The sequence below is a fragment of the Leguminivora glycinivorella genome, chromosome 11 (assembly GCF_023078275.1).
Source record: "Leguminivora glycinivorella isolate SPB_JAAS2020 chromosome 11, LegGlyc_1.1, whole genome shotgun sequence".
NCBI lineage: Eukaryota > Metazoa > Arthropoda > Insecta > Lepidoptera > Tortricidae > Leguminivora > Leguminivora glycinivorella.
In genome coordinates, this window is record NC_062981.1 from 1,146,845 (window position 1) to 1,291,023 (window position 144,179).

The 144,179-nt window shown below is 38.8% G+C and overlaps 7 protein-coding genes and 1 pseudogene across 7 annotated transcripts in view; 3 read left to right on the top strand and 5 right to left on the bottom strand.

Annotated features, from left to right (window-relative positions):
- The window catches only part of LOC125230813, a 7,088-nt gene extending 6,256 nt beyond the window's left edge, over positions 1-832 (top strand). Inside the window, exon 2 of the mRNA XM_048136039.1 lies at positions 1-832. This exon is cut by the window's left edge and continues 857 nt beyond it. The gene's annotated coding sequence lies outside the window, so the exon portion shown is untranslated.
- A 15,920-nt stretch (positions 833-16,752) lies between these two features.
- On the bottom strand, positions 16,753-19,481 carry LOC125231433. Its single transcript, XM_048136888.1, has 2 exons — positions 16,958-19,481; positions 16,753-16,902 (listed from the first exon to the last, which is right to left on the bottom strand). The coding sequence occupies exons 1-2, from the start codon at positions 19,423-19,425 to the stop codon at positions 16,878-16,880; spliced, it is 2,493 nt and encodes an 830-aa protein (XP_047992845.1). The 5' UTR covers positions 19,426-19,481; the 3' UTR covers positions 16,753-16,877.
- A 10-nt stretch (positions 19,482-19,491) lies between these two features.
- On the bottom strand, positions 19,492-20,218 carry LOC125231434. The gene is made up of 2 exons (XM_048136889.1): positions 19,644-20,218; positions 19,492-19,566 (listed from the first exon to the last, which is right to left on the bottom strand). The coding sequence occupies exons 1-2, from the start codon at positions 20,089-20,091 to the stop codon at positions 19,517-19,519; spliced, it is 498 nt and encodes a 165-aa protein (XP_047992846.1). The 5' UTR covers positions 20,092-20,218; the 3' UTR covers positions 19,492-19,516.
- On the bottom strand, positions 20,091-21,106 carry LOC125231289. Its single transcript, XM_048136729.1, has 3 exons — positions 21,041-21,106; positions 20,188-20,920; positions 20,091-20,108 (listed from the first exon to the last, which is right to left on the bottom strand). The coding sequence occupies exons 2-3, from the start codon at positions 20,845-20,847 to the stop codon at positions 20,091-20,093; spliced, it is 678 nt and encodes a 225-aa protein (XP_047992686.1). The 5' UTR covers positions 20,848-20,920; positions 21,041-21,106.
- A 7,575-nt stretch (positions 21,107-28,681) lies between these two features.
- On the bottom strand, positions 28,682-34,678 carry LOC125231037 (brachyurin-like). Its single transcript, XM_048136377.1, has 5 exons — positions 34,457-34,678; positions 33,561-33,828; positions 33,228-33,317; positions 32,423-32,607; positions 28,682-28,821 (listed from the first exon to the last, which is right to left on the bottom strand). Exons 1-5 carry the CDS (start codon positions 34,661-34,663, stop codon positions 28,717-28,719), a joined length of 855 nt encoding a protein of 284 aa, XP_047992334.1. The 5' UTR covers positions 34,664-34,678; the 3' UTR covers positions 28,682-28,716.
- Positions 34,679-36,935: 2,257 nt separating this feature from the next.
- LOC125231290 lies at positions 36,936-47,804 on the bottom strand (annotated as a pseudogene).
- A 2,656-nt stretch (positions 47,805-50,460) lies between these two features.
- Positions 50,461-55,442, top strand: LOC125231028 (chymotrypsin-1-like). The gene is made up of 5 exons (XM_048136369.1): positions 50,461-50,664; positions 51,920-52,187; positions 53,500-53,589; positions 54,129-54,310; positions 55,237-55,442. The coding sequence occupies exons 1-5, from the start codon at positions 50,476-50,478 to the stop codon at positions 55,336-55,338; spliced, it is 831 nt and encodes a 276-aa protein (XP_047992326.1). The 5' UTR covers positions 50,461-50,475; the 3' UTR covers positions 55,339-55,442.
- An 80,777-nt stretch (positions 55,443-136,219) lies between these two features.
- Positions 136,220-137,948, top strand: LOC125231292. The gene is made up of 2 exons (XM_048136731.1): positions 136,220-136,694; positions 137,689-137,948. The coding sequence occupies exons 1-2, from the start codon at positions 136,403-136,405 to the stop codon at positions 137,946-137,948; spliced, it is 552 nt and encodes a 183-aa protein (XP_047992688.1). The 5' UTR covers positions 136,220-136,402.
- The last annotated feature ends 6,231 nt before the right edge of the window (positions 137,949-144,179 follow it).

Here is a 144,179-nt window from a genome sequence, read left to right on the forward strand (position 1 = left end):
CCGGTATAAGGAGCGCCAAATTTCATCTTAAAAGAGTTTTGGGTAACACCCATCTCACCTTTGAAGAAATTGCATCCCTTTTTTGCCAAGTGGAGGCAATATTAAACAGTAGGCCTCTCTGTCCACTCTCTCCCTCCCCCTTAGACTTTACACCCCTTACTCCCGGGCACTTTCTCATTTTTAGGCCGCTCACGTCGCTGCCGGGCCCGCCGCTCGACGACCGCAACCCGCACCGCCTGGACCGCTACCTGAGGCTGGAGCAGCTACGGCAACACTTCTGGAAGCGCTGGTCGGCCGAGTACGTGTCTCTACAACAGCAACGCTACAAATGGCGCGAGAGGCAACGTGACCTACAACTGGGAGAAGTAGTACTCATCAAGGAGGAGGGCTTACCGCCGTTGCTCTGGCGCATGGGCAGAGTCGTCAAACTATACCACGGGAAGGATGGCGTACCTCGCGTGGCAGACATCAATACCGCTAGAGGGGTGATCAAGCGTGCGCTGAACAGAATATGCCCGCTCTCGTCACAACAAGAATCCTGAAAGAGAGTCTTTCAGCGCCCCGGAGTATGTTAACGCCCTGACTGGCAACACAGACAGGATAGCCAACCTCCGGTCACCCCGCTGATCCAATGAGCAGCGGCCAGAGCCTCGACCTGCCGGACCAATAGGAATGAAGACTGAAGCGCCGCGGTTTTCCCCCGTCGCGACACTATAAAAGCACGGTGCGCGTCACCAGCGTCCCCTTTTTTTACTAATCGAAAACTCTCTCTGTCGCGTGTCCTAGACAAAAACCTGTAATTTAAAATCCATTAAAAGAAATGGTAATATTTTATACTGTTTTATTTAAACAATTGAGTTCAGGCTCAAACACATAGTAGTACAATTTACAAACAACATACACATACTTAAAGGAGTCCGTCAAGGCTGTGTATTATCCCCGTCACTTTTTAACTTGTACTCAGAATACGCATTCAAAGAGGCATTCGATGGAGCAGAGGAAGGTATAAAAGTCAATGGCAGAATTATTAACAATCTAAGATTTGCCGATGATACACCCATACAACCATTTCAGTCGCAAAATCTTCAAATCAGTAACTAACTGTCAAATGTGACATAACGCGTGGTAACGTCGTGCAAACAATGCGACCGTATTGATACAATAACAAAATGTAGTCGTTGTGTGCACTCGTTACGGTAACAAAATGTGTACGAATTTGTGGCTGTCAATGTCACTGTCAGAATGACTTTTAACGACACTTTATTAGTCGACGTTTGCACACATAACGGTAACAACATGTGGACGAATTTGTGGCTGTCATTGTCACTGTCAGAACGGTTTCTGACAGTGACATTGACAGAATTTGTACACACATGTGTAGGTCTGATTACCGAACTGCTCCTAAACCACTGAATCCGCAAATGATAATCTGAAATACGAAGGTTTCTCAAACTGTCTTGTGAAGTTGTGGACTGGTTGCTTTGAATCATTTAAATATGAGCGAATTAAATAATAATAAACGACGACGACCATTTAAGCACTCTTCGACATTTTATAGAAATGTGGGAAAGTTAAGAAAAGTGCAGAATGATAATACAAATAGATAAGCACTTTATAGTTACTTAATGTATTAAATATATAATTTTTAATTCTTATTGATAAAAATGAAGTGTAGTGTTGCTTTACACAATAAAAGTAGGAATCAAATGAAATAGAGTATTTACTGTGATATTAATAGAATTTCTGTTGCGCAATGATAGTTTTTTTCAGTACAGATGCTGCTTTTTTTAACGCAGTAGTGCGAGCAAATCAAGCAATGATTCATTTCTTGTCTGGTCGAAACTCTTAGCTTAGATTTAGGTACTGAAAATCGTCGTACGATACACGTGCGAAAAGGACATTCACAACTCGTGTCGATTTAAAACACTCCCTTCGTTCGTGTATTAATTTATCGCTACTCGTATCGATTTTCCTCTTTTCCGCACTCGTATCTACAAGTATTTTGTTTGGGTTACAAAAAACACATTATTTACTCTACTACGTTTTATTTATGTCTCTTTAACATTACAAATTTGTAGACACTTATCTATACAAAAATCTTGACAAAAGAAGTACAGATCGCTGAAATTAATGTTGATAGTAATATTAATGACGACTACTTCAACAAGTGTCAATTGTGAAATGCCGCAAAATACTAGTTGCTCTATAGAAGACCATAATAATATGATCCCCGATCCTTTACAACCCAGCAGCTCGGTACGCACGTTACAATTTCTTTTTTATCTTCTTTAGTGAGGGCAACTGAGTACGATGGCATATTTAATTGTTTATAAAGTTTGAGGATACCTGGAAAAAATTAATACAAGAAGCCATTTTGAAAATATAATAAATATTCACTGCTTTTGGTCACGCGTGTACGCTGCGACCATTTTGCGACCGTTTGTCGACCGTTTGGTGACCGTTTGGCGACTGTTTTTTACATGGAATATTACCGTCTTAATCCATATTTTAACAACTTTATTGGTTTTCTAGGCATTATTTTTATTATTTCAGTATAGTATATGCACCGGAGCACTAAAACTTCACCAATCAATATACATAACACGCAAACACCGAGTAGTCAATAATATTATTACTGGTTAAACTGAGGTAAATTGATGGCGCGTTGATAAATTTAGACTTATTTTATGAAATCACTCGAGCAATTTAATTGGCCATGGTAATTAGCCCACATTATAATATTACAAATGCAAACAATATTTATCTTTAACAAATTCTTACGCCATTACATTTTAATGTCAAATGATTTTATTTCTTTTTTACTTTGACGTCTCTGACAGTCGCCATTTGAAAAGAATGAAATGAACGAATGATTTTGGGAAAGTAGTCGCCAAACGGTAACAATGTGTGCACGCGTAGTGCACACTTCTGTCACTTCTGTGACCATTTGTGCCTGTTACCAATCGTCCCCATTTGGGTCGCCGCGACTAAACGTCGACCGTACTGCGACTAAGCATTGAGACCCGAAGACCTGTGTGTACACAAAATAGGAGGATTTGCGTAGGAACGGCGACCGATTATGGTTATATGGGCAGCCATTTTGGCAAACAGCTCAAGAGATCTGCAAATACTAATCAATAAACTAAGTACCTCGCTAAAGAGCCTAGGATTGAAAATGAATGTTAAGAAGACAAAGTACATGGTAGTTTCGAAATTTCCTGATAGAGTAAGGGCCTGGCCACATGGGCGCGTTGCGGCGACGCACCGCAAAAATTCTGCGTTGCGTTGCCGCGCCGCCAGTTTTTGCGGCAGGAAATCTGCGGCGCGGCACCGCGACGCAAGAACTCGCGGTGCGTCGACGCACCGCAAAAACTCGCGGCGCGGCACCGCAACGCAGAATTTTTGCGGCGCGTCGCCGCGCCGCCAAAGCTGGCGGTGCGTCGCCGCGCCTCGATAACTATACACAGTGCAGAACTTCACGATCAGTCTTTATCCAGACATGGATCCCATTACGCGCATTCTGCTCTTGCTCGTATTACGGAGGCGCTTAAAAAAAAGGAGACGAAAAGAAGATGCTGGGTCAACCCATATATATATAAAATGAATAATGACGGAACTCAACATTAAATAAATGTCATATACAAATCATTTTGAAACTCATTTTGAAAGGAAATATGCGGCATTAAAAAGACAAGTGAAGTGAAGTTCAAAGAATATTTCAGAATGACAATAGCAAGTTTCGAAGAACTGGTCTTTAAAATCTCACCTCGAATAAAAAAACATTATATATTTAGAAAACCTGTCGGACCTCTGGAGATGCTGAGATTAACTAAATATGCCGAATACCGAATATTCGGCCCATCTCTAATGTGGACAAAGGACGAAAGGACAGCCTTATACACAGCAGGCAGGCAATTATGGTCGCGCGATAAATGATAAAAATATCAGGCCGTCCCTGTATCGCACTATTTGTAAGTGCGATAGGGACTAGGGACGGCCCGATGTTTTATCATTTATCGCGCGACCATGATTGCCCTGCAACCAGGGGCGGCTCACTCCGCGATCCTTTCACCGCGCTACAAGTACATGCCGGCGGCCGCGAGTTCGCGGCCCACTCACTGGCGACGACCTTCGCGCGGCGCAATAGAATTCAATGTCGTCTGCACGCGTGCGGTCCGTTTGTTAATGTAGGTAAGAATTTAGAATGGCGGCGTTTTGTGATCATCAAAGGAGTGAGCCTTCTGTACTTGTACTATTATATATTCTGTGCTGCAACTTCTTATTGCTATCGGTGTCGAGTACTTATCCAAGTTAGGTATCTATTTTAAATATGACGGTGTAATTATTGTGTGCAGTACAGTACCTACAAAAAAAATGGTACAGAAATTAAAAACAATTACAGTACGCTGAACCAAAATAATAATATTACTTACAATACTATATATCATATCATTTTCCTCAGAGCATTTTTCCTGTCTTTGTGTATACTACCTACGGTAGGCAACCCTACCGCTCAATGTGGCATTTGCACGATACAGCAACGAGCCCTCGGCGGCCGGCCGTGTCGCAGTTGTTAGCTAAGCTACCCTTGTGTGCGTGCGTGATGACACGATGCGCTGGTTGTTCTTTTAGGTATTTAAGTACTTTTAGGTGTTTAAGTACTTTTAGGTAGTTAAGACGCTACAGGAGCGAAAATGGAAAGGAAAGGGAGCCCTTTCAATTTGGGAATTTTAGTTAAATATACTAGTGTTATTAACTAGATTTATCGAAAAAAATTGTCCATTCAGAACAACTCAGTTAAAAGATATTGCGAAAAAATTCTTTGAAATCGAGGTTCCGCTCTCGACTGTTTCCTCCTTCAAAACTTAATGAATCGTAAGTGCGTTTTCACATTATCCGATCCGATATCGGATGTAGGACCGATATCCCATACATTACAGGCGCCATCTTGTATTTTTTCCATTGAAATCCTTATGACATCCGATATCGGATCGGATAATGTGAAAACGGCCTAACGGAATTTAATTACTAACAAAAATAATTGATTAGTCTATAATTTGGATGTTTAGATTATTGCAATACATTAAGACGCTACGGGAGCGAAAATGCTAAAATGGAAAGGAATTTTCAATTTGGGAATTTTAGTTAAATATACTAGTTTTATTAACTGGATTTATCGAAAAAAAAATTTCCATTAAGAACAACTCAGTTAAAAGATATTGCGAAAAAATCTTTGAAATCGAGGTTCCGCTCTCTTTTCCTCCTTCAAAACTTATTTAAACGGAACGAAATTTGAGAATCTGAATAATTTAAAATGAAATAATCTGTGTCGGACCGTTTAGATTTTTTGGACAATTGTTAGATTGTTACCGATCTTGAGTATCCCTTTTTGGAGCCATATTGAAAAATGCCGTTTTTAGAAATTTTTGATTGGATCTAGCATTTTTTAAAATAAGAATAGCAAAAAATATCAAAACGGTCCGACTCAGAAAAAAAAAATCTGTGTCGAAAAAATCATTGCTCTATCTTCAAAAACCAAGGAGGAAATAGTCGAGAGCGTTTGTATGGAGAACTGACCTGTATCGTATCGTCTTAAGAAATCTGATTTCAAAGGTTTAGGTAGGAAATCTAATCATCAATATTATTATAATATTGTATCAATATTATTTATTATAAGGTTGTCTGGGAGAGATCGCTCTTTAGCGATAAGACCGCCTGTTGTCTACCATAGTTAATTAAAATTATGTGATGTAATCTTGTTATATTGGTGAACAATAAAGAATATTTGTATTGTATTGTATTGTATTATTGCTGCAATGTAATAGTTATTTGTTTTACAAGGGGGCAAAGTTGTTGTTTAACCGGACGTGCCAATATTGATACCCGAGCAAGCGAAATATTCCAGTATTGAACCGCGAGCGTAGCGAGTGGTTCAAAAAGTGGAATCTTGAGCGTGGCGAGGGTTTCAAGGCACGAAGGTTAAACAAACTTTGCCGCCGAGTGAAACACAAAATTTTTCACCACATCAACAGGAACAAAATACTGACTATAAAACATCAAACTAAATCAAATCTATCAATCTAATCAATATTTATGATTCAAAATCATCATGTACACGTTAATTATACCAGCCGGCTCAAGACATCAAGTTAAAATTTGTATTAAATGACTTTGCACTCTTGTGGATAAAATGCAATTTTGCTATCTGTTTTCGAATAGCAAAGTAAGCCTTTACCAGTTGGTGTGGTGAAAAATTATTTTTTTCTTTTTTCTCCGTGTTTTCTAGCGCGCTTATTTTTAGGAAGTGGCTTTCATGGTTTGTTTAAGGTACACACCGACATGTAGTAAACATTTTTTAGTTTTTCGTAAGTTAGTCGTTAACGGTGGTCTACAGCTAAAATTGATCTACGACAGAAATGATCTGTACATATTAAAGTAAGTAGGGAAGAAAACCTCCATGCTGAAGTGTATTTGTGCATGCCACGTCTGGTCTGTCGCATGCATGGTGAGACAACTTGGACGCCTTTATGAGTGACTGCATGGCCGGAAAAATAACACCAGCAGGCCTAGCACATGATGGCCGCGGGAGTATGTCGCCGCGAGATAGACTACCCGTCCTTATGTCATTAATACAATTAGACAAAGACGTGTCATCTATCTCGCGGCGACATACTCCCGCGGCCATCATGTGCTAGGCCTACTGAGGGAGTTGAGGAAATTAAGGGGAGAGGCCTTTGCCCAGCAGTAGGGCACTATAACGGGCTAATTAAAAAAAATCTGTACCAGTTTAATTTTAATCTATTTTTAAGAAAATTTCCTACTAAAATGTAGATTCTAGCGAAAAAACGTACCTAGGTTTTTCCAGTTGAACATTATTTTTAGCTGCAAGCCACTATTTACGATTTAGCTGATTTAAATAAAACTTGCCTACTAAATTATCCATTTGCATATTGATCGTAGTGAAAACACGTACGAAAACGACGTACGTTTTTTTGTTTTACTTTTTTAAAGGCACAGGTCACACGTTTTTCATCAAATTTATATCGTACCGTTTTAGTTTTTTGGCTAATTGTTACCAATCTTGAGTATCACTGTTTTTGCGCCATAATGAAAAAGGCAGTTTTTGGAAATTTTTGATTGACTCGAGCGTCTTTAAAAATAAAAATATCAAAACGTTCCAACACAGATAAGATTAATAATTAATAACAATCTGACTGGGAACAAATCAAATTATTTTATTGAATATTTTTTTGATTGGTTATTTAATAACCTAACAATAAAATTAAAATTTTGAAAAAACTCCCGACCGCGACATGTGGACCGATTTTCATGAAACATGGCTAAGAACACTCCCGACTAACTCAGCTTTCAGACAAAAAAACTAAATTTAAATCGGTTCATCCGTTCGGGAACTACGATGCCACAGACACACACACACACACACAGACAGACAAACAGACAAATAGACAGACAGACACGTCAAACTTATAACACCCCTTCGTTTTTGCGTCGGGGGTTAAAAATAGTCTTTCGCTATATCGTAATGCTGCAAATGGATTCATATAGGAGGTGCAAGCACTAATTGTTGCCTTGGGCCTTGTCGTTTTTTCTTTCGTGTATGATGTCTATTTCAATTTATAGAATAATCTGTGTTGAAAAAATCAGTCTACCTTCAAAAACCAGGGAGCAAATAGTCGAGAGCGTTGGTATGGAAATTGAACCGTCCTGTATCGTCTTAAAAATATAATCGATTGTCGATTTAGCCCCGCTCTCCAGCTGCCAGCTTGCGGACCTGAGGTTGACTATGATAAGAGAAGCATCTTAGCAGGTTGCCTCAAGGGCCTACTCCAAAACCCTGCCAGATTTCCGTCCATAGTCCATAATAGTGCGTAATTTTATTTTCACGAATTTATCGGATTCGGTTCGGACGTAGTTCGAAAGCGCTCTATTTTTAACGTAGGTACCTATCGTCATATTCAGATAGAACGAATATTTTCTTTACCTATGTATTTACAAATTGTCAAATCTTTTGGGAATTACATAAAAGTCATAAAATTATTTATTTAATTAAATTTTGAAGAAACCCCCGACTCCGACATAGTGGACCGATTTTCATGAAACATGGCTAAGAACACTCCCGACTAACTCAGCTTTCAGACAAAAAAAATCAATCTAAATCGGTTCATCCGTTTGGGAGCTACGATACCACAGACAGACACACACACAGACAGACAGACAGACAGACAGACAGACAGACAGACAGACAGACAGACAGACAGACACGTCAAACTTATAACACCCCTTCGTTTTTTGCGTCGGGGGTTAAAAATGTTATTATTTAAATCTACCCATCGATGTACCCATTGCGGAAATATAAATTAGAGAGGCACTCCATTGTCAATAAACCCTTAATTGCATGATTTTACTTTTTTTTAACAATTTACAGATATATGACACCATGGTGGTATATATGCTGAGCACTGGAAAAATAATGAAAAAAATCTATCACCATTTTTTAATATGAAACAACGTAACTAAATGATTTTTAATAGCATATTGAAAAATTCGAACATTGCTTAGTATTTTATCGTGAAAAACTGTACTAAATCTACTATTGATTCAATTTTCGTGATGCTTGGAAAAAAATCCATCACCAAGTAAAGAAGGGTTAAATATAAACGACACGAAGTTTAATTCGAACTCAACAGTTCACAATTGCGAGCAGCGGCAACGCACCGCCAGTTTTGGCGGCGCGGCGACGCGCCGCAAAAATTCTGCGTTGCGGTGCCGCGCCGCGAGTTTTTGCGGTGCGTCGACGCACCGCGAGTTCTTGCGTCGCGGTGCCGCGCCGCAGAGTTCCTGCCGCAAAAACTGGCGGCGCGGCAACGCAACGCAGAATTTTTGCGGTGCGTCGCCGCAACGCGCCCATGTGGCCAGGCCCTAAGATCAACAAGCCTTAAAATTGAAGATCAAACAATAGAAAAAGTTAAGCAATATAGATATCTAGGAGCGTGGTTCAATGAGAAATGGGACCCAGATCAGGAAATTAAAACAAGAATAGAAATCGCAAGGAACACGTTTGTGTCAATGAAATCGCTATTCAACAATAGAAGCATAAATATCAAACTGAGGTGGAGACTCGTCAAATGCTATGTTATATCTACCCTGTTATATGGCATGGAGGCATGGACACTGAATAAATTCACAACAGATAGACTTGCTGCCTTCGAGATGTGGCTCTACCGAAGGATGTTAAAAATATCATGGACCGAACACGTTACGAACAAAGAAGTTTTGCGTAGAATGAAGAAGTCTCCAGAAATACTCAACATCATTAAGAGACGAAAAACAGCATACCTGGGTCACATATACAGAAACAAGAAATACAACTTATTACAGACAATTATCGAAGGAAAATTCAAGGGAAGAAGAGGGAGAGGTATACCTAGATATAAATGGATAGATAACATTAAAGACTGGACGCATACGAAAGACGCAGCCACCCTCACGATGTTGGCAAAGACCAGAAAGCTTAATGCCATGCTGACCGCCGACGCCCATTAGATGGACATGGCACCAGAAGAAGAAGATCATAGATAAACCATAAGTACGAAATCACACCATATTTGTCCTTTATATTTCCACATCATGATTATAATTCTGTTACCGATAACTAATCATTGTACATTGTAATATCATTCCTATTCTGTTCACATACCTACTTTATTATATACTTGTAATAATATTTTGCTTATTTATTATCTACTCGTACATTCTATAAATATAATATATATCGACTTGCGCTGCACTAGGTCGTTCCCTTAGTATTAAGTTTATAAGGTTCTGACGGAAGATCAGCGCTGCGGCTTCCGTAGCATGTATGCTGAGTCAGCGCCTATTCTATACCACAACTGACATTCCACGACCAATACTTCAGTTAAATTAATAAGTGTCCTAATTATTGTATAATGTTATGTTAAGTCTTTTTAGTATTTCGTCTTTCTTTATTTTGTTTTGTGTTGCAAAGCATGTAAGTTTGTGGTTGAATAAAGAATTTATCTATCTATCTATCTATCTATCTATTTAATGAGGAAGTAGGTATGTATATTCGATAATATTCCAAGAATCGGAAAAATAGACAACAAGGAAATAGATCATTTGTCATAGTTTTAATTACATGTCAAACGTATTATTTATGGTGCAATAATAAGTTGGACAAGTGCGGAAAAAGGAATTAAGTTTTTTGCTTTATTATAAATTGGCTCACTCTTGGCCCAAGACTAGCCAAAGGCAAAGACGAGGCCTACGATGGAGTGAGCTCGCTCAGAAGATGTTCGCAACGAGAAGAGATGAATTAAAACATGACCGAAGGGAGTAACATAACTTGCGAATTAACTCTTCGCACTTGTATCGTACGACGTTTTGACATTACAAATAATGTAGGTAGATGTAGTGCGAAAAGATTTGCGTTCGTATTGTTACGGAAACGTACGAACGTGTCATACTATTTCAGTCAGAGTCAGATCAACATTGACTGAACTAGCATGATAAATACGAACATTTCCGGAAAACTACGAAGGAAACCCTTTTCGCACTACATCTGCACTACCTATATCTTCTTCTTCTTCCTCGTTCCCTCAATGCTGAGGATCGCGACCACAAGAAGCGTGTCTCCATTCAACGCGGTCATAAGCCATGTGGACTGCACGGTATAGGCTGGCTGCTGCCAGTCGACTTCTTCACACAGTCAGACCATCTCTTACGGAGTTTACCATTCATTCGCCCCAAAATGATACACTTCTCCATATTACGCATTGCTGATCTCATAATGCGACCGAAAAATCTAAGGGTTCGCTCCTGGCACAGATCAAATAATACTAGTACTCCTGGCATATTTTGGAGAGGCGTGTGGTGATATTAAAATCTTCCAAAATAGAGATGTTAGTTCTTCTAGCTGTCCAAGGTATACGTAGCAGTCTTCGCCAGCACCACATCTTAAAAGCGTCAATCTTAACCACGTCACAGCTTTTCAGCTGGCAGGACTGTAAGGTAAGGCAGGGAGTGGCCGTACTGTACCATAATACTCTTTATTATAACTGTGGCCAAGGTGTGCATAGACACTATATTTCTATTTATTTAGAATTGCCAAAAGGACTGTCTGCCGTATTCGAACTATACTTCTAAGATGTAAATATCACCGCGATCAATTCTGTCAAGCAACAGTAACTTTGTCCGCATGAGAGCGATAGGTACAATATTTTTGAAAATCACAACCCTGTCCCAATATACATAATAATTAATAAGGATAGTGAAACTATTCTCCATAATGGCATCAACGCCGTTAACAAGCCTTTCCTACTGAGTAACTATAGTCTTCCGGTTCGAGTAGGCTTGTGTCGTTCACGAACTATGAACTGTTAGGAATAAAATCCCATCAATTTATTTATTTATTTATTTATTTATTCAAATATTTACAAGCTTACAGTTTACACCAAAGCGCTTACAAACTAGTTATTCCTAACGGATATAATACAATTAATACAATTAAGCAGTAAAAAATATACAATTAAGCTTACATACAATTATCACAAAAAATCATTATCATTAACAAATCCAATACAACAGTCATTAAATAAATTAAATCATTTTTATTATTATACATTAAATGGGTGAATCAACTTTTTCTTGCTTTTTGCAAGAATTGCCCATACTTATTATTAGCTCTACTTTTGTGAGTTTTAACCTGGCCATCGTGAATAAAGATCCTTATTTTTATTTTACATTAAGGGAATAATTAAAAAAAAAACATTTACAATTAAATCTATATGTGACCCAGTGGAAGAGACACTTTTTCATACAAAAGTGAGGGACAGCTATGTCCACTGGGTCACTGCTCGAAATAAAGTAATAAAATAGCAAATCCTATAAAAACATGATGTATTGCATAGCTTGTATATCTGTTTTTAATATAATAAGTATAAACTAATTACACTAAATACAAATTAAATTTCTGACCACATGTAGTCGAAGCATGCGTAATTTTGCTGGCAAAGAAAAGTTGATTCACCCAAATACTCATTATCTTCAGAATTCAAATATTAGGTGGTAGTGTGTTTGGTCAAATAATGGCTAAGGAACAGCAAGAGCTTTCTGCCAAAACCACCAGCACTATCCGCGAATATGTCAACATAGCATATCAATGACCGAAATGAACCAAATCTTTCCGTGGTCTGAGAATCGGTCTAAATTTGCTCATTTAGTTCAGTATAGGATCGGCGAGCGCGAGCGGTTTGGATCGAGAACGAATGTGTGACTGACTGCGCCGACCGAGAGCGAGAGCTACTTAGCAGAGCAACAAAAAAGTCAAGTTTTCATAATAACTTCAGTTACTTACAACCTTTCGGCCCGGAATGTTACTATCTGTGGACTATTCGTGTCATTTTGACACTATTCGGTCCCATTCGTTCTGATCTTTCCGACCGCAGTGGTCGCTGGTCTGGCTGAACTAAATGAGCAAAAGACCTACAAGAGCGAACTAGTTCGTGGGAGCGATTGAACGAGATCGGAGCGCTCCGATCAACGAACGAAACGGCACAAGCCTAGGTTCGAGCGCCATCTTAGCGGTCTCGTGTCATGAATACGCGGCGTAACTTTATTTGACGTTCATATATGCGCATTGTAATATGCCTACTTGAAAAATAAATTTTTCCTTAACCCTGAATTTAGGTGAAATCCAGAAAAGTATATATGACATTTTAGTCTTAAAATGTTATCAGGAATATGTTGTTAAAATCTCTCGCAATGCTGACGAGCACCGTGTATATACTGTATATGTATATCAGCACGGGAAGCATGGTCGCGCGATAGACGATAAAATAGCAGGCCGTCCCTATCGCACTATTTGTAAGTGCGATAGGGACGGCCTGATATTTTATCGTCTATCGCGCGACCATGCTTCCCGTGCTGCAGCCTTACCACGATCTTTTTAAAAACGATTCAAACGCAGAGCAGTTCAGTTTAGGTGCCTAAACTGAGCGTCTCAATTTGCTACCATGACCTCCAATGTTCAGAGTCGAAACTGAACCGCGTACAAGTGAATGAAAGACCGATATTGTCTCTGGTTCGCAACTGAATCGTTTTGACAAGAAAAGGATGACGCTATAGGAATCGTATAAATCTATCTCGTTTTCCCCTTGTGACGTTTGATCGTTCGAAAACCAGGAACGATTACTAATTTTTAATTTTATTTTATTCTTAAAACTGGAAAAAGAAACATTTAAAATATTTAAACGTAAAATTCACAATAATTACAATGATTTTGTGTAAAATATCGTGTCTTTTTGAACAAAACTGTAAATAAATGATAAAAATATATATAATGACATTAATGACATTAATGACAGTTCGTTAAAGCTTATGTTTAGAACATCGCGCCCTTGACTAGTAGGTAATTAATAATAAAGTTTTTATTTATGTATTTGAAGTGCTGTGCTCGGCTATAGAACTCGCAGTGTTTGGATGATATTTTAACAAATACGTAAGTCATTAGTATTTGTAGGTAGCTCACTCGTGTCTAAATTTAATGTATATCGCTAAGTTATGCTAGACCTAGTTGATTCCTTAGCCATCCTAGTTCTAGGCATAAGTAGTTTGTCGCAAGTGTTAACATGACTCCTTGCATATCGACTAAAAAAGGATCAGACTTTTTCTCGCTCTTTTTGATTTGCGTTTTTGCGAAAGTTGCGAGATCATAGGGCACTCTAAAAATGTAAAAACGTGTAGTTAGTTCGAATAGTTGGTCCGTAAATATAACAAAATCATAAAACTTTATATTTTATTATCGAATCGGTAAGGATCGAAAAACCAAAATAATAAATTAATCATGTGATGAAACTAGCTTTAGTTATATTTTCCATCTCCTACTCCTTATAAAAAACACAAAACTATTTAGTATCGCTAGTGTTACAACAAAGCGATTCAGAATAATGCGGTAAGTGAGTAACTTTTTATGAATCGCTAAATTTGACATTCCTGCGATTCAGTTTAGGCTCAAGTGGCATGTCGTGTGTGTGTGGATTGAGTGAGCACCTTCCGAAAATAAAAAAAAATATGCTGATCATTTAGTAAAAGTTCTAAAACAATTGTAAAACGAATCTCTGAATTTGTAAAAAGATAAATCAAAAGATACAGCCATTAACATGTGCTCACTCAGTTCTCACAAACTATCAACGAAAACAGTGAATATATTCATTTAACATATAATATTTATATACTAACATTTAGTAAAAAATAGGCCAACCTACCTCTATAAATATTAGATCACCTAGTGACGTATTAAATTTTTTACAAATAGTTTCTTATGCTCACTCAATCCACACACTTTTGAAAAGCCGAATTTTGATGAAAAACATAAGATTTAGACCGCTATTATATGTGTATAGTTTAGTAAAAGTGAAATGGGAATTTGTAAAATACAAAACGAACCACTAACGTGTCAGGTTTTTTTATAATAAATTTTTGTAAGTGCTCACTCAGTCCACACGTTTTGAGAAAGTTAAAAATGTAAATATCTTACGATTTGTAGCACCTAAGACACTCGAAAGTACTTCAACATTTAGTAAAAATTTTTACTAAATATCCACCATCTAATATTTTATATTCGTTGTCTGGTTTTAAAGATATTCAGACATAACTTTTCTCATACAAATGTATCAAGTAGGGTGACCACACTATGTCGGCTCCTGATTTTCCCCACCTTCCCATTGTCATATTGAGATTGGGGAGTTTCGTTCGTTCAATTTTGATAATATTAAACTAATACCATATTAATTCTCCATCTGCAAACTGTTTTTAGGTTATGTTCTTGGCCTAGTGATGATGTGTATTGTGTAATTTTTATCGACGTCAGGATAATAACCATATCGACATGCATGCATTAAAAAGGACATGAATAATAATTGGTAAGAAACAAAGAATATAATACTTCACTAGTAAGAAACCAGAACCTGGTAATCTTGTAGCGGAGATTTTACTCTAGAAGGGATGTAACAGCAATCTGGCTACATGGGTCTATACATATAACACAGTACAACATAGCCATTGCACCGACCATGAATCAACACTCGATGGGCGTACAATTCCATCTCAAATCTAACTCGATCTCATCTCTTGTTATGAATGCAACCTCTAAACTCTCTCAGGGAAAATTAGAAGGGCCCCAAGTCCCGTGGCTCTTATCGGTGGATGCACGGCACAACTGAATCTCCAAAGGAGAACTCATCGTGCATCCCGCAACTCAGCACTCTTATCTCATGCTCAAGAACTTGCGATGAGTACTGAGGTGGGAACCATGTGGTCCCCGACGAGCCTCCACAACAACCCCTACAGCTCATCCATCAGCCTCCATAAAGTAACCTCCAGTAACTCAAACCGATAGCATACCAGCCACCTCACATGTTGCATTCAAACTCGAGCTACACACAGAATATCACTCAACTCAACAACTCAGCTCTATCTCAAGGTAGCCGTTAACTCATGGTCACTGCAATATCCATGAGTATATCAAATATAGCAATGTCTCACTTACCAAGAGCGTCGTACACGTGCCACACGGCGAATTACGTACCAGTACTCAGAGCATCTCTCTCCACGTGTCTCAACTCGTTTCCGCTCTTTTCTCCTCGCGGTCACCTCTGACACTTGCTCACCTCCATCGCCAGTGTTACCAGTGAAGAATACGCTAAGAGTGACGGTTTGGATACATACCACAATAACAGACTTCGCGATCTCCGCGACACTCCCGAAGGCGAGAAGATCACATAAGTAGCGTCATCAACTGGCGCGTCCATTCGGCTATTCGTTCTCTAGCCCAAATGGCAGCGTTCCGCCTTGCTCTAGTCACTTCCTGTGGCTGGTCTTCCATAACACTTGTCTCTTTCAGTTCTGTCTCGTCGGGTATATCATTATCAGAAGCTTGCTCAGTTTGCTTAGGACTAGTTTCAGAATCTAACACAACTTCTCTCTCGATTGTCGATTCAGTAGGGATTGTTAACTCATCAATCACCATCTCGGGCTCAGGAGATACCATCGTATCAGGTACTTTCGGGGGTTCTCTAATTTCAACTATCTCCATGGGCTCAGCTGGTATCTCTGCCATCTCAGTGTCTTGTGTTGGTAAACGTGCATAATCTGTTGGGCCGTACGTGTCAGACTCTAACGGATACAGGTGTGCTATGGATCTCGTGAATTCTGTATTCCCAACTACAACTTTGGCTGCTCGGCATTCACCGTCACGGCTTCGGATCAAGCTTGAAATTCTGCCAACCTTCCAATTGATCCTATTTTTGGAGTCATTCTTGATCTGGACGATGTCACCAACTTCTGGAGACTTCTTTGATATCACTCGCGGTTGTTTATGAGAGTGGCTGAATCTATCCCGCAGACTTGGTAGGTATTGGTTGGTGAACATCTCTTTATATTCGTTAAGTATCCTCTGACCTCTCTTCCAGCCTTCGACCAAGTCGACTTTTGTATTGGTGCCTTGTGAGGTTCCTTCGCAAAGTTCTGAGTTTATCTCTAGGCACTCACCTAGGGATAGAAAATCTGCTGGCCGCAGTACTGCCTCTGGGTCAGAACCCACTGCAGTCAAAGGTCTAGTCCAGTGAAGGTAAATGGAGAACTATAGTTAACCCTTTCACTGGGTAGTGCAGGTGGTGGTGGCAGTTTGTAAGGACCTCCGGCATATTTCTCACACTGTGAACACATCTTTAGGGTTTTCTGTACTTGGGCTCGCCCATGAGGGATCCAATACTTCTCGCGTAATATGCTTAGCGTGTGCGGTACACCAACATGGTAGTTATCTCTATGCGTCTTCAGTATTATCTCGGTTGTGAAGGGTGATTTCTTCGGAATCAAAATGGGATATCTCTTATCATATGATAAATTTGCATTTGCGAACCTTCCTTTGCATCTCAAGATCCCATCTTCATCTCTAAAGAGACCTAAGTTTCGTGACAAACTAGTGACCTTTCCTGAAACTTCTTCTGAAAAGTATTTTCCTTGCAACTTCTTTATTTCGGACACTGACTCTTTTTCTGAGAGGTCTTGCAAAGAATCCAAACTTTCATGAAGTGTAGTGGGTGCAGAATTTTCTTCCAATTCAGAAAAGTCAAGTTCATTATCTTGGTCTTCATATCCTCTCATTGTCATCTCTGGACCGTCCACCATGTCCAGAGCCCTCCCAACCAAGCACAATTCTTCGTTCTTCTGCTGCTTTGGCCAATTGTTTTGGTCTTGTAGAAGAAAATCTGGACCATGGAGCCATAGATCCCGTTTTTGATGCCACAGTTCTGGCCTAGTAGCTATATCTGCAGGGTTTTGTTTTGAGTTAACATAGCGCTGCTCTACTCCTAACATATCCTTAATTTGCTTGATCTCATTGACTCGTCTCAATACAAATGGTGGAAGCAGCCTACTTGATTCGATCCAAGCTAGGACAACTTGACTATCCGTCCACAAATATATCTTGCATATATTTAGGTCTAGGTGGCTTTTGACATACTTCAGAAGTCTACTTCCTATCAGACACCCTAGCAATTCAAGTCTAGGAATTTTGAGATCGCTCTTGTCTTCTGCCGGGGTTATTCTGCACTTAGACATAAGAAACGAAGTTGATACATGCTCTTCAGTTATGACACGCAAGTAGACGACTGCTGCATATGCATTCATTGACGCGTCAGTGAAGCAATGTAGTTCGTACTTAGTACAACCCGGCTTTACTCCACTTGTAACATGTCGGGGCAGTTCTACTTCGTTAACAGCTTTTAAATCTTTAATTATGTTCCTCCATGATGTCAACAAGTCTTCAGGCAGAGTCTCATCCCATTTGAACTTCCTAGTACAGATCTCCTGGAACAAGAGTTTTCCCGGTAGCACGAGTGGGGATACGAATCCACATGGGTCATACAGACGCGCTAGCATTCTCAAGACTCCTTTCTTTGTAATGCCCCTGTCTACAGTCTCACTTTCAAAGGTATCGTTATTCAGATTGAGACGTAAAGTGTCATTTTTCAAATTCCATACCAACCCGAGGATTTTCATTTCACTCTCTGGTTTAGCTCTCTCTTGCTTGGGAATCTTGTCCATGAACTCTTTGTCGTTCGACATCCAATCTCGTATGTTCATTCCTAATTCATTGAATGAGTTTCTAGTTTGAGCATACAATTTGAGAGCGTCTTCTCTTGACTGAACCGAAGTCACCAAATTGTCTACATAACATTTATCCGCTATCACTGGAAGCAGACTCTTGTTAGTCCTTGAAATGTGGTATCGAATTGTTGCTGCTAAGAGGAAAGGGCTTGATATTACCCCGAAAGGGACTCTGCAGAATCTGTATTGAACGATGTTGTCTTCAGCCAGTTCTTTGTCCAAATCTTTGATCCAGAGAAACCTGGTCACGTCTCTGTCCTCTTTCTGTAGACCAACTTGAAGAAATGCTTTTTCAACATCTGCAGTGACAGCAATCTTCCCAATCCTAAATTTCAGCAGCAATCCTGTCAAGTCTTCCAGCATGTTTGGGCCCCTGTACAGGCACTCATTCAAGCTTTTCTCGTTTTTTAGCTTAGCTGAAGCATCATAGACCAGTCTGCCCCTTTTTCCTTTCTGTTGAACCATATGAAAAGGTAGATAGTGAACAGGATGGTCGACTTGAGTGGAAGGATCCACAATTTCTATTATGTTAGCTTCCAACTGTTCCTTTAAGATTTTCTCATATTCTGTTTTATCTTCTTTATTTGATCTTCGCAATACACCCTTTAATCTACCAAAGGCAAGTCCGAAATTGGTAGGCAATTTTGGTGGATACTCTATCCATGGCCACTTGACCTGGTACCTTCCTTCACTGTATTTGACAGTCTTGTTGAAGTGCTGAACAGCTTCTTCCTCACATGTAGTTTTTGGAGAATCACATATCCCGATGCTCTCAAGTGACCATAAGAATTTGACGTCTATGGTACGCAGGGGAAGATCTGGTTCTGTAAAATGGTCTTGATTAATATCATGGCACTGGCAATACGTAGCCACAGATAGAATGTCCCCTTCCGTGTTGTTGGTAGCACTTCCTGCGAGAAACCAGCCAAAATCAGAATCTACTAGAAAGGTGTTATTCCCCAAGTCAACACTCTTTCTGATGAATGAAAAGTATAAGTCATTTCCAATCAATAAATCAATGCCTTCACCAGTAGAAGTATCGTCAGCCAAGATGTCTATTATCGGTGACTCTATCATAGCCATTGGTACCTTTGTAGTGATGTATGGGACTATATTCACTCTAATCATTCTTTCAACATTACGTTTACTTACTATAGTAATGGTTGCATATGGGCAAAGCATTTCTCTAGGCTTCTCTGATCCAAATGTATAAATCATTAGACAATCTTCTCCGTCAGGTTTGATATGTAGTAATTTAGCTATTTTGTTTGTGATGTAGGTATGTTGGCTTCCCGAATCAAGTAAAAGTCTAATGTGTAGACTTCTCCCCTCCGCTGTCCTTACTTGGGTTACAGCTGTCTGTAAGAAATTAGATGGCTTATTTAGCTGTATATTAACTGAAGTCATATTTGAAACCACCATGGTAGTGTCCTTACCCCGCTGCACCTTTTGTCGACACAATGCTCTATTGTGCATCTTTGAGCAATGCACACACTTCCTCCTCCTGGTACATCTGGAGGCACGATGCCCTATTTGAAGGCAAACGTAGCACCTGTCTTGCAGTTTCCCGATCCTTTCCTTATAGGTGTTGAATTTGGTGCAATCTTCACTATAGTGCTCCCCGTTACAAAATATACATGTTTTCTTCATGCGTTTCCTATTTTGATTTGAGACAGCTTCCCTCTTTTGTTGCCATCTTCGTTTTCTCGTAGCAATTTGCAACGTCGCTGTTGAAGCATCATGTTGAAGCTCCATCATGCTGGACTTCACAGGAATAACAGAACTCTCTGGATTTAAAACGACCAAACTCTTCGAACTTTCCATTGCTGTTATTACAGCATCTAAAGCTTTTCGGATTGCAGAAAATGAATCATCAATCGCCATCAGTCGCACTTGATATACTACTTTAGATGGAAATTTATTAAGTATAATAACTCTAAGGTGACTAGCATCAACTTTCTCCCCTAGAGCCTCCAATACCCTCAGGTGCTTCTCTATGGTGTTCAGAGTGCATCTACAATCTTCAGGTAAATCCTTTGCTACCGTAAGTTTTTGCAAAGCCTCGTTGTGAGCGTCAATGACCTTTGAAGGCTTACCGAAACGGCTACTGAGGATATCGACCGCAATTGGATAATTTAAGTTTGTAGTCTCCAAACCCTCAACTGCTTGAAGGGCTGGTCCCTCCAAAGATGCTAGCAGGTATGAGAGCTTCTCCACATTGGCAATATCCTTATTGTCGACATTGGCTGCAAACTTGTCCCAGAATGTATTCCACTTTAGGACATCACCATTATATTTGCCGAGTTCTAATTTAGGTAGACGTGTCCTATTATTGTTATCTCCTTCGTGGCAGTAGAGTTTCATGGCAATTTCCAATTCCGTTAGCACGTCCTCCGCTTTAATCTGCACGTCGCGACACTGTTTCCAAAGATCTTCTCTTACATTGGCGCTATCACCAGACAAATATCTGTTGAGGTCTGTTGTGAACGACGATAATCTATTATTAACATTAATTTTGACGGCAACTATCCTGTCCCTTTCTACGCCGGTCTCCATACTATGAAGAGCCTCGGCGGCTCCCGTTAAAGCTTCTGTTAGCCTCTCTAAGCGCAATTCTAATGTTGAAACTAAAAGGTCCATTTTGTACGCAATGCAAGCTACTGATACTCTTCATTTACTTATTAATCTTATGTGTGTCCTATTTGATGCTAATCTGCAATGAAATGCATTGATTTTGAGTCCACTTTAAACCATAGAAGTTTGCTAGTTTTACAAGAAGATGTTAATAACTATATTTACTTAATAGTGAAGTCGCCTTATATTTATTACTTACAGCGAGTTATTTAGCAATCTGCTCACACACTTTAGCACTCCTAAATTAAGTAATTACACAGTTTTATTTAATTTTTACTTCTAGAAACAAATTTTTATCACAGCACGCGAAAACGAACAGAAAACCGGGTAAGTTTACAAAACTTAAGCCATAGACTAAACTTCACTCTATTTCTTAAGCCTCCTTTACACGACCTGACCTATCAATCTGTCGTGTCCGCTGCCGATTCGTTCCAGACACAACAAATATACCGCATCGTAAATATAGCCGTGAGGGAAATAAAACAAGTAAATGTTTTAATATTTATTATTATCCTTACACCTAAATTAATTTGTAATAAAACAAACGAAGTAAGGTGCACAGAATGACAGATTTATATAATAAATTCCGAACGTGATGAGTTGTGTATTTCCGAACGTGGACAGAGCAGTGTTGCCAATGTTTAAAAGAATGCGTAAATACCGCTCCTTTATCAATAATTTTTAAACACATTACAATTTCTGCGTAAATAAAATTTAGACTTATAGAACAAATAAAACTCATCTGTCGGCCGGTCCTCCGTGCAACATTAAGTACGGAGCTCGAGACGTGCACATTCTCTTCATGGTTGGGTAGGTAATATTACTACCTGTCTATACCCACCACAATGGTCATAACTACCCCATGTGTATACACCACTATGGGCATACCCAAACCAAAAAAAAATTGAGTTGAACAGAAAATTCTCAATATTAAGTTCATACTTAATTCCTTTATCTCTCCAAAGACGTCAACCGCAACCGACAGACTGCTTTAAGTTCGGTTTTAAGCATCTCCACCAAAAATGTAGCGGAGATTTTACTCTAGAAGGGATGTAACAGCAATCTGGCTACATGGGTCTATACATATAACACAGTACAACATAGCCATTGCACCGACCATGAATCAACACTCGATGGGCGTACAATTCCATCTCAAATCTAACTCGATCTCATCTCTTGTTATGAATGCAACCTCTAAACTCTCTCAGGGAAAATTAGAAGGGCCCCAAGTCCCGTGGCTCTTATCGGTGGATGCACGGCACAACTGAATCTCCAAAGGAGAACTCATCGTGCATCCCGCAACTCAGCACTCTTATCTCATGCTCAAGAACTTGCGATGAGTACTGAGGTGGGAACCATGTGGTCCCCGACGAGCCTCCACAACAACCCCTACAGCTCATCCATCAGCCTCCATAAAGTAACCTCCAGTAACTCAAACCGATAGCATACCAGCCACCTCACATGTTGCATTCAAACTCGAGCTACACACAGAATATCACTCAACTCAACAACTCAGCTCTATCTCAAGGTAGCCGTTAACTCATGGTCACTGCAATATCCATGAGTATATCAAATATAGCAATGTCTCACTTACCAAGAGCGTCGTACACGTGCCACACGGCGAATTACGTACCAGTACTCAGAGCATCTCTCTCCACGTGTCTCAACTCGTTTCCGCTCTTTTCTCCTCGCGGTCACCTCTGACACTTGCTCACCTCCATCGCCAGTGTTACCAGTGAAGAATACGCTAAGAGTGACGGTTTGGATACATACCACAATAACAGACTTCGCGATCTCCGCGACAAATCTAATCGCGCTAACAGATGAGCGTACCGGATTTGTAAGTGGGAGCGAGAAATGGTTATTCTTTTCTCGCTCCCACTTACAAATCCGGTAAACTATTATCAAAATTGAACGAAACTCCCCAAGCTCAATATGACAATGGGAAGGTGGGGAAAATCAGGAGCCGATATAGTGTGGTCACCCTACTTGATACATTTGTATGAGAAAAGTTATGTCTGAATATCTTTAAAACCAGACAACGAATATAAAATATTAGATGGTGGATATTTAGTAAAAATTTTTACTAAATGTTGAAGTACTTTCGAGTGTCTTAGGTGCTACAAATCGTAAGATATTTACATTTTTAACTTTCTCAAAACGTGTGGACTGAGTGAGCACTTACAAAAATGTATTATAAAAAAACCTGACACGTTAGTGGTTCGTTTTGTATTTTACAAATTCCCATTTCACTTTTACTAAACTATACACATATAATAGCGGTCTAAATCTTATGTTTTTCATCAAAATTCGGCTTTTCAAAAGTGTGTGGATTGAGTGAGCATAAGAAACTATTTGTAAAAAATTTAATACGTCACTAGGTGATCTAATATTTATAGAGGTAGGTTGGCCTATTTTTTACTAAATGTTAGTATATAAATATTATATGTTAAATGAATATATTCACTGTTTTCGTTGGTAGTTTGTGAGAACTGAGTGAGCACCTGTTAATGGCTGTATCTTTTGATTTATCTTTTTACAAATTCAGAGATTCGTTTTACAATTGTTTTAGAACTTTTACTAAATGATCAGCATATTTTTTTTTATTTTCGGAAGGTGCTCACTCAATCCACACACACACGGCATGTCATGGTACGAAATACACTTGAGATGAGTGAATGAAACGGCTGGGACGCTTATCGCTCGCTCGGTCGAAATTTGATCGCAATAACAATGTCGTGGTAGGAAATAGCGACGCAGTTCAGTTTAGGTCCTAAACTGAATCGCGTTAAGAGATCATGGTAAGGCCCCTGATATCTATATATCACACCTAGCGGGCTCATTTAATTGATTACCTTATCGAAAGACAGAATATTATCACGCACTAATTGTTGTCCAACAATTAGATTAGATTTTTAAAATTAAATGGCCTCAGTCCCATTGGTGGGACTATTTTGCCAGTGTCAAGGTGGTATAAGCTTATTGTATTCGATTTTGGTACGGTAAGTACGACGTTGTTCGGTAGTTGGCACTTGTAAATTGATAGCTAGATTTTACAAGGGCACGTGGACTATCGGCCGTCGATGACAAAAAAGGGGCTAAACGCGTTTCGAGATTAATTCTTCATCAGCTTCTCACTATAACATTAGTTTACTGCATAATAAGCTATCGATATTACACTTTAAACAACGTTAATGAGCAAAAGAAGGAGAAATTATTCACGACACGATACCACTAAGATGGCACCCGAAACCGGAAGTCTTGTCCAATAATAGTACAAGTATTGATCTCATAAAATAACTGAGGGTATGACCACAAACTTTTCATTTAGCTGAAAAAAAAGAATGGTAAAGTTGGCAATTTAATGAAATTGGTCAACTTTGACTTCAAATTTCATCATGTTTGGCAAAATAAAAATATCTAAAAAGTTATATAAAAGATCAAACCTACTCTATTCTATATAAATCAGTTTGATTTGCCTTGTGTTTTTCATTTCTGTGAGAATTATGATTTTTTTAAATGTTAATTTTTCGGAACCATGTACGACTATTTTCCGGCGCTCTATGACTACATTACTTTAAATAAAACACATAAAATTATTCAAAACTATATTTTATTAGTCAATAGCAACAACAAGAACCTTTATTTAACTTGCGATGTATGTAATTATGTCAGTATGTATGTTTGTTACCGTGGAATCTTGGAAACTAAATAAAGACGTCTTCCCGATACTTGATTGAGTTGAAATTTGACATGTTTACGTATGTTTGGTGAAAATACAATATTATGATACCAAAGAGCTGATCTGATGATGAAGATGGAAGGTAATTATAGGAAATCTTAAATAAAATACAATACAAATAGCATGTTAGGTCTCGTTAGATTCGCTCGAGTTTACGAATATCATGAAAAAAAAGTATAGTCAGCAAAAAAAGCTTGTCACAAACATGTCACAATAATGTATTATTATTGATGTATTATTATTTAACTTAAAATATTATTACCTGACTACCTTTACGACATTCGAATTTTTGGAGTAGGTATATCTTCGGGCTCGCATGATTTTTTATGGCACTCTTCTTTCACAAATAAACCGATTGAACAGTCCATATTGGCAAAAACATTTAAAGAAACCAATAATCCAGCATTAAACGAAAAAGAGAAAATACCGTGAAGTTTGTAACTGTCAAGTAAATAATATATGATTAAAGTGGCCAACATCATTACTCTTATCTAAAGAGAGTAGGTATGTGTAATAAAACCTATAAGTAGCCTATTTTAGACATAAGTTGTGCCACAAGTATTTTCATAGGTACCATCAAGAAAGTGGTCTACCACTTTTTTGGCTGACTGTACATAGTAATCGAGGGAATCAAAAATCCTCATTTTGTAGTTTATTACGTTTATATATAATGTCCGTGATATTAAAAAAACTTAAACTTAAATAACTACTTTGAAACTTCTTACTAACTTAAAGATTTCAAAAAATTATATCTCTTTCAAAAACCAAAAACACAACATAAATGAAGCTAATTTACAAAGAGCAAAGTGAGTTCTTCTTTTCTGTATACTTTTCAGATTTTAAAACTTTGCCAAACACGGTTTTTTTTAACGTCAAAAAAGGCAAATTCTGAAAAAATGGTTTTGTAATTTACTGTTTTTTTAAGTTAAAGGAACTATATCCAAAAATATTGCTTGAGTTTTCATTTAAAGACTATTTGAGCTTGTCAATGAAAAGAAAACAACCTGTCTAGACCAAGCGAGCAATCCAATAAAAGCTACTGAACATCACTGAACATTAGCCAAATAACATGAGGCTTTTAGAAGTATGTCATACAATAAGTAAATAAAATATACCTACTGTAATACATACATATACAAGTACACATATTAAATAGTAAATTAATATATAAAATGTTCAGTTTCAGATATAAAAAAAAAAAGCAATTTTAATCCACCTCGAAAATCGGTCATTTTTAAACTACAGACCTATGTTACCTGGCTGTTACGCTGTTTAAAAATTAAACAGCTACGGTTTTATGTAAAGCATACCTATATTATCATCCATGATTTTTTCCATAAAAATCGGAAAGCATGCAGCGCACCTCATTTGATGATTTCATATGGAATGGCCCTGGAGCAACAATAGGTAATAACTGTTAACGCTGCTTCTCTAGTGAGATTCCATATTAGAGAAATTGCTGCATGATCTTTTCAAAAGTATTTTTTTGGTATTTTAGCTTGGCTTGTTCAATACACTGAGAAAAAAAAACAACCAGTTTTCATGTTCGTTCAACAAGTTTTTTGGTTAAAATAGCGCCTACGTGCTCTTTGGTTAACAACAAGTTAATTAAGCGCCCTCTACACTCGCACGCGTATTGCGGCGCGAACGCGAATCTGGAATCTGGATTCGATACGTAGAAAGTTCGCGGCTTCGCGCCGGTTTCCCCGCTTTTTGTCTGTTTTTCGGCTCGCGTCAAAGGAGGCGCGAAGCGCGAACTTGCAAGGCTCCACATTAGGGTGGAGCGAAAAAACACTTTTCTGGAATTAGCAAACCTAATAGTTATCAATCAATGCCCCTTAGTCTATGAAGCCTTTGTGCAAATTTTCAGCTTTTTAAATCAACATCTTCTGCCTCCGCATTAGGGTTGAAATTTTGAAAATCTCATACAAACCTAAAAATACAACTTTCAGATAAAAAAAAAAAATTCGGCAGTATTATGTTTAGTATATGTTATTGATACATATCATTATGAGAAACTTCAAAAAGTTGCGAAAATAGCGTCAAGAATCGCCAAAGTTTGTCTAGTTTCAGTACATTCGCCAAAATAGCCGCTAAAATACTGAAAATTGGCAATTTTTAACGCTATTTTCGCAATTTTTGATAGTTTTTTGTAATAATATGTATCAATAATGTATACTGAACATAATACTGCAGAAAAACATTTTTTATACAAGTTGAATTTTCAGGTTTGTATGAGATTTTCAAAATTTCAAACCTAATGCGGAGGCAGAAGATGTTGATTTAAAAAGCTGAAATTTTGCACAAAGGCTTCTTAGACTAAGGGGCATTGATTGATAACTATTAGGTTTGCTAATTCCAGAAAAGTGTTTTTTCGCTCCACCCTACTCCACATTACAGTGTTATTGCTCATGTGTGGAATGAAAATAGAGGTATTAATTATATTGAGATTATGTTATATTTTACGATGTTACAACAAAAAGAAATGGCAACAGCTAAATCCAATATGATGACATAGATAATTTACAGTTAAACTCGATCATCTGATGCTATTCCGCCATCTTGGCGAGAATCGAAAAGCGAAATCGCCGTGAAGTTGTGCGAATCTGGAGCCATACGTCGCGCCGTGAAAGTTCACGCCGCGAAGTCGCGCCGTGATTCGCGAGCATAGTCTGGAGCGGGCTTTAGACTTTGTTAAGTGTAGGAGTACATTCTACAAGTTACTCGTCATTTGAATCAACAATATATTTGAATGAACAAGTCGATTTTATAATTAAAGTTGCTTTAAAGTTGCCGGAGCTCAACGATGGTGAGGAGTATTAGGATCGGCAACGCGCAAACACCTCAGGGTGCGTAGCCAAAAAAGCGTAGCGTTTGTGCCATTTGGCTACGCACCCTGAGGTGCGTAGCCAAATGGCACAAACGCTCACGAAACGCTCACAAAACGAAACGATCGGAGATATCTACCGCTATCGCTCTTGCGTATTGGCGCGACGTGGCGCGACAGAGCCAGGCTACCTTTCGCGGCGTTTCGTTTTCGTTTCGCGTCGCAGAAATGCCATTCGGCTACGGGACATTAAGTGAGCCGTACCTATCGTTATTTACCCGACGTAGTATAAAAAAACGGGGTATTTTTAATAGTAATAATATAGTAGCATAGTAAAGCTAATCAAAATTAGACTGAATTCATGTACATAAACATTCTTATCTTGATACACACCTGGACGTAGATGATTAGGGTTCTAAGGTAACGGACCCAATCATGGACAGTTTAAGAAAAAATTTCGGCTATTTTTGATATTTCACTGATAAATCTTAAAATTCTACCGCGAAGCGTGTTAAATCATGAATGTCCTATCCTTCTTTTACATTTTAAGCGTATTGCAGAATAGATATTGCTATTGGATTGGTTTCCCCATACTTAACAAATTAAAACGAGGTGTTTTTTCTCCAGTCATGGACGACAGTTCTCCATTAGATGGATCCCCCATTATGGATTGTGAAATAAGTTTAAAATTTTACTTTTAAAGCCAACTGATACTCAATGAGTCAATTTTATATACCCCAAATAAAATTAGTTTGCGTTATTTTAACATAGGATTGTTTCTTGTAAATTTTAATTTCGTAAATTGTTCCTTGTCCATCATAGGAGGTATGCAGTTTTTCGGTTCCAGTAATGGACACTTGCAAAATAACACTATTTCTTTATATCTTTGGAGTAACTAACTAATATGTTTTATACGTTACCTTATCTCATGGTTAGTGCAGTAGGTAAGTAAAACTCATTCAAATTTACACCGAGTATTATTTATTTATTATGTATTTTATAGATGAACTTAACTCTCTTAGCAACATTACTAAGAATTAATGATATTTTTTTCGGTAAACTGATGACTTTTAACTTGCCGCCAAAAAATCCTTCAGAAATAACCGAATTAAATGAAACTTCAAAATTAGCAGCTCTTTGACTCTTGTTTATGGTACGATGCCGTCCGTTTTTAGAAACTAATTTTACTTATTTTTAAGGATTTGTGTTTTTTTGTCCATAATGAATACCCCACTTGACCTATATCATAATCACCAATGAAAAAATCATAATAGTACTTAAATATTATAATATCAGTCACTTATGTTTACAATCGAGCCCGGATCCAATCAGCGAAAGAAGTCACCCTCATGAAGCCAGCAGGGTGGCCAGCTTCGCAGCCCTCTCTGTGTCCAAAGGAGGTGATACCAACCTGCAAATAAAAACTGTTGTCAAACTTTGTATGAATCTTTAGTGACATCTCAATCTCTGGCCTATCGCTAAGATGCCTCGAGGTCATCCTGCCTTCTCCGCTTGGGTCTGCCAGGTCCTCGCCCGTCTTGTGGCACCCAAACTGTGGTAATTTTAGGATGCATGCGACAGACATGGCCGGCCCAGTCCCATTTCAGCTTGGCGGTCCTACCCCAACATCAAGAATAATGCCTTCTTGAGCGCAGCGTTGAGTTCCGATTCTGCTAATCCGTTTTAAATGAGGCTTGGAAACAAGACAGTGCCATTTTTATCGGTTTATCGCGCCACATCATCAATTGTTGACTTTCAGATCAACTTCTACCATATCTGCGGCCGTAGCCGAACGGCATTTCTGCGACGCGAAACGAAAACGAAACGCCGCGAAAGGTCTGGCTCTGTCGCGCCAATACGCAAGAGCGATAGAGATAGATATCTACGAGCGTTTCGTTTCGTGAGCGTTTGTGCCATTCGGCCACGTACCCTGATCAGACCGAGGTACCTAAACAACGTCATAATCGTTTAGGCTTCGTAAGCTACCTCTCCCTATCACTTTTTTGGAGTGGCGCGCAGACTGCGTTTCGTTCGGCAGGCCCTGTAGCGAAGTGTGCAACTGTTGACGCTTCGTATCTTGGTTTTCTCTCACCATAGCTTTTCCGTATTGGCACGATAGAGTCCCCCCACATGTAGCGTCTCGCGAGCGTCGCGTCGGCCCAACTGTATGGAAAAAGACGCCGCGTCGACGCGACGTCGACGCGGCGTCAGGCTATGCCCATACAGTTGGCCCGACGCGACGCTCGCGAGATGCTAGATGTGGGGGGACCCATAGAGTCACTGAACCTTAACGATTGTACGTTTAGTTAAAGGCCCAGTTAGCTTGAGTATAATTATACTGACCAGCTGGTTTCCAACGACCAGAGGACCACTAGAATCTCCACCACAAGTCCCTCGGCCACCAGTGGTAAAGTACAGAGCGTCGATGCTCGCACGTTCAAGATGTACACAACTGTATCTGCCACGTGTGAAAGGAACTGCTTAATGATCCACAGCACACAGAGCCACTAGTGGTAGTGGATAAATATAATTGTGAGCGTCAGAATGGCGGGTGTACATCAAGTAATCCTGGTGTCGTATACGTCAGGAGTTAGTGCTAGCAATGTGCCAAATGTGCGCCAAAATTTGAGCAATGTGCTCTTTGAATTCCAGAGATATTTAAGAAATTAATGACACCCGCCATTCTGACGTCAGGTTGGCGGGTGTACTTCCAGTTCTAGCTAATGGCTGCTTACTCGAGGGTGAAAGTACTGCCTAAGGTTAGTGCTCGCAATGTGCTTCCACATGTATGAAACACACACTAATTCAGAGAGCCGTTGAAGAGTAATATGGGATTGAATAAATATATCTATAAGTATCACTTTTTTGTGAAAAGCGCCTGAATATTAATGCTGCATTGCAGGCAATGAACATTGCTATTTTATTTCAGCAGGCGTTATAGATATACAGGGTGTAAACCTAATACGGGCGAACCTCTTAACGGTGGTGAGTATAGGACATAAGAAATGTAATTAGATAACTTTTACTTAAAATTGAGATAAATGTTTTATCCATACAAAATAATTCGACCCGCAACGTAATGCAAATACACTCGCGTTTAACGCTCGTTGACAGTTGTCATTGATTGTCATCGCAACCACGTTTACAGTACATTGCTGCTGGGAAATTTTTCAAAAATTCATTATGGGGTGAAAATTAAGATTAACTAAAAAACACCTCTTAATTAATGATAAAAATATTGAATTATATGCCTGGTTTAATTTATCGCCCTTATTAGGTTTACGCGCTGTATAAGGTCCTAATTTATTAGATGCAGATATTTTTACAGCTGATAGTACTCGGTCTCTGGAGTATATTAAACCGTGAAACATTATAGCTTTTTAACCGACTTCAAAAAAGGAGGGGGTTCTCAATTCGACTGAATTTTTTTTTTTTTTTTGTATGTATGTTACTCGATATCTCCGAGGATCGTGGACCGATTTTCAAATTTTTTTTTTGATCGAACGGGTCTAACCCCGAGATGGTCCCATTGGCACCAAGTCGGGGTTTGATGATGGGATCTTGGAGAAATCGAGGGAACTTTTCAAATGTTATAGGCACATGTAATGTTCTTAGTGTATTTTTCAAAGGTACACCAGTATTTACGCCTGATGGTAATAATTTTATGTGGCTGAGCTGATGATGGAAGGTCAACTCCTCAACGGTTAGGAGTTAAAGGATAATTCTTTCGCTACTGTACACATATTCGGACTGATACATATAATATCACTAGGAACCACTAAAAATCAACAAATAAATTAACTTTTTAACAAAAAATAAAACCGCCTTCAAAAAAAGCGTGTTACAAAACATGGAGAAACTAAAAAGCCAAAAATAATAAACCTTCGAATTCAGATTTCTTATCGGATTGCAATAATCTAAACATCCAAATTATAAAGAAATCAATTATTTTTGGAGTCGGGGCCAGCCTGCGTATGGTTGGGTGCGGCAAACAGGAAATAGCAAGGCGACGAACAGGTCTGGTACCGACTACAAAAATAATTGATTTGTTTATAATTTGGATGTTTAGATTATTGCAATCCGATAAGAAATCTGAATTCGAAGGTTTATTATTTTTGGCTTTTTAGTTTCTCCATGTTTTGTAACACGCTTTTTTTGAAGGCGGTTTTATTTTTTGTTAAAAAGTTAATTTTACGATGTTTTTTTGGAGAAAACGGAAAAACAAATTTGCTACGTAAAAACACCCTGTTTATGTGATTATTAAATGAAAACTCATTGAACAGATTCTAGTAGCTCTTTTACGTACCACTTAACTGTAACTGGCCACTTCAATGACATGTGTAGTTTTCCCGCCGAACCTTTACGACATTTACAACAAACAATTGTTGACATGACAGACAGTGTTATTGTGACATGTGATAATGCACATGATGTTTTTTTTTAGACGAAATTATAATTAATTTTTTTGTTAGGAAAATGAAATCAAAAAAGATTTCTTAATTTATATTTAAAGTTAATTATTTTAATGTAAAGTATCATGTGTTAAAATATCTGCAACTAATAAATTAGGACCTTATATTTATTCAATCCCATATTACTCTTCAACGGCTCTCTGAATTAGTGTGTGTTTCATACATGTGGAAGCACATTGCGAGCACTAACCTTAGGCAGTACTTTCACCCTCGAGTAAGCAGCCATTAGCTAGAACTGGAAGTACACCCGCCAACCTGACGTCAGAATGGCGGGTGTCATTAATTTCTTAAATATCTCTGGAGTTCAAAGGGCACATTGCTCGAATTTTGGCGCACATTTGGCACATTGCTAGCACTAACTACTGACGTATACCACACCAGGATTGCTTGATGTACACCCGCCATTCTGACGCTCACATATAATTATATCTTCAATTAAAGGGTGAACAGGCATCTCACTCCATTGTAGGCCACGTCTTTGCCTTTGGCTAGTCTGTGACCAAAAATAAGCCCATTTATAATATAAAATAAAATACTGACCAGCTGGTTTCCAAGGACCAGAGGACCACCGGAGTCACCACCGCAGGTCCCTCGGCCACCAGTGGTAGAAGTACAGAGGGTGGATGCTCGCACGTTCAGGATGGTGTACACAGCCGTGCAGACTGAGTTGTCCACCACTTGGACTGCCACGTGGGAGAGGAACTGATTCGTTGTGATTGCACCATCTTAAAAAAAATGAAAATACGATTAATTGGAGACCACAGGTGGCAACCTAATTTATTCTAAAATTCAAACAAAGAAATTATAAACATAAAAGTTATGATCTGTCTTGTAAGTAGATCCACGAACGGATTCATCTCATACAGAAGTTGAACTTTAAATAACGCTTTCAGTGGGATCATCAGATCACAAAATTAAAATTTTGAAAAATCCCCCGACCGTGACATAGTAGCCCGATTTTCATGAAACATGGCTAAGAACACTCCCAACTAACTCAGCATTCAAACAAAAAAAAAACTAAACCGAAATCGGTTCATCCGTTCGGGAGCTACGATGCCACAGACAGACACACACACAGACAGACACGTCAAACCTATAACACCCCGTCGTTTTCGCGTCGGGGGTTAAAAACAGTGACATAGAAAATATTGAACTAATATTGAAAATTGGAAGCGTGTATTGTAATATAAACGCAAAAGATACGACCAAACCTGTTATTAAAGCTCAAAAATAATTTCTTTAACTGTGTTTTTGGATTCTCTCATAGTTGTGGTAATCAATCTTCGTTTTTTTTAAATAACAAAATTCACTATGGAAATAGCTAAGTAAATTATAGTACACTTACCATCTCGGGTGACACCGAAGCCAGCAGCATAGGCGGTGCTGCCGACGAAACTGTTGCTGCCGGTGGCGATAGCAATCGGCTGGATCGTGTCTGAAAATATTGTGTTAGTTATTAAAACTAAAGAAGAGAAGAGAGATCGAATCGAGATGTACAATAGGGACTTTTTTAAATGCAATCTAATTTTAAAAGGACCTTTAAGCAGAAGGATCTTTTCGTAATTGCAAAATGCTGCTATGCTATGGGGAAGAGCAAACGGGAGTCATGGTGCAAAAAGAGGCGTGAGTTAATACTTAGCAACAATATCGGACCCAACAAGATAGGGAAATAACTTACTTGTGAGAGAAATAGCAGGGAATCTAATGATGGCAACGTCATTCACGGGCAGGAGACCATTCCATCTGCGATGTTGTTCGACGTCGCTGGTGATGATCCTGTTGCCACCGGAGAAGAGGAGAAGGGAGCCAAGGACAAGGGTGAAGAAGGAAGCCTGGTGGGTGAGGGTGCTCCAGCAGTGGGCAGCGGTGACGGCGCGGGTGGTAGAGAGAAGGGAGGAAGTGCAGACTGAGGTTTGACTGTTGGTCAGGGTGATCAGTAGGCCGCCCTGAAATCAATTTATCGGCATGAGAATACGATAGATGACGGATCACTGGATGGACGGAAATTGAAAAAAATGTTGGTGGCAATATTTAGTGTAAGTGACAACGATAGTCTTAACACTGCACGTTTCACACACCCAAAGGAATGAAATTCTCAAGACTAAATATTGGATCAACTTAGTGAAAATGTAGGCAATGGAAGCTGCTATAAAATCTACTGCTGTTATAACTAAAAGTTATAATATGTTTATTATTCATAATATTTTCTTTTGTTCTTTCTGTAATTAGTGAAAATCCTGTCAAAATATCGATAAAGAGATTTTGTTTAAAAAAATATGCACAAACAAAATTGATTGAGGAACATTATAACTAACATAACATAATAATTATTAGGTACAGATACTACAGATGTAGTGCAAAAAGATTTGCCTTCGAATTGTTACGGAAACGTACGAACGTGTCATGCTATTTCAATCAGTCTCAGTACAAGATGTACTGACATTGACTGAACTAGCATGACAAATACGAACGTTTCCGAACTACATCTGTACATTGTTGTTCACAAGCAATGCACCACCAAATACCACTATGAAATCAATTTGCATGTGTAGAAAGAAATGTTTAAGTACTTACAACATACGGATGCTGTCCCAAAGCAGCCGGGGACCCTCCGACAATCCTGGAGCCATCGAAATCCTGAGCTTCCTCAGCGGCCTTCAGCCGAGCAGCAACCGGTATACCAATCTTCCCATGGTAGTCCATCTCCACGGGAGATTGAGGAGATTCCACCGCCTTACCCGCCACGAGGCCGGCCAACGCAAACGCTACTAGGAACTTCATTCTGACTCGATTGAACTCAAATCTGAGAGATGGGCTTTTATAGAAAGTTTATCAACAGGATTACAGAGATAACCTGAATCGATTTGGATTTCAGTCGTTCATTATGATATCTTGTTAATCCGTGTCGAATAATACGCTGAAGTATTTGTTACAGATAAGATATGAAGGTATGAAAAAATTAAAAGAGGTAAAATTACTCGAGTTGACTTGAACTCACGGCTTCTGTATCGATACTCTGGATCCATTTAGTGAAAAAGTCGTTGACAGAGCGCTGGAGTACCGACTCAGAAGCCCGAGTCCATATCTTAGTCAAAGGAGGGATTAACAACTTTGAAATTTAATTTAGAGTCAAATAAGTATTATATTTTTGTTTGAAGTATGGAGATTAGAGGGAGGAGCGAAAGCTTTAAGTATAAAATGTGCACATAAAAGAAAAGATAGGGTTTGACAACCTCTTAGCCTTCTCGGTAGTAACCCCGCCTACGGAGCAAGAGGTCCCGGATTCAAATCCTGTTCTACTTCGACAGTTTGGTTTCCTTAAACTTATACATTCCATAGTTTGAAAGGGTCACTTTTGACACTGACAGTTCATTATCATATAGCAGTACTACCCACAGAAACATCATACACACATCTTAATATCATGTTCGAATTTTGATAGAGGAAGGAAGCTTGTTAGATTCATAGATTTGTGTATTGTACCTACTTTGTACAGAAATCTGTATTCATAATGAGGAGGCACACTGACATTTTATCCCGCCAGGCGGCGCCTGTGCAAGTGTCAAGAAAAAACATATCATCTTCTCGCTCTCACGTATGGACTAATAGGGTGGCGTCATCTGTCATAACCTTTGAGTGTGCCTCCTCATTTGCTGATACTAACCTTCAGATGAAAATGATGAATGGCCTATCTGAATCTTTAACTAATTATATTATTGTCCTAGCTTTTTATGCAGGTGTTTCGATTATTACTTTTTAGGGCTCATTTATTCCCCTTCAATAAACACTAGTTGTTAACTCGAGGAACTTATATTGTCAACTGTCCTTTGAGGCGCGTGGAGCGCGGAGAAGCCAACATGAAGATGAAGGCTTGAGTGTGGTGAGGAAATCTAAAATGAACTGGGCTATTGGATGTAAGTGGAAGGAAAATACCCGACGCCTGCAGTATCCAGTTTTATTCAGTTTGTGATGTTGTTATTGTTAATTCTTAGAACAAATTAAATTATCCTCATAGAGAATAATTTAATTTGTATTTTTAGTAGACACACTACTATTTTAACTATAAACTGAAATAAATGTCATATACAAAGAAAAAGGTTTACCATTGAATCGCCGACAGACACTTGTTCGAATATTATTTCAAAGACAACGTTTCAAATAATTTCATTTCATCGACAGTTCATATCGTAGAACAATCGATACAAGTAAAATCAAACCGTAGACTTTTATTTCGTAGATAAGTTATTCCGAGTATACTTTATATCGTGGTATTTCGTTTCGTGTTTTTTCATTTCATTTTGTTTTACATTAAATACAATTCATTACGCATAATACTATTTCAATTACGATTTTTTCTAAAATTTTACAATTTGTAAACTGTTTGGTCACAGTTCTAACCTAACCTAAACCTACTCTGTAAGCCGTTTGTTTCTGTGTGATCACAGTTCTAACCTAATCTAACCCTACTCTGTAAACTGTTTGTTTTTGTGTGTGGTCACAGTTCTAACCTAACCTAAACCTAATTTAAAAGCCATTTGTTGTAATGTAGGACGCAGTTCTAACCTAACCTAAACCTACTCGGTAAGCCGTTTGTTTCTGTGTGGTCACAGTTCTAACCTAACCTAAACCTACTCTGTAAGCTAGTCGTTTTTGTGTGTGGTCACAGTTCTTACCTAACCAAACCTACTTTAAAAGCTGTTCATCGTTTTGTAGCATCGCAGTTCTAACATAATCTAAACCTACTCTAATATAGGATTTAAGCCAATGGTCATAGTTTAATTATGGACGTATGTGATGTGCCACAATAAAATAGACAATTTGAAGTTTCCTAAAATAGTAACATCTATAAATGTGCTGTACGACAAATGAGAAAGTTTTGTAATAATACGTCTAATAAATGAATTGCGATGCTTTGTAGTTCTGCTATTTGAAGTACTTTGAAACGAATCAGCGATGAAGAAATATTAGTTGAATAGTATTTATAATAACTAAGAAAATTTCAAATAAATAGTAGTTGAAACAAAATTACTTGAAACAATTTTACTCGAACTAAACTTTCGATGATTTGTTGTCGATGAAATGATATTCCATGAAAAGTTTGTCGGCGAAACAAGGGTACACCAAAGAAAAAATGACCAAGACCTTCAGTTAGGAGATCGAACTAGTTTCGGTTTTATCTCAGAGATGGCCGGGGGCGCCTTAGCCTTCGGTAATTGTGTCATATACTTGAAAATTTCGACCCTTGCCACCGTGACCGAATGGCTGAGTGGTTGAGGCATCCGTCGTGATAACGGAGGACGCTGGTTCGAATCCAGCTTTGGACACTTGGAGGCCTTGGTCATTTTTTCTTTGTATTGTTATTGTTATATTGTGGAAAGATTACAATCGTTCAAAGATCCAGTCAGCGTAGGAGGTAACTCTCATGAAGCCGGCGGGGTATCCCAGCTCGCAGCCATCGGCGTGTCCGAACGATGTTATACCGATCTGGGGACAAAACGATCATTGGATTCACTATAATGATAAGGAACATTTTAAAACCTGCACGGGAAGCATGGCCGCGCGATAGACGATAAAATATCAGGCCGTCCCTATCGCACTTACAAATAGTGCGATAGGGACGGCCTGCTATTTTATCGTCTATCGCGCGACCATGCTTCCCGTGCTGGAGCCAAAACCAGAGCTGAGACACTTTCGATGTGGATAGTTTCGGCTATTCGCATTGCTGCGTAGCAATTATTAGGGTTGGTACAACTTCATATCAAAGGGGACATTCACAATTTAAGTAAAGTACCACAGATTAAGTAATTAAGTGATTTTTGACAACCCTAGGTATTTAGGGTTGAGTCGAAAGAGATAGAGCCAAGCAATAGAACGGTCCACTTCCATAAGTTCCTACTACTGCTGTTTTTGTAGGAAGTGTAATTTCTGTAAGTACAGAACTTTTACAGGTATTTAGGGTTGAGTCGAAAGAGATAGAGCCAAGCAATAGAACGGTCCACTTCCATAAGTTCCTACTACTGCTGTTTTTGTAGGAAGTGTAATTTCTGTAAGTACAGAACTTTTACTGTGATTCTATGCCAATTAATGGTTCTCAAAACCGTAGATTTCAATGGTTAGTTGCACATCTGTGCAGACAGATTTGTCCACCACTGTAACTACCACGTGCAATAGGTACTGATTGTGTTTAATGATCCACAGTTTACAGAGCTATTTAGTTGTGAGATATTCGTGGATTAGGAGTAGAAAAGTTAAGAGAGATACTGACCAGCTTGTTGTCAACCACCAGAGGGCCACCAGAGTCGCCACCGCAAGTCCCCCGGCCACCAGTAGTGGATGTGCAGAGCGTGGTAGACCGCACGTTCAGGATGGTGTACACGGCTGTGCAAACTGAGTTTTCTACAACCAGCATATCCACGTGCCTCTTGTGTTGCTCGTTGGTGAGAGGAGCGTCTGTAAAACAACAATGAATGTTAAGGTAAGGGCATTTCTCAGGAGGCGCGTTTTTACGTGTCCGAGGCAAAAAACGTCAGAACGGACTGTTCTAAAAATCTGAATTAAATTAGGCATAATCTTTAGCCTCTGTTCTATTTGGTACACCTTAACATTATTTATTTATTATTTGTATGATATGAGTAATAAAATATTAAATGCGAAAAATGACCGTCGGTGGGCGTGTCCCGCACTCAGAATTTGCAAAACAAAAAATCATAACTCAAAATGGAGTTGTTGATCGCAGTTGTTATAGATATTCACGTATAAGGTATTAGTTAACCCATCATATTTTCTGTATAAAAATAATATGTTAGCTAAACTCATCGAGTAAAGACAAATTTACCATGTGTCCCGGGCTAGTGACTGATTTCGGTGTAATTTTTTAAACATGACATTAATCTTACAATGTCTGTCTGTCCGTCCGTCCGTCCGTCCGTCCGTCCGTCCGTCCGTCCGTCCGTCCGTCCGTCAAGTCCGATCCGCCGGATTAGTAGATCAGGCCCCGTAGCCGAATGGCATTTCTCCGACGCCAAACGAAAGCGATACGCCGCTGGCTCTGTCGCGCCAATACGCAAGCGCGATAGAGATAGATATCTACTAGCGCTTCGTTTCGTGAGCGTTTCGTGAGCGATTGTGCCATTCGGCTAGCCACCCAGGGACGTAGTAGCACAAATATAGTTAGTTTTAGCTATGTTTTAACCGTTCAGTGTAGAGGAGATGCAGTACCGTTTTATAAAGGGGACTTTTTGAAGGTTTCTCAGTCGTTCGCTGGGTTTGGTCCCATGTTTTTTAAGATTCGGTGGATCAATTTACTCCCACAGTTTAGGTCCATTTGTCGTTATAAGGTACTAACAAATCCTTGAAAGTATGTTATTACGTCATTATAACCTCTCCTCTGTATCATGCATGCTATTGCAGTTATCTCCAAAAAAGCTATAAAATTTGATATCAGTGGAGTTGATTTCCGTGGTTTCGGTGGATTTTTTGACCACCGATATCAAAAAAAGTGACCACCGACTTCGATTGCCACGTTGCAAACTGATTAAATGTTCATTATTTTCTAATATTTCATACTTAAATAGTAGGATATACCTTGTAAAAACATAGAACTATGTTTCTAAGCAAATTAAGCCACTCTATGGGTACAAAATTCTCTACTCGATAATGACTAGCATATTACCATGTTAAATTTTGTAAAATTGCGCGATTATGAGCCTTTTTACATGACCTGTCATCGAATTAAAATGAAAAATATCAATTGAATAATAATTTATATATTAAGTTGAAATGTGGAATAATGTGTAAAAAATTGAATTCGGTGGGGCAAATTGATTACAGTGCCCATACATAATTTCGGTGATTTTAAAATGTCAGATTTCTTACAAACTATAAGGTTTTAATGGAGGCCTCCACCACCAATATTTTTTATATTTAGGCTAGATTTTAGTAAATTGACTGACATATCAATAAAGTAGTAAATAAAAATCACCACCGAAATCAGGCACCGAACGTCATCCCTGAGAACCGCCCGTAAACAAAGAGTCATATTGCAGTAGGCTGCAGGCTCTGTAATGCGAGGATTTTCTATGACTTGACCGAGAGCGTAGATGGAAATCACAAATCACAATCAAGCTGAATGGTCGCAGTGATATTTATGTAGGCGCTAAGCCTTAGCTCCTAATAAAGAAGATTTTTTATTCTGATTTTAGTATTTTGTTGTAGCGCCAACATACTTAAATACATTATCTGTAAAAATATCAAATGTTTAACTACTACGGTTCATGAAATACAGGCTCAGGACAGTCATGACAGACAAACGGACGGAAGGGCGAATAGCGAAGTCTTATTAACAATAGGTAAACGGGGCTCTCGGTTTATCCTTTGGGTACGGAACCCTAAAGACAAATTCAGTGGTGGTGAACTTACCATCAACGGCGCGACCGAAGCCGGCAGCCATGGCGGTGCGACCGATGAAGGTGTCACTGCCGGTGGCAAGAGTGATAGGGTTGATGACATCTGAAATAATAAATAAAGTTTAGCAAACGATCTCCTAGCGAAGGGTCTTGACCAACAGTTTGAGAAACTCTCTGAGAGGTTAGATCAAGGGTGAGTTGTAGAAGGCTGTGTCGCCTGTGTCTTGGACACAGAGCGGATAGTCCGGCCGGCGATTCCATTCTCTGCAGTCCTGACCACTGACAACTTGGGCCTTTCCCCATTAACCGTTGCTGGCGGCGCTCTAGGTTAGGTTCTTTATAAAGTGTAACATACACACTTATTATTGTTTAGAAGGTGTTTTTTTATAATTGACTTTTATTTCATTATAAATGGCCTAATTTAAGAAATCAGTAAACTCAAGAAAGCTTGTGTTGTGGCTTGACAACTTACTGAGATTATCAACCTCATAGACAGGGCATTAAATGTATTATTTTCTTTTGTCGATTTCTGGTATCAGCTTTAGTAAATATATCATCACTTACTGTTAAAAGTAATCGCAGGGAACCTAATAATGGCCACATCATTCACTGGCAATACCCCGTTCCAGCGGGCATGCGTCTCCACATCCTGGGTGGTGATCCTAAGACCTCCAAAGAAGAGGCGGGTGGAGCCAAGAACCACGGTGAAGGAGACGGCCTGGTGCTGGAGGGTGGACCAGCAGTGGGCAGCGGTTACGCTGCGGGTGGTGGAGAGGAGGGATGACCACAGGCGGATGTCCCGCCACCAGCGAGGTCGATGATCAAACCACCCTGAAATTAGAATACTTCAGTTGTGCGTTAACTGTTTTGTTGAATATATTTGGTGATCAACTCACTGGATATCCACATTGATCTTTTGAGTAGGTACAGTTCAGGTTATTGGAGGCATTAACTAAAGTAAAATACATCACAGTAAGTACCTACATATGTTTGTTCAAGTAGGCATCTTATTTCATATTGATTTTTAACAAGCAGAAACGTATTTAAAAATATAGTCAAAATAAGCAGAAACGTCTCCCATCCATGCCACTAGACTTTTAAAAATGGAAAATTACTGTCTTGGTTGAGACTTGAATTCAAGTCCTTTGGATCTTATGATAGATGTCGCCAAATGTCCCTTTGACCAAAATGATGGCAAGTTTAGATTACTATGGACGAAGTCTTTTTGATCCAGAGGCCGTGAATTCAAATGCCGTCCAAGGAGTAACATTCATAGACATAGACATAGACATTCCACTTTATTACTTAAAATGTTTACGATGATTTTACTCACGAGATAAGGATACTGTCCCAAAGAAGCCGGGGTTCCTCCGACAATCCGGGATCCGTCAAAGTCTACCGCCTCCTCAGCAGCCTTGATCAATGCGAGCGGCTGCAGGGATGCCGATCTTTCCATGGTAGTTAGACAGATCTACTACCTTACTGGAAACCAAACCTAACATCGCAAACACAGCTAGAAACTTCATATTGATAGTATGGAGACGATAGGCAATGACACCAAAAAAATTGCCATGACCTTATATACCTACAGTGACAAAATGATGAGATAAAATTATCTAAAGGATAAAAATTATAGACAAAACCAATTAGGGTTTTTACAAATATTCGATATCTTTTTCATTAATGAGGATAAGTGGCTAATTTGTGTTTAGGTGACGAAATTACGGAGATTTGATAAGATTTGTGTTTCCCCAATACATTCAATCACATCATGTCATAAAATACTTTGATAAATAAACACATTCTATTATAGTTTATTGTTTTTAATCATTGCGTAGGTAAATTTCAGTAAAGTAAGATATTTAGATCGAAAGTGTTTGCAACTGTAATTATGTAGAAAAATGTTCATGCTAAGATGTTTGTCACGAGATATGTCGCTGTACCAAGGGCGGCAATTTCTACATCGCGCTAACGATAGTTTTAAGAGCGCCCGTTTTGAAGAAATTCGGGGTAGTTATATTATCAGGAATAAAATAATGAAAGAAAGGAATATGAGGAAGATAGAAATTAGAAGAAAGTGGTTCAGGGGGTAGATGACTTTATTTCCAACAGCAAAAAATGATGTCAAAATTGTGCATTCATTTGTTTGTTTACAGTCGCGATTCACCAGTAAGGTTAAATAGGGCAATCAATATCGGGTACCTCAGACTTTCAATTAGTCACTGAACAGTATGTGTTCATATGGGTCATTTTACAGTACCCAAGATCACTTAAGACGGTTGCATATCTTTAAGATTACTCATGGTTTCGGAAAACTTTGATGGCGGTAATGAGGTGTCTCCTCAAGGCTTTTGGAAGAGATAATTAATGGGTACGACAGATGTCACTACTGCAAATCTTGTCTACAAAGTACATTATGTAAAAAGGCAAACTGATGTCTGCGAAATCTCGTGTTTTGATTTGACAGTGTCTTCGTGAGAGCATTCGTTTATTGTGGCGCCATCTGTCGTGATCAAACATCAGTCGTGGTCCTAAAGATGATTATTAATCCAGCCAGCGTAGCAGGTGACTCGTGTGAAAGCCGTCGGGTAGTTACGCGTGCAGGCGCCGGCGTGTCCGAAGGAGGTGACGCCTATCTGCAAAACAATGGAATAAAGGTTAAGCTTCATTGGATGTTCAAGTGGAATAGGTAGCTGTCTCAAACAATATAAACAAAGTGTAAAGTACGTGACCAGGACCTTAGGTCTGATATAGCTACTCCCGGGAGTCCGGAGTCCTTAATACAATTTAAGTACTCCTGTAACCAGTCGTCCCCGCTCAAAGAATGGAGTTAGTGACAACAAAACCATAGGTCGAATGTGCGAGTGAAACAGATAGACAGTTATTTCACAATTTATATTAGTATATTATCTACAACAACTGGTCCTCCCGAGTCCCCATTACAAATACTTCTGCCCCAATTTGCAGCCACACAGAGGGTAGAGTTATGGGACTCATGGGTCTGAGAGATCTTAGTTGGTTGCGCTAGTGCACGGTAATTCTCAATCGTCTAGTCCATATTTTAATTGTTGCGACGCTTCTATTTTCAGTGAAATTTGAATTCTGATAAATTGAAATTGAATTAAAATAGAACTAGAACTGAAATTCCACTGTAAACAAATAAGTCGCGGTAGTTAGAATTCGCCCTTACGTTGAGAATGACCGCGCAACAGTTAACTGTCTCAGTCACTCCACACCAGTCTATTACCCACAGCAAGTGGTCCATGATTAGACAGATCCTCCAAAGATCCCACTGAGTCCTACCAGTGGGGGTGAGAGTAAGTCTGAGAGATCTTAGATGTGCGAGTGGGACAGTTTACATACCAGTCTATTATCTACAACAAGAGGTCCTCCAGAGTCCCCGCTACATGTGCTCCACCTCCCAGCTGTAGCCACACAGAGGGTAGACGAGGACCGTAGGTCAGACAGATCTTAGCTAGACAGCTGTCTCATAATAACATACCAGTCTATTATCCACAACGAGAGGTCCTCCAGAGTCCCCGCTGCAAGTACTCCTCCCCCCAGTTGTAGCAACACAGAGGGTAGAGTTTAAAACGACGGGGCCGTAGGTCTGGGCGCAGTCCTCATTTGCTATCACCTGGACGAACACGTGGGAGAGGAAGCGGTCATGCGGGATGATAGCTGGAACAAGGCCGATGATCAAGTAGGAATTCAAGGCTTTATTTATTTTGGGAATCTGTGTGTCTTGTTAGAATTATGGAATTTAAGACATCTTCAGGTTTTGGTTAGGTATAAGTATCTTTTCAATATATTATTTTACTAAAGTCCTCTCTCTAAAGGGTCGGTCCGCGCTCGGTATACCCAACTGGCGTGAAGTGGCGCAGGGCAGAGTGGCGATATCTTGTGTGGGATGCCAATAAGATCCTTTTTGGGTTGCTGAGCCAGTGAAGTAAGTAAGTAAAGTTTTCTTTGGGGTAAGCATTCTGTGAGGTGGACTCGAATAAAAATTGAAGCTAGTGTATTTCATGACCTTTGGTCACTGGTTTAAAAAATATCGATGAGTATGCAAGAACACATTTGGTCTAGGACAGGTTTGGTTAGGAACGACAATAAAAAGTAATCTTTACTTACGACTGTCACTGGTTCTGCCGAAGCCTATTGCCTGAGCCCACTGGCCGACATAGGAGTCCACGCCAATGGCAATGGGGATAGAATGTATGGCACCTAAAACATAGGAACTCAAGTTAGAAGAAAAACGAGGGCAGGGGAGGATAATAAGGGTATCCCCAAACCTACCTAGCCTACCAAAAATCGCTCGTTAGTAGGAACATGATTAGGCATGTGTTCAACTTCTGTAGCGTAAGCGTCTTCATACTAACTAGTGGTTTGAGGAGACCCTAAGAAGACTTTCACTTCGCTGAAAGTCGAATGATATTTGAAATCTTCCAATTCCAGTGTTTTCCTCACGTTTTACCTTAGGCTGACATTTTTGAGGTACCTGGGTCTACCCGGCGATGTGGATTACTATCGAGACCTTATAAAAGATTATCTCATTTCATTTCATTTCATTTCATTTCATTTCATTTCATTTCATTTCATTTCATTTCATTCATTTCCTTCGCAAATGCTATAGACCCCAATTACTTGAGATTTGCGGACGATGTTTTGAAAATTTTCAAAGATGTTAAAATGTTACTAATACTTACTGTTAAATTACACCCAGGCGTGCTTAATTAATAATAGCAATGTCATTAGTAATCTTAGTGGCATTATAGTTCGCATGCAACACAACATCGGTCGTTGACATTGACATCCTAGTGCCACCAGAGAAGAGAGAGATGAAGTCATAGATGACGGCGAAGAGCTTGGCTTTTGAGAACGTGGTCCTCCAGCAGTGGGAGGCGATGATGATATCAAATTAATATAATAAACCTAATAAGGGCGATAAATGAAACCAGGCATATAATTCAATATTGTTATCATTAATTAAGAGGTGTTTTTGAGTTACTTTTAATTTTCCCCCCTATAATGAATTTTGGAAAAATTTCCCAGCAGCAATGTACTGTAAACGTGGTTGCGATGACAATCAATGACAACTGTCAACGAGCGGTTAACGCGAGTGTGTTTGCATTACGTTGCGGGCCGAATTATTTTGTATGGATAAAAAAATATTTCAATTTTAAGTAAAAGTTATCTAATTCCATTTTTTATGTCCTATACTCACCGCCGTTAAGAGGTTCGCCCGTATTAGGTTTACACCCTGTATTTTAAAGTAAATTGGTAAAGCCTATGAAAAATTTTTTCACTATGGTCAAAGAGTCTTATCGATTGCTTTGCAAAAATTGCATAAACTATCAATCCTAAATCCCCACCAACTCGCAATTTGCTGACGGTGTTTGATTTTTCAAAGATATTAAAAATATTAAAATGTTACTACTAGGTACAGTAGGTACTTACTGTTAAAGTCCACCCAAGCGTGCTTAATAATAGCAATGTCATTAGTAATCTTAGTTGCATTATAGTTCTCATGCAACACAACATCTCTCGTTGACACCCTAGTGCCTCCAGAGAATAGAAATATGGAGTCATAGATGACGGTGAAGAGCTTGGCTTGGGAGAAGGTGGTCCTCCAGCAGTGGGCGGCGGTGACGGCTCGAGTGTTGGTGAGAAGCGTGGAGCCGCAGACGGATTGGGAGTCGTCGGCCATTGTGATTAGGACTCCGCCCTGGGTAGGAAGGGAAACTGTCAATCCCAGAAGGTGTTACAGAGTTCTTAGCCAATGTCACAGTCGCTGACGCTTCTTAAGCGAATCGTAGTTGTAGCGCGATTGAGCAAGACTGCAATTCGATCGCTACCTATCGTAGCGTAACATTAACATGCCTAGATTTAAGATTCAAACAATGTAATATTGTTATTGAATAAATAAATATGAATATATGAATTGTAATTTCGGCTGGGTTCGCAAGTTGACTTAAACGTTAAATATTTAATACCTAATGATAGAAAATTCTTTATTTACATGAACATACTTACATAATTATATAAGAAACTAAGACTAAACTTAAAAGCTAGAGCTAATGTCTAAAATAGGCCCTTGAGGCATTGTACCAAGGATACTAGCGACATTTCCTCGCTGTATCGCAATGCTGATACGTTGTGCGAAGAAGTCGCCAGCGTAGCCGAATGGCATTTCTCCGACGCCAAACGAAAGCGATACGCCGCTGGCTCTGTCGCGCCAATACGCAAGCGCGATAGAGATAGATATCTACTAGCGCTTCGTTTCGTGAGCGTTTCGTGAGCGTTTGTGCCATTCGGCTAGCCACCCAGTTACCTCAACCAGACGCTTCGCGATTTCTGTGAACAACTTGTTCGCGTTGGGAACCCAGCATGGACCTAGAGTTTCTACGCCAAAAGGTACAAAAAGGTATTCTTTGCCAAGACTTTTGTATTTATTACGTTTCAAAATTTAGGCACTTTCTGCCGCTGCACCCGCTTTTATCTTGGTCCGTTGGAGGTGAAACGGTGCCAATGTGTCTACGCAGGTAGCATCCCCACACTAACATTCGTCCCATACTCCAGGGGACCAAGGACACTCCATCAGGCCTCTTGCCATCATCTCTGATTATGCCAGTCGGCTCAAGGAGACCAGGCACATTGATGGTTGCAAGGGACCGACGGATAATGTCATTAAGCGACGCATGTCTCGAAACACGGCCTGCACTTTATTGACATGGTGTCCCAGTCGGTCCACGTCCGTGCCACAAGAGCATAAGTAAGTATTTTTTTTTTCTCGCTGTAAAATACCAAATACAAGTAGTTTTCCTTGGCCTGACCCTGGCGCTATGTCTGGTGGAACACATAATACTGTTATAACACTATTTCCATAGCGGGATTGCTTATTAATTCTTTATTTTTGAATACTGAAATATAAAAAGGATTGGCTGTTTTTCCAGCTATATTACAGGTAAGTAGGTAGGTAGTAGGTACTTATTATTATTGTACAGTCACCGTCAAAAATAAGTAATGATTTCTGTACCTTGTCATATTAACGTCTTGTTTGAAATGTCATACGAAATTGTCAAACGATTAAAAGCGACAAGGTACTGAAATCATCACTTCTTTCTGCCGGTGACAGTACCACGTGAAGAAACATATTTCTTTGTGTTAGATAGGTAACTACTTAATGAAATCAAATACTAGAAACACAAACGTTGCTTATCTACTTATAAAAGGAGTGCTTATTTATCACATAATTATAATAACAAACAGTCGATCCATCAGATATACGATATCTTCTTCGATATTATCAATATCTTGACGTCATACTTACAAAGAACGGATATTGTCCAATCCTAGCCGGAAATCCCCCAGTAATCCTGATACTCTTGTGCATCTCCATCTCATGGGCCTTAATCCTCTTCGCCGTAGGGATCCCCACATGGTTGTGATAGTCCAACTCCACATCAGATCCGAACCATTTTCCACTCACTGCACCAATAAGGGCACACAACAGGACCAACTCCATCTTCCAAATAGAACTGGATTGAACTCACACGAAAGAAAATCTTGAGAAAATCAATTTAATCATATCACGGCAATGAAGCAGTTTCTTAATAGTCCTATTATTTTTGGCATGGTTATTGTTTTACACAATGCAGCTATTACAGGTGGCATTTAAGTATGGTAAAAATAAACCGTGATAACGGTGTATTTTAATTTACTCGCGCGGAAGTTATGAAATATTTATAATATTTACGTGTACCTAAGATATGAACGATATGCGAGTTAAATATGTCATCACGTATGCACACGAGATCACATTGACGCCACCCAATCCTCAAAACGACTGATATGACCGGTCCATAGTCATGGGACCCTGCCATATAGAACAAGGACGCCGGCTGAACTCCTTTCACATGGAGGGATCGCATGACAAACGAGTCTGTTATCATCTGCAACCTCTCCCAGCAAGATTTGACGTGGTAAACGAGTCTGTTCTAGGCGAGGCACAGCTTCCTAGTATCACAGCCATACTCAAGAAGAGACGACTGAGGTGGCTTGGGCATGTGTATGTACCACGTCAAATCTTGCTGGGAGAGGTTGCAGATGCATCAAAAAGACCGGTCGGACGGCCAATGCTGAGCTTTAAAGATTGCGTGAAGCGTGACATGGTTTCCTTTGAGATCCCATGCAACCAGTGGCAGCAACTGGCCGAAAATCGACCCATGTGGCGTCGTGCTGTCCACGACGGTCAATTCAAGCACGACAATGCCTGGTTTTCCTATTTGAAAGATAAACGCATGAGGCGCCACGAGCAGGCCTCCTACCCCCGTCCACCTGGGGGGCATACACTTGCCGCGTATGTGGACGAGGGATTCTCTCTCGAATTGGGCTACACAGCCACGAACGCAAGTGTCGTTCGAAATAGTTCGGATGCTTCTTAAAGTCATCTGTCACAGATGTAAAGGCTTATTATTAAGCCTAAAAAAACCTGGATGTTTAGACATCCAGGTTTTTTTAGGCTTTGAAATAAAATTGTTATCCGCTTTATTAGTAAAGCGGATAACAATTTTATTTCTGGTAGATGGTGACAGAGTCGGTTGCACCAAATCGCCTGTTACAGAATTTAGAGTTTGTATTTTTTTTTGTATTTGGGAATTTCCATAAACTTCTGCTGAGTGCTTCGCCTGTGTGGTGACGGGTTAAGAATTTCACCACCCCCTTTCTTCCCGTGGGTGTCGTAGAAGGCGACTATGGGATATGGGTTAAATTGTGGCGTAGGCGAGAGGCTGGCAACCTGTCACTGCAATGTCACAGTTTCGTTTTCTTTCAACCCCTTATTTGCCAAGAGTGGCACTGAAGCTTTAGTAGTTTCATGTGTTCTGCCTACCCCTTTATGGGATACAGGCGTGATTGTATGTTGTTGTTGTTGTTGTTCTGCTGAGTGACGTTGATGTGTCTGTTAAGTTATTAGGTCGCACTCTCTCTGTCGCTCTTCGGTATTGGTGCGATAGAAAGAGCTACGAGAACGATATTATCGTAAGCGATTGTGACGTTGTTGGTTACTATGGTTAGGTACCCTGGCATATTAGCGCTCTGCTCTTGGAAGCTGTAGGTACCAAGTTAAATCTATTTTCCTGAGTAATGCACATTTCCTATATTTGTTGTTTAGATTTTTGGTGATAACTTTAAGTATTAGATTAGATATGCCAACCAATGGTACTTGGTATTTTCTAATTAAATCAACGTAACAGACTTTAATCGGGAACGATAAAATCAGTTTTCTTTTTAGTGATCCATGCCAAAATGAGCAAAGCCATTCTAGACTTAAGAGCAAGAGCTCAGAGCCACTAAACCTCAATTTTCTCAAGGATTAAATATAGATAACGGAGGGTTCATATCGAGGTTTGAATGGCTGCATATTTGTTAGTTGGTCTCGACGGTCATTTTTCCGCTGAAATGAAATATTAAAAATTATATGCTAGATAAGATTTTGATAATCATCATTACCAGTGGCCCGTTTCTCGAAAGGTACAAGACTTGTATTACAAGTGTGTTTCCATGACAACCCATACGATTTGACAGTTCGCGCACTTGTAATACAAGGCTTGTACCTTTCGAGAAACGGGCCCCAGACCGTTTTAGCCGGTCATAACTATTAAATTACCAAACGCTTGAAAGTCCCTCTAAGTTACTTATTTTCTCAAACTATACCAGTCGCTGTCAATTTGGTATGACTTCATGATATGATGTGTCGACTCCAGATAACAATAATTTATTTCATATCCAAAACATACAAACCATCATCCAAATCCACAGCGCAGGCTTCGTCAAACGTGTAGGTACAAAAAAGCATCCGCAACAAACTTCGTCCAAACTACATCACTAATAATCCACCACATGCTTCGTCAAAAAATAATAAACATGATAAAATCCGCAACAAGCTTTGTCCAAACCCCTAGCAATACCCTACACGCTCCCATTATTATTATTGTATCGACTTCTTTATTATTTAAAGTAGGTATACAATTGCTCAAAAAATAAGAATTTTCTTATCTATTTACTATTGGAAATTTGCCAATAATTTACAAAATTTTCGACGGCACACCTATACTTTAAACGCAACTCTATCTTGACCGCTTCCCCGATATAAAACGTCCATTCTCATCAACAAATTTTCCAGTCATCATGATGAAGTTTCTAGTGTTAGCTCTGATAGGCGTGGCCACTGGGGCTGTAGTCCCTATTGAGGACTATCATACATCTGTGGGCATCCCGACTGCTGCCCGTATCAAGGCTGCTGAGGAGGCACTGGACTTCGATGGAGCCAGGATTGTGGGAGGCGCTCCTGCTTACCTTGGCCAGTTCCCTTACCTTGTAAGTATTTTTTTATTTAATAGGTAGCAGACCTCCTCAGTATAAACAGTTAAACACCGATACGAGGAAGCGCGACAGACCCCATCAAAATTGGATAGCCTTTTTAACAAAGACCTAAAGAAAGACACGAAGACCCAAAACCGAAGAGTGGCGAAGATTGACGAGGACAGCTGATCCCCATGTGAAATGGGACGTGGCTAGGCAAAGAGGTAGCCAACCAGCTGACGAGCCGCCTGATGGAAATCAGTCATCACGCCATTCATGTATATTTTATATTGCGACATCAGAAGAACCAGTTATGAGTTGCCAACGTTTAATAAGATAGGGTTGGGGTTTGTAATAACATGGGGTTCTTCAAAAAGCAGGTAGGTTTTTCGAATTACGCTATTGCGCAAGAACAACACATCCGATGGTATGTAATTTCTCAACCCTAGGGCGTTTCGAGAAAGTACGGCATAGCTAGGGTTGCAAAAAAACGGTTTTTTTTCTGGCTTGAAAAAAAAAACATGAAAAAAAATTAGTTTTTTTTCTGGAGTATGTTTTTTTCTATAGTACGTAATCTCAAAATTTGCAAAGCAGTTAATACTTTTATACGGTTTTTTAGACTTAATGTTAACTATTAAAGAAATTTGATCAAATAACTTTAATTTCTGGTCTTATAAAAGTAACATTTACGAAATCTGTAGTTGGTAGGTATCACTATTTACTGTTGGCAACACCACCGCCTCTCCACGTTACATACACGCTGCATCGAGGATTCCCCAAAAAAGGTTTGTATACTGAATGTTAATCGAATTAAAATGTACGTTATTGTTATTGAAACACGTTACAATTCACGAAAAACCGTTACTGTCGAATTATTTGTTATCTGAAAAAAAACATATTTAGAAAAAAAAAACAATGGTGCTCGGTTTTTTTTCATGTTTTTTTTCATAATTCTGAAAAAAACATTTGGTTTTTTTCTATTTGCAACCCTAGGCATAGCCGTACTTTCTTGTTCAAATCAACAGAGGTAGACAAACAACAGCATTTTGAGGGTAAGGAGGCGTCAGATTTCGATGGGCTCAAGATTGTAGGCGGTGTTTCTGCTTACTTAGTCAGTAAGAGTCATAAGCTCTCAACTACTAAAATTAGGAAGGCCAGTCGCATCGAAAACACTGTAAACTGACTCTCTATTGTTCATGTTAGCAACTTTATAATAAATGACCAGAATTAAATTATGTCCTATGTTTCACGGAAAATGTTACAATTCCAGGGAGGACTGATCATCACCTTATCCACTGGCGCTACTTCGTACTGTGGCTCCTCACTGCTCACTAACACTCGCGGTCTCACTGCCGCACACTGCTGGAGAACTTTGAACAACCAAGCCGTGGAGTTCACCATGGTGCTGGCTTCTACCCACCTCTTCTTCGGCGGGACCAGGGTGGTCACCAGAGACGTGGAAATGCACGCCGATTATGATAAATTGTTTTTGTACAATGACATTGCTATCATGAGGCTGCCTTGGGTTAATTTCGATGGTAGGTTTCGTTAGTGCTATTGCTGTAACAAAATGTTGTGATCTGGTAACATAATGATAAATTGGTAGCTTTCCAGAGATAAAAAGGGTCATTCGAAGGCTATTAAGATGTATTTTGTGTCATGTTTACAAAAAGTTGTTATTCTGTTTGTTTATCGAGTGCGAAGTTAAAATAAGGCACTTAAGTATGACTTATGTGAGGGAGGAAGGGGGCCATTCCAGGAGGTGTGCAATTGTGCAATTTGGCATTCTTACTTACCCACTTGACAGTCTAGCCCGCGCGACCATATTCCGGTCAACCGTCCGGGTTTTTAAGCGACGCGCGCAGCGCGCTGCGCATTCACAACTTTTTACAAAAACGTCTGTATCTTCTAAACTACACAAGGTATAGTTCAAAAAAAATACTTCGGTATAAATGAACGTACAGTACTTGAAATAAAATTATAGTGATAGTAAAATATGTATGATTATATACTATAAATCAAGGTTAAACTTATGTAATCGAAGAAAAAATGAAGAAATTTTTTATTTGACTATTACTTAAATTACAGGAAATTTTGAGCGATGACCCCCTTTTTTTATTACGTATTAGAGAAATATACTATTTTACCTTTATAATGATACCACAACCAACACATACAGTTCTCATGAAGATATCCAAAAAAAATTAAACAAATTCAAAATCAAACACAAACACGCGGAGTTTGACAAGGCACTGCCGAATTTATTTTTTCATTCACTAAGTAACGAGCGTACACTGCCATCTATACTTTTTGTAGCAAACTATGTAGTTAGGCTACGTTATTGTATCAAGAGAATAAGTAAATAATGCCGCAATATTTCGCTAGATGTCACTTTAATCAACTGTGTCTCCATCCCCTTTTTGGATAGTAAGGTATCGTAGGACTGTCTACCGGAATTTTTTTTTGGATACTATGCTATCGTAGGACTGTCAAGTGGTTACATGAAGATAGATCGGTACAAACTTATCTACATTTTCTTCTTCCTTTCATGCACACATCTGGGAATCACATTATTTTAGGACCAAACCAAACCAAATGATGGTGTTAACACGATTGCTATCCAGGCAGGCAAGTATGGTCGCGCGATAAATGATAAAACATCTAGCCGACCCTATCACACTTACTAATAGTGCGATAGGGACGACCTGATGTTTTATCATTTATCGCGCGACTATGCTTGCCTGCCTGCTGGATTTTTTTTTTCAAATAATTTGATACGCCTTTACAGTTTAGAGCTCCATGTAATTTTGTAATGTACAATGTACATACTTATCTACAATCCTGTTGCAGCTTTCATTCAACCCATCGCCATTGCTACCCGCGACCAAGACTTCGTGGGAGTATCAGCTACGGTAGCTGGTTATGGACTGACTCGTGACGGTAAATTTTAATCATTTAAGGCCCATTTGCACCAACCACTTAACTCAGGGTTAGTGGGCTGACAGCCACTGTCAAATTCCATATAAAATGGTGGGTTAACTCTTGGGTTAACCCTCCATTTTCGTTGGTGCAAGTGGCCCTAAATTTAGTATTAGAGATGACACTCTAGAACAGTTGGAGCCCATATCCAATGCGTTTTTATTTCACTAAATTTGACAAGTCGTAAGGCTTAATTACAGTATGATTTAAGACATAATGTTCATAGAGAAATAATAATAAATAACCTTGCCTTAAATTAAAGGGAAATCAATAAAACCGGTGTATATGCAACAATACGAGTAAGAATAAAGGATGATGATGATAATGATGACCTTGGCGTGTACTCGTGTCGAAAGGCGAGATTTTTTTTTTTGATACATACGTATTTCTTTTAACCCTTTTTTGCCAAGCGTGGCACTGAATCTTTGTGCTTTGCCTACCCCTTTATGGGATATACAGGCGTGATTATATGCATGTATGTTTATTTTTTTGTTCCACAGGAGGCACGATAGAACCCGACCAGTTCCTCTCCCACCTCGCCGTGCAGGTGATCTCCAACGCTGAATGCAGAAACCGTTTCGGTGCTCTCGTGGTGGACTCGACGCTCTGCGTGACGTCTGGAGTCGGTCGAGGCCCGTGCACTAGCGACTCTGGGGGGCCGCTTGTTGCAAACAACCAGCTGGTTAGTATATGTAATCCTAGATAGGGTTGCAAAAAAACGGTTTTTTTTCTGGCTCGAAAAAAAAAACATGAAAAAAAACCGTGAAAAAAAACCAGTTTTTTTTTCTGGAGTATGTTTTTTTTCTAAAGTGCGAAATCGCAAAAATTGCAAAGCAGTTAATACTTTTATTCGGTTTTTTATATTTTTAACTAATAAACGAATTTAATCAAATAACTTAAATTTCTGGTCTTATAAAAGTAACATTTAAGAAATCTGTAGTTGGTAGTTATCACTAAGTACTTACTGTTGGCAATACCGCATCGGGAATTCCCCAAGAAACGTTTGTATTATACTGAATTTATTGTACGTTATTGTTATTGAAAAACGTTACAACTCACGAAAAACCGTTACTGTCGAATTATTTGTTCATCTGAAAAAAAAAACATATTTAGAAAAAAAAACAATGGTGCTCGGTTTTTTTTTCATAATTCTGAAAAAAAATGTTTTTTTTTTCTATTTGCAACCCTAATCCTAGCCCTTCTTTATAAGCAACAAAGGAAATTAATCGGCGAAGTAGGATTTGTAAGTAATAAGCGGATCGTAGGTAGTAGGTACCTACCTAGTCGATGAAATTTCCTTGACAATTCAGATGCTACGCTGTCATGAGGATAATTGGGCTGCTAAAGTCCGGGTTGACACCATAGTCTAGATGAATTTAGAGCTTAAGTTTGTCAAAGCCTGTAGATCTAGATGTTGAAGCCTGTTTGTGTAACATGTTTCTACTTGACGCAGCCTCCGCTGCTGATCACAAAACACATACGAATCTGTTTTTTAATAATGTAGGTATTTCTCCTATTTTACAATAAATGCACTGTTTCGTAAAAAGTTATAAGCTATTAAAGAAAAACAGAATATAAAGATATCAACCTACTTGATCCTTATTTCAGATCGGCGTGGTATCCTTCGGAACCGGGACCTGTGAGGGCGGACTCCCGACCGGCTTCGCCCGTGTGACGTCATACGCTTCCTGGATTCTGGAGCGCTGGTAACCAGGCTACCATCGCCGATGAAGAGTTCACCTCGGACTCAAAAATTATCTGGCTTCGGACGGATCTCAAAATCAGAATCATTTTGTCGTGATATACTATATATTATATAAGAATAAGATAACCGCCATGTGGGATGTTGATTCAACGATCATTGTTCCGATAGTCGTTTGAGCGAACGGTCTCATAGCGAAGAGTCTCGACCAACATCTTAAGAGACTCTCGCTAGGTGGCTGGATCAAGAGCCAGGTGCAGAAGGCGGTGATCTTGGACACAGCGCGGATAGTCCGACGGTTCCTCTCTCTGCAGCCCTAACCACCGGCAGCTTGGGCCCTGCCCCGCTGCTGGCGGTACCTAAGGTTAGGTTTTTTATAATGTGTTTATATATTTTGTATTGTTTTGTAAGTGGTTTTGTATTTTACTTTTATAATAATATTATAAAATAACCTAGCCTAAGAGTTAAAATGAATAAAGAGAACTTTAAAACATAAAAAAGTACATAAAGTTTGTTTACCATTGAATAGTCCCGCCTCAACAGAAGTGCGTTTACACATTATCCGATCCGATATCGGATGTCGGACCGATATCTAACACATTACAGGCGTCATCTTGGATTTTTCCATTGAAATCCTAATACCGATTTTTCCATTGAAATCCGATATTGGATCGGATAATATGAAAACGGACTAATGCTAACTCAAGTGTCAGTTTCACCCGCGTGACGTCATACGCCTTCTGGATCTTATAGCGTTGGTAACCAGGTTACCAGCGATGATGAAGCGATTACTTCGGACTCGAAAAATATCTGGCTTCTGCCCCTCTGCCAATTTAAGCTTGATCCATTTGCGAGCAAAACCGCCAACGAACTCGCTAGCTAAAGGTCTAAAGTGTCTAAACCGCCAATGGAGCACTTGAAAGTCTGCGGATTTAATAGTTATTTGTTATACAAGGGGGCAAAGTTGTATTTTAACGCCGAGTGTGGAATTGAAAAACGAGCAAGTGAAAGGATTCTATAGTTGAACCAGGAGCGAAGCGAGTGGTTCGAGAATAGAATCCTAAACTTGCGAGTTTTTTAACACACGAGAAGTAAAATACATTTGCACCCGAGTGTAACACAAAACTTTTCCCCTCACTATAGCGAGGAAACTACAACGCAAAAAATGCGTTTATCACTGCTTCCAATAGTTCCACAGGTGGTAAATCATCTTTATGTCCTTTAATAGCAGCGGGTAAAAACGCATTTTATCCACTAGTGGGTAAAGTAATTTGACCTTGAATAAAGTCAAATTAACTGCTTTAAAATTGATAAAAGTAGGTGAATCTAGTAATAAAGATGATTTACCAGCTGTGGAACTACTGGAAGCAGTGATAAACGCATCTTTTGCGTTGTAGTTTCCTCGCTATAGTGAGGGGAAAAGTTTTGTGTTACACTCGGGTGCAAATGTACCTATTTTACTTCTCGTGTGTTAAAAAACTTGCAAGTTCAGGATTCTACTCTCAAACCACTCGCTTCGCTCGTGGTTCAACTATAGAATCCTTTCACTTGCTCGTTTTTCAATTCCACACTCGGCGTTAAAATACAACATTGCCCCTTGTATAACAAATAACTATAAACACCGTCAGACTTGCTCGCCGGCTCTTTATGCATGCTTGAAATTCAAGTAGCAGAACATTCTCAAAATGTCCGTGAATTATTGCAAAATTTAATTCCCCGCACCTCCGGCAAGAACAAACGGGCCTCTCGCTCGTTTTTGCCCAGGAACGTGCAAGTTGTGGAATGAGCTACCTTCTGAGGTGTTTCCCTTGCGCTATGATACTTATGGGGTTCTTCAAGAAGCAGTATTTAGGGTTCTCAAGGGTCGACAACGCATAAGTGTCTCCCCTGATGTTGCTTATGTCCATGGGCGGCGATGTCTGCTTCCCATCAGGCGGCTCGTCTGCTCGTTTGCTGCCTATTTCATAAAAAAATTCGTAAGAGAGACATAACTACGAGTTTTTATCAAGCGGCTGTGTCAAGTGAGCGTCATAGCACTCAAAGCGGAGTGCAATAACATTCTTGGCTAGAGGACCAGGTGGAAATATCATTCGGATATCATTGTATCTTTCAAATAAATAAGCGTGTAAGACTGACGAAGTGAAATGAACCTCTCACGTCGCAAAGCGTACCGCGTGTCAAATTGTCGATCGCTATCAACAGAGAAACGGATACAACTGTCCTGGACCCAACATAGTTCGCCAGACAGGAACATGCTCTTTGTAGAATATTACCATATAAGAGTAAAGGTCTGCCCACTACACCGTACCGTACCATTAATGTGCTAGGAGCGAATCAGACAAAAACATATTCTTTGTATGAAAACGTATGAGATCTTGCCCACCAACCCGTTCGGTTCCGTCACCGACCGTGCCCATCGCATGTCCTGCACGGCGCGTGTCCGCACCGTCAAAAATATTCTCCCTGGCTAGGGTTGTAAAAAAACGTTTTTTTTTCTGGCTTGAAAAAAAAAACATGAAAAAAAACAGTTTTTTTTCTGGAGTATGTTTTTTTTTCTAAAGTACGAAATCTCAAAATTTGCAAAGTAGTTAATACTTTTATACGGTTTTTTAGACTTAATGTTAACTATTAAACGAATTTAATCAAATAACTTTAATTTCTGGTCTTATAAAAGTAACATTTACGAAATCTGTAGTTTGTAGTTATCACTATTTACTGTTGGCAACACCACCGCCTCTCCACGCTACACGCCGCATCGGGGATTCCCCAATAAACGTTTGTATACTGAATTAAAATGTACGTTATTGTTATTGAAATACGTTACAACTCACGAAAAACCGTTATTGTCGTATTATGTGTTCATCTGAAAAAAAAAACCATATTTAGAATAAAAACCAAGGTGCTCGGTTTTTTTTTCATTTTTTTTTCATCATTCTGAAAAAAAAAACATTTGGTTTTTTTTCTATTTACAACCCTATCCCTGGCAATAGTTGCCGGGCCGTGCGGCCAGAACGGGCTAGTGAGCAAGATCTCATACGTTTTCATACAAATAATATTATTTTTTTGACGGATACGCTCCTAGCGTGGTCATGGTATGGTACGGTCCAGTGGGCAAAGACCTTAAATAGTACTAACGTACATAATGGACACTTCCCACAAAACTGAAGTTTGAGAGCATTTCATAGTATGTACTTACTTAGTTCATAAAATTTACATATGTAGTCACTTAAGAAAGTTGTTTCTTTTTGTATATTAATTGTTTTTTTTAATAATCAACGAATGGGTTATAGTGACCATAAGAAGCCCATCACCTCGGACACTGGCGATCAAATATGTATATTACTGGGGACGCTATTGCTATGTCTTGTATGGGAACCCTGCATTTTATGATTAAGCACTGAGACTTGGCACAGTTGTTGATTGGGTGGCCCTGAGTAGATAAAGATCGGGAGGCATCGAGAGCCCCCCTTAATTTAGGAGGGAGGAGGGGGGGAAGGCTGGCGCCTCCGCGCTTCCATTGAAACCATATTTCTCAAAAACTATACAAAATAGGGCATACGACATATCATTTTCGGATAAATGAAGGACGAGGAATTCATTTTTGGAACAAAAAAAATGTATTTTAGAACAAAAATACAAAATAAAATGGGAAAATCTGAAAATGAGATTTTTTTTTATACATATTATTGCGCATTTTATGAAAACTGTAATGGTTTTTTCTAAATAAAAAATATTATTTAATAGCTATATTTATCTAGTTTTAGAAAATGTGTAATTTGTTATAGAAATATATTATACAACGAGTGATAAAAAATAATTTACATCGCCCGATAGGGTGATACGAATGCTCACTTCAATAAGTTTTGTCAATGATTTCGGGTATAATCACTATTTTTAACACACGAAAGCCGTAATCATTGTATTTTATGGCTATTTTAGTGATTAATGTACTTAAAATAAAAAAAAATACAAAAATAAAAAAAAAATTAAATGTGGTAACTTTTTTATAACATTATCCTATTTTGTTCTTTCTATACAATATATACCTAAAAGCAATAAATATGAATGAAAAGCCACATTTATGTAGTTTATAAAAATATATAGTTTGTTATATAAATACATTACGAAACGCGAGATAAAAAATAATAAAAGTGTCGTGGCACGGCGATCTTGATGTACGGTACGGGTCAGCTTGTATGATTCAATGAGGTGAGGTAAAGGTACTCAAAGCTCTCAAAAAGTGTAGTTATTTAGAGTACTTCAAATTAAACAACATACTCCTATATAGTCTGAATTTAACTATTTATATTACATGAAATGAGCGATTGATATGATAGATCAGATATATACATCTGATCCTAATACATCTTGTGAAATAGTAGTTATCTATATGATTTGCATAATTTATGGATAATTCTTAATTGACATATTTATTATTCCAGGGGCCGATTTTTGAGTCTCACGGCGTTCGAATTCAGAAAATTGTCACTGAAAATAATAGGCAATTCACCGTTTTCAACCGGTATTTTAGTGACAGTGAGACTCAAAAATCGGCCCCCAGATCTGCGTCCTGTACTTTGGTTAACGAGTGCCGAAAATAGTTATTAACCAAAAAAGACCGCCAAATTAACAGCATTTCACCGACAAAAGCTGCCTTGCACCATTTTTGTAAGGGTTATAGGTATATCAAGGTGTCCATTTATGGGGTCAACTAAGTAAACCCAATTCAAAATTTGCCATTATTTGCTACTTGTGGCTGGACGAAAGTCTGTAACAATTGGGATTTGGGAGCCTACTTGCCCGCAACGTTGCCTGTTGCTGCAGAAACATGCCTCGAAATTGTCGGACGCAGCTGTAAAAAACAGTGCCGCGTAAGGTGCAATCGTAAAAAAAGGCTTTTAAATTAAATGTGCGGAACTGATGTGCTTATGCAGTGGATGTTGTGATATATACATAATTAAATTCAGACTATTCATGTTGTTTTATTGAATAACTCAAAATAGCTACACTTTTTGAGAGCCTTGAGTACTAGTCCCGATACACATGTTTTCGTCTAGTCAGACCATTTTTTGAGGTTCTCCTTTGTACAAAAGCAATGTCTTAGTTCAAAAATCATTAATGTTTAATGCTAATACGAATCTAGTTTATTTTTTATGGCACTATTGCGCAATAACTAACTATCATTGATACTGAAAGGAAGAATATGACGATTTTTATTTTATCTTTTATGGATGGGTAAAACCGATTTAAGGGGGCCCAAAGGACGTAACTAAATTCTGCTAGTAAACTAAAAAATCTTCAAGCCTATACATGCAGAACTGCTTTAGGAGTGGAGAAAGTGATTAAGACATTTTTTTTTGCAATATAAGTCACATGCAATTTTATTTTACAATCAAAATAATCTATATTATAGGACTTTTACAATTTTCTGTACTGGGTCGTGATATACCTACCTACATGTGTAAACGTTATAAGAATAAGTATATTTCTGTATTACTAGACGAACTCCACTGTATAGCGGGTAGTACCTTTACCTCACCTCATCGAATAATGCAAGCTGACCCGTACATAAAAATTTTCATTTTCATTATTTTTTATCTCGCGTTTCGTAATATATTTATATAACAAAATATATATTTTTATAAACTGCATAAATGTGGCTTTTTATTGATATTTATTGCTTTTAGATATATATTGTGTAGAAAGAACAAAATAGGATAATGTTTAAAAAATTATCACATTTTTAATATTTTTTAAAAAATTTGTATTTTTTTTTATTTTAAGTACATTAATCACTAAAATAGCCATAAACTACAATGATTACGGCTTTCGTGTGTTAAAAATAGTGATTATACCTGAAATCATTGACAAAACTTATTGAAATGAGCATTCAAATCACCCTATCGGGCGATGTAAATTATTTTTTATCACTCGTCCTATAATATATTTCTACAACAAATTATACATTTTCTAAAACTAGATAAATATAGCTATTAAATAAGATTTTTTATTTAGAAAAAACCATTACAGTTTTCATAAAATGTGCAATAATATGTATAAAAAAAATCTCGTTTTCAGATTTTCCCATTTTATTTTGTATTTTTGTTCTAAAATACATTTTTTTTGTTCCAAAAATGAATTCCTCATCCTTCATTTATCCGAAAATGATATATTGCATGCCCTATTTTGTATAGTTTTAGAGAAATATGGTTTCAAAGGAAGCGCAGCGGCGCCAGCCTTCCCCCCCTCTTCCCTCCTAAATTAAGGGGGGCTCTCAATGCCTCCCGATCTTTATCTACTCAGGGCCACCCAAGGAATAACCTGTGCCAAGTCTCAGTGCTTAATCATAAAATGCAGGGTGTTGTGCAATAGCGTCCCCAGTATATGGAAGAGGCGCGTTCCTAGCACACAGTCTTAGACCGTTTTCACATTATCCGATCCTATATCGGATGTCGGAAGGATTTCAATAGAAAAAATCCAAGATGGCGCCTGTAATGTATGGGATATTGGTCCGACATCCGATATCGGATCGGATAATGTGAAAACGCACTAAGCTCGTTTAGGTGAACGCGTACTATGCTTGTATGAGTAAAATAAATGACAGGTCGACTTTTCGCGTTTTTGACAGGCGGTAAGGTAACCGAGAGGGGTGGGCGGCACTTTCAGCGGGGAGCGGGAGTGGCCATACTGTACGATATTTATGCTGTGCCATCAAGCACGCTGTGGTCTTATTTTTCCGTTTTTCTAAAATTGCTCAGAATATTTGTACCGCGTGCCATTCAACAGATTACCCGCAAAGTACATATACAATGTATAGGTAGTTGGAATTTTTCTGTCCTATAATACGAGTCTAAGGGTCAGATCATACCGCTGCTTATACAAAATGAGTGCCGCTCCAAATTAGCACAGAGGTTGTGGAACAAGTCCACAAATTTACTTACCTCGGGAGCGTCGTGTCAGAAACTGGAGGAACCGAAGAGGACATCGCTTCGAGAATAGCCAAAGCCAGAGCAACCTTCGCGCAGCTCCGCCCAGTATGGCAATCGAATAAGTTGACACGGAGAGTAAAGCTCAAAATATTCCGGTCAAACGTAAAAACCGTATTGCTGTATGGGTGTGAGACGTGGAAAGTGACAAAGAACATCTCGCGCCAGCTGCAAGTCTGCATCAACCGCTGCCTTCGTCGTATCCTCGGTATATACTGGCCCGAGAAAATACCCAATGTACACCTGTGGAGACTCTGCAATGAAACCCCGATCGACCAGCAGATTAAGCGCCGGAAATGGAGTTGGATTGGGCACACACTCCGAAGGGGTCTAAACCATGTACCGAGGCAAGCCTTAGACTGGAACCCCCAAGGAAAAAGAAAAAGTTGCCGTCCAAAGCAAACTTGGCGACGGACTATTATTGCAGAGGCTAAGGCTATTGGAAAGATTGGAGCGAATTGAAGCACGAAGCTCAAGACCGATCGAGGTGGCGGCGCACTGTGGACGCCCTCTGCCCCACCTAGGGGATATAGGACATTATAGACGGAGAGCTGGCAGGATTTTGGAGTAGGTCCTTGAGGCAACCTGGAAAGGTGCTCAGATGCTTCTCTGATCATAGCCAACATCAGGTCTGCAAGTCTGGCAGCTGGGGAGCGGGGCTTTATCGAGCTATGAATTTTTGAAGATTTAATTTTTTGAGGCCCAAAAAAGGTGTTTGAGGCAACCTGGAATTATTAAAAAGTGAAAATAGAGTTCCTCAGAAGTCGCCTAGTATTTATGCCAGATCATTTGGCCGGGTCCTTCACCGTGCCAGAACGGTACAAAGTGGTAAAAAAAAAAATTCCAAAAAAGGTTCTTGAGGCAGTCTGTCATTTTTACCAGTGAAAGATGAGGGTCTAAATAGCCATGGAAAAATAATGCCATGACATGAGGTGGGGTCCGTACCCTGCCATTCGATCTTGAAAGTCAATTTTTTAGTTTTTCGTAAATAACTCGTAAACGGTGGCCCGCAGCAAAAAAATATGTTAAACAGAAAATATCTACATAAAATTTCCTACAAGAAAGGTTATGTACGTTTTTTCGATAGGATCAATATATAAATGGATAATTTAGTAAGAAAGTTTTTTTTAATCGATTACATGCTCCGTTTTTCGTCAATACCTCGTAAACGGTGGCCCACAGCAAAAAATTATGTTAAACAGAAAATATCTACATAAAATTTCCTATAAGAAAGGTTATATAAGTTTTTTCGCTAGGGTAAATTTTTTAGTTGGAAAATATTTTTAAATAGATTTTTGGGCCGTTTTTTGTTGATAACTCAAAAACGGTGGCTCACAGCCAAAAATAATGTTAGACAGAATTAATCTACATAAAATTTCCTACAAGAAAGGTTCTATAAGATTTTTCGCTAGGATCAATATTTTAGTTGGAAAGTATTTTTAAATAGATTTCATGGGCAGTTTTTTGTTGATAACTCGAAATCGGTGGATCACAGCCAAAAATAATGTTAAACAGAATTAATCTACATAATATTTCCCACAAGAAAGGTTATATAACATTTTTCGCTAGAATCAATATTTTAGTTAGAAAGTATTTTTAAATAGATTACATGGGCCGTTCTTTATTAATAACTCGAAATCGGTGGCTCACAGCCAAAACTAATGTTACACAGAATTTATCTACATAATATTTCCTACAAGAAAGGTTCTATAACATTTTTCGCTAGAATCAATATTTTAGTTGGAAATTATTTTTAAATAGATTTCATGGGCCGTTTTTTGTTAATAACTCGAAATCGGTGGCTCACAGCCAAAACTAATGTTACACAGAATTAATCTTCATAATATTTCCTACAAGAAAGGTTCTATAATATTTTTCGCTAGGATCAATATTTTAGTTGGAAAGTATATTTAAATAGATTTCATGGGCCGTTTTTTGTAAATACCTCGTAAATAGTGGCCTACAGCTAAATAAAATATTGACGAGAAAAAATCTACATAAGATTCCCTACAAGAAAAGTTCTATACGTTTTTTCGCTAGAATCAATATTTTAGTTGGAAAGTATTTTTAAATGGGCCGCTTTTTGTTGATAACTCAAAAACGGTGGCTCACAGCAAAAAGTAATGTTATACAGAATTAATCGTCATAATATTTCCTACAAGAAAGGTTATATAAGATTTTTCGTTAGGATCAATATTTTAGTTGGAAAATATTTTTAAATAGATTTCATGGGCCGTTTTTTGTAAATGCCTCGTAAACGGTGGCCCACAGCTAAATAAAATGTTCACGAGAATAAAATCTACATAAAATTTCCTATAAGAAAGGTTGTACATATACGTTTTTTCGCTAGGATCAGAAATTATTTCCAGAAATAATATTAAACAGAAATAATCTATATAATATTTGCTACAAGAAACGTTATGTAAGATTTTTCGTTAGGATCAATATTTTAGTAGGACAGTATTTTAAATAGATTACACGAGCCGTTTTTTGCAAACAACTCGAAAACGGTGGTTGTTAACGCCCTGACTGGCAACACAGACAGGATAGCCAACCTCCGGTCACCCCGCTGATCCAATGAGCAGCGGCCAGAGCCTCGAGCTGCCGGACCAATAGGAATGAAGACTGAAGCGCCGCGGTTTTCCCCCGTCGCGACACTATAAAAGCACGGTGCGCGGCACCAGCACCCTTTTTTACTAATCGAAAACTCTCTCTGTCGCGTGTCCTAGACAAAACCTGTAATTTAAAATCCATTAAAAGAAATGGTAATATTTTATACTGTTTTATTTAAACAATTGAGTTCAGGCTCAAACAGTGGTCCACAGCTAAATCAATCTTCAACGGGAATAACAAACATAAAATTTGCTACAATAAAAGTTTTGTACGTTTTTTCGCTAGGATCAATAATATTTAAATAGATTTATTTATTTATTTACTCAAAGAAAATTACACAGTATGACAGTATACAAAACTAAAGCACCGTGAATTTTAAATAAACATTACAACAAGTAACACAAAATTAAATATTAAATAAACAGCAAAATCAAAACATTACATACCAAAACATAAGTAATAAATAACAGATGCCTTCATTCCTCCAATCCCACACAAAACCTCATGCATTCGTCACGTATAAACGCCCATCTGCTCGCAAGAATATCAACATCAAGTCACCGCTAGTTCGTGCACTGCAAATAGTGAATGAGTTTTTAGACGTGGCGCCTACGTCTAAAAACTCATTCACTATTTGCAGTGCACGAACTAGCGGTGACTTGCGGCAAAACACGGTTCGAGCGGCCGGCACCACCAGTAGGGGCAGTAGGGGGTGCCTACATTCACGAAAAGCATATGGGTCTCTATTGGTTCCCATAATTTTTTAAGTCCGATTTTTACTATCCATAACGTTTTCCGTCATAATTTTTCTTAGTCATATTATTATCTATATAATATAAAGCTACAACCCGACTGACATTTTTCAAAAAATAGGCAGAAGGGGGATTTGAAGGTGGCAGTGTTTGGTGTGGTCGTATAGAGTTTGGTCCTGCGACCCCGGATAGATCAGACCGTCGGTCTACCGGTTCCGGCTAAAAAAATGTTGGACGGCCTGGCCAAACGGCTGGAGTTAGCCGGGGAGTGTTCGACCAAATGTCATAGAGGACCCTGGGCAGTTTTTGACGCCGCCATTTTTTTTTCAAAATGGCCGACTTTTTTTTTTGACGATTTTTCAAGTTTGTCGTAGAGAGCTCAAATTTTGGTCATAGAATCTCCAAGTGGCCTCGATTCGAATGAAATAAAAAAAAATTTAAAAGTGCTACAAATGTGGGAAAACTGGCCACTTTTATTTTGTATGGCAACTTTTAAACCGTAAGAGATAGCCGGGTGGTGCTCGACCAAATGTCATACAGGTATCCGAGTAGAAAAAAGTTGCATTAAAAAAAATCAAAATGGCCGACTTTTTTTTTTGAAAATTTTCAAAATGGTCCTAGCGCGCTGAGATTTGGCACACGGGTGGACGGTCGCGCTAAGATTAGTATTCAAAAAGAAAATTTTGAAAAATTCAAAATGGCGGCCTTTGAGGGCCAATTGAAATTTGAATGGAGGTTTTTCTTTTAATTACCATAGCTCCGTAACGGTACAAAGAAGTGAAAAGTGCTCAAACAAATGTTATACAGTCACCCGAGGTCCATCGAATGGCATTAAAAAAAAATCAAAATGGCCGACTTTTTTTTTTGAAAAATTTCAAAATGGTCCGAGCGCGCTGAAATTTTGCAAACGGGTAGACAGCCACCCCAAGATTAGTAAACAAAAAGAAAATTTTGAAAAATTCAAAATGGCGCCCTTTGAAGGCCAATTGAAATTTGTATGGAGGTCCTTTTTTTAAATCCCCATAGCTCCGTAACGGTAGGGAAAAGGTTAATAGTGCTTGAACTAATGTTGTACAGTTATCAGAGGTCCATCGAATGGCATTTAGAAAATTTCAAAATGGCCGACTTTGAAATTTTTTTTTTTTATTTTCGGTCCGAGCGCGTTCAAATTTGGCACGTGGTAAGAACGGGGGCCAAAAATAGAAATGAGAAAAAAAAAATTTGGAAAAGTCAAAAACGGTGGCGAGAGGGGACAAAGTCAAATTTCCCTACCAGTTTGTATGGAGGTTTTTTTTTTAAATCCCCATAGCTCCGTAACGGTAGGAAAAAGGTTAATAGTGCTTAAACTAATGTTGTACAGTTATCTGAGGTCCATCGAATGGCATTTACAAAATTTCAAAATGGCCGACTTTGAAATTTTTTTTTTTTATTTTCGGTCCGAGCGCGTTCAAATTTGGCACGTGGTAAGAGCGGGGGCCAAAAATAGAAATGAGAAAAAAAAATTTTGGAAAAGTCAAAAACGGCGGCGAGAGGGGACAAAGTCAAATTTCCCTACCAGCCTGAGGGAGCGTTCCACAGCCCAACGGTCATTGCTCCGGTCCAAGTTCCGAGCTGCGTACAGACAGTGCTCCCAAGCAAGAAAATATAAGTAAAAAGTGTCTAAAAAGCGACGCGGCGGGCCGGAGGCCGCAGGCCGGAGGTCCAATTTCCCTACAAATCCTACAATCCCCACAGTAACTACGCGGAGGACCGAAGGCCCGGAGCGTGTCTGACAGGCTCCCAAGTACGCGAAGGCCGCAGGCCGAGCTGCGGGCAGAGTGCTCCCAAGCACGCGAAGGCCGCAGGCCGAGCTGCGTGCAGACTGTGCTCCCAAGAAAACAATAACAAAAAGTATCTAAATAAGCGAAGCGGCGGGCCAAAGGCCCGACGCGGAGCTTCGAAACCCAGCGAAGGCCGAAGGCCGAGCTCCGCGTAGGGCCGAAGGCCCGGAGCGTCCCTGATCGGCTCGCCGGCGGACCGGGAAGTTGGAGCTTAAACACGACCCAATAGTAAAAGTGTCTTAGAGAAGCGAAACGACGGGCCGGAGGCTGCAGGCCGTAGGCCCGTCGTGAGCTTCTCAAGACACTTTTAATATTGGGTCGTGTTTAAGCTCCAACTTACCTACAACTCTCACAGTAACTACGCGGAGGGCCGAAGGCCCGGAGCGTGCCTGAGAGGCTTCCAAGCACGCGAAGGCCGCAGGCCGAGCTGCGGGCAGAGTGCTCCCAAGCACGCGAAGGCCGAGCTGCGTACAGACTGTGCTCCCAAGCAGAACGATAATCAAAGTGTCATAATAAGCGTAGCGGCGGGCCGAAGGCCCGACGCGGAGCTTCGAAACCCAGCGAAGGCCGAAGGCCGAGCTCCGCGTAGGGCCGAAGGCCCGGAGCGTCCCTGATCGGCTCGCCGGCGGACCGGGAAGTTGGAGCTTAAACACGACCCAATAGTAAAAGTGTCTTAGAGAAGCGAAACGACGGGCCGGAGGCCGCAGGCCGCAGGCCCGTCGTGAGCTTCTCAAGACACTTTTACTATTGGGTCGTGTTTAAGCTCCAACTTCCCTTCAACCCCCACAGAAACTACGCGGAGGGCCGAAGGCCCGGAGCGTGTCTGAGAGGCTCCCAAGCACGCGAAGGCCGCAGGCCGAGCTGCGTACAGACTGTGCTCCCAAACAAAACAATAACAAAAAGTATCTAAATAAGCGAAGCGGCGGGCCGAAGGCCCGACGCGGAGCTTCGAAACCAAGCGAAGGCCGAAGGCCGAGCTCCGCGTAGGGCCGAAGGCCCGGAGCGTCCCTGATCGGCTCGCCAGCGGACCGGGAAGTTGGAGCTTAAACACGACCCAATAGTAAAAGTGTCTTAGAGAAGCGAAACGACGGGCCGGAGGCCGCAGGCCGTAGGCCCGTCGTGAGCTTCTCAAGACACTTTTACTATTGGGTCGTGTTTAAGCTCCAACTTCCCTACAACCCCACAGTAACTACGCGGAGGGCCGAAGGCCCGGAGCGTGTCTGATAGGCTCCCAAGCACGCGAGGCCGCAGGCCGAGCTGCGGGCAGAGAGTGCTCCCAAGCAATTAATCAAACAAGCAAAGCAAAAAAACAAAAAAGCATAGCTCAAAAACAAAAAGCATAAGCATAGCTCAAAAACAAAAAGCAAAAGCATAAGCAAAGCACAAAAAGCAAAGCACAAAAGAACACCGCGGGGCCCTCGGGCCCCGCGCACCTTTAAAAAACTAGTCTATATAATATAAAGCTACAACCCGACTGACATTTTTCAAAAAATGGGCAGAAGGAGTTTTCGCAGGTGGCAGTGTTTGGTGTTGTCGTATAGAGTTTGGTCCTGCGACCCCGGATAGATCAGACCGTCGGTCTACCGGTTCCGGTTAAAAAAATGTTGGACGGCCTGGCCAAACGGCTGGACTTAGCCGGGGAGTGTTCGACCAAATGTCATAGAGAACCCTGGGCAGTTTTTGACGCCGCCATTTTTTTTTCAAAATGGCCGACTTTTTTTTTTGACGATTTTTCAAGTTTGTCGTAGAGAGCTCAAATTTTGGTCATAGAATCTCCAAGCGGACTTGATTCGAATGAAATAAAAAAATTTTGAAAAATGCTATAAATGTGGGAAAACTGGCCACTTTTATTTTGTATGGCAACTTTTAAACCGTAAGAGATAGCCGGGGGGTGCTCGACCAAATGTCATACAGGTATCCGAGTAGAAAAAGTTGCATTAAAAAAAAATCAAAATGGCCGACTTTTTTTTTTGAAAATTTTCAAAATGGTCCTAGCGCGCTGAGATTTGGCACACGGGTGGAAGGTGGCCCCAAGATTTATATTCAAAAAGAAAATTTTGAAAAATTCAAAATGGCGGCCTTTGAGGGCCAATTGAAATTTGAATGGAGGTTTTTCTTTTAATTACCATAGCTCCGTAACGGTACAAAGAAGTGAAAAGTGCTCAAACAAATGTTATACAGTCACCCGAGGTCCATCGAATGGCATTAAAAAAAAATCAAAATGGCCGACTTTTTTTTTGAAAAATTTCAAAATGGTCCGAGCGCGCTGAAATTTTGCACACGGGTAGACAGCCACCCCAAGATTAGTATACAAAAAGAAAATTTTGAAAAATTCAAAATGGCGCCCTTTGAAGGCCAATTGAAATTTGTATGGAGGTCCTTTTTTTAAATCCCCATAGCTCCGTAACGGTAGGGAAAAGGTTAATAGTGCTTGAACTAATGTTGTACAGTTATCTGAGGTCCATCGAATGGCATTTACAAAATTTCAAAATGGCCGACTTTGAAATTTTTTTTTTTATTTTCGGTCCGAGCGCGTTCAAATTTGGCACGTGGTAAGAACGGGAGCCAAAAATAGAAATGAGAAAAAAAAAATTTGGAAAAGTCAAAAACGGTGGCGAGAGGGGACAAAGTCAAATTTCCCTACCAGTTTGTATGGAGGTTTTTTTTTAAATCCCCATAGCTCCGGAACGGTAGGAAAAAGGTTAATAGTGCTTAAACTAATGTTGTACAGTTATCTAAGGTCCATCGAATGGCATTTACAAAATTTCAAAATGGCCGACTTTGAAATTTTTTTTTTTTATTTTCGGTCCGAGCGCGTTCAAATTTGGCACGTGGTAAGAGCGGGGGCCAAAAATAGAAATGAGAAAAAAAATTTTTTGGAAAAGTCAAAAACGGCGGCGAGAGGGGACAAAGTCAAATTTCCCTACCACCCGGAGGGAGCGTTCTACACCCCGACGGTCATTGCTCCGGTCCAAGTTACGAGCTGCGTACAGACAGTGCTCCCAAGCAAGAATATATAAGTAAAAGTGTCTAAAAAGCGACGCGGCGGGCCGGAGGCCGCAGGCCGGAGGTCCAACTTCCCTACAAATCCTACAATCCCCACAGTAACTACGCGGAGGGCCGAAGGCCCGGAGCGTGTCTGACAGGCTCCCAAGTACGCGAAGGCCGCAGGCCGAGCTGCGGGCAGAGTGCTCCCAAGCACGCGAAGGCCGCAGGCCGAGCTGCGTGCAGACTGTGCTCCCAAGAAAACAATAACAAAAAGTATCTAAATAAGCGAAGCGGCGGGCCAAAGGCCCGACGCGGAGCTTCGAAACCCAGCGAAGGCCGAAGGCCGAGCTCCGCGTAGGGCCGAAGGCCCGGAGCATCCCTGATCGGCTCGCCGGCGGACCGGGAAGTTGGAGTTTCAACACGACCCAATAGTAAAAGTGTCTTAGAGAAGCGAAACGACGGGCCGGAGGCCGCAGGCCGCAGGCCCGTCGTGAGCTTCTCAAGACACTTTTACTATTGGGTCGTGTTTAAGCTCCAACTTCCCTACAACCCGCACAGTAACTACGCGGAGGGCCGAAGGCCCGGAGCGTTTACGAGAGGCTCCCAAGCACGCGAAGGCCGCAGGCCGAGCTGCGGGCAGAGTGCTCCCAAGCACGCGAAGGCCGTAGGCCGAGCTGCGTACAGACTGTGCTCCCAAGCAAAACAATAACAAAAAGTATCTTCATAAGCGAAGCGGCGGGCCGAAGGCCCGACGCGGAGCTTCGAAACCCAGCGAAGGCCGAAGGCCGAGCTCCGCGTAGGGCCGAAGGCCCGGAGCGTCCCTGATCGGCTCGCCGGCGGACCGGGAAGTTGGAGCTTAAACACGACCCAATAGTAAAAGTGTCTTAGAGAAGCGAAACGACGGGCCGGAGGCCGCAGGCCGCAGGCCCGTCGTGAGCTTCTCAAGACACTTTTACTATTGGGTCGTGTTTAAGCTCCAACTTCCCTACAACCCGCACAGTAACTACGCGGAGGGCCGAAGGCCCGGAGCGTTTACGAGAGGCTCCCAAGCACGCGAAGGCCGCAGGCCGAGCTGCGGGCAGAGTGCTCCCAAGCACGCGAAGGCCGCAGGCCGAGCTGCGTACAGACTGTGCTCCCAAGCAAAACAATAACAAAAAGTATCTTCATAAGCGAAGAGGCGGGCCGAAGGCCCGACGCGGAGCTTCGAAACCCAGCGAAGGCCGAAGGCCGAGCTCCGCGTAGGGCCTAAGGCGTCCCTGATCGGCTCGCCGGCGGACCGGCCCGTCGTTTCGCTTCTCTAAGACACTTTTACTATTGGGTCGTGTTTAAGCTCCAACTTCCCTACAACCCCCACAGTAACTACGCGGAGGGCCGAAGGCCCGGAGCGTGTCTGACAGGCTCCCAAGCACGCGAGGCCGCAGGCCGAGCTGCGGGCAGAGAGTGCTCCCAAGCACGCAAAGGCTAAAGCAAAAAAGCAAACAAGCAAAGCAATAAATCAAAAAAGCATAGCTCAAAAACAAAAAGCAAAACATAGCTCAAAAACAAAAAGCAAAAGCAAAAGCAAAAAACAAAAAACAAAAAGCAAAACAAAAAAAGAACACCGCGGGGCCCTCGGGCCCCGCGCACCTTTAAAAAACTAGTCACCAGTCATAAAATTAAACGTCAGAAATTGTAGTGCCGATTTTTGAAAGTCATAATTATTGTTAGTCATAAAATTTATTAGCCATAATAATCAAAGTCCATAGTTGTACAAATCCATAATGTTGAAGGAAATAAACTTATTCGGAATAATTGTTCTAAGGATTTTATCACAAGTCATAATGATTAATAAGCATGTGTTTCTTCGCTAATAGCATTCAATGGGATCTCTTTTGTTTCCCATAAAAAATGTTGCAATGTTTTTTCGTCTGCATTTTCGTAAGTTGTAATTTGGCTTACACTTTCCTCTTTTGTTACCCTATACAACATGTACGGAAAATGGTAACAAAATAAGAAAAAAATGTATGGGAAAATTTTTTTAACTACTAGGATTGAAAAAGCTAGTAATTCTGATTAGAAATAGCATATTTTTTTAAAAAATATCACACTACATAAAAGTGGCAAAAAAAGAAATGCTCACGCCATGGCTTTCGGGGGCGACGGTCGCGCGATGGTCGCGCGACGGAGATGCGACGCATACGAAATCAAACCTTATCGATATGGAAGTAGACGATGCGATGAGACGCGACGGCGACGGCCGCGACGGTCGCCCCTCGCAAAACGGTTTACATAGACTGTGGCGCCCCTAATAATACTTTCTAATTTCTACTCTTTTTTGCCAAACTATTAATGCGGTAAATGTCACCGGTTAAAACTTTGCCTCAAAAAGATTTCAAAAAAAGTTTAAGCGCGGAAATTTAAAAAATTATACCTATATTTGCTCGGAGTTATCAAATACCTATGCTTTTCAAATTTCAAAATGAGTTCAGACAAAAGTGATGTGGATGTGGATTTAAACTGTAGTAACCTATAACTGCAGTAACCTTTTCTTATAGGAAATTTTGTGTAGATTTTTTCTCGTGGACATTTTATTTAGCTGTGGGCCACCGTTTACGAGGTATTTACAAACACGGCCCATGAAATCTATTTAAAAATAATTTCCACCTATAATATTGCTCCTAGCGAAAAATCTTATAGAACCTTTCTTGTAGGAAATATTATGTAGATTAATTCTGTATAACATTATTTTTGGCTGTAAGCCACCGTTTTTGAGTTATCAGCAAAAAGCGGCCCATGTAATTTATTTAAAAATACTTTCCAACTAAAATATTGATTCTAGCGAAAAAACGTATAGAACCTTTCTTGTAGGAAATCTTATGTAGATTTTTTCTCGTGAACATTTTATTTAGCTGTGGGCCACCGTTTACGAGGTATTTACAAAAAACGGCCCATGAAATCTATTTAAAAATACTTTCCAAAGAACTAGTAGATTAATTCTGTATAACATTATTTTTGGCTGTAAGCCACCGTTTTTGAGTTATCAGCAAAAAGCGGCCCATGTAATTTATTTAAAAATACTTTCCAACTAAAATATTGATTCTAGCGAAAAAACGTATAGAACCTTTCTTGTAGGAAATCTTATGTAGATTTTTTCTCGTGAACATTTTATTTAGCTGTGGGTCACCGTTTACGAGGTATTTACAAAAAACGGCCCATGAAATCTATTTAAAAATACTTTCCAACTAAAATATTGATCCTAGCGTAAAATCTTATAGTACCTTTCTTGTCGAAAATTTTATGTAGATTAATTCTGTCTAACATTATTTTCAGCTGTGAGCCACCGTTTTTGAGTTATCAACAAAAAACAGCCCAAATATCTATTTAAAAATACTTTCCAACTAAAAAATTGATCCTAGCGAAAAAACTTATATAACCTTTCTTATAGGAAATTTTATGTAGATATTTTCTGTTTAACATAATTTTTTGCTGTGGTCCACCGTTTACGAGGTATTGACGAAAAACGGAGCATGTAATCGATTAAAACAAACTTTCTTACTAAATTATCCATTTATATATTGATCCTATCGAAAAAACGTACATAACCTTTCTTGTAGGAAATATTATGAAGATTAATTCTGTGTAACATTAGTTTTGGCTGTGAGCCACCGATTTCGAGTTATTAACAAAAAACGCCCCATGAAATCTATTTAAAAATAATTTCCAACTAAAATATTGATTCTAGCGAAAAATGTTATAGAACATTTCTTGTAGGAAATATTATGTAGATAAATTCTGTGTAACATTAGTTTTGGCTGTGAGCTACCGATTTCGAGTTATTAACAAAGAACGGCCCATGTAATCTATTTAAAAATACTTTGTAACTAAAATATTGATTCTAGCGAAAAATGTTATAGAACCTTTCTTGTGGGAAATATTATGTAGATTAATTCTGTATAACATTATTTTTGGCTGTGATCCACCGATTTCGAGTTATCAACAAAAAACTGCCCATGAAATCTATTTAAAAATACTTTCCAACTAAAATATTGATCCTAGCGAAAAATTTTATAGAACCTTTCTTGTAGGAAATTTTATGTAGATTAATTCTGTCTAACATTATTTTTGGCTGTGAGCCACCGTTTTTGAGTTATCAACAAAAAACGGCCCAAAAATCTATTTAAAAATACTTTCCAACTAAAAAATTTACCCTAGCGAAAAAACTTATATAACCTTTCTTATAGGAAATTTTATGTAGATATTTTCTGTTTAACATAATTTTTTGCTGTGGGCCACCGTTTACGAGGTACTGACGAAAAACGGAGCATGTAATTGATTAAAAAAAACTTTCTTACTAAATTATCCATCTATATATTGATCCTATCGAAAAAACGTACATAACCTTTCTTGTAGGAAATTGTATGTAGATATTTTCTGTTTAACATATTTTTTTGCTGCGGGCCACCGTTTACGAGTTATTTACGAAAAACTAAAAAATTGACTTTCAAGATCGAATGGCAGGGTACGGACCCCACCTCATGTCATGGCATTATTTTTCCATGGCTATTTAGACCCTCATCTTTCACTGGTAAAAATGACAGACTGCCTCAAGAACCTTTTTTGGAATTTTTTTTTTACCACTTTGTACCGTTCTGGCACGGTGAAGGACCCGGCCAAACGATCTGGCATAAATACTATGCGACTTCTGAGGAACTCTATTTTCACTTTTTAATAATTCCAGGTTGCCTCAAACACCTTTTTTGGGCCTCAAAAAATTAAATCTTCAAAAATTCATAGCTCGATAAAGCCCCGCTCCCCAGCTGCCAGACTTGCAGACCTGATGTTGGCTATGATCAGAGAAGCATCTGAGCACCTTTCCAGGTTGCCTCAAGGACCTACTCCAAAATCCTGCCAGCTCTTGGACCATTAAGTCAAGTAAGTCATACAAAATGAGGCACACTGACATTCTATACCGCCAGGCGGCGCCTGTGCAAGTGCCTAGGCATGTCACTGTCATTCATATGTTATTATTATTAATAGCCTACATGGTGTCCCACTGCTGGGCAAAGGCCTCCCCCATGGATCTCCATCCGTCACGGTCTTGAGCAATCTCCGGCCAGTCGCTAAGATATGCGTCTAGGTCATCCCGCCATCTCCGCCTAGGTCTGCCAGATCCTCGCCCGTCTTGCGGCACCCAGACCGTGGCAATTTTTGCCCACCTCTGCGGATGCATGCACAGACATGGCCGGCCCAGTCCCATTTCAGCTTGTACCTTCATTCATATGTATAAGAGAGAAAAAAAATCATCTTCTCGCTCTCAAGTACGAAATTCTTTATCTGTGCAATGAACTAATAAGGTGGCGTCATCTGTCATAACCTTTGAGTGTGCCTCCTCGCCCCCGTAGCCGAATGGCATTTCTGCGACGCGAAACGCCACCGAAACGCCGCAGAAATGTAGTCTGGCTCTGTCGCGCCAATACGCAAGAGCGATAGAGATAGCTAGTTACGAAAGAAATATTATCGTGAGCGTTTCGTGAGCGTTTGTGCCATTCGGCTACGTACCCTGACATATATACATTTACGGTTTCTAGAGTTACACCTCATCGTTTTTAGGGTCATATCAAGATAACTGGCAATGATTTACGTATAGCCCGGCCTGAGTTATGGTTTATTTTTTCAAATTAATAAATAAATATTTGTCACCTTATGGAGCAGTGGTGTGACCGAAACTTTACTCTGTTCCTTTAAATAACTTTAACAACAAAATTCCTCAGATATATTTGCCCCGCAAACGACATCGGTAATTTATGTCTTTATTCAGCCTGGGGCTATAAAATTAGCCAAGTGCGAGTCGGACTCGCGACCTGAGGGTTCTGATATAGGCTTGTTTTTGATACAAGCTAAAATAGATAGATAGGTACCATACACCAAAGAAAAAGCGACTGAGTCCATCGCAGGCGAAGCCGGGAAAATCGATCGCTACGGGGCAAACATAACCTATTAACTACCCGACCGCCGCCACCGTGATACCCGAAAATTCTCTAGTAGGTAGGTACAATATAAAGCTCGGCCACACATGCGCGTTTTGAGAGCGTAGGCGGAGCGTTAGCGGAGCGCAATGATAGCGGTGCGCCGGACGGACGATAGCGTTGCGCCCAGCGACGCCGGCGGGAACTATCGAGCGCGGATAGCGAGCGGAACGCCAGCGTTCGTCCGGCGCACCGCTATCATTGCGCTCCGCTAACGCTACGCCATCAAAACTCTTTATGTGTGGCGGAGGCTTATATGTAATGTTATCTTTCGTCAAGGCTAAGTGCCTTTGATTAATTCTAAAAGCGAGCACACAGGCAATGAGCATGATGTGTATATTGGAAGCATTTTTAAAGCAAGTGAGCAGACAGGTTGCCTGTGGCCTATTTCCCGGGTGCCCTCTATTTCGCCTATCATTAATTCGCATAATTTGAATTCGCATAACAGATTTGGCATAACATAATTGTTCATAACATTGAATAAGCATAATATTAAAAATGCATAATTCTTATTTCGCATAACAATGAATCTGCATAATTGAAATTTGCATACTATTATTACGTATAACTTTAATTATCCTAAAATGAATTGCCATACTTACTAACTGTATGGAGCAAGCGATTGGATCAATCAGGGGCTGATTTTTCAATTTCGAGCGCTCGATTTTGAGTGTTTAATTTTATACTGTCTCGCTTACTAAGCATGAAAAAAATAGGGGCAAGTAAGGTACAGTGGGGCAAATCTCGAGTGGGGGGCAGATGTAACTGGTCCATTTCTCCCATGTTTGCATTATTAAATAGAGTGTAAAGAGAGTGTGGTTCAAAAAGTGGAATCTTGAGCGTTGCGAGGGTTTCAAGGCACGTTAACCTTTGTACAGCACGTTAAACTTTGCCACCGAGTTTTAAACACAAAAATTTTCACCACCCCAACACGAACAAAATACTGACTATAAAACATCAAACTAAATCAAATCCATCGATTTTTTCAATATTTATGATTCAAAATCTATCAAATAGTGTGGCTTAAAGCCAGCAGATGTTCAAAATGGACTGTATTGTGTGATAAAGAAGTAAGGCCGTACTACCGCATATGGAGCTATATTGGGCATTATAGTGGGCTTACCTGATGCGGCGACAGTTGGAGTTGGCAGAGGCCTCTGCTTCTGCTTCTTCTGGTTTATACGTATTCAAATTATGTTATTATTTATAATTTCTGCTCTCTCTCGCTTAAATATTTGTGACACTGACTTTTTGAAGTATTTGCATGACATGTGATTTTAATAACAGGCCAGTAGCCTCACTAAATCCGATGGGGTAGTACAGCGATATAAATAAAAAGGTCAGCGATATAAATAAAATTTGTATGAAATTACTTATTAAGAGGATACGGTAGCGAAAATGCTAAAATGGAAAGGAGCCCCCCACAGTTTGAACTTGGGAATTTTAGTTAAATATACAAGTTTTATTAACTAGATTTATCGAAAAAATCGAAAAAAAATTGTCCATTAAGAACAACTCAGTCAAAAGATATTTCAAAAATCTCTTTAAAATCGAGGTTCCGCTCTCGACTCTTTCCTCCTTCAAAACTTAATCAATCGAACGAAATTTGAGAATCTGAGTAACAATGAAATAATCTATGTCGGACCGTTTAGCTTTTTTGGTTAATTGTTACCAATCTTGAGTATCACACCTTTTTTTGCGCCACAATGAAAAAGGCCGTTTTTGGCAATTTTTGATTGGCTCTAGAGTCGTTAAAAAGCAGAATATCAAAAAAATCAAAACGGTCCGACACAGATAAAAATAATAACAATCTGTGTTGAAAAACTCATTGCTCTATCTTCAAAAACCAGGGAGGAAATAGTCGAGAGCGTTTGTATGGAGAATTGACCCCTACCGTATCGTCTTAAAGGCGAATTGTCACTGTCTGGTGACAATAGGGAACTTGACTGTAGTTAAAATAAAATATTTTATACCATGCACGAAACAAAGCATTAGATAAATTATAAGAAAAACATGGACAGAAGTTTTTTTAAATCCAATTTCTATTTAATTAATCAGGTAGAAATATATAAAGTAACTGAGTTGACCGTGACGTCACTCAATTCGATTTCATATAAATTCCATATTAGATTAGATTTTTAAAATTAAATGGCCTCAGTCCCATTGGTGGGACTATTTTGCCACTGTCAAGGAGATATAAGCTAATTGTTTTAGATTTTGGTACGGTAAGTACGACAGTGTTCGGTAGTTGGCACTTGTAAATTGATAGCTAGATTTTACAAGGGCACGTGGACTATCGGCCGTTGACGACAAAAAAGGGGCTAAACGCGTTTCGAGATTAAGGGTACGTTCAGATGACAAGCGTTCAACGCGCGTTGAACGCACGCTAAATTTTTGTATAGTGTTCACATGACACGCGCTTGCCGAGCGTTGAACGCGCGTCGCCGCGACCACTATGGTTCAGTCAGTAGATTTCTTACATTTGTCGAAGATGGACGTAGGAACAGTTTTAACGGTGATATTATACCGACGGTTGAAACGACGCGCCAGAAGACGGAGATATTCGGTCCACCCAATTTTGTCAACCACGCTGACTGAAAGCCATGTCATACTTGTCATATCCCATATCGCAGGACGTTTCTCTATTTCATCTATAAATAATTCCGTATCAAAAGCTTCGGTTTCCATTTCGGACGATTTCTGGACGACCCGATGAACCCTAAAATACGCCCATCCGCGTCGAAAGCGCGCGCTCAACTGAACGGAAACATAGAAAACCAATGATCTCAAAGCGCGCGTTGACGCGCGCTGACAACAGTCGAGCGCTAGCGCAGCGTTCAACGCGCGTATTAATAAAACGCGCGTTAGTATGTGTACAGCCTGAATAAGTTGTTATGTAGTTGTAAACGCGCGTTATCAAAACGCGCGTTGAGCGCTTGTCATCTGAACATGCTGTAGTTCTTCATCAGCTTCTCACTATAACATTAGTTTACTGCATAATAAGCTATCGATATTACACTTTAAACAAAATTAATAAGCAAAAGAAGGAGAAATTATTCACGACACGATACCGCTAAGATGGCGCCCGTACCGGAAGTCAATTCCATATTAGCAAGTCGTTAAAATTCGTTTTGACAGTTCTTAAAAAGAAGCTGATTTGACTAGGAGGCAAGTAGCCTACTGTCCTATTATACTGATTGTAAGTGTAAAGTAGATACCTACGCTTCTTTCGTTAGGTACTGAAATTCCGTCCTTCGTATACGGGACCCTGAAAAAGCTTGTTTATTTGCCATTTTGTTCTTACAAGCCATAACTCACGCTGCAGCTTCGTATTTTGTTGTCCGCTTTTTTTCATAAATTCTAAACACCCTTAATTATAATTTGGCTCTGCACGGGAAGCATGGTCGCGCGATAGACGATAAAATATCAGGCCGTCCCTATCGCACTTACAAATAGTGCGATAGGGACGGCCTGCTATTTTATCGTCTATCGCGCGACCATGCTTCCCGTGCGAGAATGTTAATTAGTTACAAACTAGAGGCGTGTATTTATAAATGTGTGTATGAAGTAAAGCGAAGCTAGGAAAATGATTATTGACATTTTCAAGTTGCACAGCTAAGTTATATTGGTTGCAAAATTTGCAAACTTACAACTGCAGACGTACCCTTCCGTACCTATAACACGTCGAACTTTTTGCCACCCATCCCTTTCCACCCCATAAATCAAAGCGGGACAGCGTACCACCGGTTCGGGCAGCCCGGCAGTCGCCGGCAACGCACGAGCGCTCACGAACGGCTCGATTCGATTCTAGTTCGATTTTCAAAAATGGAACGTGACTGTTTGTTGTGTTTTGCGTGACCGTTGTGTTTTTGCGAGATTTCTGGGATTGTGGAGTTTGGAGAAACTTGGTTGGTAAGTAGATAATAAGATTTATGTTTTTTTTTATTTACTTTTATAATGGGGCCGGCGTAACAACTTTTTATAGTTAGGTACCTACCAAGTGCTTTCTGAAATATTTTCATGCGTTGCACCTTAAAGGCAATTGTTTAAGTTGTCATGGGTAGATTTTAATAGTACATTACGATACAAGTGCGAAAAGAAGAAGTTCGAAACGAGTGTTTGAAATCGACACGAATTTCCTTTTCGCACGTTATGACGTTTTTCAGTACAGACCCTCTGAAGTTTCGACCTAACAAAAAATACCATTTTGCACGCTAGTGCGGGCAAAAAGCACTATCTGTACAGTTTTCGAAAAAGCTAAATAGACATTCGGAACATAAACATGATGTAAACATATCCAGGATATAAATAAAAAAAATAATGTAAGGGAGCACGGATGTACAACGAATTACCTAAGTAATGATATTAAAGATTGTGAGTCTCTAAGTGTATTTAAAACAAAACTAAAAGAGCACATACATAATAATGTAAAATAAATCTAGCGATCAGCCTATCTAAGTTTAGTATATAAGTAATTGTAATATTTAAACTCATTTATAGTGAACTGTATGTTCTTATGAGTAAATAAAGAATCTCTAAACCCAACCCAAAATGGTAGTAATTGTATAAGACTTTGCCCATGACATTCAACAAAAACAAGAAGTTTTGCACCTGCCGGGCGTTACGCAAGCTGCAAAGTGAGGTTATGTATTTACCGGGACATTAGTGCTGGAAATAGCGATAAAAAACCGGCCAAGAGCGTGTCGGGCCACGCTCAGTGTAGGGTTCCGTAGTTTTCCATATTTTTCTCAAAAACTACTGAACCTATCAAGTTCAAAACAATTTTCCTAGAAAGTCTTTATAAAGTTCTACTTTTGTGATTTTTTTCATATTTTTTAAACATATGGTTCAAAAGTTAGAGGGGGGGGACGCACTTTTTTTTCCTTTAGGAGCAATTATTTCCGAAACTATTAATATTATCAAAAAACGATCTTAGTAAACCCTTATTCATTTTTAAATACCTATCCAACAATATATCACACGTTGGGGTTGGAATGAAAAAAAATATCAGCCCCCACTTTACATGTGAGGGGGGTACCCTAATAAAACATTTTTTTCCATTTTTTATTTTTGCACTTTGTTAGCGTGATTGATATACATATTAGTACCAAATTTCAGCTTTCTAGTGCTAACGGTTGCTGAGATTATCCGCGGACGGACGGACGGACGGACGGACGGACGGACGGACGGACGGACGGACGGACGGACGGACGGACGGACAGACAGACATGGCGAAACTATAAGGGTTCCTAGTTGACTACGGAACCCTAAAAAGGAATATTGGTCGAAGCTATGTAATTTATTTGGTGAAGTAGTTGTTAGGGGTAATTTTGTAATAATCATTTTGATATTAAAACATAGTTGAAGTGGTGAAAACTTTTCGCTTACGGAAGTTTATTTATGTAGATATCGTCGTCGTCGTTCTGCGCTTGCTTGATAAATTAATAACAAAATAAAAGTAATAAATATTGCTATAAGGTACAGAGGGGCAAATCTCGACTGGGGGCAAATGTAACTAGTCCATTTTTTCCATGTTTTACAATGTTTGCATTATTAAATTCACTGTTCATTGGATACATGTAGAACTCAACGTCATACTCGTAGTGTAACCTTTGAGTAATTATGTTAACTAGAGAGGGCACCTCAACTTGATTTTGTGTAACAACACTTAGAGCTGATCAGCACAAACGCGCTTAGTCTGTGCCGAACGGCTGTGGTAGATTGACGTATCGCAATGAAAAATATTTCGTCTAAATAATGCCGTCATGTGTAGTGAGGTACTGCACAAACTGCTCAGGAAAATCTAACAAAAGCTAAGGAGTGACTTTTCATACGTAGGTTTACTGCATTTTTGTTTAAACACGCTTACTTTTTAAAAAATGTATCAATATAAACTCATGCCGAAGCGCCATGTTGCGGCGGCCATGTTTCGTTGAAACCAAAGAGTAAAAAATGCAACAAAAGTAGACGTGACAATATCGCAAGTTAGTTCAAGTTTCCTATCATACATTAAATTATATATATTTATCGACGCAAAAAAGGTTATTTAATTATTATTGTCAGAATTGCACAGTTTTCCGACATGTCGGTCTATAACAGATTCTCAATAGGCGTGTCGAATTTCATGTGAGTATGTAAATGTAAGTGCAGTACCTAACCTGCCTGAATGAATTTGGGTAGGTAGACGGTCAAGCAAATTATGAGAGTATAAAAACGCGCGAAATTCAAATTTTCTATGGGACGATAAACCCACGCCCATACATACATGGATGTAGATAAAGTTATATGTGTATAATTAGGCATTAAAACACTCATGTTATCTTATTAACACAACAAAAACAACACTCATCTTTTAATGCCTACCATTATGCAAATGTCACATAAATAACTAATATCCAGTTGCGGCTACGTGTACACATGTACGCTCAGTCCGTATACAGCTTTAAAAAATGTGGGCATTTGAAAAAATTGGAACTCACAGAGTTGTTAAAAAAAGTTAAATCGCTGTCGGTTTTGCAACGATAATTAAGCATGGAATTTCAATAAAAACATCGTGAATTATACTAAGCTATAATCTAAATTCAGAACGTGAAAAAAGTTTAGTTTTAAATACAGATTTCAAGCTTGATTATCATTACAAAACTAACAGCGATTTATGTTTTTTGTTAACAACTCACGGTAATTGAAAGTCATAAATTAAAAAATGCCCATGTAAACCCATGTCACTTCTATACTACGACTTCTAATCTATGCACTCTATGCAGGGCTCATCATCGCGACCGAAAGGTCGTAAGCGCCGAGTAAAATCGTAGCGCTTGCGACGTTACGGAAGCAGGCCATTGGTTCACACCCCGCCCCCTCGCCCCGCCTTCAGCTTACAGGCTGTGACACGTTCGTTGTTTGCTATAGCTCCTCTATACGAAGTAATAATTACTCAATGAGTGTAACAATGGAAAAAAAATATTAGTTACAATTGTCCCCCAGTCGAGATTTGCCCCGCTGTACTTTAGTACTACAGTGCAACAGACTCACGTCACTCGGACATCTTTTACTCTTTATTAACAGGACAAAATCGTCTGGTAAACTGATATTTAACTCGTAACTTTTTAATGAAAAAACTGTATTATAAAGACGGTAAATCTTGGCACTAAAAAAAGGTGGCAAAATTGAAAAAGCCAATTGTCTACATAAAACGCGTGCCTTCCTAAACCTTGAGGTAGGCATAATTGAAAATTTTGGGACGAAGGTTTCATTCCCATAGGAAAATTTAATTTCGCGCCATTTTTATTTTATTTTTATTAGTGACAAGATTTGGTTGACCGTCTAAGGCCACTATCATATGTTTATCATAGAAATATGATCATAGGTCTGTATGCCTCCCTTTTACTCCAACGTGAAGAAAAAGGATGGCATGTTGCCTATGATCATATTTCTATGACAAACATATGATAGTGGACTATCGGCCTAAGCCCGCCAATGAAAACAGAACAAACAAATTTGACCTCTCGGTCACTTTACCCACAGGCATCGAATTATGTACACGATTTATGTGAGAATAGTGTTGAATCCATATGAAGTCGTGAATTCTGTACACAAACGGGTAAAGTATGTATTTGCGGGCTTGCGCAGTGGGTAGCGCACGATCCGCGGTCACGATCATTGTCTATGGCTTTATTTGACAACGGCTGAAATATACGCGGAGAGTTTGATTCCGATGAAAGTTTTGTTAGGTTTTTGTTTTTAACCCCCGACGCAAAAACGAAGGGGTGTTATAATAAGTTTGACGTGTCTGTCTGTGTGTTTGTCTGTCTGTCTGTGTGTGTGTCTGTCTGTGGCATCGTAGCTCCCGAACGGATGAACCGATTCAGATTTAGTTTTTTTTTGTCTGAAAACTGAGTTAGTCGGGAGTGTTCTTAGCCATGTTTCATGAAAATCGGTCTACTATGTCGCGGTCGAGGGTTTTTTCAAAATTTTAATTTTGTGGTTAGGTTATTAATGACGTAGGTTTTGTGAAGATCGCAAAGTAAGGAAATTCTGTGGCCTATTTCGCAATAGTGACAATGAGGAGGCACACTGACAATTTATCCCGGCAGGCGGCGCCTGTGCAAGTGTCTAGGCATGTCACTGTCATTCATATGTGAGAGAGAGAAAAAACATATCATCTTCTCGCTCTCACGTATAAAGTTCTTTATCTGTGCAATAGACTAATAGGGTGGCGCCATCTGTCATAACCTTTGAGTGTGCCTCCCCATTGTCGCCCGACCGACAGTGACACTTCGCCATTCATTGCCTGCTCAAGAAGGAAATATTGCCGTTGAGTAACAATGTTACTTATCATTTCATTATCAAATCAGAAATAGGCACAGAGTTGTCAGTGTCAAGTGTCAAACTCTCCCGTAATCATAGACTTCATGCCTCGCACAGCTAAACTATGAAATGAACTGTCACTTGCAGTATTTCCGTACCGATAGGACCTTCAAACCATTCATCATCACCTCAAATCATTCATCATTCGAGTCGTGAACGCATACATCCAGGAATAGTCGGTAATACCATAATGCCGGGTCCACACCGCCCGCGGTCACGGCCAGAGTGCAACTGGCATATAGATATATTTATTTATTTAACCTTTATTGCACAAAATAAAGTACAAATGGCGAAAGTCAACCCCATTGGACCAAACAGAAACTTACAGTTGATGCGGAAAATAAAACAGAAATTTAAATAGATATAAGTCACTATCTAAATACTATATGCATCATCAATATACATCCATAAATAAGTAGAATAGAAGAATATAATAGAAAAACGTTTATCGCAGAAACCATCATACAGCATCACATACATTTTAAAGAAAGAGAGAAAAAAGAGATCTTATGAACTAAATACTTAAATATTAAACTTGTTTAATATGTCAGTGTCTCACGATAGTTTTATTATTAAATACTTAAAACTATATTGCTTATTATTATACAACAGAAGGTGCTGATGCTGCAGATAGAGGCCACAAAAGGACTCCACTCAGCATATGCTCCAGCATATAATGCTACAGCGTTGGTCTTCCGTGAAGCCCAGGAATTAAGAAGATAGCTCAGAAAACTAAAGGCAGTGTCAATATGAAATAAAGAAATGAAATGAAATATAAGGAACAAAAAAGTGATTTGATTAAAATAAGGAAGTGGATACCAATTATTAGAATAATATATAAACAGGTCTGTGAATGTATTAAATATAATATAAAGAAATATATAAATATTACGTATATAGTTGATAAATAGTCATCACATTTTAAACAACTAAATACTCATAGTTATCGTTGTAAAGCCGTTCTGACATAGAGAAAATCATTTAAGTAGGTAATATTAGAGATACGCAGTGTTACGGCTAATGGCTACTTGCAATAAATTACCTAAATGTGATGTACGGAACGCGAAGAACACGGCAGTTGCAAGCTAAAAAGATATTGCTTGAATTTAAGTTTGAAGGAGAATAATGTATTGCAGTTGCGTATGGGAGGGGGTATGCTGTTCCAGCACTTCGTGGCAGAGTAGCGAAAACTGCCACGAAGTGCTGCGGAACTGCCGTGTAAGTACAATCATATACATATATAAACTAACTAAAAAGATATACAAACATATACATACTTAGAGGTATATAGTACCCATTTAACCATTACTGTCTTGGCAACAATTTTATATATCTTATGAGTATAATATAAATACTGAATAAAAAGTCTAATTTAGACGCCTTTGTTCAATATTTAATGGTGGTAACATAGGGGTTCGCCAGATGTCCAGACCATTTTTTACGGGTAAATATATGAGCACTTTTCTTAAGCCCTTGCCAATATTGCCATCACTATTAATGTATCATTCAAGTCATGAATGCACCTCATATATCCAGGGATAGTCGGTATTACCATAATGCTGGCTCCACACCGCCCGCGGTCACGGCCAGAGTGCAATTGGCACTGAATTATGCAGCAGCAATGGCCGGCCAGATAAAGAAATACAGAAATAATGAGGGAAGATTTAAGATTTATCTGGGGTTGGTAAGGTTACAGGAAGTGTTATAATGCGCATTGCTTAAATATATTTTTGAGCATTTTTTTTTTGCCAATAAAAATTTTTTGATTGTTTTAGGGAATTTTAGGTCAATTGTACTCAGAATCACGAGTACTTTCAATCTCAATGGGAGAAAAAAAGTGTCCCAGAATTTCCATACATTTTTGTTACTTTCCTCTTTTGTTGCCCCATACAACATGTACGGGAAATGGTAACAAAATAAGAAGAAATCGTATGGGACAATTTTTTTAACTACTAGGATTGAAAAAGCTAGTAATTCTGAGTAGAAATAGCATTTTTTTTTTCGAAAATATCACACTTCATAAAAGTGGCAAAAAAAAAATGTGCTTTTATATTAACCAAATATTAACAGTTGATCCTATCCTATCGGGCGCATTTTCATTTCGTCCGCAGACTTTCTACTAAGATGATTCCAATATGTATAAATTATAATATCGGTCTAATATTAATGTCAGTGCAAGTCGGAATCGGCCTGTTAAAGTAGCTTTATTTGACGTTCATATTATTATGCGCATTGTAATATGCCTACTTGAAAAAAAAAATATTAAAAAAAAAACCTTTTACCTCTCATTCAAAATTCCAAAGACCTTTCGATTTGCGCATGCCTTTGACTGCGCACGAGTTCACGCACTTCTGCCACGCTCATAACATAAAGTAGTACACAGCTACACACATTCATACCTTATCCCGTTGTTATAAACATCAAAATTGTATGATTATACATTCAAAGCGATTGTGTTTTGTTTCGCTTCGTTTGTTTTAATGGGGCTAGTGAAACATGTGTTTACAATGTTCACATTGCAGGAAAATTGTTATGTCATAGTTTTATTGTGTACCTACATGTATAAAGATATAGCAAAGAGGATCGAGTGTTATAGAGAGTTACTGTCAAAGTAAAAATCACGTAAAATGTGTAATCACAGTACATAGACTGCCATCTCTCGACACAAGCTTAAAACTTTTGAACCTCAGTTTTGACTATTTGGTCCATATTCTTATGTGTTAAAATGTCAATTATTAATATTAGCGCCATCTAGCCGAGCGTCCCCTAAAGGTGTATCGCCATCTAGGTCGTTCCTTTTTCTGTATGGTTTTGAGGTAGGTACGTTTTTCTTAGACTTTATCTGTCTATACGGAGTTATAGTGACGGGAAATTGAAATAGTTGCAGTACAGATGTTATTACTTATTTAAATGACTATAGTAATACATATGTACTACGGTTTAGGCTGCGTTTCCTACAAAGAGATGAAAATATATACATAACGAGTGTGTTGTGATATAATCCATCATTTATTTTCATCACATCAACTTGTAAAGTAAAGAAAAGAAAGTAGTATTTTGGTAAGTGCAAAGTAATGCAAATTTTAACTTGTCCTATTAACCTGGCTATCGGAATTGACATTTACATGCCTTAGTACAGTCAGATGCAGAGAAAAGGAGACCCCCTGCCATACAAATTTGTATGCAAGGGGGCATAAATGTCATATATACCATAGATCAAGCAAATGTATCTACTTAGCGTGTCAAATGAACTCAGTGAAATCCACTGAGTTGTCCGTCTTTGATCGCAGCTTGCAGCTTTCGGGCGTAAATTTTTGTAAGTTGAAGTCAATATAAACATTAAAAATGCCTCGTTACGTGATATTTAATTGATACCACACAAAAATTATGAACACTCAAGGGCCTGAGACATATTTAAAATCACAGGCAAGTAACAACTTCAGTACAAAATCTGACACGCTCGGCCGCCATACAAATAGATGAACTTGTTTCTTCTACGTAAATCTAATTCTGTGCAAGGGGGTCTACTTTTTTATGCAGCTGACTGTACCTAATATTACTGCCGCATTAATGCTTTCTGTGTTACTACAGAAAAGAAGGTATTTTTATCAAGAAGGTATTTTTTAAAGGTAAGAAAAGAAGGTATTTTTATATTCAATTTGACGATTAGGAGTTTAGAGGTTTTACGTTTTAGAAGTATTTTCATATTCACTGTTGTATTTATCACATTAAGAAGATGAGCCTTGAAAATATGACCAACGCAACACTCCAGAGATAAACTTACAACTTAACCGTCAAACGCGTAGGTGTCAGTTCGTAGTTATCCATACATTTCAACATGACATCGAAAACATACAATCGACATAATAATGTATTTTCCTCTTTTATATCTTATTTCTCTGTAATAAGTTCGTAAGAATACATTTATTTCATTACAATAACGAAAGCGGACGTCAAAAGATAAGGTTCACCATTGACTTAAATAATACTTTGTAAGGACGCGGCGTACGGATACCGGACATGGTACGAGGGTCATGCCAAAAGAAATTAGATACTCAAAATTTACATACTTTATTCTTTATTACAGCTATCTATTTTTTCAAAGTATTCACCGTGAACACGTATACACGTTTTCATCCGTCTAAACCACTTAGAAAATACCGATGACCACTCTTCTTTAGACACCTCAGAAATTTCGTAATTATACGCAGCCAACGCATCTTCTTTGTTCTCAAATCGCCTTCCTTTTAATTTTTCTTTAATTTTAGGAAAAAGATAAAAATCACAGGGGGCTAGGTCAGGGGAATATGGGGGGTGGGGCAGAATAGTCACGTTTTTTGAGCTGAAATAGTCAAGTGTTCTAGTGGAAGTGTGCGGGGCAGCGTTGTCGTGGTGCCAGAGCAGATGCCGGGTTCCTGACTTCGGCCGTTTGTCACACCAAGCTGACAGTACTCTTGGGGCACAAACTGTCACATACCATTCTGAATTAACTGTCTTTTGATCTTCTAGCACTATTGTAGCAATATGTCCCGTCTTGCAGAAAAATGAGGCAACCATTTGTTTTTGTGTGCTTCGGGTTCGGCGACATTTTGTTGGCGTCGGCTCATCTTCAAAACACCATACTGTGGACTGTCGCTTTGTTTCGGGATCGTAGTTATATAGCCATGTTTCGTCACCTGTAAGTATATCATATACGTTTTTGTTCTCGCCTGCGTCGAATTTATCTATCATAAGTGTCTGTAACACCGCGGTGCACGACAGTGAGCCAAACAGTATACTTACGAGTATACTGTTTGGCTCACTGTCGTCTAACAGATCAGTGTGCCCACATATTTTCTATAAATAAATTTGTTTATTTTATCTCTGCATTTTCTTCTACTATCTAGAGAAATTATATGAATTGCTCTATCCTTATTTTTGACATCGTAATTTATGACAATTTATATAGTCTGTGAGTGTCTTTAATCTTATTGGTAAAAGTTTTGAATGCGACAGGCCACGTGATTGAGCGGTCGATTATATCGGTAACACTGAATGAAAAATGTGAACGAAATCGAAGATATTAGGTACTATAGTGGGTTTCCTTTCCAAAATACAAAATCATTTATTCAGCAAATAGGCCACAGGGGCACTTTTGCATGTCAAAAATACAGAGTATTCATTAAAGTTAATCAAATAATAGTACATTACGATACAAGTGCGTAAAAAAGGAAGTTCGAAGCGAGTGGCGATAAATTAAAACACGACCGAAGGGAGTGTTTTAAATCGACACGAGTTACGAATTTCCTTTTCGCACGTGTATCGTACGACGTTTTTCAGTACAGATGAGCCTCCGAAGTTTCGACCTGGCATATAATGAACCACTTCTCGCACTAGTGCGTAAAAAAAACACCATCTGTACTGAAAAATTAGTTATACACTGCTATAGAGTTAGAGATGTATAAAAGTCTCTAAATGTCATATTATTACTAACTATTTATACTTAATACATAAAGAAAGCACAAACAGATAAAAAGAAAAAATAAATCTATAATCAAATAATCCATGGAGATGTATAGGGTCTCCAAGAGTCATATTTTATAAAATTAAAATATTTAAAAAGTAGAAACCTTTGTCACATAATACAAAAAAAAAATACAAAAAATGAACAGCTAAATCATACATTTCAAGAGATGTACAAGTCTCAAGTTGCGTATTTTTATAGGAATAATCTGACCATAAAGATTTTATTTTTCCAGTGACCATAATTACATAATAATTTTTGTGGTTTTATCAGCAGTGTCACTCTACGTATATATAATAATATACGTAATGATGATTTTCGGGAACGAATACAAGATTTAGTACTTATCATACTAATATTATAAATGGGAAAGTGTGTGTGTCTGTTTGTTTGTCCGTCTTTCACGGCAAAACGGAGCAACGAATTGACATGATTTTTTAAGTGGAGATAGTTGAAGGGATGGAAAGTGACATAGGCTATTTTTTGTCTCTTTCTAACGCGAGCGAAGCCGCGGGCAAAAGCTAGTACTAGTAGAGTATAAAATATACCAGGGTGGCAGTGTTGCCAGATCTACTGATTTAGCAGTAGATCTACCTGATTTTGAAAAAATCTACTGATCTACTGCTTTTTTTGTAATTTTTCAAGAAATCTACCTGCTTTTTTCCAATTCGATATTTTTTAGTATAAACAATTGGATTGGCTTCAAATTTTTACTATAGACGGTCCAACAACTTTGTCAAGGCGCGAAATTAAAATTTTCTATGGGTCAACTTTCATCCCTTCATTTCTTAAAGTTGCTGCCTTTTTCTAGTGACAGAAATCGCTTGACAGACTTTATATCTGTGATTGTTCGTAATGTACTGGTAGCTTATTGGGATTAGCAATAGCGATCTAGGCGGGTGCAGGAAGTTTGATGTTTGTATTCTAACTGGTTTTATATGTGTTCATATAAAATAATGGTACATGCTGTGTAGGTATATCCATCTGAGTAGGATAGTGATACGAAGCCTGTACGCCCTTTTCACGGCGAGGGATGTATAGTGCTTTTCTCAAACTTGCAATGAAATTAAGAAAAAAATATCTCTTGATAGTTTTGATAAAACTGGGCAAAAAGAAAACTTTTCTAATTCCGCGCCAATTTTTTTTTCACTCTGAGGTAACTTATTAAACGGTGACATTCAGGTGCATTTGTACAATTAATATTTTTTTTGTGATTACTCAATGTCATGGTGTAGTGTCAGCATTTGACGTTTAGAAACAAATGGAGGGTGCTTTACAGGCTTTCGTGTGAACTGTACTATGAAATATCATCTTCACTCAGCTCACCTCACTCTCAAGTTTGAGAAAATGTTCTTATTTGTGCAACTGCCCCATCGATACTGAATAGGAATGGAATCAATTGAATGCATCCTATACCTTATAAAACAAAGTCCCCCTTCGCGTCTGTCTATGTGTGTTTGCGATAAATTCAAAAACTACTGAACGGATTTTCATGCAGTTTTCACCTATGAATAAGTGATTCTTGGGGAAGGTTTAAGCATATAATTTGTTGAGATTTTGTTTGATATATGACGATATTTGCTAAACAAGTCGGACAAAATCCCACAGGCTGAGAGCCTTAAATAATCGATAACGCTGCCCAAACCGTTTCAGCTATATCAATGAGCTGTATAACGAAATAGTGTATCTCTCATAGGTTTACATAAAAGTCCGCGAAAACATTTATGCCTATTTTTTACGGATAACTTACTATGTATAACCATTTGTAATCCCCATGCGTAGCTGGGGCGGGCCGCTTTTGTCGAATAAGTTTATCTTCGTAAAAATTGTATGGGATAAGTTTTTTCTTGATGTGTGGCTTTTCGATTCGGTTTTTTTTTCATACACACATAAGAAAGAAAAAAGTTTGTCAAAAATGACCTTTGTATGTTTTTTCCAAAACCTATAAACGCAAATCTTCATGAATTTGAAATCGCGAGAAGTCTAAAAGAGTTCTAGGACCGTTTTCGTGTAACAGCATAATTTTTCTTTCATTCTTCTTCACTTGGTATCAATATTTGTAGTCTACTGCTTTTTCTCCCGATCTACTGGTTTTTTATTCATTTTTCTACTGTATACTTCAGATTCCGTCTGGCAACACTGCAGGGTGGCTAGCCGAATGGCATTTCTGCGACGCGAAACGCCACCGAAACGACGCAGAAATGTAGTCTGGCTCTGTCGCGCCAATACGCAAGAACGATAGAGATAGATAGCTACGAAGCTTGTGCATTCGGCTACGCACACTGGACTGGAGAAACATACTTCAAAAAATCAAAAATCAAACTCATATTGTTTGTTCAGATATTGGATGTCAGATACGACTACCAAAGAGTGCCTAGAATTATAAGTTTATAGATTTATACAATTATTACTTTAATACAAAAATTACTTCGTTGTACTTATAAGTTATTTTCGATCAGCTGATCACATTTGATATCGGAGCCACAGTATAATAAAAAGTACTATCGTACAGTATGGCCACACCCACTCTCGGTTACCTCACAGTTACCGCTTGTCATCAACGCGAACAGTCAATTTGTCATATTTCACTCATACAAGCATAGTGCGCGTTCCCCTACGCGACCTTAGACTGTGTGCTAGGAACGCGCCTCTTTCATATACAGTGAAACCTGGTTAAGTGGGACCTGGATAAGTGAGAAACCTCTTTAGCTGGGACCCAAGGTGCGGTCCCGACACTTTCGCACCTATTTACCTCTGTTAGTGAGACAAAACAGACCTCTATAACTGAGATTAGCCTTTTCGATTTTTTTGTCACATTTCCCTCTATTAGTGAGACAGAGTGTGTATTTTACCTCTGATACTGAGACTCAGTATATTTGAAATGCATATTCACTTAATTGTTTGTTAAGAATTTTATAGAAATTTACCTCTGTATCTGAGATACAGTCAATCTATGACCTCTATAACTTGGACACTATTGACAATCTATTTCCATATTTTTAATAATTCTTAGTCCATCTGTAAATTACGCGATTGATTCTTTGTGTTTAGGTGAGTTTGAGGGTTTTCTTGGTCATTTTAAGTAATTAAAACTAAAATTTCGATTTGTAACATAAATATTATTTATAAAAAAAATATAACTTTCATAGTATAAAATTTCTATGACACTATGACATTAAAGTCTTATATATTATTTAAAGACAAGGCTTATTTACCTTTTCTTTTAGCATTCAACTAATAATAACTATATGAAAAACACCTTATCACCTCTATAACTGACACATCCCCCTATTCTGGCCTCTATTAGTGATACCCTCTGTAAGTGAGACAAACTTTGTATTATACCTATCTAACTGAGACCCTGAATAAGTGGAATACCTCTTTAAGTGAGATAAATTTTGTCGTCCCTTGAAGTCTCACTTATCCAGGTTTCACTGTATTTGATCGCCAGTGTCCGAGGTGTGTCGGAGCTGAGAATAATATGAAAACTCTCACAAATTGACGCAAAAATTATAATGTAAATAATGATTTGGATGATTGCATCAACACTATTACTGGTAAACGTAGATGCAGACTGCGGTCGCATTCGAGCTCTCTGTAAATAACGAAACCGCAACACGATCGATCGGGTTCAAGAGCCTGCAGACATTATTCGGACTTGATTACTTGATATTGATTTCAGTTATAATAAAGAGTGGAAAAGTAACCGTTAAGTAGCTGTTATTAGTTACGATCCTCTCATCTTCTCCAAGGTTAGCTGGAAGAGATCCCTTATAGGGATAAGCTCGCCTTTGTATCTCTATTCCTACAAATTGTATATAAACTGTTGTACACAATAAAGTGATTACTACTACTACTACTAAAAGTTGCCGGCTGACAAATAGCAGTTGTTGGCTTATTGATAGTTGTCCTTGTGTGCGACTGTGAGTGCGTGTGTTCGACTGTGCGTCGTTCGCATGTACACACACATGAAAATTATAATATGTACAATGTACATGTGACATTGGTGTTATTAATAAATTATTGTATTGTATTGATGCGCGTGTATATCGCAATGCGGTGTGTGTGTGTGTGTGTGCGTGCGTGCGTGCGTACGTGCGTGCGTGCGTGCGTGCGTGCGTGCGTGCGTGCGTGCGTGCGTGCGTGCGTGCGTGCGTGCGTGCGTGCGTGTGTGTGTGTTCAAGAAATTGCGACATGCGTGTTCAATACAAATCACCCGTCATCGTCATGTCGTATTCTGGTGCATTCTTGCGGGTAGATGTCGCTATACGCCACCCTAAGACGTTTAAGAATTGCGAGAAGGCATGGATAAATTCTCACACATCCACCAGGCCCCCGAGGCTCAGTCGGGGAGAGAGACGACTCCGGCAAATCCGATGGTCGCAGGTTCGAATCCTGCCGGAGCTGTGACTTTTCCCATTTTTATTTTCATTTTAAAATATGTATGCTGAGCAAGTGAAGGTTAAATTTATGATGATGACGATGAAATGTCATGACATGCCCGTAGCCAATAAACCATGTCGGATCTCGAGAGGAAAAGCGTGTCAATTGTACAATTGCCGAAGATTGTAATAACTGTGTAATTGTATAACTAAGAGCCTGACGAATGCGCTAATAGATAGCGAAAACCTCTGGTACTAGTGTTTCTCACTGTTCATTGAAATGCAAGTCATTAAAAAAATAAAATAAAAAATGTTTATTGCTACAAATATCAAAAAAATATGACGAAAAAACCTTCAATTATTAAAAAAAAAATAGCGAAATAAAACATAAAACTAATAACATATTCTATTCTAATTCAAAAATGTCCAACGAAGGTAGCAAACTTAATTAATATAAACTTAGCAAGACTAGTGGGAAATTTTGGAATATTCTTAATATTTTTGCAGTTTTTCGAGAGAATTATGGCTCCCTTCACTCATCACTATACCTATCTATATATCCATACTAATATTATAAATGGGATAGTGTGTGTGTCTGTTTGTTTGTCCGTATTTCACGGCAAAACGGAGCGACGAATTGACGTGACTTAAGTGGAGATAGTTGAAGGGATGGAAAGTGACATAGGCTACTTTTTGACTCTTTCTAACCCTCCAACTTACCTAATATGGGAGGCGGAAGTTTGTATGGGTCACTCCGCAAATAGAGATGGGTAGTGAGTAAATACTCAAGAGTAAATATCGAGTAAATACTCAGTATTTACTCAAAATACCCGTATTTACTCGTTTTTACTCAAATTGATGGGTATAAACTATTTCGCGTGCTGAAATGGAAATACAAATTAGAAATATTGGTGTATTTTGTTATCGACTACTAAGTTAAGTAATCAAATTTATATTAATTTTATTTTAAAGACGTGCTCTCCATACATGTAACTATTTTTCACAAAAATAAAATTCAGAAATTACCAGTGTGTTATACATCATCTGATAGGTCTTTAAAAATTAATTGAATGTTTCTAAAAAAGTTTTTTAATAATATGAACAGTTTTGGAATAAAACGATAATTAAGGCCGAAATAATGTTTATACCTTTATAACTTTCGAATTCGTTGTTGGAAAAATATCCAGAAACCGTCAAATTATTGGCCATATAATACAAAACACAAAACTAGTACTTTAAACGTCACCAGCTGAGCCATTTTTGAGTTTTCTTTAGAAAACCCTTAATAAAAGGTCGTAAGTGCCACATTAACAATCACTTCCGAACGTCATGCCGTTATCTAGAACATCAATTTCATTGAAGTATCATACTTTTACTGTAAATACCTGCTTTCTTAAAACAAAACTGCTAACTAAACATTATCACTATTTTTTCTCACAAAGATTACCTTTTTTTCGACAAACTAAGACTCCCATAAGCTTCTAATAATATAAATCTCATTTAAACATGTCCACACAGTTAAAATAAACACGACTAAGTACTTAAATCTCATTTTTTAAATTATTTTTAGGTAACAGTTTATACTCACCCAAATGAGTAAATACGAGTATTTACTCGGTGCTTTGAGTAAATTACGGGTAAATACTCAGTATTTACTCACCCCTACCCATCTCTATCCGCAAATTTCGAATTTAGTGCGAGCGAAGCTGCGGGAAAAAGCTAGTCTCTATATACATATACAGAGTGGGGCCTGTAACAAAGGCGAAGAATTGAACTGTAGGCTATTCTCCTTATACTGATCAACATTTGTTCAGTGACTTTTAAAAATTATGAAGTCTTTAAATTTTTAATTTTTCATACAAAATAAATATTAGCTTCAATGTACGCCATTATTGTTGTCATTGACGTTGTCTATCACACTTTAGACTTAACAGAATTCGCAATACATTACCTCTTAGAAAAAACTTTCAAGGGTGATAAAAATCAAAATACAAGTTATTTTTAAAAGTCGCCGAACAAATGTTGATCAGTATAAGGAGAATAGCCTAGAGTTCAATTCTTCGCCTTTGTTACAGGCCCCACTCTGTATATTAAGCTGGAAACAAGACATCTTCATAGCGGAGGTGATATTTTATCATTACAATAACATATCGACACTCAAATAAATCAACTATTTTATGGTTCCTTTGTTATTGGGCCATAACTTGTAAAACGACCATTAAACCCACATAACCTCTTTTAACTTAATCCATCTGGTCTCTTAAGCTTTTACTAACCTTATTTCCCTATGAAACCATCGCTTTTTGCCGTAAGAGACAAAACTTTTAAGTTAAGTTTTCGCGTAAAGTCAAAAACAATAAATTTTCCTTGATTAGTTAGCAGAAAGCCGTTAAAATTTAGAACTGCTCATGTCTTATTTTACTATTTGGTAGAAAATAGTAGTAAGTATCTATATATTACAGTTAGTTAGTATCTTTTTGCTTGGGAATATAGAATTGAGAAACAAAACATAGCTTCGGGCGATTGAAGTCTTCTGCACGGTAATATAGTGTGTGGAAGTAATGACAAAGTCCCCACTGGCAAATATATTGTGTGAAATATAATAAACACGTACCTACGGGAACATTTATATTACCTAGTAGATGTGTTTGTGGATGGACAAATTGCCTTTAGTGTAAAAACATCATTGGCCGTTGCAAAAGCTTTATAAATCAGCAAATAAAATAAAGACAAGTAAAAAACGAACTACAAAACAACTTAGTAAGGTTTCATTTCTATTGTCACATTAATATACATACCTAATTTAGTCTTTTTATGCTATAGGAGGCAAAAGACCAGACAGGTCGCCTGGTGGTAAGCGATCAACGCCGCCCATGGACACCCGTAACACCAGAATAGTTGGGGGTACGTTGCCGGTTTACAAACTGGGTGTACGGCGTACACTGTACGCTGTACGCTGTGGACTATACGCTCCTTTCTTGAATACAATTATCTATTCTAAATAAAGAATATTCCTTATAAAAAAAACATAGTTTTAAACAATGAAATCGTTTACAAAATAAAACAATGGGTCTCCTTGTATGGAGATTTCCCCACAAAGTAATCCGTTTTTATTATCTTCGAGATAACAAAACAGCAATCAACGACAATATTTAGGCCAAATTGAATTCTAACAGTAACTAAAAGCCTTTATTAATTCCCCGAGCAGCGGTAAGGCTCTGTAAAGCACCGATCATACCGCCAATGATGAGCGAGCAACTATAAATTTCTAGCTTTTGCCTGCGGCTTAGCTTAGCTTGCGTTAAATTCTAAAATTGCGGAATGTTCCATACAAACTTCCACCTTCCACCCCCCCTTTTTAGAGAAATGGGGAGTTAGAAAGAGATAAAAAGTAGCTTATGTCACTCTCTATCTCTTCAACTATTTCCACTTAAAAAATCACGTCAATTCGTCGCTCCGTTAGCAACGTGCGCGACGGAGTTTGACACAAATATAAGTCATCTTATCGCCACGTCCTAACATCAAATCACATATTTTTATTATACCAGCATGGAATCTATATTTTTTATCCCGGTAAGGGCATTTATTTGTGTGATGAATACAGATATTTGTTCCTGAGTCATGGATGTTTTCTATGTATATAAGTATGTATTTATCTATTTAAGTATGTATATCGTCGCTTAGCACCCATAATACAAGCTTTGCTTAGTTTGGGGCTAAGTTGATCTGTGTAAGGTGTCCCCAATATTTATTTATTTATTATTTTATTTATTTATTTATTCGTTTCTCAAATGAGGGAGTAGTAAGTCGATAGCTAGTCCTTGCTATATTTATTTATATTAAACTTAATTGCACACAAAGAAATACAATTAGCGGACTTAATGCCTTTAGGCATTCTCTGCCAGTCAACCATGGGGCGCCTTCAGTGGGACTAGCGCCTAATATTCCATAGAACCATTAGCCGAGATGGGTTTAGCCGCGTGTACCGGTATCGATCCAAGGATGATGATCGGAGACTAATTTGCGTGAAATGGAGGAGTTATTGACATGGTTTTACTACACTAAACCCATTTATGGGCTTACATAGAAAATTTAGTGAACTTTTCTTTATTTATAAGAATTTTGTGATTAATTTCTGAAGAAACACACATTGCAAGATAAATGCAATGAAATGAAATGAGACCGGTGTGAGTTGAGCACCTGTGCCTGCACTTGTTCCCGAATAATGAATGTTTCTGTCTATTTATGTATTTGTAATTTATATAACATACACATAGGTAGTCTAGTCTGAGTACCCACAACACAAGCCTTCTTGAGCTAAAGGGAACCTGCGGGCAGTGCGAAAAGGACGGTTGATGGTTATATTATTTATCGCACGACCGTGTTTGCCTGCCTGCAGGCCTAGCACATGATGGCCGCGGGAGTATGTCGCCGCGAGAATGACTACCTGTCCTTATGTCATTAATACAATTAGACAAAGACGTGTCATCTATCTCGCGGCGACATACTCCCGCGGCCATCATGTGCTAGGCCTACTGGTCACAAACTTGAAGACGCTATACCTCATCACGCTGCCATTCGTGAAAATCGAAGAACTACAAAGGTTAGAGTAGTGTTTGATGCTTCCTGTAAAGACGACAAGGGGATTTCGCTGAACGACTTATAACAGAACTTTCTTTGCAGCCAGATTAACGACACTTTATTATGTTTTGGAGACAGTATCCCGTCGTGGGTGGCTGAAGAAGATACTGTCTTCCGAAGGTCCAACGTATACTCGCAACACAACACAAATTTTCTTGATCTCTTCGCAACCAACCTACGAAGACAGGTTAAAAGACTTGGGTCTGACAACCTTGGAGCAACTAAGACAACGCGGTGACTTAATAGAAACGTACCTACAAAATACTCACAGGACACTATAATGTACCTTTATTAAGTGAGATTTTCACTCAGAATGCGTGTGACAGATTGAGAGGACATTCCCTAATATTGACACGGACACAGAGTAGTAGCAACCCTAGACGTCACTTCTTATCTAACCGTGTAGTGAGTGTGGAACAGTTTGCCCGAAACCGTAATCAGTGCACCTACAGTGAAGTCTTTTAAAAACAGACTCGACAAATATTTATTGAATGGACAAAACACAAGTGCATCAGGATATTGACGTGCACGTCAGCTTTAAGCTGCCTGTGCATTAACAAATAATAATAATCTTGAGCTTACCGTGGGGTTTATTCAATCTTCTATAATACCTATTTATTTATTTATCTGCTTCCTAGAACGTATTTCTCACATGATAGCAGTAAAATAATTTGCTCACCCCCAGTCCTGTCAGTTCGCAATGTACATCCAGTCGGGGGTCCAGTCAGTTTCAGATTTATAGGAAGCTACGTGTTTTATTACAGTCTTTTTTTGTCTGGTGTTGATAGCTGCTGAAGGAAAGGAATAATATCAACCTGAAGTCAAATGGTCCCTAACCTAAAGTTTCTAACGCGCATGTGACACCCCTTGAGTTGCAGGCGTCCATAGGTTACTGTAACCGCTTTCCATCAGGCGGACCCTATTTTACCTGTTTGCCACCGATGAGCCATCTGGTACAAGTGTACTGAAAGGTTTTTCAATTCCATTGTGACCCATTGGCGTTGCGACTCATGCGATAATTTCTCTTTTAATATATTTTTGTTATAAATTATTCAGTACAAAGTTAATGCCTATAAAGTCACAATATCTCTCTTAACCCACTGGTGGATATTATGTCCTTACGCAAATTAAATTACCTTACACGTGATCGAACGCGCTCCACACCGCACCGAGGTACGATCCGGTGCGATATCTAAGATGTACTATATAACTAAAAAAACTATTTTGGCTCAGTGAATCAAAGCGAATCGGCGGTTAAGCCGAAATAAGAGATCGCCATCTGTCCCGATCCTGTCCTGCTTCACGTAAGTGTCCGAACCAGCAAAGTCTGTGATGGGCTTTCGTTTCGCCAATGATATTGGGCATTCTTCCGGATCCTCCCAGGTGCCATCGTCTCCCTGAATAGGTTCCAGGATCTTGCGAAAATCTTTTCTCTCCGCTAATTTCAATTCGCTAAAGTGCGTTTAAAGTGCGGCGCTAAGGGCCATGATTCCACCATATTCTCGCCAGGTTGCCGGTGAAATAATTTGCTCACCACCAGTCCTGTCTGTCGGCAATATGTTCGCAGTGGGGCGTCCAACTGACTGATATAAATGGACTGCTTTTAAATCAAAAATTTAAGTACTTATTTATTACTCTGAGAATTCCTTACGGGATCTTAAAATTGTTACTGGCCTTTTGAGATTAGGTACTCGTACTTAGTAAATGTAAAACCTAAAGGAGACTACAGCTAACCAATTCGCCGGACGATTTTGGTCTGTCAGTAAAACTCAATGTCGAATATCTGACAGGCCGATTACTTCCGACAAATAGTACCTAATCTGTGGATCCCTTCATTTTTAATCATAACCTATTCACTGGTGGTTGACTGGTAGAGAATGCCTTTTGGCATTAATTCCGCCATTTGTACATGTTTCTTTGGTTGTGCAATAAAGTTTAAATAAATAAATAAATAAAATATTCATTATTTAATTTTACATCTAAATGGTGGACACGAATAAGTAGTTATGATTATTTAAATTTATAATGGTCAAATAGATCAATATTTTATATCACATTGTAAACGCGATGAGGAGGTACACTCAAAGGTTATGACAGATGGCGCCACCTTATTAGTCCATTGCACAGATAAAGAATTTCATACGTGAGAGCGAGAAGAAGATATTTTTTACTCTCTCTCACATATGAATGACAGTGACATGCCACTTGCGCAGGCGCCGCCTGGCGGGATAAAATGTCAGTGTGCCTCCTCATTTACTGCTGATTGGCATTGGACAAGGACATAATTACCAACACTCCCACCAAATTCCATCAAAATTACCGTACATCTATAAACTTTCCTTAATAGTGACACTGAAGTTTAAACAGCTCATTTCAATGAAGAATTCCCAGCCTAATGCGCTTTTAATCTGTCACCATAAAGAAGTCGCAATTTAGCGTTTAGCCCTGCGCGCACGCACGACTCACGGCGATTAGGCCAATTACTCACGTCTGCGCTCACTCTTGTTTTCAACTCAATGTCAGTACAATGGCGGGGGAAAAATAGTTTAAAGGATAAAGAGGTATGCGTGTGCGTAGCTAGTTATGCGCAAAGACATTTTAAGCCTAACATAGCTGTCCTGTAATGTCAAACTGACATTTTCGGTTCGTCTATGCATCTCAATCGCTCTAGTGAAAACGAGTGAACTGCATAGATATAAGATGAGACCGGAATAGCGTCGTAGCTTGCGGGAGATTGTAAAGCACGAAGAGCTTTGGTTTGACCAATTCAAGTAAAAGCGACTCTTATTTGTTATCGATGCGGCAGAAAATGCCGATCGGGTATTGGCTTGTACAGCCATCACAACGGATGTAGGTTGTAGATTAGAGATGGGCCGAATACGGACTTTGCCGAATACGACTATTCGGCCGAACATTCGGTTAAACTGTTACCGAACCGAACATTCGACCGAATATTCGGTTGCACCATACATATTTTAAATCCTGGCTTAGAGTTAAAAACTTTTGAATGATTGGTGCTCTTAATGTTCCTATAATTTAGTGCATAAGAAAATTTTGGTTTTTGTTTCTTAAGTTTCGTTATTTTTACTTTTTTACAAAATTAATGTTCTTATAATTTAGTGCATAAGAAAATTTTGGTTTTTGTTTCTTAAGTTTCGTTATTTTTACTTTTTTACAAAATTATTGTATTTAATATTTTAACGCATTTTTAACTCCCTTTAGTAGTTTCTGATAATGCTGAAATAGGATGTCATTATCGCATGAATTACGAAACAACTTACGCTATTTGTTTACTTTGTTTATTCGGTAATTGTTCGGCAATGTAACCGAACTATTCGGTCGAATACAAACATTGAAAAACTTGCCGAATACCAAATATTTACCGAATATTCGGCCCATCTCTATTGTAGACTGTCTCCTCAGGATACTTCCTTACTTTAGTCGCTGCAACTATCATATGCAAAGATCCTGTGACCAACGATCTGATCTGTGTGCGTAGCCAAATGCACAAACGTTCACGAAACGCTCACGGTAATATCTCTTTCATAGCTATCTATCTCTATCGCTCTTGCATATTGGCGCGACAGAACCAGCGACCTTTCGATCGGCGTCTGGCGAAGCCACCCTGGGTGGCTAGCCGAATGGCACAATCGCTCACGAAACGCTCACGAAACGAAGCGCTAGTAGATATCTATCTCTATCGCGCTTGCGTATTGGCGCGACAGAGCCAGCGGCGTATCGCTTTCGTTTGGCGTCGGAGAAATGCCATTCGGCTACGGGGCCAGGGTGGCTAGCCGAATGGCACAATCGCTCACGAAACGCTCACGAAACGAAGCGCTAGTAGATATCTATCTCTATCGCGCTTGCGTATTGGCGCGACAGAGCCAGCGGCGTATCGCTTTCGTTTGGCGTCGGAGAAATGCCATTCGGCTACGGGGCCAGAGATGCTATTCGGCTATGCATCTACATAGTAACTTACACGCTTGCATACAAATTAGTGTAGCTGGTGATAACCGTTTATGTGTTGATAGATGACTTTAGATAAAATTGCACTCACTCAGACAGATATCAAGCATTCATCATTTTTGAGCAGATTTGGTGATTGTTTTGATGGATACTATTTCATTTTACTGTTTAGAAGGATTACCTTACCAAGATCTATAGTATTTTGCTGTAAACTGTAAAGAAGGACAAAAGTTTATTGAAAAGCAAACAATAATACAGAGTGGGGCCTGTAACTAAGGCGAATAATTGAACTGTAGGCTATTCTCCTTATACTGATCAACATTTGTTCAGTGACTTTTAAAAATTATGAAGTCTTTAAATGTTTAATTTTTCATACAAAATAAATATTAGCTTCAATGTACGCCATTATTGTTGTCATTGACGTTGTCTGTCACACTTTAGACTTAACAGAATTCGCAATACATTACCTCTTAGAAAAAACTTTCAAGGGTGATAAAAATCAAAATAAAAGTTATTTTTAAAAGTCGCCGAACAAATGTTGATCAGTATAAGGAGAATAGCCTAGAGTTCAATTATTCGCCTTTGTTACAGGCCCCACTCTGTATAACAACTAGAAATAAACTTAGAAATAAGAATGAATAAAATAAATTAAATTAAATTAACATTTGGAAAAAACCTCACCCAAGTCGCTGCCACTGGGGAGTGTGCCCAGAAGGCTGGCCGCATTTCCACGCTGGATGGCAATGCTAAATGCGTTGAACAAAATATTGGCCAGCCCTCTGGTCACCTGTGACGTCAATTAGGCACGCCGTATAGTGAGACTACTATTAGAAATATGGAAAACGGTAATGCACGTTTTGAATATTTAATCTTTATTAATAAAATCTTTAGGGAAATAGATTATAACATATTACTGGGGACGCTATTGCTATGTCTTGTATGGGAACCCTGCATTTTATGATTAAGCACTGAGACTTGGCACAGTTGTTCATTGGGTGGCCCTGAGTAGATAAAGATCGGGAGGCATCGAGAGCCCCCCTTAATTTAGGAGGGAGGAGGGGGGTAAGGCTGGCGCCTCCGCGCTTCCTTTGAAACCATATTTCTCTAAAACTATACAAAATAGGGCATGCGATATATCATTTTCGGATAAATGAAGGACGAGGAATTCATTTTTGGAACAAAAAAGATGTATTTTAGAACAAAAATACAAAATAAAATGGGAAAATCTGAAAATGAGATTTTTTTTTATACATATTATTGCACATTTTATGAAAACTGTAATGGTTTTTTCTAAATAAAAAATAATATTGAATAGCTACATTTATCTAGTTTTAGAAAATGTATAATTTGTTATAGAAATATATTATACGACGAGTAATAAAAAATAATTTACATCGCCCGATAGGGTGATTTGAATGCTCATTTCAATAAGTTTTGTCAATGATTTCAGGTATAATCACTATTTTTAACACACGAAAGCCGTAATCATTGTAGTTTATGGCTATTTTAGTGATTAATGTACTTAAAATAAAAAAATACAAAAATAAAAAAAAAAAAAATATTGTGATAACTTTTTTATAACATTATCCTATTATTTTCTTTCTATACAATATATATCTAAAAGCAATAAATATGAATGAAAAGCCACATTTATGTAGTTTATAAAAATATATAGTTTGTTATATAAATATATTACGAAACGCGAGATAAAAAATAATGAAAGTGACGTGGCAGGGCGATCTTGATGTACGGTACGGGTCAGCTTGTATGATTCGATGAGGTGAGGTAAAGGTACTCAAAGCTCTCAAAAAGTGTAGTTATTTAGAGTACTTCAAATTAAACAACATACTCCTATATAGTCTGAATTTAACTATTTATATTACATGAAATGATCGATTGATATGATAGGTCAGATATATATACATCTGATCCTAATACATCTTGTGAAATAGTAGTTATCTATATGATTTGCATAATTTATGGATAATTCTTACTTGACATATTTATCATTCCAGGCCCCGTAGCCGAATGGCATTTCTCCGACGCCAAACGAAAGCGATACGCCGCTGGCTCTGTCGCGCCAATACGCAAGCGCGATAGAGATAGATATCTACTAGCGCTTCGTTTCGTGAGCGTTTCGTGAGCGATTGTGCCATTCGGCTAGCCACCCAGATCTGCGTCCTGTACTTTGGTTAACGAGTGCCGAAAATAGTTATTAACCAAAAAAGACCGACAAATTAACAGCATTTCACCGACAAAAGCTGCCTTGCACCATTTTTGTAAGGGTTATAGGTATATCAAGGTGTCCATTTATGGGGTCAACTAAACCCAATTCAAAATTTGCCATTATTTGCTACTTGTGGCTGGACGAAAGTCTGTAACAATTGGGATTTGGGAGCCTACTTGCCCGCAACGTTGCCTGTTGCTGCAGAAACATGCCTCGAAATTGTCGGATGCAGGTGTAAAAAACAGTGCCGCGTAAGGTGCAATCGTAAAAAAATACTTTTTAAATTAAATGTTCGGAGCTGATGTGCTTATGCAGTGGATGTTGTGATATATACATAATTAAATTCAGACTATTTATGTTGTTTTATTTGAATAACTCAAAATAGCTACACTTTTTGAGAGCCTTGAGTACTAGCCCCGATACACATTTTTCGTCTAGTCAGACCATTTTTTGAGGTTCTCCTTTGTACAAAAGCAATGTCTTAGTTCAAAAATCATTCATGTTTAATGCTAATACGAATCTAGTTTATTTTTTATGGCACTATTGCGCAATAACTAACTGTCATTGATACTGAAAGGAAGAATATGACGATTTTTATTTTATCTTTTATGGATGGGTAAAACCGATTTAAGGGGGCCCAAAGGAAGTAACTAAATTCTGCTAGTAAACAAAAAAATCTTCAAGCCTATGAATGCAGAACTGCTTTAGGAGAGGAGAACGTGATTAAGATATTTTTTTTGCAATATAAGTCACATGCAATTTTATTTTACAATCAAAATAAACTATATTATAGGACTTTTACAATTTTCTGTACTGGGTCGTGATATACCTACATGTGTAAACGTTATTATAATAAGTATATTTCTGTATTACTAGACGAACTCCACTGCATAGCGGGTAGTACCTTTACCTCACCTCATCGAATAATGCAAGCTGACCCGTACATTAAAATTTTCATTTTCATTATTTTTTATCTCGCGTTTCGTAATATATTTATGTAACAAACTATATATTTTTATAAACTGCATAAATGTGGCTTTTTATTGATATTTATTGCTTTTAGATATATATTGTGTAGAAAGAACAAAATAGGATAATGTTAAAAAAAAAATCTCATTTTTAATATTTTTTAAAAATTTTGTATTTTTTTATATTTTAAGTTCTATAATCACTAAAATAGCCATAAACTACAATGATTACGGCTTTCGTGTGTTAAAAATAGTGATTATACCTGAAATCATTGACAAAACTTATTGAAATGAGCATTCAAATCACCCTATCGGGCGATGTAAATTATTTTTTATCACTCGTCCTATAATATATTTCTATAACAAATTATACATTTTCTAAAACTAGATAAATGTAGCTATTAAATTATATTTTTTATTTAGAAAAAACCATTACAGTTTTCATAACATGTGCAATAATATGTATAAAAAAAAATCTCGTTTTCAGATTTTCCCATTTTATTTTGTAATTTTGTTCTAAAATACATTTTTTTTGTTCCAAAAATGAATTCCTCGTCCTTCATTTATCCGAAAATGATATATCGCATGCCCTATTTTGTATAGTTTTAGAGAAATATGGTTTCAAAGGAAGCGCGGCGGCGCCAGCCTTCCCCCCCTCTTCCCTCCTAAATTAAGGGGGGCTCTCGATGCCTCCCGATCTTTATCTACTCAGGGCCACCCAAGAAACAACCTGTGCCAAGTCTCAGTGCTTAATCATAAAATGCAGGGTGTTGTGCAATAGCGTCCCCAGTATATACGTTGTTTCGTGGCAATCGCGCTTGGCACAAATACAGAGTGGGGCCTGTAACAAAGGCGAAAAATTGAACTGTAGGTTATTCTCCTTATACTGATTAACATTTGTTCAGTGACTTTTAAAAATTATGAAGTCTTTAAATTTTTAATTTTCCATACAAAATAAATATTAGCTTCAATGTACGCCATTATTGTTGTCATTGACGTTGTCTGTCACACTTTAGACTTAACAGAATTCGCAATACATTACCTCTTAGAAAAAAAATTCAAGGGTGATAAAAATCAAAATACAAGTTATTTTTAAAAGTCGCCGAACAAATGTTGATCAGTATAAGGAGAATAGCCTAGAGTTCAATTCTTCGCCTTTGTTACAGGCCCCACTCTGTATAATACGATATATTGCAGTTGCTCAGTATATAATTGTAAGTAAGGTTATGCACGATATCGTGCAAGCCAGCCTTAAAATAGAAATAACATTGACCCTGGCAGTTTTCGTACCAGGCACAAATCGTACATACCTTTTTTCATGCCATTTCTATGACAATTTACTTAACCTGTAACTGTTACCTTCTTCGACGTTGTCATCAAAGTTCAGTGTCCTTTCCTAGCACTACAATTATCTCTATACCTACTAAATTTGAAATCAATTGACAGGGTGTTTATCCAAGATTCCAATCGCTCCACAGCAAAAGAAACATGGCGTGGTGATAGAAAACACTGTATCGTTGATGTTCACATTAATGTTCTTAATGCTTAAGAAGTAAGTTATTTCAAACATTGGTCCTTATTTATTATACGACGATTATTTATATATTATACGACGACATAAACATGCGTATTTAAGTCAGCGATATTACAATTGGTCACGCGATATCGATTATGCTCTTTATAGCTTCTATTTGTAATGTCAGAGGTCAATCAACTATGTCACTGTCTAGCACAGGCTTTTGACTAAAATAACATTTAGGTAGGTACCACTGAGTACTTTGTAGCCCGATTTAGATCAGCAACCTTTTTTTTTAAATAGCCTAATTGTGTGTCCCGCTGCTGGGAAAAGCCTCGACTTAACCATTTCAATTCTCCCGCCAGCGCCAGCTATTTATTGGTCTGTCTCTGCCACAAATAAGAGGGTCCCAGCCCGTGGCGATTTTGGACCATCTGTCATTCATACGGCGGATATGTCCAACACAGTCCCACTTTATAATACTTTTCCCCTCACTAGCTCGGAAACACGTGTTTTGTCTTTTAATACCAGCGGGTAAAAACGCATTTTATCCACTAGTGGATAAAGTAATTTGACCTTAAATAAAGTCAAATTAACTGCTTTAAAATCAATTGATAAAAGTAGGTGAATCTAGTAATTAAGATGATTTACTACCTGTGGAACTACTGGAAGCAGTGATAAACGCATTTTTTTTGCGTTGTAGTTTCCTCGCTATAGTGAGGGTAAAAGTTTTGTGTTACACTCGGGTGCAAATGTATTTTACTTCTCGTGTGTTAAAAAACTCGCAAGTTCAGGATTCTATTCTCGAACCACTCGCTTCGCTCGTGGTTCAACTATAGAATCCTTTCACTTGCTCGTTTTTCAATTCCACACTCGGCGTTAAAATACAACTTTGCCCCCTTGTATAACAAAATAACTATTATTTATAAAAAGTAGTGATAACAGATTATAAAAACAAAACAAATAATTCACATCTTCGCATTCATTAATTGAAGTTGGGAATGGCTGCTCCGTTATCAAAATCCAACAGTTTCGCTGCAGGTTTAAATTTGTGACGTGTGCCTCGTATGCACATGCTGGTGGCTCGAATTACAGCAGTGCATATCCTTGTTCTAAGCCAACCGAGTATCATACTTAGCGATTTATTCCAACGGTCCGCAAGGGCTTCGCCTAAATGTTTGACGAAGGAGTTCATTTGTGGTGCGAATACACAATCCACCAGTCCCACTTTATCCTGGTGGTCTTCATTCCAACTTAGACTATTCGGATATTAAAGCGAAGCTCTGTGTTCCTCACCCTGCCTGTTTTTCGGATACCCAAATTGGAGTATCTTAATTTGCTCTTTGGAAAACCTTTGTACTTAATTTGATCCGACTTCAAAGATTGCGGCGGATTGATGCATGCGAAATGAATTTAAATGCGTGCCAATCACTATCGGTAATAGGGTCATATCAAAATCGATAATAGAACGATAACAAATTTCTTAACTTCGAATCGGTCACACACCAAACTTTACATATTAAGTTGATGAAAATGAGTTTTACGTCGTTCCCCAGTTTAAACCTATACTATACTACAATCGACATTTTCCCACCAATTTATATCCCAAGGTTCAAAAACTAATTTATTAAGTCCAGATAGCAATCTATCTAACGGGCCAGTCCAAGTTCGTGCTTGACCATTAAAGGAGTCCCCTTACTCGGTCCTGCCTTTGTCGTAATGTTCGTAATTGTAGCTTTCTTTGGATAAAATTGGACGCTTTTTAAACATTACATAAACGCAAATTATCTGATAGAATGATATTATACATCGGGGTTTTGGTTACAAACTTTTGATTTGCGATGGTTCCTAGCAGAAAATTGTAGTAGAGATAGATGTATTTTTACTACAATTTTGTGTGTCAAGGAATTTTAGACCTCTTTATTTATTTAATCTTTATTGTACACAAAGAAAGAAAACTTATAGTACAAAAGGCGGACTTAATGCCAAACAGAATTCTCTACCAGTCAACCTTTATTGCCCAAAGGTTGACTGGAGCAGAGATATTGTGGGCGGTGATACTAATGGAAAAGAAAAATATTCGGCGCCAATGCGAAATACTCCTTAAAAAGGTGGGCATACAATCAAAAATACATAGGAAGGTGCATTTTTTCAATAATCTACATACGACTTTATTTTTAAAATATAGGAGTTTACAAAATTATTTACTAAATAGTTTTATAATAGTTTAAAATAGTTTAGTTTTATAATAGTTTTAATTAGTTTTATATAGGTAAGTATATAGAACAAATGTCATAATCTTCTCTGCTTTCCCCAAAAGTCGACTGGTAGAGAATGCTTCAACAATGCCTTAAGTCCGCCACTTGTATTTTTTTACTGTGCAATAAACTTTAAATAAATAAGTAAAATAGAAATAAAGATCGCTGGAATTGAACCATAAGCATTACTTCGAAGTAATCAATTGAAAAACTGAACTATCTACCTACAACCTGCTAGAAACCTTAGAAGCCATGCGTAATTGCGTATACGCATACCGCATGCTATAGTCCCTAAACCTTTGGAAATAAGGCTCTTAATAAACTAGTAAACTAGTCCGCTGTGATAGATAGAGGGCTTTGTGAATAAATTTGAGTCATATAGCTTTGTGATAATGTTGAAAATGATGTGATGAGTGGTTTTTCAAGTAGACTGCTGGCCTAGCCGAAATGACAAATGTTGACGATAGACGCCGACCGAAACGCACTCTGCTGGCGTATTATGCTTCCAGGGTGGCTAGCCGAATGGCACAATCGCTCACGAAACGCTCACGAAACGAAGCGCTAGTAGATATCTATCTCTATCGCGCTTGCGTATTGGCGCGACAGAGCCAGCGGCGTATCGCTTTCGTTTGGCGTCGGAGAAATGCCATTCGGCTACGGGGCCAGTTTTATCACTTATCCGGGACATTTTTTTCAAAGTTGTCCACCCCACTTTTTTTTTTTGGATTTGGTAATTTTTATGTGGTTTCCACTCGAATAGCGAGCTCTTTCAATCCTAATAGGAGAAAAAAAGTGTCCCAAGGTTTTTTCCCATTCCGTTACCAATTTTTCATACAGTATGACGGTAACGAATGGAAGGTTTGAAAAATGTATGGAAATCTTGGGACATTTTTTTTCTCCTATCAGGATCGAAAGACCTCGCGATTCTGAGTGTGAATCGCGTAAAAAATACCCATGTTACAAAAAAAGTGGGGTGGACAACTTTTTTTATACTACGTCGGTGGCAAACAAGCATACGGTCCGCCTGATGGAAAGCGGTTACCGTAACCTATGGACGCCTGCAACTCAAAGAGTGTCACATGCGCGTTGCCACCCCATTAGAAACTTGTACATTCCCTTTTGCTGTGTTAAGTACACAGCAAAAAGGAGTGTACAAGTTCCAAGGAGGGTTCGGGTTGCCGATTACTCTAAAGGACAATATACGGAACAAGTTAGTTCCGTAAGTCCTCCCGCCATCAGCACCGCACCCTCGTTGAGCTCTGGCAGCCTTACTCACCGGCAGGAACACAACACTATGAGTAGGGTCTAGTGCTATTTGGCTGCGGTCTTCTGTAAGGCGGAGGTACTACCCCAGTTGGGCTCTGCTCTAGATTCGAGCGAGACGATATCCGCTGTGCTGTGCCCTACCACACAAAGCGGAATATCATTCGCTATGCCCTACCTCCTATAAACCTCCTATAATGCTTCCAGTTTTATCACTTATCCGGGACATTTTTTTCAAAGTTGTCCACCCCACTTTTTTTTTGGATTTGGAAATTTTTATGTGGTTTCCACTCAGAATAGCGAGCTCTTTCAATCCTAATAGGAGAAAAAAAATGTCCCAAGGTTTTTTTCCCATTCCGTTACCATTTTTTCATACAGTATGACGGTAACGGAATGGAAGGTTTGAAAAATGTATGGAAATCTTAGGATATTTTTTTTCTCCTATCAGGAAAGACCTCGCGATTCTGAGTGTGAATCGCGTAAAAATACCCATGTTACAAAAAAAGTGGGGTGGACAACTTTTTTTATACTACGTCGGTGGCAAACAAGCATACGGTCCGCCTGATGGAAAGCGGTTACCGTAACCTATGGACGCCTGCAACTCAAAGAGTGTCACATGCGCGTTGCCACCCCATTAGAAACTTGTACACTCCCCTTTGCTGTGTTAACAACTTTGAAAAAATGGTCCATCCACGTTGGTAAGACATCTGTCACTTTCACACTGACATTCCTGCCAAAGCGTGACGGATACTTTATCCACATCGATTAAGTGACAAAATTGGAAGCATGATACGCCGGTTGGTTCTGTCGCGTCAATACGGAAGAGCGTTAGAGACAGCCTCTACGATAACGATTTTATCGTAAACGTTTATGCATTTGGCTACGCACCCAGGCCAGACAGAAACCTGATCGGATGGATTACCTATTTAGGTGCAGGGTTTCAAGTATTGATCGAGTGGCTATTTGTCGTGGTTTATTGTGTTTCTGCGCTTTAAGTCTATCAGCTAATAGCAATAATCTAAAAGGTATAAGATCTAGCTTAAAAAATCGTCATCGCAATGATGTCTTGGTATTTATTTTTGAAACAGAAGAAAAAAAAATTACACGCGGTAGCTGCAGTGCAGCACAATACACAAAACTTGATACCTATTTCGTCACTACTTTAAAAAAAACTTGTATCTTCGTCTGTCAATGAAAAGAAAATTGTAGTAAGTATGTATGGAATGCATATAGACTTACTGCGTTTTAACTTTGAGGAACAGCGTGAGATACGAGATTTTTTAAAAGTAATGACGATTTGCATGTTTGTAAACATAATCTTATTTTTAACCCCCGACGCAAAAACGACGGGGTAAGTTTGACGTGTCTGCCTGTCTGTCTGTTTGTTTGTCTTCTGTCTGTGTGTGTGTCTGTCTGTGTCATCGTAGCTCTCGAACGGATGAACCGATTTCGTTTTTTTTGTCTGAAAGCTGAGTTATTCGGGAGTGTTCTTAGCCATGTTTCATGAAAATCGGTCCACTATGTCGCGGTCGGGGGTTTTGTCAAAATTTTAATTTAAGTGGAGATAGTGGAAGGGATGGAGAGTGACATAGGCTACTTTTTGTCTCTTTCTAACGCGAGCGAAGCCGAGGGCAAAAGCTAGTGCTTAATAAATAAGTACCTAAATTTAGGCTAGTGACAGACTGTCCCGTGTTGTACTTGCAAATAATAGTCAAATACATAGATAAAGATAAAGATAAAAGACCGTGACATTCACAACAAGTACGTACATGTACAAGCAACAAGAAAACAAGAAACAGAGAACAGAGCACTAAGTGCGCATCACGAAATGGACCCAACTCAGCATATTGCTAGCTGAAAGCCATCACACGTCATCACATCAAAGAACTTCAATGGTATATCGATGAACCAGCCATGAAGAAAAGATAATAATAACAAAATGTTCGATATACTTTGACCGAAGCCTTGAAAATTCCTAATAGTACGCCAAATAACTGGTTGAGGCTGGACCGGCCACATTAGGAGATGGCGAGATAAGAGCGTGGGCGGTGGTTTTATTCTCTGCTAGATATACTAAACGTTTTAGGGGCCTGATTGATAATAATTTGTAAAACGATGAACGAAACTTACGACCAAAATCGACGCTCGCCCCGAAACTGATTCTATGTCATATTCAATACTCTATAATTAATATTATTGATTTTAACTCTTTTAATTTTATAATTATGTACCTAAACCTACATTAAAATTTAGTATAGGATATAAGTTAAAAATTTAGTTTAAGGCAAATACATTGTATGCCCTAAAAGGGTAAAACTGTTGATACTCTCACTGAAAAATGTAGCTACTGTAGCTAGTTTTACTTTCCTGTGCCTACACAGTTTAAACAATAAATATTTCTGATTTCTGACTTATAGAATTTCACATATCGAACTTTTCATATATTTAGCTTGCATTCTTCGCTGTGCCGCCATCGGGCTGACGAATTGCGCGAGTTCATTGACCCGGCGCACGCGTCGAATTCGCTAGCCCTGAGACCGAGACAAAAGCCTATCGCGATTCGCGACAGGCACGGCGGCAAGGCCCCGTAGCCGAATGGCATTTCTGCGACGCGAAACAAAAACGAAACACCGCGAAAGCTAGTCTGGCTCTGTCGCGCCAATACGCAAGAGCGATAGAGATAGATATCTACGAGCGTTTCGTTTCGTGAGCGTTTGTGCCATTCGGCTATTACGTACCCCGCTAGCCAAATGGCATTTCTAAGACGCCAAACGCCGCAGAAAAGCAGTCTGGCTCTGTCGCGCCAATATGATGAGCGATAGAGATAGATAGCTACGAAAGAGATGTTATCTTGAGCGTTTGTGCATGCATTCGGCTACCCACACAGCTCCACAAAAGCCTGCTACTTAGAATAGGTATGTGTTTCACAATTAAAGGATGAATACATATACATACATAAACTGACGCCTGTATTTTAGGTAAAAGGGGTAGGCAGAGCGCATTGAAACTGCTCAAATTTCAGTGCTATTCTTGACAATTTCATGACTTAAGTATCGCGGTTATTACTACTTTAATATATAAGCAATAAGCATTAACCCTAATCTGAAAGATAAATATCTAATTAAAAATGTACCTACCTATAAGAGACTTCCCTTAAGAAGATTCCTCCTTAAAAGTTAAGAAACATTCATGAGAAAATTCACATTCAAATTTCCCCTTTTTAAAATCAGATAAAGTACAAAACTAGCAACTAGCATATGTGGCTTGTACACTCCTTTTTACTGTGTACTTAACACAGCAAAAGGGAATGTACAAGTTTCTAATGGGGTGGCAACGCGCATGTGACACTGTTTGAGTTGCAGGCGTCCATAGGTTACGGTGACCGCTTTACATCAGGCGGGCCGTATACTTGTTTGCCACCGACGTAGTATAAAAAAAAAAAAAAATGTGGTAAGGCACAGCAGCGGGGCAATTTCGACTGGGGGACAAATGCAAATGATCCATGTTTTACAATGTTTGCATTACTAATTAGTGTCCACTGGTTATATACGGCACGCGTGTTTAGTGGATACACGTGGGACTCAATAACGTAATAATAGAAAAAATGGATCAGTTACAATTGTCCCCCAGCCCCCAGTCGAGATTTACCCCGCTGTACCTTTAATGTAAACTAAGGATGCAGAACACAAATTATATAATGAATAAACCGTATTTTCCCTTTTAAAATGACCACTTGATTTTTATGCTTGCGTCTCAATTATTGACCAATAAAAAGACATTGACCATTGACTTTAATATTTCTCCGTAAGGACATGGCATACGAGTACCAAAAACTGTAGCGTAACATTCAAACTTTCACGATTTTTACAGACATTTAAAATTGCAAACGGGACTTAATCACGTATAACTATGTTTTTAACCTGTGACGTTTCAAGGACGGCATTTCCCTGTGGTCTCGGAGCAAACTGGCTAAAATTTGACATAGGAGCTGTACGATTTTTTCGAACTACCCGCACATGATTAAAAATATACCTAGTTACCAGTGGCGGTTGGTGAAAATTTCTGCTAGGCAACACTGAGCAAAAGGAAACCTACCTTAACATTAGGTACTTTACTAGTAATCAATTTTAGGCAAGCCGGTGGGAAACGGCTTGTATGGACGAGCCGCTACTGCTAGTTACACGCCAGGGATGTAACGGAGTTCTGCTTCTGCTTCCGTTACTGCGGAACTTCCGTTTTGTTTTACACATCCGCTTCTGTTATTTTTCAAACGGAAGTTATAACGGATGTCGGAACCTAGCGCGACGGTGGGACATGAGCGGCGTACATCAAAGACCAACAGGTCTATACCTATCATTCGCTCATCTCTCCGCTTGCCACGTGCTGCGATACTAAACATTAATCGCTTCATTCCATTGCGCGCCAATATTTGTCCTGTCCACCTAGTTAGTAGCGAGTGAACAACTATTCAGTGGTGCAGGGCTTATCTACGATCCCCTTAGAAGCTCCCCTTAGATTTGTTTATTAAATACAGTTTACTTCTTTTACAATCACTCCATTTAATTTAAAAATTTAATTGTGTGCTAACAATTACACATATAATTTTTACTGGTTAGTTTTGGATTGTATTATACTACCTACGAGTAAGTTTTCTTTTCGTTTCTAAAACCTTTTACGGCATAATAAAGGTTTAAAAGGATTCTTATGTGATTTTTAGTGATTACCTAAACAACAAACAATCTTAAAGTTCAAGGTGATTTAAATTTTTGGATTGTAATGAATGATATACTTAAGATAAAATATCAGGTAACTTTTCTTTTCGTTTTTAAAACCTAAGTGGGCCTAAAGGCTGATTATAAAAAAAAAAAAAAAAAAAAATAAGTAACAAAGTTCAGCCTGTAATCAGCAGTTTATACAAACTGCTGATTACAGGCTGAACAGTAAACACCTAAAAGTTCTAGGTAATTTAATTATTTTTGGTTTATGTTATACATATGTGGTATTTTTTCATTTCGTTTTTAACATCTATAACTTCCGCTTCTGGTTCCGGTTCCGCTTCTGCTTCCGTTAAACTAAATTCAAAACTTCCGCTTCCGCTTCCGGTTCCGTTAAAACCACATCCGTTACATCCCTGTTACACGCAATTAAGTCCCGTTTGCAATTTTAAATATTACGCTGTAGCGTTTCACCAAGGCACCTCAAACGAGAACATTCAGTCGAAATGATATGAATTGTCTTATCCTTACTGTACAAATCTTTAACCGTAACGCGATGCTGATCCCTTATAGCCCATAACCTGAGTGGTTTACCTTACTGAAGACATTAAATGCGTTTTACACTTTACGACTCGTCGATTATCGAATGTAATATGTGATGTGATTTAGTAATTTTAGTACCCAACGCTGGAACCGTATTTGAACTTTTGAAATCTTTACTTATTTTGACAACCTTTAAGTGGATACGGTAGCGAAAATGTTAAAATGGAAAGGAGCCCCCCTTTCAACTTGAGAATTTTAGTTAAATATACAAGTGTTATTAACTAGATTCATCGAAAAAAAAATGTCCATTAAGAACAACTCAGTCAAAAGATATTTCAAAAAAATCTTTCGAGGTTCCGCTCTCGACTCTTTCCTCCTTCAAAACTTAATCAATCGGAACACAATTTGAGAATCTGAATAACAATGAAATAATCTATGTCGGACCGTTTAGCTTTTTTGGTTAATTGTTACCAATCTTGAGTATCACACCTTTTTTTGCGCCACAATGAAAAAGGCTGTTTTTGGAAATTTTTGATTGGCTCTAGAATCTTTAAAAAGCAGAATATCAAAAAAATCAAAATCATCAATCTGTGTTGAAAAAATCATTGCTCTATCTTCAAAAACCAGGGAGGAAATAGTCGAGAGCGTTTGTATGGAGAATTGACCCCTACCGTATCGTCTTAAGTGCCACCTCCTAATGCTATTTGCTTTGACATGTGCCGTCAGACACTTTTGAATAACTTTTATGTTATAATTAAGATCGTCCCACTCACACTAATTAATTAATTAATTATGTACTATCTTTTGCCCGCGGCTTCGCTCGCGTTAGAAAGAGACAAAAAGTAGCCTATGTCACTCTCTATCACTTCAACTATCTCCACCTAAAAAATCACGTCAATTCGTCGCTCCGTTTTTGCGTCGCAGAAATGCCATACGGCTACGGCACCTGATAATAGTGATAATGTTTGAATTAACTTATGTAATGCTACATAATAACGTCCACACGCAGAATTCCTATTACATCACATATTAATCAATTTCACATTACACTTAGACCCAGCTTAAGACGATACAGGAGCGAAAATGCTGAAATGGAAAGGGGGGCTCCTTTAAATTTGAGAATTTTAGTTAAATATACTATTGTTATTAGTTAATAACAATAAAATCTAGTTAGATTTCGATAAATCTAGTTAGATTTATCGAAAAAAAATTGACCATTAAGAACAACTCAGTTGAAAGATATTGCGAAAAAATTTTTAAAATCGAGGTTCCGCTCTCGACTGCTTCCTCCTTCAAAACTTAATCAATCGTAACGAAATTTGAGAATCTGAATAACAATGATATTGTCTGAGTCGAACCGTTTAGTTTTTTTGGCTAATTGTTACTAATTTTTAATACCACACCTTTTTTTGCGCCGTAATCAGTAAGGCCGTTTTTATAAATTTTTGATGGGCACTAGCGTCTTTAAAAATAAGAATATTAAAAAAAGAAAAACGGTCCGACACATACAAGTGCGATACAAGTGCGTAAAAGAGGAAGTTCGAAACGAGTGGAGATAAATTAAAACAACGACCGAAGGGAGTGTTTTAAATCGACACGAGTTACGAATTTCCTTTTTGCACGTGTATCGTACGACGTTTTTCAGTACAGATGGCACTCCGAAGTTTCGACCTGGCATATAATGAACCACTTCTCGCACTAGTGCGTAAAGAAAACAACATCTGTACTGAAAAAAATATTAATAATCTGTGTTAAAAAAATCATTGCTCTATCTTCAAAAACCAGGGAGGAAATAGTCGAGAGCGTTTGTATGGAGAATTGACCCCTCCTGTATCGTCTTAATGTAACAACTTTGTAACGCTTGTTCTTATTGTATGCAACATTAGGCCCATCAAAGTATTTGATGATCATTCCTATCGATTTAAAGCCACTTATTGCCTCCATTTGTAACTTAATCACACTAATTATCAATCCAACATATCGTCACTACTTTTAAAAAACCGGCCAAGAGCGTGTCGGGCCACGCTCAGTGTAGGGTTCCGTAGTTTTCCGTATTTTTCTCAAAACCTACTAAACCTATCAAGTTCAAAACAATTTTCCTAGAAAGTCTTTATAAAGTTCTTCTTTTGTGATTTTTTTCATATTTTTTAAACATATGGTTCAAAAGTTAGAGGGGGGGGGACGCACTTTTTTTTCCTTTAGGAGCGATTATTTCCGAAACTATTAATATTATCAAAAAACGATCTTAGTAAACCCTTACTCATTTTTAAATACCTATCCAACAATATATCACACGTTAGGGTTGGAATGAAAAAAAAAATTCAGCCCCCACTTTACATGTAGGGGGGGTACCCTAATAAAACATTTTTTTCCGTTTTTTATTTTTGCACTTTGTCGGCGTGATTCATATACATATTAGTACCAAATTTTAGCTTTCTAGTGCTAACGGTTACTGAGATTATCCGCGGACGGACGGACGGACGGACGGACGGACGGACGGACGGACAGACAGACATGGCGAAACTATAAGGGTTCTTATAGTTGACTACGGAACCCTAAAAACTTGTATCTTCGTCTGTCAATGAGAAAAGAAATTGTAGTAAGTATGTATGGAATGCATATACACTTACTGCGTTTTAACTTTGAGGAACAGCGTGAGATACGAGATTTTTTCAAAGTAGTGACGATATACATAAAACCGAGTGCAATAACCGCCATGTAGAATTTAATTAAGTAATAATATGTTTACAATTTCTTGGTTGCGACGCGTCCAGGGGGGTTATCATGAAATACTAAAGACGTTCAGTTTAGGTCGAGAGAAAGAGAGACAGCTGTACCAGTTACATAGCTCCGTCCCTCTCTCCCAACCTAAAATGAATAGCTTTAATACCCCCCCAGAACCAGTTTGCAGTCCATTGTTTGTTTCGAATCTTCCTTGAAATCCCTCTTACCACGAGATTTTAAACCAGTTTTGTTACTGATCGTTATCCATTGCGTGCGTACTAGAGGCGTTGGGGTTTGGATGTGGTTAATAAGACGTAGGGGATAAGGTGGGGAGTGATGGGTGATTTTGGTAGGGGGGCGGTCGGTAGTAGCCTGAGGGTGCGTTAGCTGGTTGGGCCCGAGACGTGTATGGGTGTGGTGTAAGGTAGGAGAGAGAGTTAATAAAAATAAAAATGTAGGCTCTTATATCCATACTAATATTATAAATGGGAAAGTTGGTGTATCTGTTTGTTTGTCCGTCTTTCACGGCAAAACGGAGCGACGAATCGACGTGATTTTTTAGGTGGAGATAGTTGACGGGATGGAGAGTGACATAGGCTACTTTTTGTCTCTTTCTAACGCGAGCGAAGCCGCGGGCAAAAGCTAGTAATATATATTTAATACTATAAATAAATGTATACTTATAGAAAACTGTAACAAAAATGTCTGAGCTCATTTCTCCAATAAATTTTCTTACGAGGATGAACCCGGGACCATCTGCATACATTAGTAGTTACCTAGCACAGTAGTAGTTACCTGGGCCAAACATATACAAATTAATGTAACTTTCCGTGATAGAGGGATCCATATAACAGTATGCTTTGTGGATTAAAAATCAATTCTATATTTCGCAACAGTGACAAATGTCGTCCGACAGTGACACTTGGCCGCTTATTGCCTATTCAACGAGGTAACATTGATGCTGAGTAACAATGCAGAAATTGGCATACTGTCATTGTCAATGTCACTGTGGTGAAATGAGCATTTCTTTTTTTGCCATTTTTTATTTTGATTTTTTTAGGGAATGTTAGGTTAATTGTACTCAGAATCACGAGTACTTTCAATCTCACTGGGAGACAAAAAGTGTCCCAGAATTTCCATACATTATTGTTACTTTCCTCTTTTGTTACCCCACACAACATGTACGGACAATGGTAAGAAAATAAGAAAAAATCGTATGGGACAATTTTTTTAACTACAAGGATTGAAAAAGCTAATGATTCTGAGTAAAAATAGCATTATTTCTTTCAAAAATATATCATTTCATAAAAGTGGCAAAAAAAAGGAATGCTTAAGTAGCAGTGGGCTATTCTCTATTGCCCTTCAAGCAACCTATTGATTAGAAAAGTCATAAATGATGGCAGTATCGTTTTACCCGCTTTAACACATGGCTTGCGCCCGCGCAGGCCTATTACGGGCGTTCCAGGGATATTTCCGATGGCCGCTGACCGGGCCGGGAATGTATTAATTCTGCCGGTAAAAATAGCCCCGTACAATTTACATAATAACTCCGGAGACAAGCGAGAAGCAAATAAAATGTCTGCTTTAGTTTTGTAGGGAATTTTGCGAATTCTTGTGCGAATACGTGTGCAACTGGGAGAAAAATGTTTTTTTTTATGGGTTAGGAGGCAAACAAGCCGTCAGGTCGCCTGATGGTAAGCGATCACTGCCGCCCGAAACACCAGAAGTGTAGGAGGTGCGTTACCGGCCTTTAAAATGGGTGTACGCACTTTTCTTGAAGGTCGTATCGGACCGGAAATACCGCTGGCGACAATTCATTCAACAGTTTAGCTGTGCGAGGCAGGAAATTTCTGGAGAAACGCACAGTTGGGGATTGCCAGCCATCTAAATGATGAAGATGGAAATATTGGTGAGCGATCTGTCATCAGGCGACCTGTCTGCTCGTTTGCCTCCTATCCCATAAAAAAAAACAATTTACCTACGCAATAATTACATATTCGTTATTTTCGATTACCTAATAGTCGCTACTTTCAAATGAGTGTAGCAGGATACCTAACACTCGATACCTTTCACTAAAATTATATGCTTGGCTGGAAAAACGCCGCTTGACGTCAGTATACATGTTCATATGAAATTATAATTATTTCCTTATTAAAGTTATGCTTTCTCGTCGGCTGGCAGTTATATTACACACAGGCGGGAAAAGTGTCGCAACGTTATGATACGTACGTCCTGTTTGGCTCATAGGTATAGAATAGGAAAATTCTAGGCTCAATAATTATAACAGATCTGGGAAAACTATTTTATTTAGGGACAAAACTTGAAGGAATTTTATCTTCGTACATGCACCCATAGAGATGGGCAAAAATAGCCACGGTTTGGGTGCCGCAAGACGGGCGAGGTCTGGCAGACCCAGGCGGAAATAGCGGGATGACCTGGGTGCGTAGCCGAATGGCACAAACGTTCACGAAACGCTCACGAAACGAAACGCTAGTAGATATCTATCTCTATCGCTCTTGCATATTGGCGCGATAAAGCCGGACTAAGTAACTGGCGCGGCGTTTCGTTTTCGTTTGGCGTCGGAGAAATGCCATTCGGCTACGGGGCCAGACCCCGTAGCCGAATGGCGTTTCTCCGACGCCAAACGAAAACGAAACGCCGCGATAGCTAGTCTGGCTCTGTCGCGCCAATACGCATAAGCGATAGAGATAGATATCTACGAGCGTTTCGTTTCGTGAGCGTTTGTGCCATTCAGCTACGCACTCTAGCTGATCTGCATATAAAGAGAGGCTTGATCAGCAGTGAGCGGTAAAGGGCAGATATACGTAATAATAAATAAAATAAATAAATAAATATTATAGGACATTCTTACACAGATTGACTGAGACCCACGGTAAGCTCAAGAAGGCTTGTGTTGTGGGTACTCAGACAACGATACATATAATAAATATGATACGTAAGATGATTATGATTGATACTCTAGAGTGGACAGCAAGTGGAATTAGAAGCCCTGTATGCAGGAATGGTCTACTTTTAAACGTATTTATTAGCAGCTGCCGAGGAAGAGAGCTCTGCGAATATCTCGGTCTAATAATAACACGGAAAAAACTTGCATAACAGGACAGGGGCATAAACTGCACTCTGCGTTTAATTTACGAGTTGAGAGTACGTTTAAGTGAAGTAAAGTAATAAAGTTATTATTTATGAGGCCTGCAATAAAATCTAACAGGTTTCTGAACTATCGAGTTTGTCCTAAGACGCGGGTCCGTCCTGGGTATCGCCCTAAGTGGTAAACCGATGGTGCAGTGGTCACTGTGGTGTTGTCATTTATTAGTTAACCCAAGTTTACCAGTAGAGATAGAGGAGATTGATTAGCCATTCCCTAGAGATCTCCATAACCCTGATTGTGTGTTGATTATGTTGAATTCATAAAAATAGGGACTTTCATAAACAAAACATGTAGGTATTATATAATGTAATCCAAAGACATGTTGCTAGACAGCGTAATAGCAGATGCCAAAATGATAATGGAATGGTGTCCGCTTACAGATGTAAGAAGCACTTGCCATCCGTTGTCTCGTTCGGTGGACGACATCCGGAAAATTGCGGGTCACAACTGGATGAGACTAGCTCAGGACCGGGAGGAGTGGCGTACTAGAAGAGAGGCCTATGCTCACCAGTGGGTGGTACAAGGCTGACAGAATGATTATAGCAATAATTTCACAAGTAATGTAAAGTCAGTAAAACGTTCAAGAAATAAAATTAGAATAAGAAAGAAATAAACGACATTGCGAAACAAATTTACTGTCCTATTAGGTTTTATAGTATACGGTATTTATAGTAATGGTACTAGTATAAAGTTTACTTATACTATAAATTTTATCTAGTTATATAAACTAATTACCTACCTTCCATTGATACGAACTATTTATAGAGTTTCAACTTTACCTAAACGCCTTTAAGAGGATACGGTAGCGAAAATGCTAAAATGGAAAGGAGCCCCCCTTTCAACTTGTGAATTTTAGTTAAATATATAAGTGTTATTAACTAGATTTATCGAACAAAAATTGTCCATTAAGAACAACTCTGTCAAAAAATATTTCAAAAAAATTTTTAAAATCGAGGTTCCGCTCTCGATTCTTTCCTCCTTCAAAACTTAATCAATCGGAACAAAATTTGAGAATCTGAATAACAATGAAATAATCTATGTCGGACCGTTTAGCTTTTTTGGTTAATTGCTACCAATCTTGAGTATCACACCTTTTTTTGCGCCACAGTGAAAAAGGCCGTTATTGGAATTTTTTGATTGGCTCTAGAGTCTTTAAAAAGCAGAATATCAAAAAATCGAAACGGTTCGCCACAGATAAAAATAATAACAATTAAATTTGTGTTGAAAAAAATCATACTCTATCTTCAAAAACCAGGGAGGAAATAGTCGAGAGCGTTTGTATGGAGAATTGACCCCTACCGTATCGTCTTAATTGTCTGTGACCTGTGACCATCCTGTCACAGTGCTATTTTTACCTTTTATCAAAAAATAGAAAATTGAGTGCAATTTATCAATATATAGGTATTATAAGTTGTAAAACATTATCAAAACTTTCGTGAGTAAATGGAAATTTTCATGTGAAAATTCTCATGCAAGTTGCCTTTGAGAACATTCTCTTTAACATTAGGATGTATGATGTAAAATATCTCTTTAATATTAGCAATATTCTCAACAGTTCACGACTTTTGATGAATTCTCAAAAGTGCAATTTTAACAGTTTCATTTTTTTGAATAAAATTAAGCATAATTATTCTTAAATCGGGACTTAATCGCGTATGACTACATATTAAACTGACCTCCAAAGTTCCAGTCAGCTCTACGCAACATACAGTCAGCACTCAGCAACGAGCCAGTCTTCTCCGAGACCACGGGGACAACGCCGTCCCTGAAACGTTGGAGGTCAGTTTAATACGCGATTAAGTCCCGATTTAAAAATAATTATGTGTAATAATATAATCGTAAAAGTTTAATAGTTATTTGTTTTACAAGGGGGCAAAGTTGTTGTTTAACCGCACGTGCCAATATTGATACCCGACCCGAGCAAGCGAAAGATTCCAGTATTGAACCGCGAGCGTAGCGAGTGGTTCAAAAAGTGGAATCTTGAGCGTTGCGAGGGTTTCAAGGCACGAAGGTTAAACAAACTTTGCCGCCGAGTGAAACACAAAATTTTTCACCACACCCAACACGAACAAAATATTGACTATAAAACATGAAAATAAATCAAATCTATCAATCTAATCAATAAATATGATTCAAAATCATCATCTACACGTAAATTATACCAGCCGGCTCAAGACATCAAGTTAAAATTTGTATGAAATTACTTTGCACTCTTGTGGATAAAATGCAGTTTTGCTATCTGTTTTCGAATAGCAAAGTAAGCCTTTACCAGTTGGTGTGGTGAAAATCAATAAATTTAGGGTCATGATCAGGGTGGCTAGCCGAATGGCACAATCGCTCACGAAACGCTCACGAAACGAAGCGCTAGTAGATATCTATCTCTATCGCGCTTGCGTATTGGCGCGACAGAGCCAGCGGCGTATCGCTTTCGTTTGGCGTCGGAGAAATGCCATTCGGCTACGGGGCCAGGGTGGCTAGCCGAATGGCACAATCGCTCACGAAACGCTCACGAAACGAAGCGCTAGTAGATATCTATCTCTATCGCGCTTGCGTATTGGCGCGACAGAACCAGCGGCGTATCGCTTTCGTTTGGCGTCGGAGAAATGCCATTCGGCTACGGGGCCAGGGCCCGTAACTTTCGTGCCGATGACATAAATTTGACGTCACGCTGCATATATATAGGATGCTTTTGGCAGACGAGACAGACTTATGACTTATGGTACTGATAATTCACGCTATTTGACGCGTGATTGTCGCTAGATGTCACTATAACTATGCCTATACAAATAACTCTCATTTACTGATGTATGGAGTTGCAACTCTTCCCTTACTTTTTCCTCTATGATATGGACCAAGGGTCATGGACGGTCACAATTTATACATATCGTCACTACTTTTAAAAATTCTTGTATCTCACGATGTTCCTCAAAGTTAAAACGCAGTAAGTCTATATGCATTCCATACACACTTACTACAATTTTCTTTTCATTGACAGACGAAGATACAAGTTTTTGTAAAAGTAGTGACGATATGTAGTTAAATTGCATTTACGTATTTTTTCTGCTCCCGAACTGTTACTCGACATTTACAGGGTCGTGCATAGATCTTTAAAACCCTACATAAAAGTCTATTCCCCAAAGCCAGCTTCGCATGCGCGCAGTGTCGAAAAAGCTGAAAACGCATTGTTTGGTTCTGTAACCATGGCAACGCATTGTTATAACGATACTGCTCGTGTGCCCGGGAAGGCTTTGGGCAGCTGAGTTGACAGTGCAACCTTTGCGTCAAAATACAGGAAACAGTGTGAATTTCACGAAAGTTATTCAAGAAAACTTAAAAACTAAGTGCATTAGTCGTAGAAAAAGTATTGTATGCAACGGTGTTTAACTCAATTAATGACAATTTTCGGCTTCGCCTCAAATTGTTACCCACGCCACTCACCTTTTTTGACCTCTTTTAACCACCAGTTGCATAAAATACTATTTCGGTTCTAGTACGTAACGTTTAAGGAGCGCTTTTTCTTCATAAAATTAATGTAATTTTCAGTGACGTATTATAAACTCGTGGTACACTATATTTGACAAATCATCCTGTATAAATACTTGAATGACCTAAATGAATATTAATCATTGATAAGTACATTTATCAATTAAATTCTGATAAGGTACTTATACTAATGCGATAAATAATCAAACACGTGGGAAACATAATCCCAAATCAAAAAAAAAATATCGATCTACCTTTGCTTGATCCGTGTCGCGTCAATGACGATCACCTATAGTTCACATTATTAGTACAAAATATTTCGTATGGTTCATGATAACTAAATCTTCATAGATCAATTTAAATTCATATCTTCACAGAAAAAAATTAAATGTAAATTTAAACGAAACGATGAAATATAGACGAAAATAGTTTTGATCTAATGAAAATGAAGGATGGTTGCCTGGCTTAGCTACCTCAAGGCTCTGCTTTTAATGTTGAATCTGCCATAGGTATATACGATTAAATAAATAAATCAAATAAGGATTGAAGGTAGACCAAAATCTGCATCAAAAATTGGCGTTTCGAGTAAAGATTTTGATAAACACGTCCTTGAAGTTAACCCATCTATATTGCAAAGCTTCATTTTCTTAGACCTACTTTCCCGATCTACAAAAAGACAGACCTTAGAAAGCATTTCAATCTCAGATAAGAATAAATTGGTCTTCGTGTATGGGACCCCTAATTTCACCCACAATTACATAATAACTCGATAATAGTATACTATTAAATGGTGTACTATTACGCTATTATTAGCTTCGGACAGTCATGTCGGATAATTTGGGAATAGAGACCGGAAAAATTAACAATAATAATTCTATTAGTCAGGTATTTTTTGATAGAGTACCAATTTGTATTAATAAAATACACGATAACTTATAAGGCGTTTATTTTTGTGTGTTATCGTTAGGGTTGCAAATAGAAAAATAAAACAAATGTTTTTTTTTTCATAATTGGACGTAGTTACGCAATAACGTTCCAATCCACATGAAATTGTCATTAAGTTTTAGACCTTGTATGAAAAACAAAAGTCTTTTATTTCAATGACAATTTCAGATGGATTGGAAATTATGAAAAAAAAACCGAGCAACATGGTTTTTTTTTCTATGGTTTTTTTTCAGATGAACAAATAATTCGACAATAACGGTTTTTCGTGACTTGTAACGTGTTTCAATAACAATAATAACGTACATTTTAATTCGATTAACATTCAGTATACAAACGTTTATTGGGGAATCCCCGATGCTGCGTGCAGCGTGGAGAGGCGGTCGTGTTGCCAACAGTAAATAGTGATAACTATATACCAACTACAGATTTCGTAAATGTTACTTTTATAAGACCAGAACTTAAAGTTATTTTTTTTTTTTTTTTTTTTTATGGGATAGGAGGCAAACGAGCAGACAGGTCGCCTGATGGTAAGCGATCACCGCCGCCCATGGACACCCGAAACACCAGAGGTGTTGGAGGTGCGTTGCCGGCCTTTAAGATGGGTGTACGCTCTTTTCTTGAAGATTTATTTGATTAAATTCGTTTAATAGTTAACATTAAGTCTAAAAAACCGTATTAAAGTCTTAACTGCTTTGCAAATTTTGAGATTTCGTACTTTAGAAAAAAACATACTCCAGAAAAGAAACTGTTTTTTTTTTTCATGTTTTTTTAAGCCAGAAAAACTGGCTTTTTCATGTTTTTTTTTTGCAACCCTTATAGTTAACGTACAGTCAACCAATCTGAATCCTAGGACACTGTTATGTAGAACCCTTTCACATTAAAAGTCTAACTGATTTCTATAGCAAATAAAATACGGTGTCAATACGACAGGGTTCTAGAGTGGCCTAGGATTCTATAATTGGTTCACTGTACCGGTATTTCTACATCGGTACCTTTAACTCTTCAAGGGAAGCACGTTACTACTTCCCGTTTTAAATATCAGGCGACTCGTTTGCGCCCATTGTTATACTTAAAAAAATCAGTCAATATGCGAAATCGAGGAGTGAAAAGTTCAAACATATCTCGAATATTTGTGGAAAAATTATAAACTAATTTACTTATTAAGACGATACGGTAGGGGTCAATTCTCCATACAAACGCTCTCGACTATTTCCTCCCTGGTTTTTGAAGATAGAGCAATGATTTTTTCAACACAAATTTTTATTATTTTTATCTGTGTCGGACCGTTTTGATTTTTTTGATATTCTGCTTTTTAAAGATTCTAGAGCCAATCAAAAATTTCCAGAAACGGCCTTTTTCATTGTGGCGCAAAAAAAGGTGTGATACTCAAGATTGGTAACAATTAACCAAAAAAGATAAACGGTCCGACATAGATTATTTCATTGTTATTCAGATTCTCAAATTTCGTTCCGATTGATTAAGTTTTGAAGGAGGAAAGAGTCGAGAGCGGAACCTCGATTTTAAAGATTTTTTGAAATATCTTTTGACTGAGTTGTTCTTAATGGACAATTTTTTTTTCGATAAATCTAGTTAATAACACTTTTATATTTAACTAAACTTCCCAAGTTGAAAGGGTGGCTCCTTTCCATTTTAGCATTTTCGCTACCGTAAGGAAGACACATGGCCTACGATAGAGCGAGCTCGCCTAGAAGGTGCCTGTTTGTTTACCCTTGATTTGAAGATGGATTATATTAGCTAAGAAATATGGATACAAAGGATACCACTCCTTGGCAGTGCACAGTGCTGAAAAAAATTAAGAAGCAAAGCGCTTCGTGCGATTTGGTGGTCTATCTACCAAATGAGAGTGGACACCGGCCGTGCGTGTAAAAGCCTGCGGGGTTAGCACATGATTGCCGCTAGAGTATGTCGCCGCGAGATGTACTACCCGTCCTTATGTCATTAATACAGTTAGAAGACGTGTCATCTATCTCGTGGCGACATACTCTCGCGGCTATCATGTGCTAGACTTACTGATGGTAGAATAGGAACGAATACGCTCGTGTTCGTGTAGCTGTTGAGCACACTCCACAAATACAATCCAGCATTTGATGAACGATTGGCATCTTGGCTACGCACTTGGCACGCAGGTGCGATTATGTGATAAGATCGCGATTAAACGCTAAGAGAAAGCTCCGTGGGCTTTGTCTCCACTTTCACTTCTAAACACATGTGTAAACCCACTCAATTTACTTAATGCCATGTAAAGTATGACGTGAAATGGGGGATTGGGCGACATGGGGACATACTCTGCGATTGTGGCGTCCCCCAAACAACAACACATATGAGACAGTGTCCCCGGTGCTCAACATCGTGTATCCCCCCCCCCCCTCCACTCTCCCCCCGTGTACTACCCCTCGAGTGGCTTGAAGTGGCTAAGCATTGGAAAACCAAAATTTAGTTTTACTTGATACTGATGAAGAAGTATGACGTTATTTACTTCATTTTCAATATTGTTTACAAAAGCAGCTTTCGGCTTAAAACTATGAATACGTTAGTATTCCGGCCCGGTTCGAATCGTAATCATTTTCGCTCAGAAATTACGTTTGTTCAGATAAAACTTGACCTTTGAGTCTGACAGATCTGATACGTATCGTATTTAGAGCTAACATTTCACGTGTATCATTGTTTGAATTGAGCCGCATTACAATTTTTTTATTTAATCGTATGACACAAAAATAGGCAAATAACATAAATATAGAGGTTCCAGTTTAGATTTGTATTCTTTTTGACTAGTTTAACTGTCTTGAACTGGAACCATAAAAATAAAAAAGCAGGAAGATTTGGTTACGATTACATAAAATCCAAAACGTGTACATTAATTTGTATCTCCTTTTTTACAAACTTTTATTGACGGTTTAAAAATATATAGAAGGTATTTATTTCAAATTCACCTAAAACTCAAGTAAAATAAACCAGTTGAAGATGGTACAAGCAAAACTAAACTACTAACTAAAAGCTAAACTATGGCGACGCGCATTCAAGATGACTTTATAATACGTATTCAGCCGACGACTAAGGCAACATAGCTCTGTATACAACTGTCTGGTGTATTTGTGGTGGTCTGGTGGTGTAGGAAGTTGAAACCCCTTATTTCGCATGTTTCATTAAAATCGGTTTACTATGCTCACTTCCACTCGCTAATGACGTACGGAATACTCATTTGGGGAAACTCAACGGATGCCAATCGAGTATTCATTATGCAAAAACAGGCCATACGAACACTGGCGGGTGTGAAGCCTAGACACTCGTGCAGGGGCCTGTTTGTGACGCACAAAATAATGACTCATTATTCAATATATTTATATGAAGTTATAATGTATGTTAGGAATAACTTATCCTCGTTTAAACGCGTTGAGGTATCCGGTATAAACATTAGAACTACAGGTCGACTAAGAACAGTTCCACGTCGCATGGCACTTGCAACAAAGAATCCGCGTGTCATCGGCCCGACTTATTATGAGCGATTACCGGCAGAAATAAGGTTAGAGACATCGGATGAAACATTCAAACGTCGATTAAGAAACTTTTTACTGGATAACCCACTGTATTCAATAAGTGATTTTTTTGACATAACTGTATAATTTATTATTCTCACTATCCTATTGTTATTCTGATATTGTTGTGTTTATTTTTATTCATATTACTTGACGATCCTTTTTTTGGTGATCATTTCATATTCTGCAAATTTAACTTATTTTAATTATATTGATACCATTTTCTTTTACTTTTTTGACGATCACAATATAGATTCTTATAAATTGACATAAATGTAATTTGTACTGTAATCATGTTGTGAAATAAATATATCTAATCTAATCTAATCTATAAGATCTGAAGCTAGTGATGGTGAAATAACTTGGTGTTTTAAATAAAATTGCGTAATACTATTGCAGAAAGTGCGATAAATTGTACATTATCGGATGAAAAAAATATGCTGACATCCGGTCTGGCCTAGTCGGTAGTGACACTGCCTGCTACGCGGTCCCGGGTTCGAATCCCGCCGGTAAGGGCATTTATTTGTGTGATGAATGATATTTGTTCCTGAGTCATGGATGTTTTCTATGTATATAAGTATTTGTATATTATATATACCTATCGTTGTCTGAGTACCCACAACACAAGCCTTCTCGAGCTTACCGTGGGCCTCAGTCAATCTGTGTAAGAATGTCCTATTAAATAATATTTATTTATTTATGCTGCTCTTCAGCTTATATAGCTTTTGCGTCACTTATATATGTATAGGTACCTGTACCTACTACTTATAACTATCGTTACCTACTACTTAAAAAATCTCGTATCTCACACTGCTTCTCAAAGTTGAACCGCAGTAACTCTATCTATATGCACCCCCCCCCCCCCCCCCACCATAGTTGCTACATTTCTGTTTTCATTGACAGAAGAAGGTACAAGTTTTTTCAAAGTAGTGACGATATTTTAATATTCATTGAACAACTAACCACCCATCTGCCACTGTAACCAGTCACTACAATAGCACAATGTCGTTTTCTTTCAACCCGTAATACTAAGAGACCTAATTTAATAATGCAAACATTTTAAAACAACACACAAACAACAGTCAACAGTCTCCTAGCCACGGTGGCTGACAGGGTAGATGGCTTTCTGGCAGTACTGGAGTAGCATACATGCTCACAATAATGTGTCAAGTTAGTTAATAGGTATAAAATATAGAATATCAAATTATCACTAACATAGGTTAAGAATAGTAATAAGTTACTAATACCTACAATATGGAAATTTATTTCTGAAATAAATGATATTTAATTAATTTAATTTACAAATAAATAAATAATAAATAAAATAAATATTGGGGGACATCTTACACAGATCAACTTAGCCCCAAACTAAGCAAAGCTTGTACTATAGGTGCTAAGCGACGATATACATACTTAAATAGATAAATACATACTTATATACATAGAAAACATCCATGACTCAGGAACAAATATCTGTGCTCATCACACAAATAAATGCCCTTACCGGGATTCGAACCTGGGACCGCGGCTCAGCAGGCAGGGTCACTACCGACTGAGCCAGACCGGTCGTCAAAAAATGGAACACTTGCCAGTAGACCAGGACACATTTGCCTCCCAGTCGAGATTTCTCCCGCTGCTGAAACTTGAGCAAATTCATGTACTGAGGACTGCAAAACTTATACACGCGAGTACGTTAATATCACATCTTAGTAACTTTAACATCTATGTTATTTTTTCCACAGATTCCGATGACTTAAAATAATTTTAACTATAAAACTCCCGTGAGACTCATACATATTTAAAAATATTTTAAGCGGGTTACTCACGTCGCACTCTCGACATGTAAAGGCGGGGTCCCTACTCTTGAGAAAGGTTCTCGAAATTGAACCGAAACATGTCGAATGCTATATCGACTTAATACGTGAGTAACCCGCTTAAAATAGACTTAAAATTATATTTGAAGTTATGATCCCTTAATTCCAAACTCTCTGCCCTTCCTTGTAAGTTCATATCGTCTTACTATCATTGTCCTTAATTTACTACGATTTTAAACTGTCAGTATTTCCTTAATTTTAAACCTTCAGCCTTTCCTTTAGAGTTTAAATCAGTGTATTTATACTGTGGTTAATTTAGGGCAAGCCTTAAGGCTATATAAATTAGAGTTATCTGGGTATGAAGACATAAAGCGGACATAAATAAGGATCGGGTGCGCGCGCGCATTGCGGCGGTAATCCTCGTGGAATGCGTGAGTTTGTTATCTTGTTTGGCTCATACACAGATTTAAGGGGATAGGAGACGTACATTTTTTTTCTCCGCATCTGGTAACAAAGGCCCTAAAACGGATTGCAAAATTGCATTTTATACGCAAGTGTGCAAAGTAATTTCATACAAAATTCCAATTGATATCTTAAGCTGGGATTTTGCCTATAAATGATGATTTTGAATCATGAATATTTAATAAAATGAAAATTTGATTTAGTTCGGTGTTTTAAAGTTACTATTTTATTCACGATGGTGTGGTGAACATTTTTTTGTTTTACTCGGTGGCAACGTTGGCATGACCTTCGTGCCTCTCTTTCTGTTGTGTATACATGTACCTACATCGTATGTACCTATCTATAGCTATAGATGCATAACCAACGCGCTCGCTGTGTGCCTTGTCAAACCACTCTTATTTAGTATTAAATCAGCAACAGCCACATTCGGTCGTTTTACTTATATACCTACCCGCATACATATTAGTGTCGAACGAGGATCTACCTACCGCGCGTGTGTAAAAAAATAATTAGTTATGTCGTTTTTGGGAAATTTGACTGATTTTGATCATAAAACCAGCGAGTGGCAGATTTTTAAAGGACGCTTGACACAATTTATTAAAATAAACGATGTGAAGGATGGAAATAAAAGTGGGATTCTAATAACTCATCTCACAGATGAGTCATTCCGTTTGTTGCGAAACCTCGCATATCCTACGGAAGTAGATGACCTTACTTATGATCAGCTGATTAAATACCTGGACGATCATTTTAAGCAGAAGAAGTGCACATATGCAGATAAGGCACGTTTCTATGGAGCGACAAGGAACGTAGGCGAAACCTTGGGAGAATGGGCGGCGCGATTGAGAGGACTAGCTAGTTACTGCGAGTTCGGCTCCGCTTTAGAAACGGTTTTAGCAGATCGTTTTGTCCTAGGCCTAGGTTCAGGCTCTGAACGTGACAAGTTATTCGAGCAAGATGCGTCGTCAATTAAGATTGGCCAGGCCTTGGAAATAGCGGAGAAAGCAGAATCTGCAAGGGAAGCGAAGGCTGTGATGACCGGTACCAGCACCATCAAGGAGGAGCCCCTGAATCGGATGAGTAGCGAGGGGCGGTACGCGGCAGGCGGCAGCGGCGGAGCTAGGCGCGGCGGCGGCGGCGGCGGCCGCGGCGGCGCGCGGGCTCCGGCGGCGGACCGCGACGACCAGCGAGCGGTTTCCCGGTGCTCCGTATGCGGCATGAAGAGTCACGAGGGTGACAGGTGCCGTTACAAGACCTATCGTTGCCAAAAGTGTGGAGTCGTAGGACACTTGAAGAAAGTGTGTAAAAATGTGCGCCTCAATAATATGGAGTGTGATGATAATTCGGTCGAGCAAAACACTTGCGAGGAGTGCCATATGTATAATTTAAGGTACGTACGCACCAAACCGATTGAATTAAATGTTATTTTAGGAGATATGCCCGTAGTTATGGAATTAGATTGTGGATCAGGAGCGACTGTGATGTCATACAAATTGTACAAGCGATTGTTTTCCAAATACAAATTGGAAGAGTGTAATATTACAATGTGTTTATACGATGACCATAAAATCTCTCCTCTGGGTGGGTTTACTATAGATATTAAATACATATAACGGCCAAGTTAAGCCCATTAGTATATTTGTATTTAAAAATGACGGCCCGCCCCTTCTTGGGCGAGACTTTATGGCAGCGTTTAATTTAGAATTACGTACAAAGATAAATAAAATCAGTCACTGTGACGACGATGACGTAAACAGGTTATTGGAACAATACTCTGATTTGTGGCGTGATGAGCTTGGATCTTTTAATAAATTTAAGGTGTCATTGAAATTGAAAGATAATGCATTTCCTAAATTTTTTAAACCCCGTTCAGTACCCTTTGCATTAAAAGATAAAGTAGAAGAAGAATTAAACCGCTTGGTAAAATTAGGTATTTTAGTACCAGTTAACCATTCACTGTACGCAACCCCTATAGTCCCGGTTTTAAAAGAAAACGGCAAAGTAAGGATAGCTGGCGATTATTCAGTCACATTAAATAAGGATTTAATAATCGACAAATACCCATTACCTCGAATTGAAGAGGTATTTGCCAAAATTGGAGGGGGGGAATGTTACAGTAAGATTGATTTGAAAAATGCGTATAATCAATTTTTGTTATGTGATTCGTCTCAAGAACTTACAACAATAAATACCTCTAAGGGTCTCTTTAAATACACTCGATTAGTCTATGGTTTAGCGCCAGCGCCAGCTATTTTCCAAAAATCAATGGAAACACTTCTTTCTGGAATCGAAGGTGTAAGTTGTTGGCTTGACGATATATGCATAACAGGTCCTAACAAAACAATTCATCTCAGTAGGTTACGCGAAGTGTTAACTAGGCTGAGCGACGCGGGTCTTAGGTTACAACAAGAAAAATGTGAATTTTTAAAACCGAGTGTCACATATTTAGGGTACGTAATAAATAAGGAGGGACTGCATACGAGTCCTGATTAGGTTAGGGCTATACTCGACGCGCCAGAACCAAAAAATGTTACAGAGCTCCAGAGTTTTATAGGTGTAGTGAACTACTACAGGGTTTTTATTCCTAACGCTTCCAGCATCATGAGCCCATTACACGAGTTGTTGCGAGCGGGCGCGGCGTGGCAGTGGGGCGAGCGCCAGCGCGGCGCCGTGCAGCAGGTGAAGCGGGAGCTGGCCTCCGAGCGCACGCTGGCGCACTTCGAGCCCTCGGCGCAGCTGACGCTGGCGTGCGACGCCGGCCCCGCGGGGCTCGGAGCCGTGCTCTCCCTGAAGGATCAGGCGGGCAACGAGCGACCTTTGGCCTTTGCGTCGAGGTCACTGACTGCAAGTGAACGTAACTACAGTCAGATACAAAAAGAAGCTACGAGCCTGATATTTGGTGTGAAAAAGTTCCATCAATATCTTTATGGCCGTAGCGAGCCTTTTATACTTAAGACGGATCACCGACCATTGGTTTCCATTTTAAACAATAATACAGGTATTTCTGTGACCACGGCGCTTCGTCTTCAAAGGTATGCAATTATATTATCAGCATATAATTATATTGTGCAGTATACGACGGGTAAAAGTAATGTAGTAGCCGACTATTTCTCACGAGCTCCGTTAGCGGAGACGGTAACCGCTGCGGATAAGGAATTTGATAAATTTAGTTCTTTAAAGTTCTTAGATTCGGTTTTACCGGCGGTCACCGCGAGTGCTATCGAGCAGGCTACAGAAATTGACCCTGTCTTAAAGACGGTGCTTAATTATGTTAAAAAAGGTTGGCCACGCAAGGTAAGTTGTAAATTAATAAGTCCTTATTTCCAATGTAAAACAGACCTGCAGTTTGAAAATGGGACCTTACTGCGCGGGCATAGGGTTGTTATTCCTAGTACCTTACGGCAAAAAATGTTATCGCAATTGCATAGCTCACATTTAGGCATAATAAAAATGAAATCCAATGCGCGCGCTCGGATGTGGTGGCCGGGCATCGATGCCGACATCGAGCAGTGGGCCGCCTCGTGCGCCACGTGCGGCGCGCTGCGCCCGGCGCCGCCGCGCGAGCAGCCGGCGCCCTGGCCGCGGCCGCCCGGCCCCTACCATCGTATTCACATCGACTACATGGCAATAGGGCAAAGAGTATACCTGGTAGTGGTGGACGCGTACAGTAAATGGCTGGAATGTATCTATATGAATAACGGTACAGCAACGCAAGAATTAATTTCCAAACTCAAACGTTTATTTGCCACCTTTGGGCTGCCAAATGCATTGGTTTCGGATAATGACCCTAAAATAAATTGCAAGGAATTTATTACGTTTTGTTCCAGTAATAATATTCAATATATTACGTCACCTGTCTATCATCCAAACAGTAACGGGTTAGCGGAAATGGGGGTTAAAAATTCCAAGAATATGCTAAAATGTATTTTAAGAGAAAATTTGAAATTAGATATAGTACACGAAAAATTATTGGGCTATTTATTTGAGTATAGGAACAGCGTTCACTGCACCACGGGCGAAACACCGGCCAAGCTAATGTTCGGGAGGAATTTAAGAACGAGACTTGATTTAATTTCGCCACCTGTAAAACCAAATCGTTCTGAGCCTCCGCCGCATCGGAGATGTTTTGAAATTGGTGACGTTGTTTTAGCTCGGTGGTACAGTGCCAGGAAGGAAACATGGGAACATGGTATTATTAAAAGTAAAATAGGAAATAAAATGTATAACGTTTATATGTTCGATTTTGATTCTTATTGTGTAAGACATACGGATCAATTAGTTAAGTATAAAGGAAATGTTAGATTTAATATACCGTCCCGGGGACCAACATTTCCATCTCCACCGTTTACAACGGACGAGTGCCAGGTAGCCTCACTACCTACTCCTAGTGGTTCAGAGTCCAATGGTTCCGAAGGAGAGAGAATGTAGTCTTGGGGGGGATGAGGTGTGGTCGGAATGCGACGGCGACGTCGGCGAGCAAGGGGCCGGGGCCCGAGCGCCGGCGGACGCCGCCGCGGACGGTGCGCAGGCGCAGGCGCCGGAGCCGCAGCCGGCGGCGCCTGCGGCCGTGCAGTCGCCGGCGGCCGCGCAACCCGTGCCACGGCACCAGTTGCGCCCGAGACAACCAGTAGATTATAAGATAAGGTGATTGTTAGTAACATTAAGGTTAATTTAATTATTTTAATTGTTGACAGGGTTCAAGACTAGTGTGGGAGGGATGTTGTGTATACATGTACCTACATCGTATGTACCTATCTATAGCTATAGATGCATAACCAACGCGCTCGCTGTGTGCCTTGTCAAACCACTCTTATTTAGTATTAAATCAGCAACAGCCACATTCGGTCGTTTTACTTATATACCTACCCGCATATATATTACTTTCGCTACGCTCGCGATCCAATATTGCAAACTTTCGCTCACTCAGGTATCAATATTGCATACGTGCGGTTAAACAACTTTTCCTCCTTGTAAAACCAATAAATATTTGTTAGGCCGGCAAAAAACCGTCTTAAAATTCATAATCTGTTGTTGGAGTTGTATGCAATCTGTCAGATCAATCGGAAAATTCAAAATCTTAAAAAATAAGAGTGTGTGTGGACAGTTCCGAAATCGTATGGAACTTCGTGCACTCAATCTGATTTTTATAAGATAATGATTTTTTTCAGATTATGAATTTTAAGACTGCCTGTTGCCGACCTTATACGGACTTTGCGTTAGGTATGCAACATAAATCGACCATATTGATGGTGACGGGTTCCCGTAGGTATCGATGAAATCGACTGTGGCGTTAGGGTTCAATTGATAGGCTAGTGACCTGTCATGTCATAGAAAATTCACAATATCGTTTTTTTTCTCGACCCGTTAGCTACCACTATTAAGAGGACTCCTTTTGGGAATACAGGTTTCAATGTGTGTATGTATCTTTATATTTCGATGATCTTGTTCTCACCATTTTGAGATCATCAATTTTTAATGTTTGTTATCTTTTGGTCATAAATTAACATAATCTCATTGACTCAGAATAAGCTCAGATTACATTGTGATATGAAACATAATTATTATTCAAGAAGGTCCGGGTGATTTTATATGAGGATTATGTAGGATTTAGTGTGAAACCAGAATCTTTATTATGTTTTGAGTTAAGCTTTAACGATTTTGATGAAACTTTAATTGAGTAACACTATTGTACATAGCACGCATTTTATCGACTAGTAGATAAAGTAATTTGACCTTGAATATAGTAAAATTTTCTGCGTTTAAATTGATAAAAGGGGATCAATCTATGAGATGAAGATGATTTCCCACCTCTGGAACTACTGGAAGCAATGATAAACGCGTTTTTTGCGTTGTACTTTCCTCGCTATAGTGAGGGGATAAGTTTTGCGTTACACGGGTGCAAATGTATTTTTATTTTTCTTCTCGTGTGTTGAAAAACTCGCCAAGTTCAGGATTCTATTCTCGAACCACTCGCTTTGCTCGCGGTTCAACTATAGAATCCTTTCAATTGCTCGTTTTTCAATTCCACACTCGGCGTTAAATACTACTTTACACCCTTGTATAACAAATTAATAACTATAAGGGCCATTTTTTTCAAAGTTGTCCACCCCACTTTTTTTGTAACAAGGGTATTTTTTACGCGATTCATACTCGCGAGGTCTTTCGATCCTATTAGGAGAAAAAAAATGTCCCAAGATTTACATACATTTTTCGAACCTTCCATTCCGTTACCGCCATACAAAATGTATGAAAAAATGGTAACGGAATGAGAAAAAACCTTGGGACACTTTTTTTCTCCTATTAGAATTGAAAGAGCTGGCGATTCTGAGTGGAAACTACATAAAAAAATTCAAATCCAAAAAAAAATGGGGTGGACAACATTGAAAAAAACCGGCCAAGTGCGAGTCGGACTCGCCCACCGAGGGTTCCGTACAAACTTTCAATGGTTAAAATAACCATACTACTCATATTCATATTCATTTATTCATTCAACGCCATTTTACACGTCAAGATTTGATTTAAAAAAATAATATTCATACAACAATAATACTTAGAGAATAAATAGACAGAAGATTGAAATTACAAAAAGTTAGGCAATATCACATAAAAAATGCACAAAAATATTTTTCCCCTCAATAGCTCGGAAACACGTGTTTTGTCCTTTAATACCAGCGGGTAAGAACGCATTTTATCCACTAGTGGGTAAAGTAATTTGATCTTGAATAAAGTCAAATTAACTGCTTTAAAATTGATAAAAGTAGGTGAATCTAGTAATAAAGATGATTTACCACCTGTGGAACTACTGGAAGCAGTGATAAACGCATTTTTTGCGTTGTAGTTTCCTCGCTATAGTGAGGGGAAAAGTTTTGTGTTACACTCGGGTGCAAATGTATTTTACTTCTCGTGTGTTAAAAAACTCGCAAGTTCAGGATTCTATTCTCGAACCACTCGCTTCGCTCGTGGTTCAACTATAGAATCCTTTCACTTGCTCGTTATTCAATTCCACACTCGGCGTTAAAATACAACTTTGCCCCCTTGTATAACAAATAACTATTTCTAATTAGGTAATAAAAAAATTGTCATAAGTGTAGAACGGGTGCTCGACCAGCCAATTTTTTAAGCGATAGGTACTTAAAGTTCGACACACTAGGCGCTTCAACCACATATTGCGGCAATTTATTATAGACGGCAGGGTCCATCACATGTGTTAATTTGACCGTAAATTGGATTTCGCCAATTTACGGTCGATACCTACTAACTTTCCGGCATTTCGAATGTTGTACTTGGAACACATGTTCTTAGTTTTGTCACAGAATATATGTATAATAGTACAAGTACAGAAGGCTCACTCCTTTGATGTTCACAAAATGACGCTATTCTAAATTCTTACCTACATTAACAAACGGACCGCACGCGAGCAGCCAACATTAAATTTTTCCCCTCACTAGCTCGGAAACACGTGTTTTGTCCTTTAATACCAGCGGGTAAAAACGCATTTTATCCACTAGTGCTTTAAAATTGATAAAAGTAGGTGAATCTTACTAGATTCACCTACTTTTATTACTATAAAGATCATTTACCACCTGTGGAACTACTGGAAGCAGTGATAAAAGAAAATCTTGCAGTACAAAAGGCGGACTCATGCTTTAAGGCATTCTCTACTATGTTGATCTTTCTTTTATGCGGGGGGCTTCGCCCCCCGAGCCCTCCTTTATATGCTCTTAAGGGTCTCAAGAAAACCCTATCCCAACTTATTTTAAATACTACGTTGATCTTTCTTTTATGCGGGGGGCTTCGCCCTCGAGCCCCCTTATTCATGCTCTTCAGGGTCACAAGAAAACCCTATCCCAACTTACTTTAAATACTACGTTGATGTTTATTTTATGCGGAGGGCTTCGCCCACCGAGCCCCCTTTATTTCCTCTTAAGGGTCTCAAGAAAACCCTATCCCAACTTATTTTAAATACTATGTTGATCTTTTTTTTGTGGGGAGCTTCGCCCCCGAGCCCCTCTTTACTTGCTCTTAAGGGTCACAAGAAAACCCTATCCCAACTTATTTTAAATACTACGTTGATCTTTCTTTTTGCGGGGGCTTCGCCCCCGAGCCCTCCCCCCCTTTATTTACTCTGAACGGTCACAAGAAAACCCTAACCCAACTTATTTTAAATACTACGTTGATCTTTCTTTTTTGCGGGGGTTTTCCCCCCCCTAGCCCCCCCCTTTATTTCCTCTGGAGGGTCACAAGAAAACCTTAACCCAACTTATTTTAAATACTACGTTGATCAGTCTTTTTTGTGGGGGGCTTCGATCGCCCCAGAGCCCCCCTTTACTTGCTCTTAAGGGTCTCAAGAAAACCCTATCCCAACTTATTTAAAATACTACGTTGATCTTTTTAGTAGTTCCAGTTCATATCTTCCGGCTCCATCATCAGACCTTGAAACCTAATCGTAGTCAAAGTTCATTACAAGACTTTTCTAAGAAACCCAAAAACTACTATGATACGATGTTCTATCATGTAGTTCCAGTTCATATCTTCCGGCTCCATCATCAGACCTTGAAACCTAATCGTAGTCAAAGTTCATTACAAGACTTTTCTAAGAAACGCAAAAACAGCTATGATACGATGTTACATCATGTAGTTCCAGTTCATATCTTCCGGCTTCATCATCAGACCTTGAAACCTTATCGTAGACAAAGTTCATTTCAAGACTTTTCTAAGAAACCCAAAAACTGCTATGATACGATGTTCCATCATGTAGTTCCAGTTCATATCTTCCGGCTCCATCATCAGACCTTGAAACCTAATCGTAGTCAAAGTTCATTACAAGACTTTTCTAAGAAACCCAAAAACAGCTATGATACGATGTTCCATCATGTAGTTCCAGTTCATATCTTCCGGCTCCATCATCAGACCTTGAAACCTAATCGTAGTCAAAGTTCATTACAAGACTTTTCTAAGAAACCCAAAAACAGCTATGATACCATCGTAGTTCCAGTTCATATCTTCCGGCTCCATCATCAGATCAGTTCAACAGTACCATATTATTGTACTGTCATCAGAACTACATACAGCTGCCAATTATCATTACGCTACGATCCTTGGAAGATGGTTAAATTAGCCTCCGTAGATTCCATTACATAGTTAGTTACATACACGACGACCTAATAAAAGCGTGTTAATATTAATATTAGCGCCATCTAGCTGAGCCCTTCTTCTGTGTCGTACTGAGGTAAGTACGTTTTATTCTTAGACTTTATCTGTCTATACGGAGTTATATATGTCTTTGACTAGAAGTATAGGTACTCTAATGAGTATTATTGTATTTAGCGCCGTCTCTCGGCAAAATTTACTAAGTAATTTACGCGACTTGAGACTTGTGCGAACCTTTAGGCATGGAAAGTCACATGAAAAGTTGTCGAAACTAATAATAGATGGCGCTGCATTTAAATTTCTTGACTGATAACTCTAATACTAAATTGAATATACTCTAAGGTAGAGCAGAGTCTAATACCTCCGCTTTACAAAAGACCGCAATCAAGTAGCACTAGACTTTACTCATTGTTGTGTTCCTGCCGGTGAGTAAGGCAGCCAGAGCTCAACGAGGGTGCGGTACTCCTTCCTTCCTTCCCCCTCCTTCCTTCGGTCCTTTGAGTCGTCGGCACCCAGGCCCCTTCTAAGTACAGGTTTGTACAAGTTTCTAATGAGTCGAGTCGGCAACGCACATGTGCCACTCCTTGAGTGGCAGGCGTCCATATGTAACAGTCACCGCTTTCCATCAGGCGGACCGTATGCATGTTTGCCACCTACGTGGTACAAAAAAACTCTCAACGAATTCACCTTAAACATTAAAAACTAAATCAAAATCGATTGATTCGTTCGGGAGCTATGATGCCAGACAGACATGTCAAGCGTCAAACCTATTATTATTATAATATTTTTGTGTTGGTGGTTAAAAACAAGAAACCTCCTTCAAAACTATAATAAAACACAACTTTCTATGAAAATCGGTAAAGTGCGAGTCGGACTTCGACATTTCCATACAAAAAGGTCATGAGCGCCTGACGACATGTGATGGCAACGTGTACACTAGATTTGTACTTTAAAGATTTTGCGTATATTTTGGAAACTATAAGAGATAGAGCAAATAGACTTCAAATTTTGGTTGTCGGTGGCACAATTTTTTTGTTTTCGTATATATACACCATTTTTTGGACCTATTAGGGCAATATTATGGTCAGTGCAGTTCTAAACAGTCGTAAGCGCCTCTTTTTTAGTAGGAACTTAAGTCATTTTGGCAAATGCTTAAAATTTTTAACAATTTCTAAACAGAAATGAATTTCTTTCTACCTTTCCATGGCGCTCACAAAATTTCAAAACATTTAGTAAGTACTTGCAGCGGCAGTGAGTGAAAAATCTCAATTTGAGTTTTTTTCTCTTAAGTCCGACTTACGCTTGACTGTAGATTTCTAATAGGTTTTCCTGTAATCTACAGGTAGAGGGCTATTTCGTGTATTTTTTTGAAAATTTTACGCTAAGTAGTTTCGGAGATAAGGGGGGGGGAATGGTCATTTTTTGCTTATTTTCTTAAATTACTTCTAAATTACCAAAATAAAAACTATTGTAGGAACAGTATAGCTATGTCAGCTCATATTCAAGTACGTGCGCACCGCGATATGAGCTGACTAGCCAAAAGCAATATCCTTTCAATGTGAGAACGAGACGCCAGTCTCACTCCGACCATTGTAACGTTAACTGGTTATTTTAATATACGGAGTTAATTATAAAGTGCTTATTATTCCACACCAATATATCACCTCTTATAATATAGAAGTGCGGACAAATAACTTCTAAAGTGGTGACCTCCCGACGTGAATCAGTGGACGATCAGTGAATAATAAAAACAGTTAAAGTGATTAAAAATGAGTCCGGATCCCAATAAATTAACTTCGGGCAGTGAGACTCAACCGGGCGCGGACAATGTACCAGCAGCAGAAACGACCGATGTGGTAGCCATTTCAGTGTCGAGCCGGATACCAGATTTCTGGGTGGACCAGCCCAGAGTTTGGTTCATCCGGACGGAAGCAGTATTAACACCACAGCGGATAGGGGACGACGCCAAATTCGACATGGTGGTGTCGAAGCTGCCAAAGGACGTAATACTGCGGCTGGCGGATTTTCTAACAAA

Bases quoted from the DNA above. Each gene is read 5' to 3' on its own strand.
- LOC125231433 (XM_048136888.1), bottom strand. From the start codon at position 19,425: ATGATTTATACATTTGGATCAGAGAAGCCTAGAGAAATGCTTTGCCCA. The intron at 16,903-16,957 runs GTTCGCAAATGC...TTGATTCCGAAG, and splicing joins ATCTTGAGATGCAAAGGAAG to AAATCACCCTTCACAACCGA.
- LOC125231434 (XM_048136889.1), bottom strand. From the start codon at position 20,091: ATGGCGATTGATGATTCATTTTCTGCAATCCGAAAAGCTTTAGATGCT. The intron at 19,567-19,643 runs GTAAGGACACTA...AATTTCTTACAG, and splicing joins TCGACAAAAGGTGCAGCGGG to ACAGCTGTAACCCAAGTAAG.
- LOC125231289 (XM_048136729.1), bottom strand. From the start codon at position 20,847: ATGGACCTTTTAGTTTCAACATTAGAATTGCGCTTAGAGAGGCTAACA.
- LOC125231037 (XM_048136377.1), bottom strand. From the start codon at position 34,663: ATGAAGTTCCTAGTAGCGTTTGCGTTGGCCGGCCTCGTGGCGGGTAAG. The intron at 33,829-34,456 runs GTAAGTACTTAA...AATTGATTTCAG, and splicing joins TGGGACAGCATCCGTATGTT to GGCGGCCTACTGATCACCCT. The intron at 33,318-33,560 runs GTAAGTTATTTC...CAATATTTTCAG, and splicing joins CCCTGCTATTTCTCTCACAA to ACACGATCCAGCCGATTGCT.
- LOC125231028 (XM_048136369.1), top strand. From the start codon at position 50,476: ATGATGAAGTTTCTAGTGTTAGCTCTGATAGGCGTGGCCACTGGGGCT. The intron at 53,590-54,128 runs GTAAATTTTAAT...TTTGTTCCACAG, and splicing joins TTATGGACTGACTCGTGACG to GAGGCACGATAGAACCCGAC. The intron at 54,311-55,236 runs GTTAGTATATGT...TCCTTATTTCAG, and splicing joins TTGTTGCAAACAACCAGCTG to ATCGGCGTGGTATCCTTCGG.
- LOC125231292 (XM_048136731.1), top strand. From the start codon at position 136,403: ATGTTATCGCAATTGCATAGCTCACATTTAGGCATAATAAAAATGAAA. The intron at 136,695-137,688 runs GTACAGCAACGC...AATTGTTGACAG, and splicing joins ATGTATCTATATGAATAACG to GGTTCAAGACTAGTGTGGGA.